General features: G+C 39.1%; 2 protein-coding genes across 9 annotated transcripts; one reads left to right on the top strand and one right to left on the bottom strand.

The window, feature by feature from the left end:
* Window positions 1-452: 452 nt before the first annotated feature.
* On the bottom strand, window positions 453-105,559 carry USP3 (ubiquitin specific peptidase 3). Of its 8 annotated transcripts, none has more exons than XM_027569215.1 (17): window positions 105,233-105,559; window positions 74,415-74,475; window positions 72,965-73,082; window positions 70,283-70,414; window positions 53,389-53,472; window positions 50,174-50,255; window positions 48,871-48,953; window positions 47,383-47,496; window positions 44,327-44,440; window positions 35,748-35,894; window positions 35,054-35,098; window positions 32,292-32,398; window positions 32,048-32,128; window positions 7,660-7,778; window positions 6,481-6,594; window positions 6,275-6,342; window positions 453-4,017 (listed from the first exon to the last, which is right to left on the bottom strand). In XM_027569215.1, exons 4-17 carry the CDS (start codon window positions 70,309-70,311, stop codon window positions 3,852-3,854), a joined length of 1,353 nt encoding a protein of 450 aa, XP_027425016.1. In that variant the 5' UTR covers window positions 70,312-70,414; window positions 72,965-73,082; window positions 74,415-74,475; window positions 105,233-105,559; the 3' UTR covers window positions 453-3,851. The 8 variants fall into 8 exon arrangements, with proteins under 8 accessions (XP_027425016.1, XP_027425017.1, XP_027425018.1 ...); XM_027569216.1 differs by lacking the exon at window positions 105,233-105,559 and adding an exon at window positions 105,129-105,194; XM_027569217.1 differs by lacking the exon at window positions 105,233-105,559 and adding an exon at window positions 104,651-104,926.
* Window positions 105,322-107,982, top strand: LOC113908712 (translation initiation factor IF-2-like). Its single transcript, XM_027569043.2, has 2 exons — window positions 105,322-105,331; window positions 105,378-107,982. Exons 1-2 carry the CDS (start codon window positions 105,322-105,324, stop codon window positions 106,055-106,057), a joined length of 690 nt encoding a protein of 229 aa, XP_027424844.1. The 3' UTR covers window positions 106,058-107,982.
* The last annotated feature ends 13,914 nt before the right edge of the window (window positions 107,983-121,896 follow it).

The following is a 121,896-nucleotide window of genomic DNA, read 5'->3' as shown; positions in this document are numbered from 1 at the left end:
TGCAGGGGACGACGGGGGCAGAGAGGTCGTATATAGGAGCGTACTGAAAAGCAGAAACTATTTTTTAACAGTGGCACTTACTTGCATGTCTTACTTTAAAAAGGTGACCAATGTCCTTTGCTCAGAGCCCCCAGCGCCGGTTCCTCAGGGCGGGGTCTAGCTCTGCAGGAGGCAAGCGGGCCTCGTTTTATAGGACGAGCCGGCAGAGGGGAGGCAGGACGCTCTCGCTGGCCTCCGCGTGCACGGGCCGCGGGTCCAGCACCTCAGCGCAGGCGCGAGCGCAGCCCACCGGCTTGCCGCCGCCGCCCGGCCCTCCGGCCGCCTCAGCCCTGCGCATACACACCGGCGGCCCCGCGTCGGGCGGGCGCTGACCGACCGGGCCGTCCCCTGAGCAAGTACCGCGATACTGACGTGGCTCCCCTGAAAGCGGTTCAGAAATAATAGTCAAGAGGAAAGAGACCAGAACTTTAATACTTTTATCCATAAAAGTTCAGGTTGGTGAAGCAGAGAAGGGTTGTGATTACAACGTAAATGAAATCAGTCACTTGCACCGTTAATCCTCTCGCATCATACAAACTAGGCTTTCGTGGCGGGCGAGTACATGAGACACAGCACTGGCGGGGCGGTGGGGTCTGGAGTCCATGGTGCTCAGACCTGAGGGAGGCGTTACACCAGCGAGGCGGGGCGGAGACCTCGCCCACAGCCCGGCCCCGCGGGCCCGTTCCTGCGGCTGCACCCCAGTGTCCCGGGCCCCATGCCCCGGCCACAGGAACAGACTGCTCCTGAGCCTTTTCAGGGCCCAAGTGACGAGGCCACGTCAGCGACAGGGTGTGTGAGGGAGTTGAGGGGACGCTGGGGCCTGAGGGGGAAGAAATAAATCTAAATAAACTTATGTACACTAAACCACTGGAAGAGAGGTTTGGCTTTTAAGAAATAAATATGTCCCCAACCCCAGAAACCAAGCTGCTGAGTAGGTTCCCCAGGTGAGATACACATTTAACACTTAACCAGGGCCTGTACACTTGACTGGTTTAATTCTATTACATATGTCGTCTCTAGACACTGAGTAGAATACAGTGGATAAGCAAAGGTTTCTCCACCATGGAGAGAGATTTGTGTTGCCACAAACTGTTTCCATCACCCACCTGTGTGGGAGGACTTCTGAGGAAGTGTTCTTGTTCCAGGGAGCCATGGGACAGAGCGAGGCACCGCCTGCGCCACAGCCCCTGCGCGAGAAGCCACACGCGCAGAGACAGCACGGCACAGGGGAAAGCCCTGAAGAGCACACGAAGATCAGCTTTTTAAAATAGGTGTGATAAGGCTACACAGTTAAATTTTTTAAGTACAAACAGGCACGTTTACATCACTGGCGTTCAAATGCACAATTCAAATGGATCCAATCACTTTTCCAAGGGAGCGTTCATAATGTCATTCAAACATTTCTGCGTCAGTAAAATCAAGCAATAAAAACACTCCAGAAATTCAAAGAGGCGATGTGTCCATCCCTCAAGCCAACAGCGCTGCCTGTCTGAGGACCACTTTCCCCAACAAAGTGGTCTGGCTGTCGCGAAGTTCCTTTTGGTATAAAAAGACCGTTTTTCTCCACCAATATCCACACTGCCCAAGGCTATAATGCTGCAGTCCTCTAGTGGGCCCCCTCGGAGAGACAAAGGAAGTGCAAATGTTAGAAGTCCCAGCTGTATGCCTTCTAAGTAAAAGAAGCTGGATTCACAGGCGATACCAAACAGATCAAAGAAGAGGCACATTCCACATTCAATTGTATGTGGTGTTAATGTACTAATATATTAGGTCAAATTATGTGCAACTTTCACTGTTGTAGATCAAAAGGTTAAATACCACAATCTCTTATGGTTCAACCTCATGTAATTTAGCACTGTAAACTATTTTAAATACATGTTTCCCTCTTAATTATCTCCTGGACTCTGTGTCTAAGTTGCAAGACCTAAACACGACAGCAAAGCTTTCTTCTCCGGAGTGAAAATGCAGACCAGCGCTGTCCAAGAGCCCTACACAACGACAGAGCGGCCCTGGGCCCAAGCATTCTCTGCCACAAGCGGCTGCTGAGCCCTTGAAATGTAGCTAGTGGGACTGAAGAACTGGGTTTTAAACTTAATTTTCATTAAAACCTCAATAACCACATGTGACCAGTGACTGCCATACCAGATAGTGCAGGTTTAGCTGTAACTGCAGTTTGTTCCAGGCCATGTTAAAGTGTTTAGCAGCTGATTTCTGCCCTGAGAAAAATACAGGATTTATCTAGCGAATATTAAAATGGAAATGGAGCCACATCTGCTCCTGCAACTTCAAACATCCGACCCAGGAAGACAGCCATCAGATTATTCATGCACTTAAAAGAAAAACAAAAACAAACTTGGCTTTTTTCTTTTAATAGGAGAAACAAGATTACCAAAAATTTTGGCTGACTGGCTTAATATGAAAGACATTCTGCCCCTTCTAACAACTTGTAGAGAACAGAAGAAACGGACTGGAGTAAGATGCGCTGACAGCAGTGCACGGTCCTGTGCTAGAGCCTACTGGGGAGTGTGTGTGTTCTCTCTCTCTCCCTTCTCTCCAGTCTGCAAGCACTGCCACCCCCACCCCCCACCCCATCAGGACTGGCCTGGACCACCTGCAGAATCAGTTACCTTCCTTAGATGGAATTCTGGTTCCAGATTTCAATTTGAGTTCAATCCTAATAGTGCCTATACCTATTCTTCTTGAAAATTTTGAAACAAAGACAACTAAAGAACAGAAACTATTCAAAGTGAATATTTTTAGTTTGCTCTATCAGGATAGACCAGTGAGAGTTGTTAAAAACCAAAGTAGCAAAGACTCAGATTTCCTTCTATAGGAGCAGACCCCATAGCGTTACCTGAAGTATAGGTGAAGGTCAGAATCCACTCTGGAGGTCGGCATCTCGACCTCACATGGCCAAGCAAGAAGACAGAAGTGGACATGTAGTTATTCCCAGCACGAGAGCCAGTGGGGTAACTAGATGCTGGTTTGAAAGGCAAACAGAAGCTATGGTTTCCTCCCCCTGGATAACATCTACACCGTGTAGCGGAGTCTGAGATTTTTACACACTCAAAGTGTTTGGTCATCTTTGGACTCTTCTGTACTCCTAGCTCCATGAGCACAAACACACAAGCAAAAAGTATCCCCAGAACAAAACAAAAACTCAAAAGGAGTAATTCTTGAATTTGCAGTAGAGGTACAACTGAACCAACAAATTTATTTAGTTAGTGCTGATAAACAGCAGCCTGGAGAGATACCAAGAGCAGCAATTACCTGGCCTGCTTAATGATGCCCTCCCACTTCTCTTTTACAATCAAAAGGAACGATTACTGAGCAGCGAAATCCTGTGGGTCACAAATGATGTGCACACATGATCCTGGCTTTCCAGTCAACCTGGTCTCCGTGACAGCTGTGAAGGGCAGCAGACCGTTAGGCTGCTCTTCACAATCAGGAACACCTCCTGCTTGCAACATGCGAGAGTAACAAAGCATTGATGTAAGTGTGCCTCAAAGTGAGAACTGAAAACATTAATATAAAAAAAGTCAAATAGAACTAAGTTCTTGAAACTACATATAAAAACAATTATTACAACTAAAGCAGCAAATCAAAATATCTGCTGAGGTTTTCTGGTAGAACTAAAAAAACAAATTAGTTGGTGCCCATATTCAATACATCACTACCACTGACAAAATAAAACTAAACCCCAAATAGGAAATTGAAAAGTGCATAATGAAATTAAATCTTGGATCAAGTATTTACGGAAAATTGGAAATGTTTGTCCGGTATACTTGACAAATAATGATTTAAAGGAGGTATTAAAGTTTATCTGATCCAGCTTTGGCCTGGCGTTCCACATAGAAAAGGATGTAGGCCTTTGCTTTCACAACGGTGTCTTCATCAGTCAGTGTTACAGTACTGTCATTGAAATGGAACCAGCGACCTTCATGAGTTGCATACGCTGTGTAATGTCCAGAACCAACCCTGTAAGGGAAAGTAAAAAAAATGAAAGAAAAGGGCCACAGAAATAACAAAAGGATATGCGCAGTCATAGAATTTGTTAGATATATAATAAATTATAAGTACTGTAATAGAGAATACACCCTAGAGACTTGTGGTTTAAGATCGCTGATTGAGCTCAGGTGTTTACGTTCCTCAAAATCCACTGAAATGACCAGGAATATACTGACATTGGAAATACAGGGAAGAGTGCCATCGAATGACTAGAAACTGAAGATTTTCTACAACACACAAAGCATTGTTCACATGGCACTGGGTTAATGGAGAAACCCAAGACCTAAGCACTCTTGCCCTAACAAGCATAGGTCAAGGTCTAGCGAAACCTGGACCACTGAAGAACAGATTTCCATCACAGCCTTGGAAAAAACCTGAGCTTGAGAAAGTACTCTGCCTCCAGGGAAGTGCCCTCCCTGTACTGTGGCCTGCAAGCGCTTTTCTTTTTTTTGTTTTTAAAGATTTTATTTATTTGAGAGCGGGCATGGGAAGGGGGCGGGTCAGAGGGAGAAGCAAACTCCCCACTGAGCAGGGAGCCAGATGCGGGACTCGATCCCAGGACTCTAGGATCATGACCTGAGCTGAAGGCAGTCGCTCAACCAACTGAGCCACCCAGGTGCCCCCGCAAGTGCTTTTCTGTTAGCATGACCCAGCCACTCACCCACGGAGCCCTAGAGTCAGCACTCCCAGCAGGAGAAAAGCCTTAGGTAGAATGGACACCCTACAAGTGCTAGGAAAACCCTTACCATTTACCAATAATGATCAATCTCATCATTTATTATGACTCTGAATAAACAGCCCCAAATCATCAAAACCCGGGATGCAGGGGGTGTGGATGGTATGAAAGAGAAGTTCTGGGAAGAACAAGTAAAGCATTAACCACTAACAAATTTAATGCAGAAAACCAAAGAGCTTTAAAATTCTAATACCGATGGTTTCAAAAAGAGACTGCAACCATAAAACAAGAATGTTCCGATTATGAAAGGAAGTTATCAGAAAAATGGGATTGCCACAGTATTAAACGTTTCACAGAGGAGCTTATCTTCAATTTGGATACAGATGAAATCCAAATTGGTGATTTGGAAAAATAGGCCATGGCAGTCTTCAGAAACACAGAGATGGAAATCATTGAACAGTGGTTAAAATGTGTGAAAGAACCAGAAAATTCACTATATAGGAGGTCCCCCTCATCCTTGGCTTTGCTTTCCAGTTTAGTTACCCACAGTCAGCTGCGGTCCAGAAGATGATCCTCCTTGTAACATCTCATCAAAAGGTCAACAGAAGCTAACACTACCACCATTATAATTAATCAGTATTAAACATAATTGTAAACTAAACTATCATAGGTACATATGTATAAGAAAAACTAAAGTGTATATATAGAATTTGGTTCCATCTGCAGTTTCAGGCATCCACCGGGGGTCTTGGAATATATTCGTACAGATGGGAGGGGGGCTGCCGTACGTGTAATATCGGTTCCAAAAAGTAGAAAAGGGCGGGGAACAAACACTTTCCAGGAGCCAAAGACACTGACGAAGAGGATCCCTATCAACCACCAAGCCAGGAATACATTTACTGTAATTTCTTAAATCCAAAGACAGGATCCTGTAACCGTCTAATGAGGAAAAAAAGTTGCCTATAAAGGGATGAGACTCAGACTGGTAGTAGACCTGGCCCTTGTAACTATGAATGATGAAGTCCAGGAAGCAATGTCTACAGAGCTGTGAGGGAAAAGGGTTTTCAACATGGATAGGGTTTTGTCCACGTTGGAAGGTAAAATACCGAATCTCAAGAAATCAGAAGGTATAAACTAATACAAATTTTCAGAAAAACAAAAATTCAATAAAAATGAATCTTTAAAATAGATGACATGAAGTAAGTTCCAAATAATTTCCCATTTTTCCCCAATTTAAATGTCATCTGACAAAGGAAACAGAAAAACTTTGGAGTAAAGACTACTCAGGATTTTGTGGACAAACAGCTTAGGTTCTGAATGCTGAGCTCAAATGAACCGTTCTCCATTTTGCTTTCATGTGCCTTCCTCCTTCACAACATCCTTTCAAGAATATTCTTTCACACCAAGATGGAAAGAAAACTCTACTTCACTCACTTTAATGTATCTGAATTCTTTTTTTTAGGGAGATGAGGGAGAATTATCCAGAGTGGTGTGAAACTGCTGGTCTTCACCGTGCGTTTCCCAAGCACGAGAAGCCACTGACACACTTACCCGGAACCATGGTGCACCACCACAGCGGCAAGGTCGTAAAGGCAGTGCTCTGGGCCTCTGTTCTCAGGCTACAGGAAAAGGGAGAAGACATCCCAGGACTGAGTTAGCAGCAGTGCTCAGTGACATCCTATCTCCTACCTCAATGTGAAGACTTGATTTGACTGAAGAGCCATCTTTCACTATCTAACAAAGATAACTGATCTTACCTCTAGCAAGTAGCATTTCATGTCCAGGCCTCTCAGGGGAAATTCTACATAGGTATCAACTTTGTTTCTTAAATATGCCGTCCAATGAAATCGTTTCAAATGTAAGCATAGCACCTGGATGAGAGACAAATCAGACAAAGATTATAAACAATTTACATTTCAATAAAATTAGCTACTTGGTACTAATGTCTCTCAATATTTTAGGTGGCCTATCAGTTTATCTTTTGAAACCTGATGGTACTTTCTTCCACATTGTGATGTTGTGATTTATAATATAACCCCTGAAACTAGTATTACAGTGCATGTTAACGAACTGGAGTTAAAATAAAAACTAAATATATATATAAATTATATATATATAAATAAATAGGTCTTCACCCCCTGTCCTAACAGAGCTCCTAAACCCTTAGAATTTCCTAAATGATCGCCATAAAGGTGTCTTTGTTATGTTAATGAGGTGACTTTCAGACCACACCTAAGGATAGGGGCTGGTTGGGGGGGGGGTGCAACACCCAACCGTGTGATTAGAGTTGGAACTTTTAGTCTCCCCAGTCTCCCCGCCCCCCACCCCAACTCCAGGGAGGGGAAAGGGGCTGGGAGTTCAACAACTGCCAACAGCCAGTGAGTTACTCAGTCAAGCCTATGTAATGAAGCCGCCATAAAAATCCAAAATGAGGGGTTTAGAGAGCTTCCAGATGGGGAACCAGAACAGTTCGAGGCCCGTGCCAGGCCCAAACTCCACAAAGGCAGAAGCTCCTCTGTTCAGGACTCTGCCCTACCTATCTCCTCATACATATCTGTAGTCTGTTGGTCAGAAGCATAAAGTAACAAGCTGGGCTTGTGACTGGCTTCTGAAGCGGAGGCAGTCTTGGGGGACTGAGACCTGACCCTGTGGAATCTGATCGCTGTCTCCGGGTAGACAAGTCAGAGTTGCAGGGAATTGTAGGACGTCCCGCTGTTGCTCAGTGGTCGTGTGGTGGGAAACCACCTTCCACACGCTGGAAACTGTGATCAGGACACGTTAATTATGCATTCTCAAAGGGTTTCTTTACCTTTCACTAGCAACTCGAGAGACCAATAGAGAGAACACAGGCTAAAATTATAAAAATGATTTGTCTTCTCATCAATCAAACATTTTTCCTCTCAAAACTGCATTATAATTTGAAACTCAGTCCTTACCTTGGGTAGTTTTTGAATCCAAAACTTTTTAGTGGATTTTTGTTTCTTTTTGCATTTGTGGCACATATATAACTCTGTCTCATCAAGTTCTTCTAAGTCAGTGAAACTGCGAAGACAATCTAAAACCAAATTGATTTGGGCAGCATTAAAACGGGAGGCCTTCTACAGAGGCAATACGCTGTAGAAAACAGACTGTGAACTTTGAAGCTGGACAACTCTGGCTCCAATCTCAGCGTTATTAACTCAGTGACCTTGGAAAAAAGTCAGCCTTTCTCAGTTGCAAAATGGAGACCAAAAAACAAACAAAAACAAAACCAAAACCTACTCTGAAGCACTGTTGTGAGGAAAATACTGTGTGTCAAGTGCCTGGCATCATGTCTGACATCTGGTAACTATCACTTAATGACAGGTGGTACTGCTGGGTTTGGTGCTATTAATGAAGAAATCTTCTGGATACTTTTGCTAAAAATGGTTTCCTTAATTAAAAAAAATCAAGGTTTGAGCAGCAATCTTCTCTCAATATCTTACCTTATAGAGGACAAAGCCCCCAAGTTCATAAAGTCAGGTTTAGAGCAAACATTTTCACAGTCATAATTTATTAAAAAATAAACATAGATGACAGAAGGCTATATTACCAACCTTCCTACGATACCTCCAGGGAATCCTTTGTTCCAGGCTCTACTCTCAGTCCCCTGGACAAACCACAGATAAATTTTTTTAAAGGCTTAATTGTGTAATCTGGGGTTTGGTAAACTGCGGCCCCAAGCCAAATCCAGCCACCTGGTTTTGTAAATAAAGTTTTCTTGAACACAGACACGCCCACTGATTTATATATCCTCTGTGGCTGCTTGTATACAAGAGCAGAGCCGAGGAGTTGGGACGCAGACCTTACATGCGGTAATACCTAAAGTATTTACTATCTGGCCCCTTATAAAGAGTTTGCCAACGCCTGTTGCAATCAGTAAGGTATGTATTGTTCTGTAGAGAAATAGTAATATTCCTTTTAGAGAAGAGTATGAATGCCTATGTACCCAGCACTCAAATAAAGAAATGGATTCTCTTCAGTACTTGAGGAGCTAAACTTTATGTGAATGGCATCCCCTACAGTTGTGCAGTGAGCAACCTGAGCAGCCAGGTGTGGGAGCCCTGTTAGGAGTTTCCTGTATTTTCCCAGTAATAGACCCCATCTTTCCCTCTAGAAGTAGACATTATCCTGAATTTTGTGTTAATCATCTTTTTGCTTGCCTTTATAGACCACATACATTATGCATCTTTAAACAGTATAATGTTTAGTTTGAAAAGTTGGGTAGCAAGCACTAAACCTAGCTGTATGAGGAAAAGCACCACTGTCTCTGTACTCAGAGTTTTCAGGTCATAGTCCACCTTGGCTCCCAAGAGAAGAGGATAAGAAAGAGCCTGGTGGCACAGGCCCATGTGGGGCACGGGGGAACCATGCATTCTTTGTGGAGTTGTGTGTTTTGTTTTGTTTGAGGTATAATTGGCACATAACATACTAATTTCAGCTATAGAACATTCAATATTTGTATCTGTTGTGACATCACAATAAGTCTAATTAACATCCATTAAAATTTTTTTCCTGTGATGAGAAATTTTTATTATCTTAGCAACTTTATTTTTTAAAGATTTTATTTATTTGACAGAGACACAGCAAGAGAGGGAACACAAGCAGGGGGAGTGGGAGAGGGAGAAGCAGGCTTCCTGCTGAGCAGGGAGCCCGACGTGGGGCTCGATCCCAGGATCCTGGAACCATGACCTGAGCTGAAGGCAGACGCTTAACGACTGAGCCACCCAGGCGCGCCACTATCTTAGCAACTTTTAAATATACAATACAGTATTAACTATAGTCACCATGCTATATTATTACATCCCCATGACTTATTTATAACTGCAAGTTTCTACTTTTTGACCCCTTTCACATATTTTGCCCACTTCCCATCCCGCACCTCTGGTAACTACCAATTTATTTTCTGCATCTATGAACTTGGTGTGGGGTTTTTTAGATTCCACATATAAATGAGATCATATGGTATTTGTCTTTCTCTGACTTTAACTTAGCATAATGCCCTCAAGTTCCATCCATTTTGTTCTAAATGGCAAGATTTCATTCTTTATGGCTGAATAATATTTCATTATATAAACATTGTCTTTATCCATTCGTCCAACAGTTGCTTCTTTATCTTGATTATTGTAAATAATGCTGCATGAACATAGGGATCATGTATCTTTTCAAGTTAGTATTTTCATTTTCTTTGGAAAAATACCCAGAAGTGGAACTGTTGGATCATAGGGTAGTTCTACTTTATTTTTTTTAACATTTTTTTATTGAAGTTCAATTAATTAACATATAATGTATTACTGGTTTCATAGGTACAGGCCTGTGATTCATTAGTCTTGTATAATACCCAGTGCTCATTACATCACAGGTTTTTCTTAATGTCCATCAGCCAGTTACCCCCATCCCTCCACCCCTCTTCCCTCCAGCAACCCTCAGTTTGTTTCCTGTGATTAAGAGTCTCTTATGGTTTGTCTCCCTCTCTGGTTTCATCTTGTTTTATTTTTTCCTCTCTTCCCCTATGATCCTGTTTTGTTTCTTAAATTCCACATCAGTGAGATCATATGGTAATTGTCTTTCTCTGATTGACTGATTTTGCTTAGCATAATACCCCCTAGTTCCATCCACGTCATTGCAAATGGCTAGATTTCATTTTTTGATGGCTGCATCATAATCCATCATACACATACACCACATCTTCTTTATCCATTCATCTGTCGATGGACATCTGGGCTCTTTCCATAGTTTGGCTATTGTGGACACTATTGTGGACTTTGCTGCTATAAACATTGGGGTGCAGGTGCCCCTTCAGATCACTACGTTTGTATCTTTGAGGTAAATATTAGTGCAACTGCTGGGTCGTAGGGTAGCTCTATTTTCTTGAGGAATCCCCACACAGTTTTCCACGGTGGCTGCACCAATTTACATTCCAACAGTGCATGAGAGTTCCATTTTCTCCACATCCTCCCTAACGCTTGTTATTTCTAACATTTTTGATAAGAGCCATTGTAACAGTTGTGAAGTGATAGCTCATTGTGGTTTGATTTGCATTTCCCTGATGAGTGATGTAGAGCATCTTTTCATTTACCTGTTGGCTATCTGTATGTCATCTTTGGAAAGATGTCTATCAGGATTTTCTCCCTTTTTTTAAAATGGAACTGGTTGTTGTTTTGTTTTTGCTACTGAGTTGAATGGGTTCTTTATACATTCTGGATATTAACCCCTTAACAAACACTATTTGCAAATATTTTCTCCCATTCAGTAATTTGCCTTCTCACTTTATTCTCTTTGCTGTACAGAGGCTTTTTGGTTTGAAGTAATCCCTCGTATTTAATTTTGCTTTTGTTGCCTTTGCTTTTGGAGACAGATTCAAAAAGTCACTGCCAAGACTTATGTCAAAGAGTTTACTACCTACGTTTTCTTCTGGGACCTTCATGGTTTCAGGTCCTAGGTTCCAGTCTTCAATCCATTTTGAGTTAACTTTTGTGTATGGTGTAAGAAAGTAGTCTACTTTCACTCCTTTGCATGTGGCTGTTCAGTTTTCCCAACATCATTTGTTGACGAGACTATCCTTTCCCCTTGAATATTCTTGGCTTTGTTGTAAATTGACCATGTATGTGTGGTTTATTTCTGGGCTCTCTATTCTGTTCCATTGATATGTCTGTTTCTATGCCAAAACCATACTGTTGTGACTACTATGGCTTTGTAATTTAGTTTAAAATCAAGGCGTGTGACGCCTCTGGCTTTGTTCTTCTTCTTCTTCTTCTTTTTTTTTTAAAGATGTTATGTATTTATTTGAAAGAGAGAGACAGCGAGAGAGGGAACACAAGCAGGGGGAGTGGGAGAGGGAGAAGCAGGCTTCCCACTGAGCAGGGAGCCTGATGCGGGGCTCCATCCCAGGACCCTGGGATCATGACCTGAGCCGAAGGCAGACCCTTAATGCCTGAGCCACCCAGGCGCACCATGGCTTTGTTCTCAAGATTTCTTTGCCTATTTGGGGTCTTTTGTGATTCCATACAAAGCTTAGTATTGTTCATTCTACTTCTATGAAAAATACCATTGGAATTTTGATGGGGATTGCACTGACTCTGTAGATTGCTTAGGGTAGTGTGAATAACATTAATTCTTCCATGGGCATGGTATATCTTTCCATTTATTTGTGTCATCTTTAATTTCTTTCTTCATTGTCTTACAGTTTTCAGTGTATAGGTAGGTCCTTTACCTCAGTTAAATTTATTTCTGGGTATTCTTTTTGATGCAATTGTAAAAGGGATTATTTTAATTTCTCTGATAGTTCATTATTAGTGTATAAAAATGCAATAGATTTTTGTATTTTGATTTTGATCCTGCAACTTTACTGAATAATTTTTTTGATGGAATGTTAAGGGTTTCTATATATAATATCATGTCATCTGTAAATAGTGACAGTTTTTTTTTTAAGATTTTATTTATTTATTTGAGAGAGAGAGAATGAGAGATAGAGAGCATGAGAGGGAAGAGGGTCAGAGGGAGAAGCAGACTCCCCACCGAGCAGGGAGCCCGATGCAGGACTCGATCCCGGGACTCCAGGATCATGACCTGAGCCGAAGGCAGTCGCCCAACCAACTGAGACAGTTTTATTTCTTCCTTTCCAATTTAGGTGCCTTTTTTTTTCCTTGACTAATTGCTCTGGTGAGGATTTTTAATACCTTACTGAATAAAAGTGTTGAAAGTGGGCATCCCTGTTTTATAACTTATCTCTTGAGGAAAAGCTTTCAGCTTTTCACCGTTGAGTATGATATTAACTATGGGCTTGTCATATATGGCCTTTACTATGTTGAGGAAGGTACCCTCTATATCCTGAGTTTTTATCATAAATGGGTATTGGGGCACGTGGATGGCTCAGCTGGCTAAGCATCCAACTCTTAATTTCAGCTCAGGTCATGATCTCAGGGTCTTGAGATTGGGCCTTGTGTCATGCTCTCTGCTGGGTGTGGAGCCTGCTTGAGATTCTCTCTCTCCCTTTGCCCCTCCCCCACCTATCCTTGTGCTCTCTAAAAATAATAAGTGGGTATTGAATTTTGTCAAATGCTTTTTATGCATCTACTGAGATAATTATATTTTTATCCCTGATTTTGTTAATGTGGTGTATAACACTGATTTATAGATGTTGAACCATCCCTGCATCCCTGGAATAAATCCTGCTTGATTATGGTGTATGATCCCTTAATGTACAGTTGACCCTTGAACAACATGGGGGTTTCAGGGCACCAACCCCTATGCAGCTGAAAATTCATGTATACCTTCTGACTATCTCAAAATTTAACACTGACAGCCTACTGTTGACCAGAACTCTAATGATAACAGTCAATTAACATACATTTTGTATATTATATGTATTATATACTGTACTCCTCTAGTAAAGTAAGATAAAAGAAAAATGTTATTTAAAAAAATCACAAAGAAGAGGTACCTGGGTGGCTCAGCCAGTTAAGCATCTGACTCTTGGTTTCAGCTCAGGTCATGATCTCAGGGTCATGGGATTGAGCCCTGAATTGGGCTCTGTGCTCAGCGTGGAGTCTGCTCGAGATTCTCTCTCTCCTTCCCCCCACTTGCACACTTGTGCTCTCTAAAATAAATAAATAATCTTGGGGAAAAAAATCACAAGGAAGAGAAAATATACTGTACTGTATTAACTGAAACAATTCACATGTAAGTGGACATGTGTAGTTCAAACCCATGTTGTTGAAGGGTCAACAATATTGTTGAATTCAGTTTGCTAATATTTTATTGAGGATTTCTGCATCTGTGTTAATCAGGAATATCAGCCTGTAATTTGCTTTTGTTATGGTCCCCTTGTCTAGTTTAGTATCAGGGCAATTGCAGAATGGCCTTGTAAAATGAGTTTAAAAGTGTTCTTTCTTCTTCTATTTTTTGGAAGAGTCTGAGAATTGGTATGAATTCGTTGCATGTTTCGTAGATTTCATCACTGAAGTTGTATAGTCCCAGACATCTGTTTGTTGGGAGATTCTCGATTACTGATTCAATCTCCTTACTAGTAATCAGTCTGTTCATATTTTCTGTTTCTTCATAATTCAGTCTTGGTAGGTTGTATATTTCTAGGAATTTATCCATTTTTTCTAGGTCTCCAGTTTGTTGGTGTGTAACTGTTCACAGTAGTCTCTTAAGATCCTTTGTATTTCTGTGGCATCAGTTGTAATGTCCCCACTTTCCTTTCTGATTTTGAGTCCTGTCTTTGTTTCAATGAGAATGGCTAAAGGTTTGCTGATTTTTATCTTTTCAAAGAACCAGCTATTTTGCTGATCTTTTCTATTGTCTTTTTAGTCTCATTTATTTCCACTCCAATCTTTATTTCCCTCCTCCTTCTAACTTTGCGCTTTGTTCTTTTTCTCATTCCTTAAGGTGTGAAGTTAGGTTTATTCAAGATTTTCCTGTTTCTCAAAGTAGGTATTTATTGCTATGAACTCTCCTCCTAGAACTGCTTTTGCTGTATCCCTTAAGTTTTGGTACGTTGTGTTTCCAGTTTCATTTTCACAAGGCTTTTTTACTTATTTTTTTTAAGATTTTATTTGAGAGTGTGTGATAGAGAGCGTGAGCAGGGGAGAGGGGCAGAGGGAGAGGGAGAAGCAGGCTCCCTGCTGAGCAAGGAGCCCGATGTGGGGTTCGATCCCAGGACCCTGGGATCATGACCCGAGCTGAAGGCAGACACCTAACGACTGAACCACCCAGGCACCCCCGCAAGGCATTTTTAAAATTTCTCTTTGACCCGTTGGTTGTTCAGTAGCATGTCATTTAATCTCCACGTATTTGTGGATTTTCCAGTTTTCTTCTCATAGCTGATGTCTAGTTTCATACCACTGTGGTCAGAAAAAATGTCTGATGTGATTTCAGTCCTCTTAAAGGTATGAAGACTTCTTTTGTGGCCTAACAAATGATCTACCCTGAAGAATGTTCCATGTGCACTTGAGAAGAATGTATTCTTTTGCTTTTGGATGAGACACATTGTATATATCTGTTAAGTCCATCTGGTCTAATGTGTCATTTAAGGCCACACTTCCTTACTGATTTTCTGTCTGGATGATCTATCCAACTGATGCAAGTTGGGCATGAAAATCCCCCTGTAACTGTAATACAACATTATTACAATGTTATTGACTATATTCCCTATGCCATATTTTTCATCTCCACAATGTACCTTATAACAGGGAGTTTATGCCTCTTAATCCCTTTTATCTGTTCCACCCATCTCCCTATGCCCCTCCCCTATGGTAACCACCAGTTTAATCTCTGTATTTAAGAAACTTTTGTTTTTTAGATTCTACTTCTATGTAAAATTATATGATTTTTGTCTTTCTCTTATTTCCCTTAGCATAACACTAAGTTCATCCATGTTGTCCAAAATGGCAAGATCTCATTCTTCTTTCTAGCTGAGTAATATACTAATTGTATATATCTATCCCATCTTCTTTATCCTTTCATATATTGATAGACACTTGGGCTGCTTCCATATTCTGGCTACTGCAAATAATGCTGCAGTAAACACAGGGGTGCAGATATCTTTTGAATTAGTGTTTTCATTTTCTTTGGGTAAATACCCAGTAGTGGAATTACTGGATCATATGGTATTTCTATATTTAAATTTTTTGAGGAATCTCCATACTGTTTACCCCAGGGGTTACACCAATTTTACATTCCCACCTACAGTGCACTAGGATTCCCTTCTTTCCCACATCCTTGCCAACACTTGATATTTCTTGTCCGATACTAGCCATCCTGACAGGTGTAAGGTGGTATTTCACTTGGTTTTGATTTGCATTGCCCTGACGACTAGTGATGTTGAGTATCTTTTCATATGTCTAGCCATCTGTATGCCATCTTTGAAAAAATGTCTATTCAAGTCCTCTGCCTATTTAATCAGATTTTTTGGCATCAAGTTGTATATGTTTTTTATATACTTTGGATATTAACCCCTTATGGGATATATCATTTGCAAATACCTCCTCTCATTCAGTAGGTTGCCTTGTTTTGCTGATGGTTTCCTTTGCTGTACAGCAGATTTTTTTTATTGGTGTAGTCCTAAGTGTATTTTTGCTTTTGCTTCCCGCCTGAGGAGACCTATCCATAAATATGTTGCAAAGGGTGAGGTCCAAGAGATTACTGTATTTTCTTTCAGGAATTTTATGGTTACAGGTCTCACATTTAGGTCTTTAATCCATTTTGAGTTTGTTTTTGTGTATGGTGTAAGAAAGTGGTCCAATTTCATTCTTTTGCAAGTAGATGTCCAATTTTCCCAACACCATTTATTGAAAAGATTATCTTTTCTTCAGTGTATATTCTTGCCTCCTTTGTTATTAATTGACCATATAGGGGTGGATTTATTTCTGGGCTCTCTATGCTGTTCCATTGACCTGTATGTCTATTTTTGTTTTGATTAGTATAGCTTTGTATTATATCTTGAAATCTGGGATTGTGATACCTCTCATTTGTTCTTTTCTCATGATTGCTTTAGCAATCTTTTGCACTTTCATATAAATTTTAGGATTGTTCTACTTCTGTGAAAAATATCATTGGTATTCTGACAGAGGTTGAATTTGTAGATTGCTTTGGGTAGTATGGACATTGTAACAATCTTCCAAACCATGAGCATGGTATATCTTTCTATTTCTTTGTGTCATGTTCTATTTCTTTCATCAGAGTATACATCTTTCACCTCCTTGGTTAAATTTATTCCTAGGTATTCTTTTTGCTGCAACAGTAAATGGGATTGTTTTCTTTCTGCCACTTTGTTATTAGTTTTTTTTTTTGGTGGAGTCTTTAGGGTTTTCTATATATGCTATACAAACAGTGACAGTTTTACTTCTTCCTTACCAATTTGGATGCCTTTTTTCTTGTCTGATTGCTGCAGTTAGGACTTCCAGTACTATGTTAAATAAAAATGGTGAGTGGACATCCTTGTCTTCTTCCTGATATTAGAGGAAAGGTGCCCAATTTTTCACTATTATGATGTTAGCTGTGGGTTTTTATCATGAATGGATGCTGCATTTTGTTAAAGCTTTTTCTGCATCTATTGAGATGATCATATGGTTTTTATCCTTTCTCTTGTTAATGTGATATATCACACTGATTGATTTGTGAACAGCAAACCACCTTTGCATCCCTGGAATAAATCCTACTTAATTGTGGTGATGTGTGAGTGTGTGTGTGTGTGAATGATTTTTTAAAATGTATTTTTTTTTAAAGATTTTATTTGTCAGAGAGAGCACAAGCAGGGGGAGCAGCAGGCTCCCTGCTGAGCAAGGAGCCTGATGCGGGGCTCGATCCCAGGCCCCTGGGATCATGACCTGAGCCAAAGGCAGATGCTTAACCAACTGAGCTATCCAGACATCCTAAAATGCATTGTTGAATTCAGTTTGCTACTACTTTGTTCAGTATTTTTGCAGATATGTTCATCAGAGATACTGACCTATCATTGGTTTTGGGGTTGTTGTTTTTTTTTTTTTTTGTAGTGTCTTTGTCTGGTTTTGTTATCAAGGTAATGCTGGCTTGTAGGATGAATTTGGAAGTTTTCCTCCATATTCTATTTTTTGGGATAGTTTGAGAAAAACAGGTATTAACTCTTCTTTAAATGTTTGATAGAATTTACCTGTGAAGTCATCTGGTCATGGACTTTTGTTCGTTTTTTGATTACTAATTCAATTTCATTACTAGTAATTGGTCTGTTCAAATTTTCTATTTCTTCCTGGTTCAGTTTTGAAAGATTATATGTTTCCAGGAATTTATCCCTTTCTTCTAGGTTCTTCAGTTTGTTGCATGTAATTTTTTTATAATCTCTTATAATCCTTTATATTTCTGTGCTGTCAATTGTTACTTGCATCCTTCATTTCTAGTTTTTACTGGAGTCCTCTCTTTTTCTTGATGAGTCTGGCTAAAGGTTTATCAATTTTCTTTATCTTTTCAAAGAACCAGCTCTTAGTTTCATTGATCTTTTCTATTTTTTAAAAAATGTCCTTCCTGGGGCGCCTGGGTGGCTCAGTTGGTTAAGCGACTGCCTTCGGCTCAGGTCATGACCCCGGAGTCCCGGGATCGAGTCCCACATCGGGCTCCCTGCTCAGCAGGGAGTCTGCTTCTCCCTCTGACCCTCTTCCCCTCTCGTGCTATCTCTCTTTCTCTCTCTCTCAAATAAATAAAATCTTTAAAAAAATAAAATAAAAATAAAAATAAAAAATGTCCTTCTACTAGTTTTGGGCTTCATTTGTTCTTTAAGCTCCTTTAGATATAAAGTTAGGTTGAGATTTCTCCTTTCTTGAGGTATGCCTGTATCACTATTAACTGCCCTCTTAGAGCTGCTTTTGCTGAGTCCCAAAGATTTTGGATCTTTGTGTTTTAATTTTCACGTTTCCATGTATTTTCTGATTTGATTTTTTTCATTGACCAAGTGTTGTTTAGTGACATGTTGTTTCACCTTCATCTGTGTTTTATCCAGATTTTTTTCTTGTAATGAATTTGTAGTTTCGTATCATTGTGTGCAGAAAAGATACTGGATATGATTTTTTTTTAAAAAGAATTTATTTGAGACAGAGTACAAGTGGCGGGGGGCAGAGGGAGAAGCAGGCTCCCCGCTGAGCAGGAACCCCGACGTGGGGCTCAATCCCAGGACCCTGGAATCATGACCTAAGCCGAAGGCAGATGCTTAACGACTGAGCCACCGAGGCGCCCCTCCACTTGATATGATTTTAATAGACTTGTTCTGTGGCCTTACGTGACCTATCCTGGAGAATGTTCCATGTGAACTTGAAAAGAATGTGCATTCTGTTTTTTAGGGGGAGATGTTCTATATATATCTATTATGTCCATCTGGTCCAATGTGTCATTCAAAGCCACTGTTTCTTTATTGATTTTCTGTCTGACTTATCCATTGATGTAAGTGGGGTGTCAAAGTCCCCTATTATTGTATTGCTGTCAATTTCTCCTTTTATGTCTTTTGATATTTGCTTTATGTATTTAGATGCTATTTGGGGTGCACAGATATTTACAACTGTTTTATCCTCTTGTGGCATTGGATCCCTTTATGTAGTGCCCTTCTTTGTCTCTTGCTAGTCTTTTAAAGTCTATTTTGTCTGATATAAGTATTGCTACCTGGGTTGTTTTTGGTTTTTGAGGTTTTTTTTTTTTTTCTTCCATTTGTATGGTACATGTTTTTGCATCCCATCACTTTCAGTCTGTGTCTTTAGGTTTGAAGCGACTCTCTTGCAGGCAGCACATAGTTGGATCTTTTTTTCTTCCCTATCCATTCCATCACCCTATATTTTTTTTGATCATTTAGTCCATTTACATTTAAAGTAACCATGTACTTCTTGCCATTTTGTGAACTGTTTACTGGTTGTTTTTGTAGTGCTCTGTTCCTTTCCTGTTCTCTTGCTCTTCTCCCTTGTAGCTTGATGGCTTTCTTTAGTGTTATGGTTGGATTCCTTTCTTTTTAATTTTTGATTTGTGGCTACCATTGGGTTCATGTACAACATCTTATGTGTTTAGCAGTCTATATTAAGTTGATGGTCCTTAAGTTCAAACACATTCTAAAAGCACTACATTTTTACTCCCCCTCCATATTTTAAGTATATATCATATTTTGCATCTTTTTTTATCCCTTGACTGATTTTTGTGGATAAAAGCTATTTTGCTACTTTTGCATTTTAACCTCCATTAGTAATTAATCTACTACCTTTATATTTGCTTTTACCTGTAAATTTTTTTCATTCATGATTTTCTTCTAGTTATGGCCCTTTTTTTCCACTTAACTAATTCCCTTTAACATATCTTATGAGGCTGCTTTCAAGGTGATGAAGTCCTTTAACTTTTGTCTGGGAAACTCTTTATCTCTCCTTTTATTCTGAATGATTACCTTGCTGGGTAAAGTATTCTTGGTTTGTAGCGTTTTTTTTCCTTTCAGCACTTTGAATATATCTTGCCATTTTCTTCTGCCCTACAGTTTCTGCTGAAAGATCAGCTGATAGCCTTATGGGGTTTCCCTTGCATATAACTGTATATTCTTTTCCATTTCTACTTTTAAAATTCTCTATCGTTACTGTTTGCCATTTTAATTACTATGTGTCTTGGTGTGGACCAACTTGGGTTCATCTTGTTAGGAGCTCTCTGCTTCCTGGACCTGGATATCTGTTTCTCTCCCCAGATTAGGGAAGTTTTTAGCTATTTCTTCAAATAAGTTTTCTGCTTCCTTCTCTCTCTTCTCGCTCTGAGATCTCTATAATGTGATGTTAGTATGCTTGATGTCACTGAGGTTCCTTAACCTATTCTCATTATTTTCCTTTCTTTTTCCTTCCCTATTTAGATTGGTTGCTTTCCACTCCCCTGTCTTCCAGATCACTGATCTCCTGGATCCTCTAATTTGTTGATTCCCTCTAAGTGTATTTTTTTTTAAGATTTTATTTATTTTTGAGAGAGAGACAGCAAGCACGAGCAGTGGGGGGGGGGGGGGTGAGAGGAAGAAGCTGACTCCCTGCTGAGCAGGGAGCTGGATGCGGGCTCCATCCCAGTACCCTGAGATCATGACCCAAGCCAAAGGCAGCCAACTGCCTGAGCGATGCAGGCGCCCTCTAGTGTATTTTTATTTCAGTTATTGAATTCTTCAGCTCTCTCTGGTTTTTATATTTTCTATCTTTAAGTTGTCACTGAGTTCATCCACTCTTTTCTCAAGTCCAGTGAGTATCTTTATGACCATTACTTTCAATTCTTTATTAGGTATACTGCTGATTACCATTTTATTTCACTTTTACTGTGATTTTGTCTTGTTCATTCATTTGGGACATCTCTCTCTCTACTACGTTTTGTAACTGTTTCTATCAGGTCAGCTACATCTCCTGGTCTTGAAAGTGGTGGCCTTGTGTAAAGAGGTCTGTGGTGCTCTGCAGCACGGCATCCCTCTCAGGTCACCAGAACCAGGCACTCCAAGGGAGCCCTCTATGTGGGCTACATGTGACCTACTATCGTGGGTAAGCTCCAACAGTCTTCAGCCGAGGGAGCTGCAATGACCCACTTTGCTTGCTGTAGATGCACTGCTCAGAGTTTGGTCCCGATGCCATTGAGATGCCTGTCTGAGACCACCCTGGACTCATTGTAGGGTGAAACCCACATTCAGCCTAGCTGCTTGCAATTAGCCTCTCTGCCACAGCTGTGGGGGCACAGAATGGCAGATTTTGCTCCATGCCTTTTTGAGAAGCTTAAACTTAAAGGGTAACCACCCAGTGGTTCCAAACTGATTTATGCATAAGATAATGCAGTTCTCCCCTTTTCCTGTGAGGCCATGTAATAAACCAAAATACAAGAGAAGACATGAAAGGCTCATTAGACAATTCATAACCAAGCCATACAAGCTGAACCTGGTTTTTCAAACATTCAATTTAAAAATGGTGGTCCCAACTGCCTCTAAGAGCCATCTTGTATTCTCACACCCCTCTGTTGTTGCAGCAGGCTCAGGAGCCACATCTGCTGCTGTACCCTCAGACAATGAGGCAGCCTCACTGTCACAGCTGCATCAGAAGCTGAGAAGACTGTTGTGTCCATGGGCAGCCTCTAAGAGTTTTAATAAAGAAACATTATAAACCCTAGTTGGATTAGTAAAGAACTACCCACATAGTCATCTCCATATGGATTTTAAAAGCTGCTTTTTAGCTCTCCCTAAAACTAATGCCTATTTGTAATGACTTGTATGGGTTAAAACAGTAACAACCGAGAATAATTCTAAATTTCCAACTGCTGTCTTTAAAAAAAAAAAAACAACTTTTAAATCAGGTTTTAAATAAAAATATCCTTGAGGCACCTGGATAGCTCAGTCAGTTAAGCATCTGACTCTTGATCTCAGCTCAGGGGGTCCTGAGTTCAAGCCCCAAGTTGGGCTCCACCCTGGGGGTGGAGCTTACTTAAATAAAAAAATAGTCCTTAACCATGGTATTGCTGGATAGTACACTTAGGAGGGATGTTTATTTTCCTCTTTGTACTCTTCTGAATTTTCCCTAAATTCTACAATGAATATACAAACTTTCTTATGTCCTTCAATTTTTATTATTGAAACATACATGCACACAGTTACTTCTTAAAGACGAAGACTGCCTAGGTACAGCCTTTTCTTGACATTCACAGATTTGACACCTGCCATTTTAACTATCTGAAGTCTGAATGACCCTAAGATGTATTACAGTTTAATCTTTTGCAGCAGCATGAAACTACTAGCTACCCAGCATTCACATCTCACAAAGCTTTGTTGTTCTCCACTTACCTTCACACCTCCCATCTGAGGAAGCTGCTTAAACTTTTTTCATTTGTACTTTATTGAATTTCATGAGAAAAAAAAAAATGCCATGATGGTTTTTGAAACTCCTAAGATTCTCAAGGGTTTCAGGGCATATATTTCACAAGTGTCAGTCTTCCACATTATATAAACTGTTAAATACATCCCTATGGAGAGCAGGGAATAAAACTGGTTTGTTGATGTTATTAAATCCTTTTTATGCACTATATAAATTTAACTTATAGCAAAGCAGTACTTGGGAAGTATGTATAAATTAATCCACATTTTGTTTTACTCCCCCAAAGCAAATATACAATTATAAAGGTAATACAATAGGTTAAAAAATTCAAACAACATAAAAGAGCAGGAAAAAGGAAGTCACAGTTCACTTTCTTCTGGAATCCTCACCCCTAAGAAATCACTCTGAACAGATGGAGTATGTTGCTCAAGACTTTAATGCACATATGAATGTTTTTTATTTTACACAAATGGAGTCATTCTATAGACACAGTTCCATGGACAGTGTTTCACTCCACAGTATTTTGTAGCTATCTTTCTGTGGCCTGGCTATTGATCAACTTTATCTTTCTTAATTACTAAACAGTATTATTTATTAAACCAGTGCCCTACTGGTGGGCATGTAAATTGTTTCTGATCTCTGCAATAATAAAGAATGCTTCAATGAACATCTTTTACAGGGGTTACTGTCCACGTTCACAAGTAAAATTACAACGTCTAAGGAAATGCTCATTAAAAGTGGTAATCACTGTCCTCCCAAACTACCAATTTATACTAACACCAATATGTGAGAGTGCCTGCTCCCCAAAACCTGTACTAACAATGGATATTACCTTTGTCATGTTGACTAATTCTGCTCTACCTATACTTTCTTGAATGTATAGGTAAATGTTAAATCGACCATTTGCATTTCTCTTATTCATATACTTTACCAAGTACTCTTTTTCATATGTCCTCTCCTTTTCTACTTTAACCTTAATTATGCAGTTAAATTTAGGAAATTTTTTTCCTGAGTTCTGGTCTTGGTGAAAGATCTCCCCTACAAGTTCAAAATGATGTTTGCCTATAGTGTCCTATGGTTAAATTCATATTAAATCTTGAAACCTCAAATTTCAGAAAAGATGGGAGTTAGGGATGAAATTGTTTTCCCAAATTTTCATTTTCACTATTGACTTTTTTCTCCACTGATTTGAAATTTTTTCTTTGCTATATAATAAATCCCCATATACACCTTTCTGTACCAGGACCTGCTAAATTAGTACACATGGGACATTTCCTACCTTATCTCTATCCTGCTTCCTCATTTTTTTTTAAAGATTTTTATTTATTTTAGAAAGAGTATGAGAGGGGGCAGGGTGAGAGGGATACGCAGACTCCCTGCCAAGCAGGGAGCCCCATGTGGGATTCGATCCAGGACTCCAAGATCATGACCTGAGCCAAAGGCAGTCGCTTAACCAACTGAGCCACCCAGGCACCCCTGCTTTCTCATTTTCATTTTAAAAACTTTTTAAGCTTAATTTCTTTCTGCTGGGGCACCTGGGTGGCTCAGTCGGGTCTGCCTTCAGCTCAGGTCATGATCACAGGGTCTGGGATCGAGTCTCCCCACCACCCCCCAACACATTGAGCTCCCTGCTCTCAGTGGGAAGTCTGCTTCTCCCTCTCCATCCAACCCTCCCCCTGTTCATGTGCGCTCTCTCTCAAATAAAATCTTTAAAAAAAAATTTCTTCTTAAGAATTTTTTAGCAAATTAGAGTAAATTTAGGAAGTAATTTGGGGGAAAACGGACATCTCTATATTACTGGTCTCCCTAGCCAAGTATATGACATGGCTCTGTTAATTCAGGCTTTTTATCTGTTCTAATACGAAGTTTTATAATTTTCTTCATCTAGTTCTTATATATTTCTCAATAAATTTAAGATTTTACTGCTACTGTGATTAGGATCTTTTGCTATGTGTAGTAAAGCAATTGGGTTTTTTTCCTATTTTTTATTGGGCTGCATAACTAAACTTTTTAGCTCCAAGTTTAGAACTTATCAAAATAATACCTGTATTTAATTTTGTTTAAATCGAGAGCTTTCAGAAAAGCAGGTCTCCTGCCTTGTCTCTCAGCAGCAGGACTCCTGACTGCTCCCACACTGTAATGGAAAATCCTAGTGCTTCACTGTTAACTATGGTGATCACTGATAGCTTTTTTTTTTTTTTTTAAGATTTTATTTATTTGACAGACACAGCGAGAGAGGGAACACAAGCAGGGGGAGGGGGAGTGGGAGAAGCAGAAGCAGGCTTCCCACTGAGCAGGGAGCCCGATGGGGCTGAAGGCCCAAGGACTAAGCTATCTGGTGCCCCAGATAGCTTTTGATAGATAATCTCCATCAAGTTAACTTTCTATTCCTAGCTTAATAAGAGCTAATCAAAGGGCTTTTTTCCTCCTCCTTTTAATCAGTAATGGATTTGAAATTTTATCAAAACCATTTTTATCTTCTCCCATTTATTTTCTAGTATTACATCTGCAGGGGCCCAGGGCAGGCCGCCCCAAGATGGGCCACTTTGACATGAACATTATTTTGAGTTAAAGCAAACAAAACCCAGCAGGTTCAGGAAAAGCTCTTACCTCCTCTTCAACTGCCTGCTTATACCAGGAAGAGATTCCTCTTTACCTAAGAAACTTCTCTGCCTGTTTGTTTTCCAAACATCTCTTCTCACCTTCCTGCTAATAGTCTTTCTCCCCTTTGTTTCCTCAGACCCATACCCCTCTCCTTGGCTCATAGAAGCCTCATGTTGCCTGTCTTTGGAATCTCATGTCTGTGTGGATTCCTCGTACATACAAAACTAAATCTGATTTTCTATCTTGAATCAATTTGGTTCTTCGTCCAGCAAAAAGACCTTGAAGGGCAGAGGAAATTCTTCAACAGCTGACATAGTCAGCAGGATACTTTAACTTGCTGGACATGACTGCAACTGAAGTCCTTGGGACATGTGACATACAGCCAGCAGAAGGTAGATTTCTTACCCTGTCAACCTCCCAGAATCTTTATCTGCAGAGTCCAAAGGAGCAGGAGTGGTGAGAGTCCTTTCTCTTTCTTGCTACGTTTAAATTGGCAGGAGAAAATATTTGTGGAACCTACCTCCTTGGGGTTAGTTATTAAATTGATTAAATTGTCTCTGGTTAAATTTGGTAGAGTTCATTTCTTCCCAGAGATAGTCATTTGTCATATGCACTTTGTGCACATAAAAGGTAAAGACTGTTGCTAGGGGACATCTTGGAAGCTAAAGCCCCCAAATTGGCGGACACAGATCAGGGACTTAAAAGCTACTAGAGCGCTCACCACCTCAAGACTCTCATGAAAGCTAAGTTGGTCACAGAACAGGTTAGATTGACACTAATTCACTTACTATCCTCAACCAAACTTCCTTGCAACAAGGTACACTGCTAAACAACACACAGTCCCCAATTCTGCAGCACATCTCTTGCATTTTCATGGGAGACCAGAGACTCCATTTTCACCATCCTTCCTGCCTATGCAATGAAGGCCTTTGCTTTCTTAAACTAATTTTGGGAGCAAACTTACAGGCCATGGGGGCCATCATCTATGTCCTCTTTGGATGCCTCTTCCATCTCTGGTTCAGCCATTAAAAGACTTACTGGTTGGAGTTGCTATGAACAGATTATTCATCAATGGTCTTTAAATTGCTTATATTGAAAAACATTCTGTATAGAGAGCTCTCAATTGTCTTACAACAGCATGCCTTAGGGACTCCCCTGACAAGATGGAAAGGAAGACTAAAACATAAATGTCTACCTCTAAAGTAAAATTCCGTTAAAATGTGGGCTCATCTGGTCTGCCTTCAGCTCAGGTTAGGTTCCCAGAGTCCTGGGATTGAGCCCCAGGTCCGACTCCCTGCTCAGCGGGGAGCCTGCTTCTCCCTCTCCCACTCCGCTTGCTTGTGTTCCTGCTCTCGCTCTCTGTCAAATAAATAAAATCTTTAAAAAAAACTAGAAATAAGGGAAACAATTCCCTATGCAAGGAAAGAACAAAGTATTTTTAGTAGAAAAGGGTATGAGGAACAGAAATACATTTTTTAAGGGAAAAGAAAATAATTTTGTACTAAAATGAAACTGGTTTTTTGAAGAGAGGAAAACTCTGAACAAGAGCTGAATGTTAAAAATAAAGTTCCAAGAGCCAAGATGTCCATCGACAGATGAATGGATAAAGATGATGTGGTATATATACACAATGGAATATTATGCAGCCATCAAAAGGAATGAGATCTTGCCATTTGCAACGACGTGAATGGAACTGGAGAGTGTTATGCTGAGTGAAATAAGTCAATGAGAGAAAGACATGTATCATATGACCTCACTGATATGAGGAATTCTTAATCTCAGGAAACAAACTGAGGGTTGCTGGAGTGGTGGGGGGGTGGGAAGGATGGGGTGGCTGGGTGATAGACATTGGGGAGGGTATGTGCTATAGTGAGTGCTATGAATTGTGCAAGACTGTTGAATCACAGATTTGTACCTCTGAAACAAATAATGCAATATATGTTAAGAAAAGGAAAAATGAAGGGGAGTAAATCGGAGGGGGAGACGAACGATGAGAGACTATGGACTCAAACACACTGAGGGTTCTAGAGGGGAGGGGGTGGGGGGATGGGTTAGCCTGGTGATGGGTATTAAAGAGGGCACGTTCTGCGTGGAGCACTGGGTGTTATGCACAAACAATGAATCATGGAACACTACATTAAAAAAAAGTTATAATACAGAACTCACGTTAATCAAAAAAAGTTCCACAAGGTTTATGGAAAAGGAATCTTTGGAAAGGGATTTTATGTGTGATCAGTACTGGCTAAGATTAGGATATATTTAATATCAAAAATACACTGCAAAGTTGAAATTTTTTTTGTTAAAAGGACAAATTACAGATCTCTTAATAGAAAACTAAACCAATGTCTTTCTTTTCCTTTAAAGTTATCTGTTTAGAAATCAAGGATTCTGTGTTTTGCCAAAATAATTTGTTTATCAAGTCTTTGATTCTTTAAGAAAACTGAGTCTTAATATTAAAGCTAAATTTTGCTCACAATTATGTAAGGTTCTATATTTTTGCCTTTTGAAATCTTTTGTCATTTTGGTTAGGTAGTTAAACATCGTTTCATAATGACCTGTGATCCTGTTAATCAAATGTTCAAACTGTTCAATGTTTTTTTAACATATTTCCTAAAATCAGATCCTAAAATGAAGTCTTTTGACCATAATCTAAGGTGTTCCAGATAGGTCTTTTAGATTATATTTATGTAGATATGTTAAGTGTTCTAAAATTGTATAAAACTCCTAGAAACTTGATGTCCTAGTACGTTGTTATATGTTGGGAGTCAAAAATAACCAAATTTCCTTGTCAACTGCATCATAATGAACTCTAATACAGTTACTATTTTGCTCTGATGGTATTGCAAATGTGCCTTAAGTTCATAAAACTGATTTCTTACCATAAAACTGGTAAGAATTTCTGAACTAGTGGAAAAACTGGATTTAAGCAAAATATGGAACTGAAAATTTAAAATTATCCTTTTTAGTTCTTTGACTTTTTAAAACATTGCTGCCTTTCTAAAATGCTTTGTTTTTCCAGATTTTAAACTGTTTCTCTTAAGCTAACTGACTTAGAGCAATTTAACAAAATATACGTTTATCCTTTTCCCTACCTGAACTCTCCGGAATTCAGAAACTCTAGGTATTCTTATATTTATTTGCGTAAGTTCAATACAATTCTGTTCTCCTTATAACAGGACACAATTGGAAACATTTGTTATGTAACCAAGGCTTTGACTGGAATGTCCTATTTGAGAGAGAGATGCATAACCTCAGCTATGACCAGACAGCTTGAAGGAACTAGGTTGACTTTAAGAAGCCAGTAAAGCCCCCAAGAGTACCAGTTTGTTACCCTGCTTACAGAGTTCCCAGCTGCCTTACCAGATGAGTAAAGGTTCGCACTCCCTGGCAAATACAGGAACCTCAGGATACTTTGGAGACCTCGAGCAGAGAGGAATTCACCCAAATCTATAGGTATTGCAGCAGAAGTTCTGATGGCAAGTATCTGGCTTGGCTTCTGGCCTCAAGAGGCTGTTAAAACTTCAATCTTGAAAAAGTTCCAGCAGGTTTTAAAGAATCTACCTAATCAACTGCTATTCTTGCCACACTCATTTTGCAAACAAATTGGTATTCATTTGGCTATCTATAAAGGTTGATTATAGAGAAAATAGGTTTCAGTAACATTTGAGTACATAATAAACTGTAATACTGTTCATTAGAAACTGGACTAGATCTTGATTTCTTCTAATTTCCTCCAATGCTTGACTATAATTCTCCAAAGTAACGTTTTTTATTTTTCTTCCAACCTTCTACGTTGGATTTATCCGAGAACTAAGAAGCCCTACAAACTAAACTTATGTAAACTTCAGAGAAATCACCACAACAGCTCTCATATAGGCAATCTTCATGCCTGTTGCTCTGTGGGCCACTCAAAAAGATCACCAGAGACATTCGAACTACAAACCAGGAAAATCAGTCAGACTGCCGCTGCGCACTAAAGATGGTTCAAGCTTAACATCTAAAAATCTTGATTGACTACCCTCAAAATTCAGAAACTGGTTTATAATTTGATCCAATCAGTAACCAGTGTTTTTGTTTCCACAGAAATGCCTCTTATTTAATACCTGATTGCTTGAACCTTAGGCCTAACTTGCATCACTGCCTCCCGAAATGAGACTCAACTGACTTTTGGCCAGGACTGGTTCAATAAGACCAAACAATCGGCCAGCTCAATTTTAATGTGTGAAATTTCAGGTAAGTTTCAGAGGAGGAAACTGCAGGGGCCCAGGGCAGGACACCCCAAATGGGCCGCTTTGGCATGAACATTATTTTGAGTTAAAAGCAAACAAAACCCCACAAATTCAGGAAAAGCTCTTTACCTTCCCCCTCAATGGCCTAAATTTACGTTGCAAGGGAGAGCCTGTACCAAGAAGTGACTATTAACAAGAGATTCCGCTTTACCAAAGAAACTTACCTGCCTAAGAGGACAAACTTTATTCTCCAAACATTTCCTCTCACCTTCCTGTTAATGGTCTTTCTCCCCTTTGTATCCTCAGACTCCTACCCCTTCTCCTTAGCTCATAGAAGCCTCATGTTGCTGGTCTTCAGAATTTCATGTCTGTGTGGATTCCCCATACATATGAAATTAAATCTGATACTCTCCTCCTAATCTGTCTCATGTCAACTTGGTTCTTAGTCCAGCTAGAAGGACTTCGACAGAGCAAATTCTTCTTTCCCGATATAGCGTCCTACATGGCTGGAAGAAATCCTACTTGATCTGTTATTTTACCACAGTATTAGATTCTACTATTAGCTAATATTTTATATCAGACTCTTTGGTCTAGAATAATATCTTTCCTTTTTTTATGGTATCTTTGTCAGCTTTTAGAACTGGGATTATTTTAGCCTCTCCTAATATATGCATGTTTTTAAATAATTTCAAATTCCAGGGATCTTTCTCACCATCTTTCCTTTCTAAATGAAAACTAAGCTTGTCAATTAACATTCCAAAAAGCACACAAGTAATCCTTGCATTAAAGCATGTAAAATGTAATCATGACTCCATCTGTTTAATAAAGAAATGCACATCAACTAAAATTCATCACACTCTGGATGTCCAAAAAAAGTAGTACCCTTAATTGATAATAGTGGTAAACAAAGAATGACTCTACCATCTAGTTTTTTAAGCCAATCAGTAAGCTCTTTAACAAAATAAAAATCAAGTCTGAAAATTCAAAGGAAAGCCCTCTGAGAATGCAGGAAACCTGTTTCCAGCCAAGCCCGAGACCCCTCAGGATGGTCTGGGCTCCCTGAAACTAAATCCCAATCACATCAAATTTCAGTGAGTCTATGCCAAGAAAAATACGACTTGGGAAGCAAGGCAAATGCCATTTACCACTTGTTTGTAGTACCAATCAACCACTTAAGCTATGTCATACAATCTCCTGGACAATCTCAAGAAAGTAAGGTTTCTCAATATTAAAGCATTCTGGGATAGGTAGTAAGTGAAATGCTACAGGGGACAATAAGAACCATGTTATATGACCAATGCAGGATGGGGGGGACACAGTGCAGAAGGAAGAAAGAAGCCTGTAGAAACCAGTGGCTCTGGGTATTCCAAAGATCATCTGGACTTAAGTTTTATTTAGGAAATATTGTTCAAATACATATCCATATTTGTGTTAAGGAATGTTTGAAGAAATTATAAAATGAAGCCATATCCAGTTTAGATTATAGGGTTTGAGGCTAATTACTAATCTCTCACTCTTTTCCTCTCTAAATGATCAAATGTTTGTTTTATGATTAAGTTAGCTTGTACTCTCATGCCATCAATATAAAGAGAAAATAATCTGACATTTGATACCAAGTATACCATGATATTTTCAAAACCTGTATTTCAAAACCATCTTTTTTGAGGGAAGAGGAATGGATGGGGCTTCCTTAAATTTCTCCTGTACTCCTGTTCAAAAGAGACCATCAACACTGTTGCAAAGGTGGGGAACTGAAAATATCTACAAAATGTTTTCATATATGGAGTTATTTTCCTGTCTTACAGTAGTCCAGTGTATTTGACAGCCACCCCTGAGGGATTTCAAGAAACTACCTGAGGAACGGGGCTACAGGCAAGACCTCTGCTACTCCTCTTTTAACAAGCCCAATGCTGCCCAATGCATCTGTGACACAGAATTCTGCCTGTCCCTCCCCCAACAGTTATATTTTTACTAGAATTTTTTTTTCCAAGAACAAGTGAGCGGCAGAATAATTTGATTCTAGGATAGTACTGCCCGATAGAACTTTCTGCAATAATGGAAATGTTCTGCATCTGTGCTGTCCAATACAATAGCCACTAGTCACCTGTGGTTACTGATCACCTAAAATATGGTTAGTGAAACTAAGTGCATTTTTAATTTTAATTTACATTTTACCATCTGTGACCACCACAGTGGACAGTGCAGTTTTAGACCAATGAGAATCTCCTATAGGAAAAGACTGTGTGTGTGTGTGTGTGTGTGTGTGTGTGTGTGTGTGTGTGTGTGTGTATAAATCCTTAAGACAAAATTCTCTGGAACAGTTGAAGAAAAAATTACTTTTAGTCAACAGACAGATCAGGGTAGAAATTACGTTACTTGCCTTCAGTGTAGAGTTACTTAATGATAGAACACACACTAGGCCCTCTTTCTTTTTCCTATCCTAGTTTCATTTTATGACCAACAAGAACAATTACTCACTTTAGTGACTGGTCAAAGATCAGTCTTTTTGCCTTCACAAAGGTAGTTAACACTAATCAAGGAAAAAATTTGTTCCAAATCTCAGTTTTCAATTAAAAGTAGAGCCTCAGGCTTAACCAACAGATGTATCATCAACAGATTTCTAAAACTATTAATCATAGAAAAGAGTAACACCATAACTTATTAAACTTAGCTGAGTGTTCTTTCCTCCTATGGATACTAGTGGGATATCCACAGAATGTTCTATCTCATTAAGTCAGAAGCAGTTTGTTACAGACACTGAATTTTAAAATCAGTATTAAAAGTGAGAAATATCTTACGCTTGCCTTAATATCTCTGGCACCAATTTTTTTTTTCTTTCTTTCTGACAGGAAGAGACATTCAGGTTTGACTATGTTAAATAGTAATGCAAATTCATTCAGTTAACAACATAGCACAGGGTGCCTGGGTGGCTCAGATGGTTAAGCGTCTGCCTTCGGCTCAGGTCATGATCCCAGGGTCCTGGGATCGAGTCCCGCATCAGGCTCCCTGCTACTTGGGAGCCTGCTACTCCCTCTGCCCCTCTCTCTGTCTCTCATGAATAAATAAATAAAATCTTTAAAAAAAAAAAACACGGATGGAGTTTGAGTCTATTCAGCTATTTCGGAGGGAATAAAAATTCTACAACATTAAAGTATCTTTACCTCGTAATGAACAAACTGGTCCATTTTCTTGATTCTTAGAGCGCTTATTTCTGAACTGACTTGGAATATCTAATGAAAGGTCTTAAAAGGAAATAGGAAAATAGCTGTTAAAGGCATGTATGACACTTAGAAAAGAATTTCAAAAACTGATGTATTCTTACAATTATCTCGTACTGTCTTAAATTTTCAAAGGAAACATTAAAATTTTAATACAATATATCACCACATGCCAAATATGTCTTACCCAGGAATGGATCAAACTTTCTAGATTCTGTCCCACATATGAGGCAGTTAACCTCATTTTGGAGAATACCTCCGAATATAGCTGTGACAACCGTAGATGCTCCATTTCTAAAGAAAATCACCACACAGGAAAATATATCAGTAAAAAAACTAAAATAAATATGTATAAAAGCTGCCATACTTCTTTGGGGGGAATATGTATATCATTTATTTAATAAATAATTTTATTTAAATTATGAAATAATGCAAAAACTTTAAAGCTATATAGAGGTATACTAGATAAAAGGTTTAAGCCCCTGGCCTCTCCACAGCCCCACTTCCAATCCCAATTTCTCCAAGAGCCACTAACACTGACTGGACATTTGCCATTACTAACAAACAGATGACATACATATGCCTATACTCAGAGAAACCACCTTATAAATTTTTGCAAGGCCTCTCATAGGGAACGCTCTCAATTACTTTACTTTGAATAACCTCGCTCAGTGACAGTTTTAGACTTTTTAGATGGTCAGCTGTCAGATTGGGGAAAAAGAGGTAAAGAAATTTAATACAATTTAGTAATTACTGGTGGAGGCATGACGTCACAGTTGAAGTGCTAGATATTACTATCAATAAGCCTTTTAAGCTCACTTAAAACAATATTGTAAATTTCCTTGTTGAGATCAGGAATATACCACTTTAAGAACGATAAAAAACCAACTGCCCTAATGTTACTTAGCTTCTCTGTGCTTCAGCTTCATCAGATGTTCAGCAGGAATAATACCTACCTACCTCAGAGGCCTGGTGTGAAGATGAAATGGGGTGTATCTCTACAGTGCTGAGACAGATGTTTACCAAAAAGAAAGCCCTTAAATTGTTTCAAGGCTCTTTTATTAGCATAATAATTAGGACCACACCCGCCTTCTGCTTTTCTTTTTTTCAAAGTATGTATCTTGAACATGTACCTCACCCTTTTTGACAGCAGATTGGCATGCCACAGTATGAACAGATTGGACGCAAGAACCACCAAGAAAGTGTACCACGAAAGCATGATTAGCAAACGCTTATAACAGCACTTACTCTGTGCCGAACTCCATTCAAAGTACTTTCCATGTATTAAATCAGTTAATCCTCAAAACAAAGCTATGAAGCAGATACCATTATCCCCATTTTACAGACCAGGAAGCTGAGGTCCAACTTGGTCCAGGGTCAGACAGCTCTTAACACTATGCTCCTTTTCTTCATTTAACCATATATTATGGTTTTCCAGGTTGTTTCTGTTGTTTGCTATCATTAATAGTACTACAGCAAACATATTAATCTTTGTGCACTTATGTATGTAGTTACTTAAAGTCAGTAAATGCTCTTTTTTTGCTTACAGCAATCTGAGGTGGTTTCTCTCACTTGCAAACAATCATACTCCTAATACACTGAACTGTACTTTTTGAGTTGCTCCAAATTAAACCCACTGCCACGATGAGACAGACAAAAGCTACTCAAGCAATTATATTATTTTAAAAGTTTGCTTCCTTTTCCAGGAAAGGGCTTCCATTCTTTACTGGCAAAAGAAATATACTGCAGCTTCATCTTTTTTTAAAAAAAGCTGTTCATAAGATACACAGCTTTAGTAAATTAAAAAGGGAAAATGCATTGGAACCATCTGATGTAACAGCCATTTCAGGGTACAGGTTTAAGAACTATGTCATAAACAAGGGCACACCAAAAAAACTACTGGAATCAAGGGACTATGATCCTTTCATATTGATGTTCACATACAATACTGCCCTTAATTACAATGGAAACTGCTTTAGTAAAAAGTAGTACATTTAGACTCAATGTAGTTCTTCCTTTATAATTTCTTCCTCTGAGAAAAGGATACTCATCAAGTCTTGGCTACCTGCTGTGTATGGCATTAAGTCAGGTATACAATGACTGAAAACAAGATCCATAAATGATTTCAAAATTGATTTCCCATTCATTATAACTGTATACCAAGAGTGTTTAAATATCAGTTACTCGGACAGACTCTTACACTGCTAGGGTCTTTTGTATTAGCAGTAATGGTTTTCTATGTACTAAAAAGAACAGATCTGTCATTTATTTAATCTGCCATCCCTATCTTCAGTAGCATTGGATGTGTTTACACAAGTAAACACAGATATTGCATAGGAGACCTTTTTTTGTAGTTTTAGCAAATATGATCCTTAGGATCCTGTAATGATAATTTTTTTCTTTCTGTTCCTATCTCACTAATGGAACCTAAAATTACTACTCTTTAAACTATCATGAAAAGATATGGGTTAATATGGAAAACTCATTAGTTACTAGAGTTTTCCGTATCATCCTACGACTATTACACAATGTGACTCTATGACGGTGCCTTGGGCATCACATAAAATAATAAAGACATATACCCTCTTACTTCACACAGACTATCCTTGATAGAGCCCAGTTCAATATTAAGTGTATAAAAGGCCTCATAAAATACAAAGCAGAATTTTTCACTTAATACTACTTTTAACTTGGTGCTAACAGCAAGAATAATTCTACCAGGTCACAGATCCCTCCCCTTCTGTACTGGATTCTGATTGGAACCATAGTTATCAGGACCTAGAGAGCCAAACGTTTTGAAACATATAGCAATTCAAATGGTTGCCCTTCTCTGATACGGCCAGATGAGCGATGAGGCTGCTCTGTCATTAAAAGGACCCTAACTTAACACTAAATCAGATTTGTGAACTGCAAGGCAATACAATATGGTGATCCCTATATATTACTTACTCTTTTCTTTCTGTCTTTGGGGAGTTTGTCTTGTAAATCCCTTTCCTGCACAGGTCAAAACAACACTTTTCAAAAAATTTGAACAAAAGGAGACTACAATTAAAATCAGACTGAAATAACAGTAATCATCCCTACCTCAAGCAAAATAAGCTTTCTAATCTCAATGTATATTTTGGGGTGTTAGTACCTAGGAAAGCAATCTAAAAGGTTTGATTTGTTCATATTGAGAGGCAAGAAAAATTCTGAGAACTTACAAATGCTTCAATTTCATTAAAGAACAAATATATTTTAGGAAAATTCACATTCAAAATATTTTTAAAACTTTGTTTCTAGTGAATAAATATAATTATTTTATTTTAGTATAGAAAATTAAGTTTCCCAAATATTATTTGATACATTTGGCAGGGAATTTTCAAGTGCTAAACTGTACAAAATATTTGCTGTTGTTTCTCAACTTTTAAAATGATCTATACCAAAAACAATTAGGACTATACCAAGAGGCAAGTACAAGATGCCTCTGGTATGGAAGCAGGAGGCCTGTGCTAGTCCACTTGGTTATAAAATTCAAGTACACAAAAGTTTCAGCAAAAGTCCAGGAAAACTCTCCACCTTCCATTATAAATCTAATAAACAATAACACCAACAGAAATGTCTGAGGTCCTCCTAAAAAAAAGAGAAGGAAACTACATCTTACATGCAACATTTGTTACTTGCAGATAGAGTAGAATTCTCCTGTAGAATTGCTGAGCGGGAAACACCATTGAAACCGCCCTGGAGTTCCAAGTGCAGGTGGTCCAAAAGGTAGCGCATAAATTCATGGGCATCCTGTTGCTGATAACCCCTTAAAGCAAAAAGAAGCAGGCCATCACTGGGGAGGCTCCACACGCCCAGCCAAACATGCAGGAAGGCAAAGTGCTACGAAGGGCTGCAGCCCTGCATTCAGCACAGTGAGGCTCCCTGACCATTCATCCCCACTTGTGCCAGGTTTTCTCTTCAAGAAAAATTTCTCTTCAAAGAAAATTTCTCTACAAGAAAAAATTCTACTAAAACAAATCTGAAAACACAGAATATTAGAGCTAATCAGGGGTGTAGTGATCTCAACTGACCTCACTTTAGAGATGAAGAAAATTGAGGGGCAGGAGAAGGGGTGCGTGTCATGCCTAAGTCCTACAAGAGAGTAACAGAGGTGGGATGGACTCTGGTTTTCCCACTCTCCCACGTGGCCTTTCCAAAAGATGCTCAAATGTTAAAATGTCATATCTTGCCCTCACCAGAAACCTTGGTCTTATAAACCACCCTTATAAGAGATAAGGAATTTAAAACCAATTTTTTACACTTAAAGATACTAATTTAACACTGGCTGAAAGGAAGAAAAACTTTCTAAAGAGTCTATACTTGGATCCTAATCTCTGATTCAAAAGATATTTTTCATATAAATACTTTAAAAAATGCATTGACTCATATACAATTATGCTCTAGCCTAAAACTTGAGTATAAGCAACAACATATTCTTAGGTTATTTCTTATACTACATTCAGACAGGAAAGGATATGGAAAAAATTTTTTTTTTCAGAGAGCGAGCACCAAGGAAGGAAGGGAGGAGGAGGAGAGGGAGAGAGAGACTTATTAAACAGGCTCCATGCCCAGTGAAGAGCCCAACTGGGGGCTCGATCTCAAGATCCTGAGACCATGACCTGAGCTGCAATCAAGAGTCAGACGCTTAACTGACAAGCCACCCAGGCGCCCCTATATGGAATTCTTACAATAATACAGACCATGACAAGTGAAGGCTGACAGAAAATGAAATTGGCACACTTAAAGGTTATAGAGGTTTATGTAGATAAAATAAATCAAGCAATGATATACACATAAAGTACTTGATAAAACTATAGATAGAAAAGATTTCTGCCTACATTCTGCCAACATGGAAGGTTCCCTTTATCTTTTAAATCACAAGTTTTTCTGGCTTGGTCTTGAGTCAAAACTTCCACCACTCTTCCAGGCAATGGTTCCATGGATGTCTTTCAACCAGAGTTTCCCTCAATATACATTTGTCCCCTTTCCCTAAAATTTCTTGTGGAAATCATAAATTATGTAAACCATCCACCTAACCAATGGAACTTAAGTCAGAAGTCACTTTAGCATTTCACTGTAACTTTTTCTGAACTACTTAACAACTGAGTCTCAATATATGTTCAAGTAGTTCTTCTAAGACTCCTATAAAAAAAAATGTTAAAATTCAGTCTAAAGTTTTCAAAGTTGTTAGATCCTTTACATATCTACAGAGTGCTTTAAACTTTTTCATCACAACATCCATTTTTTTGACTCAAAGGTAAGAGGTATCTTAGGTCATATTTGAAATTCTATCACATATAAAAATAGTTTTATTTTCTCACCAAAATAAACTATTATCTAATTATTTTTCTAAAATGGATCATGAGACCAGTACTTTGTAGTTATGTTGATTTGCACTTTCAGCAAATACATATCCATCCCTTTTTAAAAAACAATCTGCCTAATGTACATTCATGAATGTTTCCAACCACACCATGACTCTTTTGATTCTCTTTTCTTATATCAAAACACATTAGGGCACCTGGGTGGCTCAGTTGGTTAAACGACTGCCTTCAGCTCAGGTCATGATCCCACAGTCCCGGGATCGAGTCCCGCCATCGGGCTCCTTGCTCAGCAGGGAGTCTGCTTCTTCCTCTGACCCTACCCCCTCTTGTGCTCTCTCTCAATCTCTCTCTCTCAAATAAATAAAAAATCTTAAAAAAAACATTATTTTCTATTGTTTCCTTTACCATTAGAAATATATATATTTTTTACCTACATGAGATCATGGAACACTCAGCTTTTTTATAAAGGTACGTTTCAATTTGTGGTCTTTACCAAAAAAACACAAAGTCAGCTTCTTCTAAGACTAGGAAATTTTTCTGATTCTGACTAAACAGACATTTACAACTCTATTTTTAAATAATAGCTTCACTGACTTATCTGAAAACCTTAAAATACTGTTTAGTAAGTTAAATTCCACAAACTTCAGTTATCTTTTCAATTATTTCCCAATTATGCAATCCGGAGCCTCAGAATTTTTTTTTTAAAGATTTTATTTATTTGACAGAGAGAGAGAGAGATAGCGAGAGCAGGAACACAAGCAGGGGGAGTGGGAGAGGGAGAAGCAGGCTTCCCGTGGAGCAGGGAGCCCGATGTGGGACTCGATCCCAGGACCCTGGGATCATGACCTGAGGCGAAGGCAGACACTTAATGACTTAGCCACCCAGGCGCCCCGGAGCTCAGAATTTTGTTGGTAGTCAACTTAGGTCTCTCTTCCTTGGTAATCATGTAAAAGGAACACTCCTCACATTTAGGTTCAATGTTTATGTTTTGTATACAAATTATCTCAGTGATACCACCCAAACAAGTGCTGGTGAAACAGTGAGGAAATGGATTTATAAAGAACCAACTGGTATCTCTGTGACAGACTGGAATGAAGACAGAAAAGAAGACAGGAAAATAATAGTGGCTCCAATTTTAATACTGTTTCTTACCTTAACTTGTTTGTAACCTTAGGTAAAGATTACCTCCTTCTTAATACTTACAGAAACTCTGTGTCATAAAGATGCTGTGAGAAATAATGGTTGGAGAGCACACTGCAACTATAAAAGCCCAAAAGATCATGAAGAACCCCTTCTGAACGAGGGGCCAAGAAAGAGGGATGTTGCTGAAACACAATGTGTAGAGGTACGGGGCAACCGTTTCTTCACGATTTTTGGCACAAGGAGACAAGCTGTATTTACCCAAATCTTACAAAGAAATGTCCCAATGGAGAATGATGAAAGAAAATGTTACTTTGTTAAGTGTGAAAAGCAGACAATCCAAATACTGAATCAGATACCCCAGAATGCAGGCACACACAAGTACTTGTATGATGCCAACACACCTAACTGTGACATACACCTGTGCATTACTATTCTCTGTGTTCTGGCAGTACCAGTACATAATGTATAAGATGGAAAGACCAATCAGGAACAGGATATGCCTATCAAATTTTATCATTCTAGAACAAACTTCTAAAATACCTATGACACACTATAATTTTAGGCTCTGTTCTTATTTTTAAGATATCTTTAAGAAAAAAATACTTTTTTAAAAAATATTTTATTTATTTATTTGACACACAGAGAGAGCGAGAGAGAGAGAGAGAAAGAGGGAGAGAGCACAAGCAGGGGGAGCGGCAGGCAGAGGGAGAAGTAGGCTTCCTGCATGAGCAGGGAGCCCAATGTGGGGCTCGATCCCAGGACCCTGGGATCATGGCCTGAGCTGAAGGCAGCGGTTTAACCAACTGAGCCACCCAGGTGCCCCGAAAAAAAAATGCCTTTAACATTCATAAAAGAATTCCAAATTGTTGTTTTGTCCAAATTGTGTATAATACCAAAATCAATTAAATTTAACCATTCCTCTCCATTTTGTGGCATCAACCACAGCTGAGTTTCTCCAAGACAAAAACACCAGAAAATGAAAATGACAAATAACTGTTTTTGTTTACAAACACACAAAAAACATACAACTGCAAAATTCTTAGACAGAATTATATTATAAATTTAATTATAAATTATGATAATTCCCAATTATACAATCCAGAGCTTCAAAATTTCACTTAATTATAAAATATCAACAGTATACCTAGAAAAATTATTAAGATATCACATGCAGAGACCCATCTGTTGTCCACAAAGATCTTTTATATTTTCTACAAAGCCAAGTAGAATAGCTAGTAGAAATAAGAAGGTTTTAGGAATTTATTCACCCATCATTTTTAAACATTAATTACAGTAAGAACTGATAAAAACAAAACTAAAGTAAACCCCTTGGGAAGTTAAAGCAAATATATTAAATCAAGTTTATGTGAAAGTAGAAATAGCGCATAAATGATATGAGAAGGGAATAAATAACATGACCCAATTTGAATTATCAAGAGATTTTCCTAGAGAGTTAGCATTAAGCTGGACCTTGAAGTTAAAGAAGGAGACAGAGGTCAAGGCAAATCCCACAGGACAAACATGACAAAGATACAGAGACAAAAAGGCAAAATCATGTTAAGGAAGGCAGAGTAAAAAAAAAAAGTCTAGCAGAAAAGACTATCAAAATTAAAAGCAAGTATCTTTTTTGTTTTTTTAAGTAATCTCTATGTCCAATGTGGGGCTCAAACTCATGACCCTGAAATCAAGAGTCTCATGCTCTACCAACTGATCCAACCAGGCACCCCCAAGCAAATATGTTTTGATCCAGCAAGTACTCTCTGAGAGCCGTGCATATGCATGTATGAGACTATCCACTGCAGCACTGTCTGGAACAGCAAAAGGTAAAAAACAACCTAGATAACCACTGATATAACCACTATACATAAATCATGATACAATCATAAAGTATAACATTATGCAGCCATAAAATGAAAGTTATTTAGATACTAGTACAAATTACCTCAAAGTAGGAAAAAAGTATGTTATCATTTATGTTAAAATTATACACACACACACACACACACACACAGAATATCAACAAAAGGATAAACAAAAATCTAGTAAATATGGCTGCTTCTAGAAAGCAAAATGAAGGGCTGGGAAATAAAGTAAAAGAAAAAAACTTTCATTGTATATCCTTTCTTTACCTTTTGGAAATTCTCAGCCATTTGTATTTTACCTACTTAAAAAACATAAACTTAGTGGCATCTGGGTGGCTCGGTCAGTTGAGCGTCCACTCTTGATTTCAGCTCAGGTCATGATCTCAGGGTCCTGGGATCAGGCCCCACATAGGGCTCCGAGTGCAGTGTGTAGTCTGCTTGAGATTCTCTCCCTCTCCCTCTGCCCATCCCACTCTGCCCCTCTGCTTACTAGTATGTGCTCTCTCTCTGAAATAAATAAAATCTTAAAAAAACGAACAACACCATAAACTTTTAAGTTACTTTTCTGAAAAGGAAAGGGACAGGAAAAGCAGGGCATACTAGGAAGCCGTAAGAAGTGTGGTAAGTAGATATGCATGTTGGAAAGGCCAAACTTTGGCAAAAGTTTATACTGCTGGGTAATTGGCTTTTGGTTTGAGTGGGAAAAAAGAAAGAATAGTTTTGGTGGTTTCTACACAAAAGCTGTTGATTATATTTACTATATATATATATATGTATTTTTTTTTTTTTTTTGCATTACTTAATGAATGAAAGTTGTTCCTGGGCGCCTGGGTGGCTCAGTTGGTTGGGCGACTGCCTTCGGCTCAGGTCATGATCCTGGAGTCCCAGGATCAAGTCCCGCATTGGGCTCCCTGCTCAGCAGGGAGTCTGCTTCTCCCTCTGACCCTCCCCCCTCTCATGTGCTCTCTCTCTTATTCTCTCTCTCAAATAAAATCTTTAAAAAAAAAAAAGAAAGTTGTTCCTACTTCCACATGCATGTGTATTTCAGAGTCCTCATATTTCATTCCAAGTGATCAAATTCCCCAGACCTTGTCATAGGTTAATCAAGGAAAATGGGCTTTCTAACCCCTTTTAAAAATTTATTTTGTCAGGCTCCCTGCTCGGCAGGAAGCCCACTTCTCCCTCTCCCACTCCCCCCTGCTTGTGTTTCCTCTCCTACTGTGTCTCTGTCAAATAAATAAAATCTTTAAAAAAAAGGAGGGGGGGCGCCTGGGTGGTTTAGTGGTTAAGCATCTGCCTTTGACTCGGATCATGATCCCAGGGTCCTGGGATAGAGCCCCACATCAGGCTCCCTGCTTGGCGGGAAGCCTGTTTCTCCCTCTCCCACTCCCCCCTGCTTGTGTTCCCTCTCTCACTGTGTCTCCCTGTGTCAAATAAATAAAATCTTTAAAATAAATAAATAAATAAATAAATAAATAAATAAAATTTATTTTGTGATCATAAATATAACAGAAACATAGTTCAAGACTCATGGCACTTCCACACAGGCAGGCCACGTTACAGGAACTTTACCCTGCATACCTAATACGAGTACCAGCTATAGGAAGAAAGCCCTACATCTCCCTGCCTCACCCCTGGGTGTTGTGCAGTGACCTTACACTTAAGCTTTATCCCAATCTCAAGATCTAGATCTAATCAAGAGAAAATTATTCGTCGATTACAAGAAAATGGGGACCAAGCTCAATTACTGTGAAACTGAGAAAGCCTTGCTAAGAATACACAGGCATTCTACTCCCATCAGTCACTAAGGAATCTAAGAGTTCATGTGAATTAGGAATCACTCCAGAAACTCAACTTGGTCACCTTCTCCAAGAGTCTTTTCCTTTCATTGCTAAGGATACAGAATGGGCAAAATTAAGCAGCTAAAAATTAAATCATGCTCACAGCTGGGCTATAGAAACTTTATATAAAGGGCAGAGATGTGGGCAGATTTTGAGGAAAAGTAGAATTCTATTGAATAAAAGTTTCATACAGTTTCTAAACTCCCGCTTAAGAATAAAGGACCTGAATCACCATGGGAACCAAGCAGAACAGTATAAAGTGAGTTGGTAGGCTTCACTCAGGCATGTGGACAAATGACTGCTGACACATCTATTCTTTACCAATTCCACAAAGACCTGAGTCCTAACTCTGATCCTAACACCTACTAGATGTGTAAGATTGAACAAGTTCTTCCTCCTCTCTCTGTTTTGTCTTTTTTAAAATGGAGTTAACACTTCCTACCTTGATGGGAATTTTGTGGTTGTGTTTTTTAATGAAGATCAGATATAAAAGGCCTAAAGTGCTAGACACATAGCATTCAATAAATAGAAACTAATTTTATATAATAATAAAACACAAAGACTAAAGTCCCTATCAAGAGTCTAACTAGGAGACTATATTAGAAATGTTATATTAAGTCCAAACCTGGTTAGTGGTAACTTAGCAGTCATTTCCACCTTTCCTACTTGGGAGTCAAGAAACTTTAAAATCCTTGCAAAATTAGTCTCTTCTAAGAGGAAATTTAAATGTCACAATATATAAAAGAAGTTTCCGTCAAAATAAAGAGCAGGGGTAACAACAGTCACTCACATCAGATCCTCAAGGCTAGACTTCTCGAGTAAGGCAACAAATGTCAGTTCTTTGAGGTTATTACCTTTTTTTGAATTATATTATGTTAATCACCATACATTACATCATTAGTTTTTGATGTAGTGTTCCATGATTCATTGTTTGCGTATAACACCCAGTGCTACCTTTTAAACATTTTTCTATACTACTAATATATCTAAATCACTATTAGGCAATAGAGCAAGATAAACTACTAAGTCTTACTACATACAGCATGCTGGGTATTTTTGTTTTTGTTTTTTTCAAAAGGAGAGGGATGTACATTAGAGAGGGATGTACAAACTCCTGACTAGCAAGAGCACAGACCTGCTTCAGAAGGACAAAATCAGAAGGTGGCAAAGGCTGTTGTCGAACACCTGCAGTGCCTCAAATCTGCTGTTACCTGCATCCCTACCGAGAGGACTAACCTAGGAGAAGAGGCAGATTCCTCTGACAGCAAGGCTGTTTCCCTCCTCAAGTGATGCTATAGAGAGAGCAAGGAAAACACAGTGACTCTAGAGCCACATTAGGATGTGGTCCAGCTACCTTTTGCAAACTGAATCCCAACAGACCTGACTTCAGAACCCAGCCCAGAACAGTGAATTTCAGACCACAGATTTCTACAGATTACATTTGGATGTTTTTTTAGTTGAAATAACAAGATGGTGTATGATGGTGTATGATCATCATAAGATTTTGAAAGAATGGAATTTTGTCCAGTATGTGTTCCTAAATTATTTACAAGGGCATGTAAGTTACTTATAAGGGCTTTGTTTTTAGAACAAAATATCCTACCATTTGTTAAAGACATTGTTAATGTCTATGTATTATTTAAACACACACATTTGTCTAGTCAAATGATCCAATTGCCGTTCTTCTCCTTTTAAAAACAACACAAAAAGGGCACCTGGGTGACTGAGTTGGTTAAGCATCCGACTCTTGATTTCGGCTGAGGTCATGATCTTAGGGTTGTGGGATTGAGCCCCACGTTGGGCTGTGCGCCAGGCGTGGAGACTGCTTAAGATTCTCTCTCTGCCCCTCTCCCAAACCCTCCTCCCCGCTCCCCCACTCTAAAAAAATAAAAATAAAAAAATAAAATAAAACCAGTCTTTAATAAATACCTTCTTATTATTTAGAATACCACCATTTCATAGGAAACTGTTCCAGGAACAGCATAAAGACTAATATTAATGTTTTAAATATTCTTAAGTAATACTTACCTAAAATTTGGCATAATCTTCCAAACAACATAAAATAAGGACTCTGGGCTAAATGCAGTCTGGCTACCTTGCCATAAAGCACAGAGTGTCTTTCTGAACTCTTCCACTAAAGACCTGGAAAAGAAGAAGGGATGATACCGCTGGCATTAGAGAGAGGCTACTGTTTCAATACATAATGTCCAACTGTCTACAATTCATAATAAAAAATATAAACATAAAAAGGGTTTGGCTTCTTCTAAACTAACTCTGACAGTTAAGTAAGAGCATCTCAAAAACCCACATAAATTGCAGTAATTACAGACAAGACTAGTTTTTAACTATATGGTGAACTTTGTGCCAAAGTAATGCCATACTTGTAGAATAAAGCAATAGATACAAACCAAATTACTTTAAAATGTACATTTTTAAAAAACTTAAAACAAGTAACAGATTCTCTTTCTCCATTTCCTGCAGTTTTCTTTCTTGCCCCTCACAAGGAACACTTCCCAGACCTCAGCGAGTGACCATCTGTTCATCTCTGCCTCAGACAGTTCAGCTGGACACAAAGTTTCAATACTCAACTCTATACCAGGACTTCCAAATCCAAATCTGAAAGCCAGATTTTCTCGCGACCACTTTTAGTCAGGTTTCTCCAGTTTCCAAGATGAATTTTCTCCTGGATGTCCTCGTCACTTCAAACTCAATGTGCACTAAAGCTGCTCTCTATACTCTCTCTACAATCCTCCAATACCCATTCTTCTCTTCTCTCATAGAAACAGAACTTTCCATTTTTGCTCGGCAAAAGAACTTCTGGAATAAAAAACTTTGAGTGTGTTCAACTTCTGAGAAATTCCCTTAAAGAGAAATAGTCCTCATTAACCCCTTCCTTCTTCCTTCTAGTTGGAAGGACGAAATGGTGGTACTCCAGCATCACTCTGAGCTATGTGGACGACAGCCCTACACTAGGGTTGGTGGAACAGAAAGCTAGGAGGAGCCTGATGATTGTGGCAAACAGCCCTAGATGGATAATCTCCAGCTTTTACATGAGAAAATAAACAATGGATGTTTAAGTCACTATTAATTTTTTCTATGTATGTAGCTAGAATGAAATACCTCCAATAACTAACTAAACTGAAACATCTCCAAACAACTTTAATATCTGTATGTCAATACAATACCATACTCACAAATACCTGATTGATATCTCAGAGAATCTCAATAACTCCTTGCTCAACCCCTGTCATCCAGTAGGTCCCTAAGATACAGATCATATTTTTTACTTCCTAGTACCTGAACCCTCTCCCTGTATTTGAGGAATTCCCCACCTTAAGAGTCTTGGTTAAGAGACTGCCTCCCACTATGGAAGCTGGAAAGGCCAGATACTTGCTGTCTCAAACCCCCTTGCAGCCAGGGCTCAGGTACATGGCCTGAGTTCTGCCTATTTGAAGCAGAAGTTAGTGATGCAAAGCTGAGGCAGTGACAAATCCTTTCTGGTGACAAAGAGCATCATCTGGAGTGCAGGGGCAGCAATAACAGCAGCATTCACCCAGCACCCACTCTAACAGTGCTGGTAATAAGAACTTTGGTGTCACACACTGGGCAGTGTGTTGTCATGGGTCAGTGATGTTATGGAAGCAGTGATATCCTTATGGGATAGAGTTCCATGGGGTAAGTGCAGCAATGGTCCTGGATGTCTAGATTCCAGACCTGATTTTCCACCCATCCAGTAACAGCTTACCAACAGACCTGCATTAAGTTCTTTTTCGGCCTAAAATGGCCAGAGCCAATTTCTGCAGTTTGTAACTAAACCCTAAATGACACTAACGCATCAAATACTACTAATTCTCCTCTTAACTTCTGTGAAGATGTATTTTTTTCTTCCTTACTTCACTGCTGTCTCATCCAACCCAGCTACTATAAAGTGTGAAGTCTCCTTGAATGCAGGCATTTTCCAGTTCATCCTATATGCTGCTACTAAAGCAAACTCTTAAGATATCAATTGTTGTGGTATGATTCCATCCCTACTCCAATGCCTGGCTTTAAAGTTCCCTGGTATTTTGGCTCTATCCATACTGCATACTATTCTAATATGTTCTATCCTAATCTCCCTGAGTCACTTAGGCAGAACAATGTCAGATTATAAAATGGCTTTTCAGAATGTGTGGGGATGGGGTGTATGGGAGCTGGGATGGGCTGGCAGAAAAAACATTACATTAAAATATATACAAATTAGGAGCACCTGGGTGGCTCAGCCGGTTAAGCATCCGACTTGGTTTCAGCTCAGGTCATGATCTCAGGGTCATGAGACTGAGCCCTGTGTTGGGCTCTGCGCTGGGCCTGGAGCTACTTGGGATTCTCTCTTTCACTCTGCCCTTCCCCGCCCCAGCTTATGCATATGTGTGCTCGCTCTCTTTAAAAAAAATATATGTGCATATATATGTACATATATATGTATATATACACACACATACAAACACACATATATATAAACACATACACAAATTATAAATCAGAGCCTTATTTCAGTAACGTTAAGATATGAAAAAAACTCTGCCCATTACAATCATAATATAGATCTTCTGAACATCAAATGGAGCACAGCTGCACTGAATTTGCATACATATTGGTTCTCAATAATCATTTGTCAATTTTTCCCTCTCCATATCAACTAAAAATTGGCTATATTGCCCCATAATTAATTTGATGACTACAAATTAATTTTATTTTCCAAAACAGATTTATCTAACACTGTAAGACAAATCAATTCACAAAGACTAATGATATTCATGCTGGTCTACACCTAGAACTGTGTTTCATATACAGATGTCAATTTTAGAGCTCAAATCCACAAAGACTTAATATGTAGAGAGCTAAATTTATTCTCCTATTAGGTAAATAGAAATAAAAGAATTCCAACAATTATTAAGATCATTAGCTAGACAGTTAAACCCAGGTTTTAGAAGAAGAGTGTTTTAAAATGCATGTGCCTATGAACTCACATAATACAATGGAAATCACCAATAAGAGTCCCTTGTTTTGTATCTCAAAGCCAGAAAGGATATATTCTTAGAACTCACACATTGTTATCCCCTTGGCTCCTGGTGTGGTATGTTCGCCTTCCTGCTGTTTTCCCATTCCTTAACTCCACAGCGGGCAGTTCTTTGAAATAACAGCAAAACTGCTCAATGTTACTATTTTAAAAGGAAGGGAATAAAATTATTTTAAAAAGAAGAAAGAAGGAAAAAGAAAGAAAGAAAGGAAGAAAAGAAAAGAAAAAGAGAGAGAGAGAAAGAAGAAAGAAAAAACAAAAGAATTTACTAGGACTGTAAAGAAAGTTCTATAAAACCTACATGTGAATTTTTTAAATGTGATCTTTCAATTTCTCAAGAAATTGCTTTGAGTTTCCCCATTAAGTTTCCTCATTTACTCTAAGAAAACAGTATTAACTGATGACTTTGTAGAAATGAACAAAGAAAGAACTTAAAGCAAAATCTATTCCAAAAAATCCTGAATTCTGGGGCACCCACTGGCTCAGTTAGAAGAGCATACAACTCAGTCTTGAGGTTGTGAGTTCAAGCCCCACACTGGTTGTAGAGACAACTTAAATAAATAAAACTTAAAAAAATTTTTTTAATCCTCAATTCCCCTCCCCCAAAGGTTGTCACCATTTTTTCTTTATGGTACCTGTTCCCAAGTATTCAATAATTTCCTCAAATAAAAGCAAACCATGAAACCAACCGTACTGTTTAGATATACAGTCAAGAGTATTAAGGAGAATTCAGTAGTGACTTGAATTTCTTATTTGAACAAGACTAGATAAACCAAGAGATAGTACCTTCAAGGAGGGATCAAGTATGACTTCTGCTCCTTGTTTGCAAGGTGGCCTTGGGAAGAGAATTAATTCTGGCCTTTGATGCCACATTAAAATCTACAAGTACATGACTTTCAAAATAATTTCTTCTACATAACTGAGGTCAGCCTTGTTGGGTATTTTATTTTTGCTACTTATCTTACATTTTAAAGATCTTCTAAACATCCAATCTTATGACCATATTTAAGACTTAACTAATGATCGGATTAAATTCTCTCAACAAGGTTCTCTGTAGTCCAGGGGTCTGCTGGCCAAATCTGGTCCTGGGCCACTGAGCTCTTACATTTTTAGAGTTGTTTAAAAAGTGTGGAGGTGGAGGGCAGGGGAGGAGGAGAAGATAGGAGACAGACTGTGTGTGGCATGCAGAGACTAAAATCCTTACTGTCTGGCCTTTAAATGAAGAAGTTTGCGGGCCTGTGCTCTAGTTTATTCAAGAAGCAATAGGAGATAAATAATAACAACTAACAGTTATTTACTGGTGGGCACTGTTCTAAACCCTTTATATAAATTATTTAATCTTCCCAACCATCCTATGAGGCAGAACTATTACCCTTGATTTTACTGACGAGGAAACTGAGGCACAGGGAACTGACCAGAGTTAGTGGCAGAGACAGAATGTGAACCCAGAGTCTTTCCTCCTAACCATTACACTAGAAACTAACACCAGCACCTTAAGCTCTGACGTTGACAGTACCTGAGTGACTGAAGGATGGCATTCATGAAACATGTGTTCCCCAGATTCCGGAGGCCTGTGGCACAGATGGCAGCGGTGCTTCCCTGCAAAATGGGACAAGAGAGGCCATCAGTAATACCAAGAGAAGGACGTGTCAGACATCAAAGCAAAGACCTATATTTGAAACTCTAGCATCAAGCCAGTTTGGAATTGGTCCTTCTTTGTCCAATGAATATTTCAAACTCTCATTCTACTTTCTGTAGAAGTGTCCAGATATTTTTAGAAGCCTGATTCTGATCCTGGGATTGTTCTACATGGGAGTACCTCATGGAAGCTTATGAGGAAACCAGCATTAATGAAAACCATGGAGTACAAATTTGAAAACCAGGAAGATCCTTAAAAGAAATGAAGTTTAAGACAATGCTTTCATAAGATTTTATTAAAACTACTACAAATTGAAAAGATATAAACATTTACCTGAAATATTCACCCCCAAACGTTTAACTATGCCATGCATAAATGACCAATACATGTATTCCTAGCAATGGGATATCAATCTTTAAAAACTACCTGAATTTCCCTTGAAGACCAAGGCTTGATTTTCTGATTAGCTCTACAAATGCACTGTAACATCTGAATACTACACCTGAGAAGAGAATCTACCAATCCAACCCAAAGCATCTCTGCCCATAACTCAGATGGCCAGAGAGCACTTTAGCTCTTTCTTTCACAAAATCCTAACATTTTAACTAAGTAACTGCATGTCTAAACATAACTAGTGTGATAGCAGAAAGGCAGATGCAGGGCAAAATTACTAATGTATTTAAAAGTATTTAGTGATCTTTAAATTTTATTAATTTATTAATGGATCATACATCTGGTAACAGATGGTTACCAGAATGAGGAAGCACATTCTTTCGTGGTGAAACTGTATTAATGAAATCCTAAGAAATAAAACTTACCAAAACTTCAGACCCATAGAATTTGCACTTAGAACCTTTAACAGAAAAAAAGCAAAGATCTTTGGGATCCTTAGAAACAGAGTAGTGAGACACATGAACAGGCTTTAAGAGTGAACACTTGCTAAGGTAGAGGAGCACAGTAGTAATCCTGATGGCAGGAAGGCACTGACAGATGGACAAAATGGAGTATTTAGTTACATCAAGAATCATTAGTACAAGTGGCAAACATTTTGTAAAATATACCAAATCCAAGGCATACATTTATGAAAGTTTATAAGGAGCAACATTAATGTTAGAGTTGTAATAAAACAGTGATGAGATCTCAACCAATTCTTACATTTGTATATATTTTAATTACTTACATTTACTTTTAACAACTTGCTGTTTAGTGATGAGTTTTCCAAAAGTTTTCTTTTCCTATGCCTATCAGCTGTGAAAGCTGAGCTATTAAAACACAAACAGATAGTCAAAAAGACATTAACACAAACATACTAGACAGCAGGTTAAAAAATAAACGTTGCTGTTCTAAGGGTCTGGGGTATAGAGCCCTGCCTGGCTGCTTAGCAAGGCCAGGAAGTGACCTGTTAGGCCCGCTGTGGCCCACAAGCATTTTAAGTAAGTGGGGAGTTCCATTTTCCTTGGCAATCCCCACTACTCCTCTACAAGGTGGGCTGCAAGCGTCTACCACCAGGCATCTCCCAGAAAAGCTGGCCAGGTAGATGTAGTCTGTGAGACAATCCCTCTTCACTACCACTACCTGCCTAATTGACTGCGAAACTTCAGAAATGAGAAGACCCATTCCTCACAACAAAAGGAAAACCCTTGTCTGATATGATTATACTGAGATTTAACATTAAGTCTCAAATACTATGCTACTTCTTTCCCAATTTTGATAAAAATTTCCTATTTTGCTCATTTTCATAACAGATTATGATATAATCTGAATTTCTGGAAAATAAATTATAGGCACATAGATATATACAAATTAATTCGATTCAGCTATGCTACAAAGGATATTCTGAAACAAATTCTAATTAGCATGGATATTCTGAATTAAAATTTTTCAAAATTTTTCTTGATAAGAGATATTTTGCTTAAATTTTATCAGAAAATAATTCTTTCAAAGGATTCCTTTAAAATTATTATATATCAGGAGATCTCATCTAAAAGAAGTAAAAATTATCATTTTTTACTATTAATATATAAAAAACTACCAAAAACTGTAGTTTCCACTGCAGACTAAAGCCCACATTTGAACAACACAGACTTTTTAAAGTCTGCCAATTCTTTTCCATCTTCTAAAAAGTATGAGGGTAGTCCAAAGTAAATGCATGATTATTTAATTTCCACATGAACTATAGTATCTTTGGAGCATCAGATCTAGTGAGTTACTTCAAAACTAAAAATATTCTTAGGCAACATGTCCTCAGAACTGTGTGTATATCCCTCTCAGAGTATCAGTGAATACAAGGTAAGAAAAGACCAATTCCATATATTACAGTGTCAAGTTATTCCTTCACAATTCTGTAAGTAAGGAGGCTGAATCACAAGCACTACACACACACACACACACACACACACACACACACACACCTTAGCAACAAGCCTAACAGTTTTCAGTTTTAACCTATATACACATTCAGCTTTTTAAAATATAAGTTATTAAATATTATCCTCAGCCATTCTCAAAATGGCAGAATTCACTAGATCCACACTAATACAGTAGCCACTTACTACATGTGGATATATAAAGTTAAATTAACTAAACTTACATAAAATTAAAAACAGTTCCTCGGTCATTGCTAGCCACTTTTCAACTGCTCTGCATAAGACTACTGTATAGGACAGTGCAGATTATACAACACTTTCGTCACTTCAGTAAGTTCTTTTACACAGTGCACTTCTAGAGGATATGCAGAAGAGTCTAAAGTAAAACACAAATATAATCACAGTTTTGAAACTGTGGTTTCCACTACAGACTAAAGCCCAAATTTGAAGAACAGAAAAATGAACCCAAGTAACGTTTTTCAACACAGGAGGAGGACTGCAAGGTAGACTTTTCAGTGGGACCAAGCGGAAGTATAGAAAAGGAACTCTGACATCTTTTACCGGATGAAGTGGTCAATGGAAATAAAAGATCTGATAACTGCATAAATGCATGTACATCCTTGAATATCCTCTTTTCCCTTTGACTTAGTTCTGATACATTTATTTGGGATTGAGAGGTAGTCTTTTCTTAGAGAAAACTGTAAGTGGCAGAAAAAATATTCTGGTAGCTACCCACTTCTCTGACAAAAAACATCACCACACTAAAGAGTGACATTACATAATTATTGTGGGAATGTCCTACTTGTTAATTATGACAATTTCAGACAAAAATATTTGGGTCTGTGTATCTGTACCTCTGTCTCTAATCCTAGATAGGGCTTCTGCTCCTCTACTTCAGATTACAAGAAGGGAAGAAGCACTTTGAAAAAGAGAGGAGCCAAAAGATATCAAGCCGAAAAGTACTTTGATTCAAAGTGTTTTAACAAGTGTAGATTTTAAAGAAATCCATCCTTCTTCCCTTATCAGCTTTGTAATCTATTGTCAACAAGACATGCATAAAGACTTTGGTTAACGAAAACTATACAAGTGTTTTATTCAAAGCACTTAGGCTATTTCCTCTCAATATATGATTTAAAAATATTCTATTGCCTTTAAGTTTGCTAAGGGACTCCTCCTTTTGTATGTTCTCACAATAGTTTTTAAGGTCAACTGTCAAAATAAATTAGATGGCACCTGACGATCAGGGGTGATTTATACAAATTTCACTAGAGTCAGCAGTCATTCCAGGGCCATGCTTCTATCCACTGCATCACTATTTGGATTTCTGTTTATTGCTTCAACTTTGGGTTCAGTGAATTTTATCTGAATAACCTATCTGGCTATAGCAAAAAAATTCTATTCACATAAGTTGTGAATAGAATTTCTTTCTTTATGATGATAAATTTCTTTAGATGACGTAATTTCTTTCTGATGACACAGCATTTCACAATCTATTGTAATTTCAAGTGACACATACAGCCCCTAACAAAAGAGGAAAAGATGAAACTAGGATCTTGTGCTATCCTACAGAAGCAAAGTGGACAATATAATAAAACCTAATTTCCCTTAAAAATAATGCATAAATTTTAGTGCTTCTGAGACCTCACAAAACATGCCTGACAAGGATTTTCTAAAATCATAAGTAACTCTATAATGATTTTCTATCATTTTATGCCCTTTCCTTATACCTCCAAAATTTCCCTTGCAAATCAACTGACCAGAGCTTATAAATTGGTGGGTAATAACTTAAAAAAAAAAAAGGCTCTTGGACTCTTGGCTATGATTTATGATAAATATTAAATGAAATAAATGCTATGACCATTAACTATGGGCACAGTTTCAGATATCCAAAGTTTACTTTATTAACACTTCAATCACACTAAAATCATGATGAAGTTATGGAACTCAATAATAAAACTCCCACTCAAAAATCTGCAAAGACCCCTCAACCCTATTCTATACCCTTCCTTTCCCAAGTCCTATTACTTACTTTTCCAAGTTCTGTAAGTGTTCTCTGACTTTCTGTACCAGTCCCAGCTTGGTGTCATTAACCACAAAATCATCACAGCGATAACTGCAAGAAAAATATTAATCAATGTGTGCAAAGAGCTTGAGGAAACCACATAATGAAATCACTAAAAGGCCTGGCTGCTGCCAAGATGATCACATGGCTCTGCAGCCAGTTACTGTCGGTGGTAAGTTTAAAGAGGACTTGGAATCCACAATGGAATGTTTTTTAAGAGCCTTTTAAAAAAGCCACGTAGGCAATGAACACTAGCTTCTTTTCACATTTTTACTCAAAAGCTCTTCAATTCCTCCTTCAAAAACAAAATAAGCTGCTACATGTGTTACATTCTTTTTAGTGGTGCATAATACATGGAAAATAAAAAGCACCAAGTCAATTCACATAGCATTAAGCCCAAAGCTTTCAGGTAATGCGTCCCAACTCAAAATAATAAGGAATTTGGGGGGAGAAGAGATTTATTATTTTTTTATTAACATATAATGTATTTTTGTTTCAGGGGTACAGGTCTGTGATTCCTCAGTCTTACACAATTCACAGCGCTCACCATAGCACATACCCTCCCCAATGTCCATCACCCAGCCACCCCATCCCTCCCACCCCCCTCCACTCCAGCAACCCTCCCTTTGTTTCCTGAGATTAAGAGTCTCTTATGGTTTGTCTCCCTCTCTGGTTTCACCTTGTTTAATTTTTCCCTCCCTTCCCCTATGATCCTCTGTCTTGTTTCTCAAATTCCTCATATCAGTGAGATCATATAATTGTCTTTCTGGGAGAAGAGATTTAAATGAAGAGCAGGGAAAAGGTAATTAACCTATAGGGACAGTTAAATTTAAAGAAAAAAAACTAAAAATACAGCTATACATTTAAAACAATTTAATTAAAATAAATTGAATTCAGATGGTTGAGAAGAAGAATCTTCATTCAGAGGTGCTAGAAAACAAAAGTATAAAACAGTGGCTACATCTTTTAGGAAACATAACTGCTTTGAAGAAAGTTATTTAAGGTGTTCTTTAAAATTAATATTGTGTGTGTGTGTATTTTAGCAAGTCAATAAGCAAATAAAGGAACTCACACGTAATAAACTTCACCTTCTACATTAGCATTCAATTTTTTCCTGGAATAAGGCCAATTTTAACAAAAACAACTTACAAGCTAGTACCAATATATTCTTTTGAATAGCGGCTTTGTATAAAACCACTTATTAAAACTACCAAAGAATAATGACAGTAATGCTGCCACTCAGCAAATAAAACTTTGAATGCATAGCAATTAGTAAAAATTAGGTCATCTCTAACAGAATCCAAAAAACATTAGAAGAAAATGGGGGAAAGTAATGGGGGGGAAAAAAGATTACACAGAAAAGCATGTATCCTAAGGTCTTTTATTTACAGATGTTAAAATTTCAAGTGAATGCTTTTGAAAACTTCAACTAAAACAGTAATATATATGTAATTAGTTAATGCCCCTCCCCCATTAGCTGAGTACCTATGCTATCAATCAAGAGTCTCTAAAGTATTCTTCAAGTTTCCTGACATTTTCACAAATAGCAAAAGCTACCTTTTACGTCCTGGACTGTTTATCATCAAAGTACCAGCAATGGCAGGAGAAAATTATCAGTTTTATGATAAATATGTAAAATATTAAATCAGTGAAAAGGTTTAATTCCTTGCTTCTTCTCAGCATAATGCTAAGAGAGTAAGGTCTACTCTGTAAATTTAGACTTAAGGCACCTGGTTCCTCAAGAAGCTTAAGCATTCACTGAAGAGTAAAATTATGCTGCCTCTCTAATTCCTCCTTTTCATTTTATGTTTGCATAAATTTATGCATGTATTACAGATAAAACAAGACTCAGTATTCAAAACAAAAACAAGGCTAAATGCTAGTGTTCATCTGGGGAATGAAGTCTAGGAGCAAATTTAGATCACCTTTCATCTATTTACAGTATGCCATAATCTCTAATTGAAAAGTGAACCCCTGAACCTCCATAAAAAAGTCGTTGCTTTGTTTAAACACTGTTTCCAGTTAAATTAAATAACTGTTTTTTTTTTCCTTATTAAAGTAATTCTTTTTGGAGCACCTGGGTGGCTCAGTTGGTTAAGTGTCTGACTCCTGATTTCAGCTTAGGTCACAATCTGAGGGTTGTGAGATCGAGCCCCTTCTTGGGCTCTGAGCTGGGCATGGAGCCTGCTTGAGATTCTCTCCCTCCCCCTCTGCCTCTGCCCCGCCCTAATGCTCTCTCTCTCTAAAAAAAAAAAAAATTAAAAATAAATAAAGTAATTCTTTTTGGTGTGATATGGATTTAGCCTAGGATATAAAACATTTGTTAAAGTAACATTTTTCATATACTGAGTATAGGTTTATTTATGGTTTTGCTCCATTCTAAACTAAACTAATCTGGCTTGACTGGATCTAGTTGCTTCATCTCTCTGAACTTACATCATTGAAGTAAATAAGTTGCTCTAGACTCTAGACCTGTGCTTATGTGGCTGATGCCACTTAAGAATTGAATTTTAATTTTTAGAAAATTCTAATTGATACAAAATTTCACTTAACAACTAAAGCAGTAAAAAATACTTTTCCACTAAACACAATTTTATGGTTTTGGCAAAACTATACTTCACTTTTATTATTACATCACCTAAGATGTATTGCAGTGCACATGATGGGTGCATGTGTCATTTCTAGTATTACATAAGCATATCACAAATCTAGTTTATGTCAACAGATGGTTATTTTTGTATGCAACAATGTAGCACTACAATGTGTTTATCTGAATATTTTATGCAGACAGCAGAGTTACAGTGATAACTATGTAAACAGTAATTGGTAGTTAAGCTGCTACGCTTATTTTAATTATAATGCAAATTATTTTTCTGGCTTAAAAATTAAGAATGAGGGGTGCCTGGGTGGCTCAGTCCTTAAGCAGCTGCCTTTGGCTCAGGTCATGACCCTGGGATCAAGCCCCGCATCGGGCTCCCTGCTCTGTGGGACGCCTGCTTCTCCCTCTCCCACTCCCCCTGCTTGTGTTCCCTCTCTCGCTGTGTCTCTCTGTCAAATAAATAAATAAAATCTTAAAAAAAAAAATTAAGAATGAAAAAAATTTTAACTTTCAAATGAAGGCACACTAACGAGGCAGTATCAAGTGGAGAAGGTATGTCACAAATTTTACAAAGGATGGCAATACAATTTGCTATAGCAGAGAAAAATGAGTAAGTTGTATAAAAGAAGTTTTAAGGTGTGCCTGGGTGGCTCAGTTGGTTAAGTGTCTGCCTTCAGCTCGGGTCATGATCTCAAGGTCCTGCGATCTAGCCCCACATCAGGCTCTCTGCTCAGTGGGGAGTCTGCTTCTCCCTCTTCCCCTCCCCCCACTTGTGCTCTCTCTCTCTCTCTCTCTCTCTCTCTCTCTCTGTCAAATAAATGAATAAATTAAAAAAAAGAAGTTTTAAGATAATACCAAGAGTCATCTTCAGCAAATGCATATTCATTTAATAAGAAGTTGCCTCTCAACAGTCAAAAAATAAAACAGCTAATGAAATTAGAACTAAACATATAACAAAAAAAGTCTGTGATTATTAAATAGGATCTGAGCTTATAATTTTGGCCAACCATAAAATGGCTGGGATTCTTGCTCAACAAAGAGAACCATTTTTAGATGGAAAGATAAAAAATGTAATTATCATTTCAGTTAAGGGAATTAGGTTTTAAAATTTGAGGAAACGATTAAAACAAACATGAAATGTCTTAAATTGACCCACCAAGGGAGTGTCAGTGAATAAAAGACTGTTCTAAGAATATTAAAGATCAATCTATTCAACATTTGAAAAATTGCAAGTACTTTTATTTTGAGCTTTAAATGAGCTTCACAAGAGATACTGACTGACTAACATTCTGGGTATGTTTTGTCTCAAACAACTTCTAAATTTACAAAGAAATGTCTTCATCTAATCAATCTCAAGTTGTAGATACTATATTTTTTAATCTTTTACATCTGTCACTTTCAGCTAGATAGGAAAAAGTTTCTATCAAGACAGACAATGGGGGAGCCTGGGTGGATCAGTCAGTTAAGTGTCTGCCTTCAGTTAAGCATCTGCGTTTGGCTCAGGTCATGGTCCCAGGGTCCTGGGATTGAGCCTTGCATCAGGCTCCCTGCTCAGCGGGGAGCCTGCTTCTTCCTCTCCCCTACTTGTGCATGCTCTCTCAAATAAGTAAAATCTTAAAAAAAAAAAAAGACAATGGGCCAGCTATGTGAGACCCAAAATCTGGATTTACTAGATTTCCCTTATTAATTTCACTGTGTGATACATATTGAAAATATCTGTGTTCTGAAATGGACTGTATCATGGATGCAGTTATTAAAATTGTTCAGTATATATGTACAAATGCTATGAATCATCACCAGTTTATGAAACTGTTATAAAAAAATAGAAGATAATGAATTTAATGACCATAATTCATGATAATGAATTAAATGATCTTTAATATTGTTAGAAAAGTTCTTTGCCAATGTTCACTGCTTCAGTTTGAGTCATGAAAGAGTTTTACAAAGATTTACTGTACTATTTATTCTAATTCAAAAAAAATTTTTTTTAAAGACTTAGAGAGAGAGAGAACATATGTGTGCATGGGGGTAGGGGGAGAGGAAGAAAGAAAATCCTTGAGCAGACTCCCTGCTAAGCATGGAGCCTGACATGGGGCTGTATCCCACAACCCTGAGATCATGACCTGAGCCAAAATCAAGAGTCGGCTGCTCAACCAACTGAGCCACCCAGGCACCCCTCTTTTTTTAAAGATTTTATTTTTAAGTAATCTCTACATCCAATGTGGGGCTCAAAATTCAGGACCCCAAGATCAAGAGTCGCACTCTCCACTGAATGCGCCAGCCAGGCACCCCTCTAATTCAAGATTTTCTTGAAATGAAAGAACACCTGCCAATATTCAATAAATAGAAAACATCCAAGTATGATTTACATTTTTTTCCCTGTATCACAGGGCACATGAATGAGCTCAATTTAAAGATCCAAGGAAAGAAAAAGCTTATTTGTGACCTCGCTAGAGAGATACAAGAACATATGTTAAAATTTAAACTTTTCATGATACAAGTCAATAATGATTTTACACATTTTTCAACATGAATAAATATGCAGACAATTTTAATTGTAATAGCATTATGTAAATTGGCTTTAAAAATCTGTAAGAAAATTGGGGCGCCTGGGTGGCTCAGGCATTAAGCGTTTGCCTTTGGCTCAGGTCATGATCCCAGGGTCCTGGGATGGAGCCCTAAATCGGGCTCCCTGCAGGGCAGGAAGCCTGCTTCTCTCTCTCCCACTCCCCCTGCTTGTGTTCCCTCTCTCGCTGTGTCTCTCTCTGTCAAATAAATAAATAAAATCTTAAAATAAAATAAAATAAAATAAAAACATAAAATCTGTGAGAAAATTGAAGGGCATGTTGATACGGATACATTTAGAGTCATTTTTCAGTTTACATAGTGCCCCTTTGAATTCAATGTTGGTAATACTGAATTGTTACAAGAGTTAGTAGATTTACTTAGATGTAGTTTTGAAACTGATATGCTTTTGCTTCAGAGTTAAATCAGTTGTTCTAAAAAGATGAGTCAGTTTTGTCAATACAGATGCAAATATTAAAGAAAAATGGTTTTTTTGTACTTGATTCATTTATTGGAAAACTTCTAATAGTTTTTAGAATCTACTTTTTTAAATGCAATTTTTATGAATCTAAACAGAAGTCAAGCATTTCTAATGAAAGTTTAGTATCTGAATGGAGATGTGCTGTAAGTGTAAAATATACACTGGATTTGGAAGGTTTTATGTAAAAAAAAAAAAAAAAAGAACACAAACTATCTCTAATAATTTTATGTTGATTACATGTTGACATGACAGTATTTGAATAGATGGGTTAAACAAAATATACAATTAAAATTAATTCACCTGTTTCTTTTTGCTTTAATGTGACTATTAGAAAATTTAAGATTACATATATGACATATTATTTCTGTTGGATAGCACTGGCAATCTAAAGGGTATCTAGGACATTACCTGCTCTAATATTCTATAATAACCCAATATCATAAACTTTACTTAAATCACAACTTAACTTTACTGAGCTATAAGAAATCAATTTTGTTTTGGCTGGGTTAGTTTTTACTGATTTAAAAGAATTTGTTAATGTTTTTACAACTGTCCTTATTTCTCAAGAGCCAATTTTAGGTTCTCTTACAGTCACTAAGAAGGACACATTTCTAAGATTATAACTTTTATACTCTGAATTTACCACACTATGCAAGTATTATTTGATGATGATGACGTTAAAGGAAAGCACCTACTTCTATGGGCCAAAACTTCTAAGAGTGCCTGGCATGTGGTAGAGATCAATAAATGTTAGCTTCCTTCCTTTGTGTAACGAAGAGCTCCCTCACAGCACGGGCTTCTCTAGCTGCCCACAACCCCTTTTGATTTCTTCTTCCTCCCAGGCCAAGAGGTCAAAAGAAAATCAGTAGGAAAAGTTGAATATAAATGAGAATTTAAATGTTGTCTGGCTGCTTAGTCTTAGCTGAGACACTGCTTTCAAACTGGAAACTATCCCACTAATACTGGTATTAAAAACTCCCAAGGTAAACAGAAGGATTTAAAGTAAACAAGTTCTAAAAATCTCTCCCTGGTTTACAATTGTGTTGAAGCCAATCAGTCAGAATTATACTCACCTCTAATATCTGGAAAAAAAAAAAATACAGTCACTCTTTCCCTTCAAGAAGACTGTGTCAGAATAAGATTAGTACAAAAAAGTACTTAACTTGTAGGCTAGGTTTCCAAAAGCTTGTAGATTAGTCCTCTGAAACTTGGAATGCATTTCCCATTTTGAAATAAATGTTATAAAATATGGTTAAATGTTGTAAGGTGAAAATACACCTGGTTCCCAAAATGTAGTTGAAATAATATTATAAAGAGTTGTATTCCTCTTTGACTTCCATCTATACTGCTGTCACTGAGAAATTGTGATAGGAGGAAGCTGGTCAGAGTTCAGATAACCTGATTAGTACTTCGCTAGGAGAGGAGGTCCAGGGTTTAGCATCTCATTCACATAGGACTTCATGCGTCGAACAAACAAAAGTCAAGAATTACGTATATTATACAACAAATTTTTAGGCTATTAAATTTACACTTAAGAAAGTTTTTGTTTAGGGGTGCCTGGGTGGCTCAGTCAGTTAAGCGTCTGCCTTCAGCTCAAGTCATGATCCCAGGGTGCTGGGATCGAGCCCAGCATCGGGTTCCCTGCTCGGCGTGGAGTCTGCTTCTCCCTCTGCCCCTCCCCCTGCCTCTCTGTCAAATAAATAAACAAAATCTAAAAAAAAAAAAAAGTTTTTGTTTAGTGATTTTAGATGATTCTTCAAGTAAAGACAACCTCTACTTCTAACAGACTACTTGTCAGATAAGGAAAAGGTTCACTTTTGTATTTAGAAAAAAACAAAGAATTGTTTAAGAAAATGTAAGTAATTTGAACATTAAAGACAAAAAAATAACACTTGAAATCATATCAGGCAACATATTAGTGATGTCAGACAAAGAAACAGGATATAAAAAGCAAGGTAGGATGGGAACTGGTATCTTTCTTTACTTCTAAAACCTTGAAACAAACCACACTATCATCTTAGCTAGGTGAAGATTAGTGTTAAATCCAAATTCCTTGAGCCAAAAATGATCTTAGTTTTAAATTACTTTAAGCCAATAGTTAATAAAGAAATTAAGCATACAGGATGGAATTTACATGTACACTGATGTTAAGAAAAAAATTAATTTTCCTACCTTGCACTAAAAGAACATACCTCAAGTAGCAGATAAATTTTCGTAAGAAACAAGTTATTTACACTACTATATAATTAGGGAGGTAAAAAATGGATAAAATCACACCTTTATTTCACATTCTGCTTACTCTAAAAAAGAACAAAACTGTCCAATTTCTTGATTACATTGATTCTTTATGTGTATACTTTTTGATTTTCATTTATTTCTATCCTTTCTACTTTTCTGTTTATAATTTCCCCCAAACCCATCTTTTTTCTCCTCCATTTCAACTAACATTCTATTCCATACTTTGGTTATTTCCTTTGGTGTGATCTCCCTCACTCTACCCCCTTATACGGTGATGTTCAAATCCACAGATATCTATAGCCAAGTTAAGGTACAGTATTTGATGGTCCCACAATGTTAGCCTTACTTATATTTTCTTCTCTCTCACCTTTGCCTCCCAATCTTCTCTTTCACTTCTGTATTACCTGCTTTACATGTAGATTTAAGCTTTCATCTGGGATGGTGATCTCAGGGTGGTAAGATCAAGCCTGGCATAGGGCTCCACCCTCCGGATGGAGTAGGCTTGGGATTCTCTCCCTCTTCCTCAAATAAATAAAATCTTAAAAAAAATTCCTCACTTGGTCAACCCCAACTGTGCTTTCTTTACCATTCTCCAAAAATGAAAATTTACAGCATGACTTAATCATTTTCTTATCCCAAAATTTAATGTGGGTTTATTTTTTTTAATTATAACTTTAGAAACACTTCTTTCCTATTTTTTTCCCTGTACTATACATGCCCCCTCTAATTCTAAAATGCAAAACACTGGTCTCTTAAGAAGAAAACTTCAAATTAGTTTCATGAGGCACCTAATCAGGTTAAAAAGTAAACCACAAAACTGAGCATCCACCACCCCCAATATATTTATACATGTTTCTATATAAGATTTCATATATAAGTACATCTAAATTAATGTGTATAGTATAAAAAAAGAAACATCTTAAAAGAATAAGTTAGAGGTGAAATAAACTATTTGAAAATGTCCTATTTAGGACATCTTCACACTATGATTTAACAAATATCTCAAAGTATAATATACACATAGGGTGAATTTTGACATTAATCATAAGAGATATAAATTCATACTTCTTGTAGCTTAAGCTTTTTGTCCAACTTATCAAATCTGACTAGTCTGTGTTTTTATTAGAAAGCCAATATTTTTACCTTGTCATTTGTTTAATGAGCTCAGAGTAGGAAAGCCTGTCAGCCTGCCCTTTTTTTGTTCACCAGTATCTGTGTTCCTATTATCATTGTCTTGTAGGGCTTGTTTGTTTAGTAAAAATCTTTTGTATTAAAAAAAAAATTTTTTTAAGTAGGGTCCACACCTAGCGTGGAGCCCAACACGGGGCTTGAACTCGACCCTGAGATCAAGACCTCAGCTGCGATCAAGAGTCAGACGCTTAACTGACTGAGCCACCCAGGCACTGCTTTTTAATTTTTTTGAGTAGGCTCCACACCCAACATGGGGTTTGAACTCACAACCCGAGATCATGAATCACATGCTCCACCAACTGAGCTAGCCAGGCCCCCCATTTGGTAAAAATCTTTTAAATAGTATATCCATTTGATGAGGGTTGACTTGGACAAACTAAGTAAATCCATGTAACTAGGCAGCCTGCAGTACACTGCAAAATGAACAAGGGTGAGGACTCAAGTGAAGCTCTGATTCAGAACATTCTGTGTATAGTTCATGACACATCACAACCTAATCGAAAGACCCACAGGCAACAGGTATATTATTGGCCAAAACTTTTTTTTTTTTTTTTATAAAAACTATCAGGGGTGCCTGGGTGGCTCAGTTGGTTAAGTGTCTGACTCTTGATTTCAGCTCAGGTCATGATCTCAGGGTCCTGGGATCAAGAACTCCATCAGGCTCCCCGCTCAGCAGAAGTCTGCTTTTTCTCTCTCCCTCTGCCTCTCCCCCTGCTTGTGCTCTTGCTCTCTCTCAAATTAAAAATAAAAATAAACTTTTAATAGAAGTTCTATATTTTCTTTCCACCCCCTCAAGTGCATTATTTTGGAGAATGATGGCACTAAAACCTAGATTCCCAGCACAGAAGAGGTGCTCAAAGAATATTTATTGAGTAAGAGCCAACACATCTGCCATTGTTTTTTTCGGATGTTGTTCCCATTATGTTTGCGAGCCATCATGTAAATTAGACTCTCAAGTAAAAATTTCAAAGGTAAGGGGCACCTGGGTAGTTGGTTAAGTGCCCAACTTTGATTTTGGCCCAGGTCATGATCTCAGTTTGGTGAGATCAAGCCCCCCATTGGGCTCTGTGCTCAGCAAGGAGTCTGCTTAAGATTCTCTCTCTCCCTTTCCTTATGCCCCTCCCCCTACTCATGTGCAGGCTTTCTCTCGCTCGCTCTCTCTCAAATAAATCTTTCCAAAAAAATTTTGAAGGTAAAAATGTGGGGGGAGGAAGGACTGTTTATAATACCAAATTTTCTTCACAAAGGATCTACAGCTTTGCTTTGTGTCTTCTTTAATACATTTATTCCTACATCTAGTTTATAGTTTTTATCTTTATGTTGAATGTTTGTTTTTTTGTTTCTTTGGTCATTTCCATTTTTCACTGATGACTGCTAATAAAGAGAAAGCTATTAGTATTTATATATTTATATCACCATTTCAGAATTTTTTATTAATTCTAGTTATTTCCATTAAAGTCTCCTTGAATGCATTCTGTGCATTCTATAATTTGAAAACAAAATTTTCTTATTTTCCAATATTTATACCAATTATCTCATTTACTTACTGTCTTATTTCAATGGCTAGAACTGCCAAAATAATGTTCGAGAATACTGACAGGTAAAATGATTATAAAAGGTATTTCTGTCTTGTTTCTGATTTAATGGAAATGGCTTTAGTTAAAACCTGATGCTTACTTTCTTTTTTTCTTTGGTTTTCGGAAAACTGTATTTTAATAGTTTCCTTTTATTTCAATGTTATTAGTGTTTTTTGTTCAGAAATGGCTATTTATAAAGGTATTTTTGCTTGTAATGGTACAATAATCTGGGATTGCTTTATGACATCCTGGTACAAATAATGAATAGGCTGGCAGATTTCAGGTGAAATTAACTCAGTAATATGTAAGTTTTCTTTTTGATATATCTTACTGAGTCATATTTCCTTTAAGTTTTAATTATTTGCAACAAAATATTTTAATTAGTGAAACTGACTTATTTTCTTTTTGGAGTTTCACATTTTTGTCTAAAGGTTTTGAAAGTTTCATTACATTAAAATACTCAATGTTAAATTTTAATAGTTTGAGGCTACAACATCTAGTATAATAGCTACTGTATCCTGAAATACAGAAGCCCCATGTGGTTGACTTCAACTTATATTAATTAAAATAAAACAAAACAAATTAAAACATTAAATTCCTGAGTCCCACTAGCCACTTTTAATTGCTCAACTGCTACAATATTTTATGGCACACACACCCAAAACAGAAAAATCTCTTCCTTAGCTTTAAAATTCTAAGGTTGTTTTTCCATTCCTATTGTTAAGTGCTACTGAAGTTATAAAGACCCATATCACATTCTTGAAGAAGAAAATATTCCCAAACCAAACCTTTCACCACCTATCTGAAACAAGAAGCAATCATCATACAAATGAACCTGATTTTTTATGCAACAGTAAAGAAACAAGTCCTTTAATCTACTGGCTACAGTGATCTTTACTTATTTATTTTTAAAGACTTCATTTATTTGACACACAGAGAGAGAGAGAGAGCACAAGCAGAGGGAGCTGCAGGCAGAGGGAGAAGCAAGCTCCCCGCTAAGCAAGGAGTCTGACGTGGGACTTGATCCCAGGAGCCTGGGATCATGACCTGGGCCAAAGGCAGACACTAAACCGACTGAGTCACCCAGACGTCCCTACAAAGGATCTTTAAACAGTGTAAATCCCCTCAAAACAAAACGAAAACTTTTACGTAAAAAGTACCCCTCAAGAAGGACAATGGCGGGTCTGTCATTAAGTTTTAAATTCCTTTCCGTTCCCCTGCATAGTACTGTGACATTTGAAGGCAAATTTGACCTCTGGTTTTATTATAAAAGATAGGATTACAGGAAAAAAAAAAAGCTTGTGTTCTAGTGACTTCATCTTTTCAAACCAAGGAAAGTTAAAACCCAAAAGAACTTACATAGCAAGCTTATTTTTAAATTCTTTTACTAAATTCTGATGTACTGCCATCAAATAAGCCAATTTTGGAAAAATAGAAGAACAACTGCAGAGAAAACCTATATCCTTTTCTTTTAAAGATTTTATTTATTTATTTGAGAGAGAGAATTAGAGAGAGAGAGAGAGAGAGCACAACGGGGGAGGGACAGAAGGAGAAGTAGACTCCCTGCCGAGCAGGGAGCCCGAAGCAGGACTTGACCCCAGGACCCCAGGACTCCAGGATCATGACCTGAGCCAAAGGCAGTCGTTTAACCAACTGAGCCACCCAGGCGTCCCAGAAAACCTATATCCTTTGTTAAAAGCAGACAAATACTAGCTTATTAAGGAAGAGCCTTTCATGTTTTCAGACCACCTCTACTGAAAAAGTTCTTTTTAAACTTCAAAAATACTGTTTTTAAATAAACAAAACTCTTCCTGTTCTCCAATCTTTACAATACTGAAAATTTGTACCCAAATTGTTTATAAAGATAGTCTAAAGATTTTCCCCTTTTTACTTTTCTCTCTGTTTTTGAGAGCAAGTGAGACTGTACGCACGTGTGAACAAGGCAGGGGGCAGAGAGAGAATCTTAGGCAGGTTCCACACCCATGGCAGAGCCCAACATAGGGCTCAAACTCACGACCCTGAGATCATGACCTGAGCCGAAATCAAGAGTTCCATGCTTAACCCAGTGAACCACCCTGGCGCTCCATTTTTCTTTTTACTTTTTTGTGCCTCCTTTTTAATATTTGATCATAATTTCCTTTGAAAATGATTTGGTATCAATTTAAGTCCAAAACTAAGAACTTTATTAGTTTTAGTTAAAACTGGTATTTGTTACAGGTGTTTAAAATCTGAAATACAGGGGTGCCTGCATGGCAGTTAAGCATCTGACTCTTGGTTTCAACTCAGGTTGTGATCTCAGGGTCTCGCTCATTTGCTTGAGCTTCTCCCTCTCCCTCTGCTCCTCCACTCCCTCCCCCAACCCCGAACTCTAAAATAAATTTTTTTAAAAAATCTGAAATACAAGTCTTTTTTCTAGACAAATTGATTCACATTTCATAATATTTCTTTGTTTGATATAGTGCCTTAAAACATTACCCTGCCTAGTAGTTTAGTTTTATATTTTTTATTTTATTTAGTTTTAATATTCCTTTCATATTTTTGTATTCTCAGAAATTCAGTTACTATTGATAAGGATCAGAGTCAACAAGACTCTGTCAGGCATCAAAAGTTATCTGTTCAGCATTTTTTAAAAATGTTTTATTTATTTATTCATGAGAATCACAGAGAGAGAGAGAGGCAGAGGCAGAGGGAGAAGCAGGCTCCCTGCCTAGCAGGGAGCCTGACGCAGGGCTCGACCCCAGGACCCCAGGATCATGACCTGAGCCGAAGGCAGACGCCTAACCATCTGAGCCACCCAGGCGCCCCTCTGTTCAGCATTTTAAAACTATTAATTCCAAATGTCTATGTAAGAAATCAAAGTTCCTAATTTTAATCACAGTTTCTTTTTGATACAATAATGTATACCACATACGATTCCATTTTTACTGACTGGAGAGAGAAGTTGGGGTGGGAGGAAAGGAAATACTACTTAACACATAATAAAAGTGAACACTAGCCCTTGTGTGAACATCTTGAGGAGATTTTCATTTTTATAGAAATTCATTTTATAGAAATCTTCACAAATCAAATTCCAATTCTAGTTAATAAAATGAATTTTTATAAAAATGAAAATCTCCTTTAGGAGTAGGTTTGTGTCAAATCAAAATTACTCCTTTTGGTGTTGCTTTCCCTCTTTTGAAACAGTGACCCATTTTATGTGTTCTGTTTGGTTAATAAGTGCTTCTTCCAGATGTCCTGTTTATGTGAAAAGCGAAGGGACTACTCTGCAGCAGAGTGTCCCTCTTGGGAGGTAAATGAAATAGCTCACACAAGCCACGATTTACGTCTTCTTTGAGAAAGATGTTCTGTGGTTCTTTAGTCCTCCAAGATGATCAGAAGGCAAATATTATAGATTTGGTGTAACCTTCCCCATTTTTGGAAGACATAAAACAAAATACAATCTTTCCAACAATACAACATATTGCCTACTCTGCACCAGACATTGAGTACTATGGAAGATATTATCTGATATCTGGTTCCTGCAGTCCCCAAGGACATTTACAAATAACCTATCGTGCAGCAGGAAATTACAAGTATCCTAAGAACTATGAGTTTAGGAGAGATTACATCCAGCTACAATTGAAGCTGGGAGGGGGGATGTGGGGGAGAGTTCAGTGGTAACTTCACGAAGGATATGCTAAGATAGGAAAAGGGCAGGGACTCTTGGAAAGGGGAAGTAAGGACAAACTCTAAGCCTCAGAGCATGTTTCAACTTCTTTAGAGAAGACAGCACGTGAAAAAGGAGCTTTAACATTAGATTAAGTCAAAAGATTTTGACAACAAGCATAACAATAATCAAATAGGTGAAAACTAATGCACCAATATTTTACCTCTGAAGCAAATCACTGAGCCTAACCATAAGAAACTTATGTGCAAGGAAACTTGATGAACTGAAGTGAAATTACTGAAGCATACTAGAAAATAACACAAACCCATTCATACAGAAAGAAGAAATTCTTTTTCGTTTTTTTCCTAATCATGCTGAGGTGTGAGGAAAACGTTAACTTAGACTACAGCTTTATCAGTTTGCAACTATCGCAGATTTCTTTTAAGGCATCAGTATAATCCTACAGGGTGATTCCCTGGCATTTTGTTTTTAAACCTACAAATGATACAGTAATGTGACCAGCTGCAGTTCCCTTCCTGCATTTCTGAAGCTCTGAGTGTCCACACACTTTGCAGCTCTGTATAACTTCACACAAAAGACTGGCAATTGGCCAAGAAGCCTCCGCCATGGTGTATATTCCCCAAAGTTCAAGATCTGCCATTTAATTACAATTCAGCCATGAAACCACATGTACTTTTGCATATTATACCAACATAAAACAAATCAAATTCCAATTCTAGTTAATAAAGGTACTCCTCCAAAATGCAGAAAGTATAAAGTATATTCTTATAAATGAAGACACTGAAGTATGTAACCTATATTTTTAAAGAGACCTATTCTACTTCATTAATTTTTAAAATTTCCTCAAAGAGTTACTGTTTCCTCATAATCTCACCAATTGCAAGAAAACCCACTACAAACTTGTTATAGCAGAGATTTAACTGTATTTCCAAACTTCCCCATTTAGCATTTCATACACACTGCTAACTGAAAATCAAGAAGAATGAATGTTTTCAACATCTGGTACATACAGGTTGACATGACTTACAACAATGATTGTGAAATTATACCTAAAGAGTGATCTTAAATTCTGCTCTCTAAAAGTAAGTCTTAAAGAAACATATGGTTCTGTCAATTAGGTAGCTCTGTCATTCTCGTATGTAAGTTTCCTGAGGGAAAAAGCAAAAAACTAGTAAGAACACTCTAACAGCCTGGCTAATGCTTACCTTTCACAGGAAGGAGCATTTTACAAGAGCAAATGACAATAAACTGAGCACTAGCCCATGTGTGAAAATCTTGGGAAGATTTTCATTTTTATTGAAATTGTTATCTACCTCTAGCTTCTCTCTCTTCCAGGTCTGGACATCTTCCACGGAAAGAGTAGTGGTCTGAATGACTAAACCTTAAGATGTGTCATTTAATAGCCACAAATTAATAATGTTAAACCGTTAAAAATTTTAAAGATAGGAAGCCACTCTTTCTTCCTTTTGATGGACATTTTTCTACAATACAATAATCAACTAAGAATGATGTAGACAAGATTAGCACAAAACTCCAGTAGAGTGTAAATCAAAAGTGATTAAATTTAGACTTTAAATCCTCATTCCTGTCCCGTACTGCTTTCGTGTGACATTTAAGGGCTGGATGGCCAAAAAAGATCTCCAAAGGGATCTTTCAAATGGCTTTTTTTCCCTTCAATGTCAAAAACCTTTTGAGAGTAAACTGATTAAAGAATTATTCATCATAATTTACTAGTCAAGGAAAAAAACTTGCTTCACACTGAAGTTAAAACTGCAAAAAACACTGTCCTTCTGAGCATACCAAATGAAGATGAATTATTTAACATAACTGTAACCTAAATAACCTAGTTCTAAGTAGTCACAAAAATCGGTACTTATTTCATTGTCATTTATATGAAACAGACATGCATATTATATTACAAAGAAAGAACAGGGCCTCCAATCTCCTTTTAAAGGATGTGATACTTAAAAAAAAAAAAAAAAGGCTGAAAGGCTACACATGAAATTCTTAACATTTATCTACAGAGGAGGAGACGAGAATGGATCCGTGCTGGGAGAGGGGTGATTGTCAAAACAGTTTTTAAACCAAGAAGTTACGTTTTCAAGATTACATAACAAAATGTTAACTGGACAATTAAAACATGGGCTTGGGTTTTTGTTTTGTTTTGTTTTGAACATGACTGTGTATCTTATTATTCTTCAATTAAAAACCAAATAAGAAAAATAAAAATAATTATAAAGAACAACCACAAAGAAATACTTTTCATTGCCCTGAAGCTTATCAGGATGGACAAGGAACAGAGGGGTGGGAAAGAGGAGGCCCAGAAGTTGAAGGGAACAATGCAGAGTAAAATCTGAATGAATAAAAAGACAGGCATTCCTGATGGCTCCAATCCCCTATGCATCCTAACAAAACTAAAAGGAGGTAATGGCAGTAGCGACTGGTTTAGAGATTGATGGGGGAGGGGAAAGAGTGAGGGAAATGAGGAAACCCTTGCACACACTGAGTAAGGAATATCATCTCCAGAAAATATTAATACTTACCAGTAGGTACTGTAGCTACTGCAATCCATACACACTGTATGCTGAGGTTTATCTTGCTTTTCTGATTTCTTATGATTAGTTAAGGGTACTTGTGCATCTTCATAATGTTTTTTTGCATGGCCATTCACATACCTTAAAACCAAATAAATTTTTATTTTAATCTAAATATTGCTTTGGAAGTTAAAATAGTAGATAATAAAATTAGATGATAATCAAATTAGAATGAGAAAGAATTCCTCCTTATAAGAGCATTCAATCCTAAAGAGCATTCAATTAGTGATTAAGCTTAGTGCTTAAAATATGCTTTTTTGCAATCAAACATGACAGTCAACTTTTAATCACACACAAGATTAGGGCCAGGCCAGGAAAGGCTCATCTACGCAAATCAGTTTCAATATCACGGCTATTATCACTTATCAACTCCTTTGCTGATGCTTTTGCTATAGCTTTTTCCTTTTTTTTTTTTTTTAAGCTTTTCTCAGACTGCTAACCAACTCAGGTTATTCTCAAAGGCAAGATTTGTAAACTAAATCACTCAACCACTTCCCACAGGGCCACAGACTGTGCTTGGACTGCTGTTTATATGAAAGTCAGATAGGGAAACAGGATAATCTCTTTCTCATCAATATGGCTTCAGACATTTTATTCAAATGCTTAAATAATTAGCTCCACTCAAATGGAAACACATTTGTTTTAAAAACAATACAAAGTACAAATCATCTTAAGTTTATATAAACTATTTCTTTACATGGACAAAGATAATTAAAGGTTGACTATATTCATAACAATTTTCTAACACTTTCTAACACAGATTTAATAAATCAGTGTATTACAGAAAGCAAAATGAAACTGAAATAATGTACATGGCGCAACCACCCAAGTTCCTCTAAACCTCCACCTAAATACTGTACAATGTTGTAACTGGCCGGTACTATGAAGACCCTTATAAAACAAAACTTCCCATTTCCTAGAAAGTAGTCAATTTATAGAAGGCAAGACCTTATTGAAAACTCAGTCAAAACAAATGTTGGTCAAATGGTACCAAAATAAACATACTCAGAGAGTTAAAGTAATGTTTTGTCATGAGGCACCTTAATTATACCAGGAGCAACACTCACCTTGGGGAAAGCAGAACAATTGGGGTAAAGAGGGAGGACAACTTCAGGCCCAGCCTCTACCTTAGGAAACCTGGAAGCATTAGAGGCAGTACTAACCTCAACTTAGATTTTGGTGGGTTTTTTCCCATTTTTTTCATTATAGTAAACATAACCAAAAATCGTGTGTATTTGGGTCCTCTGTCCACAAAAGTAAACTAAAATCAATTTTAAAATAAAATAATGATTAAGAGTATAAGCTCAAAAATTAGACTGCCTGAGTTCAAAAGTAGCTTTGTCACATGCTGGCCACTTGAGCTTAGATGAGTTACTTAACCTCTCTCTGCACTTAACATTTTCTCATCTGTAGGTATGGAGGTAACAGTACTTTTATTTCATGCGTTGTTAGGTGATTAAGAAATTCATGGCTCAGAATGCATAAATGAATGAATAGATGTTGGTAATTATTTTATTCATGTTTTTCTTTATATGCTTAACTACTATTTATTCAGAATTCGAACAATATAATTGTTTAGAAAGTGGTCATATTAAGCACATACATTGCGTAGGTCAAGAAACACCCAATACTTAATTAAAAGGTAAACTCCAAGGCATCGTATAGGTTCTATATCTAATCAGCTCAATTTCCTATGCCTATAGAATTTATACTGTGCCATGAGAAACAAAATATTTATAATGAGCACCTTCAAAATCAAAGAAAAATACTGAACAATGATAATAAGGCATCACTACTTTTAGGTCTTTGAAAACTGATCATCTGTACATAGTACATATAGTTCATTTAGCCACCACACTGTAGAGTCTCTAATTGTACTAGATGTTTAAATGGTTACTGTAGGCGTTGCTGAAAAGTAAGAAGTATATTACTGCTGACATTAAGATTAGTAATGTTTTGCCTAATATTCAAATACATCACTCGCAAGTTAACAATTATGTATAAACTGGATAAATATTTCCCTCATCTAATTTTAGATTTTAACTGGGCAATCTGGTCTAAAAAGGAAAAGCGTCAATAGATATGTCACAGATTTCTAACCATAATCACAAAAATTTGAAAAATAAATGGGATGATGTCGTGAAGGTCAACAGAATATACAACTCAAACATGCTACTGATAAATTGAAGGAATATTCAATTTAACACTTTCTGCAGAAAACACTCCTAGAATTACTGAAAAATCAGGATCCTTGGCAATCAACACCCAGGGTCACATGATAAAAGAAAATTAGCCAATTAGCTATGTAAAAAGAAGATCCAAATGCAAGCTACTCCCATTATCTGTTTTATCTAGTCATATTTCTCTGAAACTATGTTAAATTTCTCAATTTAAGACTGCTTACAATTGGAAACAGACTACCTGCAGAGTCTAGAAATTTTTCAATTTATTTTTCCAAAACCTACTTAGACAACTATTTGTCCCTTGCTATTAAGAACATTAACCTCTCCAATTTTTGAGAGTTTGTCAAGTCTTTTTATTGGCATATGACCTTCAAGATTTAGGCCGTAGAGCACTATGAGACAACTGGAGAACAGAACTATATAAATTTTATTGCATTATAATTCTCACCTCTCAAAATCTAGGAGAGGAATCTGTCTCTTCAAGTGAAGAATTTAAGTGCTTCTACTTTTCTTCTTTTTTTTTTTTTAATGTTATCTGTACAAAGTATTTTCAGGTTCCCCAAATCCTAGAGATTTCAAAACCACAACAGCCACAATTAAGATATGCAGTTAACATTTTCCAAAGGTACTTTTAAGTGTACATGGAAAAAATACTCAATTCCATGACTCAAAATGTGAAAAATCAAAAGTTAACTGAACACAGATGCTCTCTTCATGCAATGAGGGTTTAAAAATAACAATGGGGAAATAGTCCTAATAAATACAATGTAGATTTCAGCCTATGTGACAGTATGATTTCCCATTCTCTTGCTGCTAAACTATACTTCTAAGTAAATTCAAAGTGGATTTTCTAAGTTAAAAGAGCAATAGAAATAAATGTGCTGTCAAGCTAAAAAAATGCAAAGGCTGATATTGAGTTTGAGTTCGAAGAAAAAAGTGACTAAAGTATTTAAGTAACATCATTTTGAAGCCAAGAATGGGGAGGAAATGCTCAGGCTTGAACAAAATCTGGGGGGTAGGGGGTGTTAAGTCCCTGGAAAACAAAAATATCTTAATGGAACAATGGAACATTTCATACATTTTAGACAGCAATTAATAATGAACTCCACAACGAGACCCTTTTCAAGGGAATTCCTTTATCTATAAACATTTTGTTGTTTTGTTTTCAGAAGAATGATTTGATTCAAAAATCAGTAAAGCAGGCGCCTGGGTGGCTCAGTTGGTTAAGCAACTGCTTTCGGCTCAGGTCATGATCTTGGAGTGCTGGGATCGAGTCCCACAGCGGGCTCCCTGCTCAGCAGGGAGTCTGCTTCTCCCTCTGACCCTCTTCCCTCTCATGCTCTCTATCTCTCATTCTCTCTCTCTCAAATAAATAAATAAAATCTTTAAAAAAAATAAATCATAGGAAGACAGTGTTTAAAAAAAATCAGTACAGCTGGGAATAGTGTAGGCAATAGATGAAACAAGTTTGGCAATGTTTGATCACTGTTGAAGCTGGGTGATGAAAATAATGGGGTTCAATTATATTACCTCTATACTTTTGTATATGCTTAAATTTACCCTATTAAAAGGTTTAACAAACAACCATTAAGGTAAACTTTTATTTAAAGAATTCAAAGTTCCCTCATTTCATCTTTTCAATCAAATATTACTAGATTATCTGATCATCAAATTAATTCTTGTGAGTACCAATATAAATAAAGGGTTTCCCCCTAGATTTTCCTCAGTTGTATTACTGAGCAAACAGACTCCCCTGGGAAAGGGAAGACTTACAGAATTTTACATACAATGATTAAGCAATGGTGCTAATAAATCCAGGTCACTAAAACCTTGACATAAAGCCCAAGGCAAATTGAAAAAAGCAAGTAGGGTAGTGAAGTAATAAGTATGTTACCTACCTTCCACAGTGGACACTTGAACAAGTCAAACAGACCCAGGGGCTTTTGTTGGAGCGGCACACTAATAAAAAGAAAAATACACAATATACCAATTGTATCATGTTACTTTCCAGTTTCTCCCCTAATTTGTAATATCATATCCTGTGATTAAGTTATAAATTCCATGGCTGCTTAGGGGTACTGAAATCACAAATCTCTGCTTCGTGAGTGCATTTACACAGAAAGGCTGCCTAATTACAGTTATATTGAAAAGAACTGAAATGCATGTCCACAACGGCTATCATTTTAATTGTTGACTCAAATAGTTCAACCACAAGTTAAACATATATATGCTTTTTTTCCTTTATTATTTATTTCTTTTTGCCACAGTCTCCAACAAGCTGACAGCCTATTTTCTCTTAAAAACATTTTTTTAAGTCTAATTTTTTAATCACAAGTCTTTGCCAGGCAAATTACATACTACTATAAATGACAACTCTTTCAGGTTACCTAATGAGAGGCGTAACCTAAAGATACAATTAGGAAGACTAAATCCAGTTCTTCCCAAATTAGTATCTTGGTTGCATAAAATATAATTCTAAATATGACAACTGCATTTAATTCTTGCTGAGCATATAATTGACATTAATTATTTTAGTTTTAGTATTATAGGGATGAGGCAGGCAAGAAAAAAATGAAAACTTTAAAAACACTGATTATAATTTTGCTTGTGGTTTACTCATTCAACCTAAAAAAAAAAAAAGCCCAATAAACATAACAATGATTTTCAAAAGGGAAGGGGCATAAAAATCACCTGGAAAGCTATTTCAAAATGCGTATGTTCTACTCAGGCAGAGATATCTACATTGGGGTCGGGACAGAGGACAAAGACAATGGGTGTTTTGAGAAAAGTAGCTTCCCAGGTGACTACCTAATACAACCCCCCCGAGAACCACAAGTCCACATCCTAGGGGTATGGGAGGGGCACCAAAGCACAACCACACACTCAGGAGTACAATAAATTCACCACCTGGCACATAGTATGTGCTCAGTAAACACTTGTTGAAAGTTCAAATTTCCTAGTTTAAGACACCAAGCTCTTCCAAGTTCTGGTCCCTACTGTACTGCTCTTGCCTTATACATCACAACAGGCCTTTCTCCCTGTTAAGAAAAATTAACCAAAACTGGAAAAAAGATTCATCAAGAACTGTAAGCCCTTTCAATGTATAATGAAACATTGTTTAATAGGTCCTCCCAAAGATATTTTATTAATAATAGCTTGATCTGCTGTTTACTTTTGATTAGGACCCAGATTCTATGAAGTTACAGGTAAGCTTATAGATTTTTTTTAAAGATTTTATTTATTTATTTGAGAGAGAGAATGAGATAGAGAGAGCATGAGAGGGAAGAAGGTCAGAGGGAGAGGCAGACTCCCTGCTGAGCAGGGAGCCCGATGCGGGACTCGATCCCGGGACTCCAGGATCATGACCTGAGCCGAAGGCAGTCGCTTAACCAACTGAGCCACCCAGGAACCCTAAACTTATAGATTTTTATTTGGTAGAGACAGTATCTGTCCAGCATGCTCCAAAGGTAATGGTTTTACCACCCAGTAGGACATTAACTAATTGTACATTGAGTTTAGCAATTTATTTCAATGTTCTTTCTTTAATACCTGCATACACTCAATTCCTCAAATGTTTCTAGAATCAGCTTTACCATCCTGCTGGTTTCCTCATTAATGAGTTAAATAAGTCTCTGACATACGTTCATTCTGTATTTGTATGGGAGGGAAGAAAGAGGTGGGCAAGGAAGAATAGGAAAGCACAATGATACACTGCCCAAGGGATTCTACTTGTCTGACCAACACAGGGCCCTAACTATTTTTGAATATGAAAACTGCATGGTAACATTCCCTTCTGGCAAGCAAGGGTCCTACCTTTCCTTAGTGCATTCACACATTTACATTAACCGCCACAGGGCCATCCTTCATGAAGGCATTTGAGTTTTTTAATCATTTGGGTCCAATTTTATTATATGTGCATGTAAGCTACATGACCAAAAGGCCAAGAATACCTGTCAAACTGCTAACAACAATTATTACAGGCAGGTACATGAAAAGACCATATTTGAGAGGAGACTGTTGGCTTTTTATTTGTACACCCCTGTGCTTTTGATATGTATCAATAAGAATATGATGTTTTTACAGAGGCGCATAGGGGAAGGGAGGGAAAAATACAAGACAAAATCACAGGGAGACAAAACCCTAAGGGACTCTTAATCATAGGAAACAAACTGAGGGGCGCCTGGGTGGCTCAGATGGTTAAACGTCTGCCTTCAGCTCAGTTCATGATCCCAGGGTCCTGGGATTGAGTCCCGCATCGGGCTCCCTGCTCCTCGGAACCCTGCTTCTCCCTCTGCTTCTCTCTCTCTCTCTCTCCCTCTGTCTCTCATGAATAAATAAATAAAATCTTTAAAAAAAAAAGGAAACAAACTGAGGGTTGCGGGTGATGGACATTAAGGAGGGCACGTGATGTAATGAGCATTGGGTATAAGATTATGAATCACTGATCTCTACCTCTGAAACCAATAATACATTGTATGTTAATTAATTGAATTAATTGAATAGAATTAAAAAATTTTTAAAACTGTTTTTATAGTTTGAAAAGAAAGTTCTATAAAGTATATTTTTTAAAGAAAAATAAATTAGAACACAGCTTACTTGAAATAGGTATTCATGGTTTGAGATATAATTTGGAGGACTGAAAAACTAAGAATAGTACTGTTTTGTTCCTCCAGCAAATCTCTTTTTCTCTTAGTAAATACTAAGAAACACCATAACTCAATCTGGGAAAGAAAGCTGTTGAAGTTTAATATTAACCTGAAATAAATAATTATGTTACAATAGTAAGTTTAGGCCCAAGTTTTTGACATCTAGAGTTTGTTTTCATTTTAATTATGGAAGATTTTTTCCTCCTTTAAATGAGAAAAAGAAAATCTAGAGCAAAATCACTGTTACTTTCATGTGTTTTCTACCAAGCGTTCCTTTGTTCCCCCTTATAGTTGGAAATATACACACAGCACATACAATTTCATGATCTAACTTCTCCACTGTCAATATATTATTTTTTAAAAGACTGTATTTATTTGAGAGAGAAAGAGAGAGAGCAAGCACTAGTGGGGGACAGAGAGGGAGAAGCAGATTCCTCACTGAGCAGAGAAAGCCCAATGCAGCTAGATGCAGGACTTAATCCCTGGATCCCAAGATCGTGACCCGAGCCGAAGGCAGATGCTTTAATCGACTGAGCCACTCAGGCGTCCCTCCACTGTCAGTATATTAAATGCATTTCTGCATGTTATTGAATTTAGAACAGTGTACTCTATATCTAGTCTTATAATATCTCAATTACCTCAAAAAGTTTTATTAATTTTTTAATTTCTCAATTTCAAATTTTAAAATGGCACCCTGAGGCTGAGGGGAGAAAAAATTGGGGAATAACTGCTTGATAGGTACAGGGTTTATTTTGGGATGATGAAAGTGTCTTACAACTAGATAGAGGTGGTGGTTACCGATGTACTAAATGCCACAGAATTGTCCATTTTAAAATGGTTAATTTTGAGTTATGTGAACTGTACCTCATAAAATAAATAAACAGGTACTTTAGACAGGGATGAGGAGAGAGAGTAAAAGGAAAAAGTACTGACTTTTAAAAACATTGCAAATAAGTGACTGTGCCTTTTAGTAAATCTCAAGAGTTCCCTTTCTGAGTTAAGAAACCGGACTTCTTCTATCATGAATATTTATAATAAGAAAGTTAAAAATATGTGATAGGACAGTTGGTCTTGACTATTTAAATGATAGTACCTTCTGAGGGCTTAATACTTTAACACCTGAGAGACATCTGAAAGCTAAAAAGCTACAGAGAACAGGGTATGATGGGGCATTCTGAAGCCATTTACTGTACTGCATCGGGGGATGTTCACTGTTTATACAGACCTTATCCAAATTAGAACCTTTCATGTACCCAAAACAATTATAAAATAGGATGAAAAATATTGGCTTTAAATTAAACTAATTCTCAATTATTGTTAAGAATAGCACAGGACATAACATGAAAAAGAGAACACTACAAATAATCTTAAAATTGTTTATTTTATCACCTAAGGGGCACTCTCTTATAAAAGGTAGTCTCAATTTATAGGCAGATGAGTTTCAAAAGTTTATCTGTAGGATGAACATATTTCCCATGGAAACAGTATTAGAGGTTTCCAGGCTCTTCTATAAAACTCTAAGTGAACCGTAACGTAACTGAAATAATGTGCAGTTGACCCTGGAACAATGCAGGGGCTAGGAGTCCCAACCCCCGCAGAGTTAAAAATCCACATATAACTTCTGACTTTACTAATAGCCAAAAAACTTTATTAATAGCCTGTTTTTGACCAGAAGCCTTACTGATAACATAAACAGTCCATTAATACATATTTTATATGTTATATGTATTATATACCTCATTCTTACAATACAGTAAGCTAGAGAAAAGAATGTATTAAGAAAATCTTAAGGAAAATACATTTACAGTACTGCACTATGTTAACTGAAAAAAATCCACATATAAGTAGGCCCACATAGTTCAAACCTGTGTTAAGGGTTACCCGTGTATATATATTTAAAACAAAAACACACATAGTCAATAAAAATGTTTTTAAGCTATCCAGTGAAACACAAAAATATTAAGCTGAAGTAGTTTTTATTTTTTAAATTTTAAAATTTAGAACTTGACAGAAAGAGTTACGAAGATAGAAACCTAGAGAAGTTCAAAAAGATAAGTCCAGGGGCGCCTGGGTGGCTCAGTTAAGCGTCTGCCTTTGGCTCAGGTCATGATCCTAGGGTCCTGGGATCGAGCCCCACATCGGGCTCCCTGCTCAGTGGGAAGCCTGCTTCTCCGTCTCACACTCCCCCTGCTTGTGTTCCCTCTCTCCCTGTTAAATAAATACAATCTTTAAAAAAAAAAAAGGGAAGTCTAAGAACTCATTAGGGCTCTTTTTAGTACACCTAATTACACTTCAAGGTGACGTCACAGCAAGAAAGCTGGGCAGTGTATTTCTCACACTGTTACACTTGGCCACAACAGGATCATTGGATCTCATAAATGGACTTCTGCCTTTTACTCAGAATATGTTGTCAAAGTTATTCTTTCTTCCAGCAATCTCTCCCATTTGCTGGTTTTCTTCCAAACACAAACTCAGTGCCCCTTTTCTAAGCTCAGGCATCTCAACCCAGACGTTGGTACTAAGTAGGCTCCTTCTACTTTCCTCCTTCAGCTATGGTCTCAGAACCTTCTTCTGGTCCTGTTCTCACCTCAGCCACAAGCTCTGCAATTTGGCCACAGGGCCTCTTTGGAGGAAGAGGAGAGTCTTGATCCTTTCCCGAACTAGAGTCACTTTCCAGAAAGTAGACGCCGTAACACATAATGCTAGGCAAGGGAGAGAGGTGGAAGAGCACCAGCCTCTAAATCATGCTCATGCCATGCCTTCTTCCTAAAGTCCCCAAAGCTTTAACTCTCCTGGAAACCAGGAAGTTAGAATTGATAGGGCACAGAGGTAGAGGGAAAGCTTCCAAATGATCTACAGACCTAAGTGGTATGCTCCTTTATCAAGAGATAAAAACTAGGGAATTTGTGCTTAAAGGGGCCTATTTACACACAGATGTTTTCGGGTTGCGTTCAGAAGACAAGGAGTTCATAAGACAAAATAGCATTTATACTTCCCACATAACCACTGGTCTTCAATACCCTTAGTTTTCATTACATAGAACATAACAATGTAGAGTAAATTTGATATTTAAAGCCTACCAACAACACTCTTGGAATTCTTTTTTTTTTAATTAATTTATTTTTGAGAGGGAGAGAGAGAGAATGTGTGGAGGCAGGGGGAGGGGCAGAGGGAGAGAGAGAATCTCAAGCAGATGCCGTGCTGAACACAGAGTCCCATGAGGGGTTTGATCTCATGACCCTGAGATCATGACCTAAGCCAAAACCAGGAGTCGGATGCTCAACCGACTGAGCCACCCAGGCACCCCTCTCTTGGAATTATAAATTTTTGTCTTTTATAAAACATCAAACACCAGCGCTTATGACACAACTTAGTGTCTCTACACACAAAACAGTTCAAGCACACAGCACTGACATGCAAGCCACTTATAGTGCATCCATTATTCAATAGTTGCTTCAACTGGTAGCGAGGCTCTTTATCTTCTTAAGAATTCAGAAAGGTGAGGATCTGATGACCAAAATTCTAGTCTGGCTCTACCATTACTAGCTATAGAACTGAGAATATCACTACTATTCTGGGTCTATTTCTTCATTGTAAAATGAAGACTAGGGAATAAGCATATCCCCTCTAATCATAAGATTAGTCAAAGAACATAAGGGAAAAAATAAATGAAACAACAATGTCATCCTTCCCTATAGATAAAAGTCTTCCAACTCCACTCTCCACCTAACTTAAAGGTTTAACACAAGGATCAATTGCTAATGTAGTATAATTTTCTAAACCAATGGTTTTCAGCTTTTTTTCCTGCCTCCAACCACTTGAGAGGCAAACACATTCCCACCACATTGCCCATCAGAAACAGTAATTCACTGCAGCTGCAGAAGTGGAAAGTGTGGAATCATTGAACAAAACTGTTACAGAAAAACATGCTGCTATGACAGTAAAACTCAGAACACCACTCCCCCAACACACACAAAATTTTTAAAGTGCAACACTCTAAAAATATTACCAAGCCATAAGAAAACATCCATAATATAGGTTTTTTTTAAAAAGCAAGTTCACTTTTATCTAGTTAATATTCATCTAAGACATATTATGTGCCAGGCACTATGGCAACCACTTTATGAATATTACTCATTTAATCCTCTAAAATCCAATAAAGAATATACTATTCTTTGGCCTGTTTTACAGATAAGGAAACTGAGGCAGAGACAAGTTATGTAACTTGCTAAGTTAGTGACACAACTAGAAATCAAACTCTGTTTGAAGGCATGGACTGCCGTAAAGCATTAAGTCCAGAAGGTTGTCATTTTTGTTTTAAAAAGATTTTATACTACGTGTTTCTGTGTGTATATTATATGCCTCTATATAAAATTTTTAAAGTCTGGAACGATATGTGGTAACTGTTAATGGTTATGTAAAAGGAATGGGATGAGGGATTGGAGCCACATGGATCTACTTTCCACGACAGTGATTTTGTCAGAAAATGTTACTTCTTTTATAATAAAAATTTTAAATGGCTCAAGTTTAAAGATACTGGTATTATAAAGTTGTCCTAATGAAAGAGACTTATTCTAAATTATTAACCATGAGTGGTAAGTGAAACCAAAATCCAAGATTATAACTCTATGGGTTTGTAAAAATATAATCAGTGAAAACAAAATTTTTGCAGCTGTTATTCAAAACACATACACACACACACACACACACACTCCACAAGTATCAATAGCAAAAGTGTTAGTCCTCTTAAAACTAGAGAATAGGGCAGGACTATCATAAAAATTCTGTGAGTATTCCAGTAAATATAAGTAGAACTATATTCTAGGACTAACCCACCAACTGATACATTTTTAGATATTTAAGAGCAAGGCATATAATCTTCTTTATACCATAAATATTATTTGAACCATATGCTCACAAGCCTATTCCATGCTAAAAGTTCTGAAGTCTCTCCTATCTTCAACTTGAATCCTCTGAAATTACCGGGGGAAGGAGTTGGTAAAGTCACATAAAGAGAGCAGGAACTGGGCTATAATATAGTATAATATAGTCCAGAAAAGAAGAGATCCAGCTATCCTAAGCAACTGCCAAAGGTGCCAGAGCAGTCTGAATGCAGCCAAACTCATTGTCTGTTGCCACCCCACCCCCCATCCTCCAGTGCTGCCCATTCTAGGAATGGGCATTGGGTTCCCAGGGAACAGAGAAATAGAGTTCTCTTAAAAAGCAACAGGAGGTGCTCAGGGCCAAAGCAGTGAGCTAATGCAGAGTTTGGGAGACTAAGCAGAGGTCCAAATACTGGAAAAGGAGGAGACCAAGCATGAGTACCAAATGCAAAGCGGACAAAAGTGGCAGGTTGGGACTCAAGGCCAAGATCACAGAACCAAAAGTTCAGGGACAAGGCAGAGAAGGCAATTACGAAGCAAAGCTTATCTTGGTCATCTTTCCACTTTGCCCATGAGAACCTTTCCACCTTCTTCCTCCTGGCAGCTCTCTCCTGCCTCACTCCCATCCTTATTCAAGGCTTAATCTTAATCTCTCCTGAATCATTAAATAAGTAAATTGTTTTCTGGTAAAGTCACAGTTCAGTATTTCTCATAATCATTCTCTCCTTTCTGTTTAACAGCCCTGTAACAGATTAAAGATAGCCACAAAGTGTTTGACACTACTCCCACTGAGAAGTAGATCTGTATCCTCATTCTTTGAATTTGGCAGGCTCTCTAACTGCCCTGACCAACTGAATATGACAAGTGACTCCATATCCATTTGCAGGTCTAGGCCTTAAGAAATTGACAGCTTCCTCTTGCTATTATTTGGAATGCTTACTCTTGGAAAAGCCAGCCACCATCTAAGCAGTCTGATCACCCAACATACTGTGAGAAACCCAAACCACATGGGGAGACCTTGGAGAATATGACACCATGGCATGGGGGGTTGGGAAAGGGAAAGAGACTGGAGCACAGAAGCAGCAGAGATGTGACTTAAGAAGGCATCTTGGGGGCACCTGGGTGGCTCAGATGGTTAAGCGTCTGCCTTCGGCTCAGGTCGTGATCCCAGAGTCCTGGGATCGAGTCCCGCATCAGTCTCCCTGCTCCTTGGGAGCCTACTTCTCCCTCTGCCTCTCTCTCTGTCTCTCATGAATGAATGAATGAATGAATGAATGAATAAAATCTTTATTTAAAAAAAAAAAAGGCATCTTGGAAGAAGATGTTCCAGCCCCAGGTACTCCAGCAGATGCAACACCAGCCAAGTTTCTCCTGAATTCTGATCCACAAAATCATAAGCAAAATGAAATGGTTGTTTTAAGCTACTAAGATGTAGGATAGTTTATTATGCAGCAGTAGATAATCAGAAGACCACTTCTACAAAGAGGAGTATCAGTGATCTAACATCCTTCATTCACACCTGCCAAACTCACTGAAATGACTGACACTGTTGTTTAACAGAAGTGAGGATGGGAACCTCCAAGAGGTTCTACCCTTAAGAATCAAAACTATACAAGGGCTAGACGATCCCCTCTGCAACAGAGGTAGTAAGAGAGTAAAGACATGGTGGTCTATCAACTAAGCGGCCATCATCTTTGGGACTGGCTCTTTCTATATCCTCCCAATCTTTTAATAACTCAAATTCAGATGTACTGTTACAACCATAAGGCAACCTAATTCCTTCTTAAGCACTCCTAATGTTGCCCTATATTATAAAAACAACCTTCAAAATCTCAGAAACACTATTCCCATAGCAACCCCAAATTCTGAATAAAGATCCTTAAGAAAGTGTCATTGGCACCTGCAAGAATTCCTTTTCTCTCCTTTAAAGGTACAAAGCCTATCCTTCATTTCTTTGGCCTCTCTGGATTATGTTCTTTAATAAGCATTCTGACAAACCTCAGATTTTACTGAAGGTTCGATTTGAAAAACTGAAAAGTTATGAATTGAAAACATCCTACTTCATTTCTGTTTCCAATTCTGTCTTTGCTCTGAGTTCTGACATATTCCTGAGCCAGCCTGACTTGATCCCTATCTCACTCAGCAATGTCTGATCCCAGGCCTTTGTAGCTAGAATCAAAAGCCCACATGCTAACCAGAATCCGAAGATTTCTGAGGAAGTGCTCACACTTTTCTCTTAAAGTTCTCATAAAATTGTTACACAGCCAGCCCAGAAAGAGGAGGGAAGGGAAGGGCACAATGACCAGAACTCTATTCCACATCATCTCGGTTGAACTAAGTAGAGACCTTAATCACCTGCCCTTGACTCTTGCCAAAAGAAATCTTCCTTCTTTAATATAAAAATGTACCAAATGACTAGGTTATCCTCATATGAATGTAACTGTTACTCTACAGACTCAAAATAAACATGTTAGAGGTCATGTGATATAGTGAAGCAAGCATGGCAGGCTTCTGGACCAACAGTTTTACATTTACCTTCTAGCTTTACCAGTTCTTTTATTCTATGACCTAAAGAAGCTGGTTCCAGAGCCAGCTTCCTCATCTGTAACACAGGACAAATACCACCTCTACCTCACATGGCTGTGGTAAGGATTTCATGAGATAAAAGATATAACGTGCACAGCAAAGGGCCTAACAAACAGAAAGCACCAAGGACTGTCAGTTCCTTTTCATTAAAAATATATTAAAAAGAATAAAATGGCTGGCAGGGGTTAATTCTGGTGGCTGCGATTATATATAACAGTTAACGTATTGTCCATATATACCATGACTACTAATTCTCAGAATTTTTTCTGAGTTTACACTCACTAAAAGGAACTGCAGCTGACAATTCCTTTTCATAAAAAATCTCATATACATGTCACATTAAAAAAAACAGCAAAAATCTCTCAGAAGCTCCTCCTATATTTGACCTAAAATTATATTCAAAACGTCAAATGAATCAGATAAAATACTCAATTTTATTTATTTATTTATTTATTTTGACAGAGAGAGAGAGAGAGAGAGAGAGAGGAGAGAGGGAACACAAGCAGGGGGAGTGGGAGAGGAAGAAGCAGGCTTCCCGCTGAGCAGAGAGCCCAATGTAGGGCTCGATCCCAGGACCCTGGGATCATGACCCAAGCTGAAGGTAGATGCTTAACAACTGAGCCACCCAGGCGCCCTCAATTTTAATAAGCTTATTTCAAAATTAATTTAACTACTACAATCACCTTAATGTCAGAATCATTAAACTTTATACATCTAATGTAAAATAAATATATTTAGAAAGCATTTCAGATGTTCCTTCTGAGAGATGTGCAAAGAGGTTTACACAACTTAATAAGATACTACTCAGATAAAATATTTAAGTACAGAGGCAAGTTAAGTGTCAAAATCATACTGAAATATACTGAACTCAGAGGTATTCAGAACAGAGATTAAATCCTGGTTCACCAATCTAATCAAGCAAAATATACTTTGTGTATTCTAATATCCGATACAAACTGCTAGGCCAAGTCATTTAAAAATATTTTTTAATTTATTGATTTTTATTGAATTATAGTTGACACACAATATTACATTAGTTTTAAGGTATACAACAGTGATTTGACAACTCTATACCTTATGCTATACTCACAAGTGTAGCTACCATCTGTCATCATACAACACTATTACAATACCACTGTGTATTCCCTATGCTGTACCTTTCATTCCCATGACTTAAACATTCCATAACTAGAACCTGTACCTTCCACTCCTTTTGACCCATTTTGCCTGTCTCTCCACCCCTCCCCTCTGGCAACCACCAGTCTGTTCTGTTTATAGGTCTGTTTCTGCTTTGTTTTTTAGATTCCATATGAGTGAAATCATATGGTATTTGTCTTTCTCTGACTTATTTCACTTAGCATTATACCCTCTAGGTCCATCATGTTGTTGCAAATGCCAAGATCTCATTCTTTTTCATGGCTGAGTAATATTCCATTACACACACACACACACACACACACACACACACATTATATATATCTCCCACATCTTTTTTTAAAGATTTTATTTATTTGAGAGAGAAAAGAGAAAGAACAAGCGGTGGGGAGGGGCAGGGGGGAGAAAGAGAGAGAAGCAGACTCCCTGCTGAGCAGGAAGCCTGATGCTGGGCTCAATCCCAGGACCCTGAGATCATGACCTGAGCTGAAGGCAGATGCTTAACTGACTGAGGCACCAAGGCGCCCCTCTCCCATATCTTTATCCATTCATCTATCAATCAACACTTGAGTTCCTTCCTTATCTTGGCTATTATAAATAACACTGCAAGAAACATAGGGATGTATATATCTTTTTTGAATTAGAGTTTTCATTTTCTTTGGGTAAACAAAAATATTTTTAAATTTCTAATTCTTGTTTTAGCAAAGAAGAAAACAGGAATGATTTCAAATCACACCAGATTAAAAATGGTGATCAGCTTATTTTTTTGAACCTGTAGGTCAAAATTTAATTCCTCCTTATCCACCTTACTACCAGATTCTCTTTAAGAAGCAATGTCCTTGGCCCTTAGAGGCCAATTTTCAGACTGTGCTCTAGCTTACTTTTCCAACTTTTTCCATGTCAGGGCATGCACAGAAAATGGTAACATCTGTATGGCACATGCACATAAATTCAAAAGGCTTCTCAGGACCATATTAAGTGGGATCCCCTTGGAGGCTACAGCCACCCTTAGGCTGGGGGAATCACTATTTCAACACATGTATAATTCATTCATGGTCCCTCTGATGGGAAGCTGTGCTAGCCAATCTTTTACATGGTTATCTACCGATGTAGGAGGAGGTCTCCCTTCTGCGGCAATGCCCACTTATTGGAACAACAGACTGGAAGTTCTCAACCACCTGAGAGAGCCAGCAGTATTATCTGGGAATCCAAGATACCATTCCTCTGAAGATTTCAAGTTTGTAATATTGACTAATGCTCTAAGACCTATCAGAGAAAACAGATGCCTGTATCCCCATTTCTAGCCTATGTATAACTCTCTTATCCTACTGTAATTCTGTGACCCCAGGGAACAGCCAGGCAGCAGCATAACATGAAGGAACCTAACATGAATTAAATTAAAAGTAAGAGAGAAGTCCCAGAAAACAGTTCAGTCTGAGTACTTAGATGGTAAAACAGCATTGATTAGTATGTATAAGGAGCAATCAACTGCTTATAATGAAAATGGACCCAGAACATATCTGATTAGCTACTATGTACTGACTAAAAATGCTTTCAAGGCCACTTCAGCTCTCTGATTTCAAGGTTTCCCAGGCAGAAAAATAATTACAATAAAGTATTTCCCTTCAACAGCCTTAAGTACATTTGTAAGACCACAGCAGATGGGAAGACAGGAACAGGCAGGCAAATAGGTTGAAGTATTATCATAAAATCACTTACACATTACTGCTCACACAACTAAAAAGTTAAAACTTTCAATCTTCCCTGTAGATACTCTTAATACAAAAATACATTTGTACAGGACTATTAGTTGCAGCATTACTTGTAACTGTAAAATATTGAAAACAACCTAAATATAGGAGCAAAACATAGGAGAATGGTTAAATTCACTGTGACACATCCACAAATGGAGTACTATGAAGCTGTTAAAAAAAAATAAGGAAAATTTCTACAAACATAGAGTAACATACAGGATATACTGATAAATGAAAGAAGCAAAGTCCAAAAGTGTATAGCTAGTTTGCTACCTTTTGTGAGAGAAAGATAAGAAAATACTCATGTATCTGCTTTTTTTTTTTTTTTTTACAAAAAAGAAACACAGGAAGAATAAATCAGAATAACTGTCTGCAAGAGTGGGTGGCAATGAGTGAAAGGATTGGGTAGTAACACTTCTCAGTAGAGTTTTAGCTTTTGGAACTATGCTAATATTTTATACACGCAAAAAGGAAAATAAAAACCAGCAAGGAAGAGGTGAAAAAATCCAAAATCGAAATCAAACACAAATGAACCCAACTATATGTCAATAAATAAAATAAGTGTATTAAAAGATGGAGGGAAAGTAACCCAAATGACTTTTGAACATAGTACTTTACATACTGTCAGCACATAGATAAAAAGAACCATAAACAAGTATTGAACTCTAGTCAAAAGGGGTTTCCTTTACAATGGTATGGGTTAGCAGTTCTGGAATTACTTTCTCTGATTATGGCACAGAGCGAACAAGTACATATGCTGAGGATAATGGGAACCAGATTTTCAATGCTGGAGAAGAGCATTACAAATATGAAAAGGGGCAAGACCAGACCTGTGGTGCTGAATTGGAATTACAAGTATTAATATGAACTCACACACACACATTCACATAGATAGAGATGTGTATTCATTTATATTTCTTAGCTTTTATCTGCTGAGAGATCTTAATTTACAAACATTATTCCCCACTAAACGGAATAAGGGACACTTGGAAAAATGGCTGATTCCAAGGCTGGGGTAGGCTGAGTACAAGATGAGCCTGGAGTATCTTGTGTCTGAAAGAGCTCAAAGAACAATATGGACATGTCAAAATTACAGCTTAGGCTGCTCCCACTAGCCAAATCTACGATAATCTGGGCCTCAAAATAATAACAATATCACAGAATAAAATAAAAATTTATGAGTCCATACTGATACAATAAATGAATAAGTAAGAGGGAGGGGAAAGAAAGCTCTTCCTTACAGAATACTAATATATTTAGAAAAAATACAAGTTAAAAATTCAAAATCTTAAAAAAAAATTCAACATCTTGCAACCATCCTAGTAATAAGTGATTCAGTCAAGAATCATCAATGGATGCTAAGTTACTGGGTGAAAGCCTGGTGAGGAACAGGATATATACACAAAATCTCAAAGTACCTCCCACAAGATATTTATTAATAGCAAAGGGAAAAATAGTAACTTTACAGTGGAATAACCTTGCAAATATTACCTTAATAATCAAAGTTAACATTACTAAAAATGAGACAAACCAACATCATATACCTCTTGATATGATGCCCTAAGACACATTACTTTTGTAGTATTCCTACCAAAAAAATGTATGACCTGAATCAAATCATGAAGAAACATCAGAAAAACTCAAAATGAAGTACATTTTATAAAATAACTGAACTGTATTCTTTAAAAAATACCACAATCTCGGGGGTATCTGGGTGGCTCAGTCCGTTGAGGGTGGGACTCTTGATTTCAGCTCAGGTCATCATCTCAGGGTCCTGGGATGGAGTCCACGGAAGGGCTCAGTGGGGAGTCTGCTTCCCTCCCTCTCCCTCTGCCCCTCCCCCAGTTCATGTGTGTGCCTGTTCTCTCTCTCTCAAATTCTAAAAAATTTTAAAAAATAAATTTAAAAATACCACGATCTGAAAGATAAAAGCCAAGGAACTGTTTCAGATTAAAGAAGACTAAACCATTATGACAACAAAATGAAATGCATGATCCTGGATTAGATCTGGGGGAGGTAGGTAGGTGTAACACAAAGGGGAAACTGCTGTAAAGGACGTATATAAAGGACATTATTGGGACAACTGGAGAAATGTGAATATGGAATGTGCATTAGATAATACTACTCTATCAGTATTAAATGTCTGATTTTGATCAATATCCTATATTTATTGAAAAGAAATTCCTTGTTCTTGGAAAAAAACAAACAAGTATTTATGGACAAAGGAGTATTTTATCTGCAAATTACTTGGGAAGAAAATATATAAACTGAGGGTGCATAAATGATAACACAAGTGGGGCAAAATGTTAACAATTGGTGAATCTAAGTAAAGACTCTTAACTATAGAGAACAAACTGATGGTGACCAGAGGGGAGGTTGGTGGGGGGATGGGTTAAATAAGTGATGGGGATTAAGGAGTGCACTTGTGATGAGTACCGGTTGTTGTATGAAAGTGCTGAATTACTAAGTTCTACAACTCAAACTAATACTACACTGACTGTTAACTAACTGGAATTTAAACAAAAACTTGGAGGGGGGAGAGTAGATGGAAGTTCTTTGTACTATTCTTAGCAATGCTTCTTTAAGTATGGAATTATATCAAAATAAAAATTTTTTGAGATTAAAAAAATTTTATTTATTGCCAACTGAGAACATTTTTTTTACCAAAGCACAAGGGAAAATGTTAAATTATCAAAGCATAGAGCCAGTTTTATGAACCCAGCATTAACTCCACTAAATTGATGCATAATGAACTAATCCAGTAAAAAAATCCAACATATCTACTACATATAGTAGTCCAAATGACCTTAAAACTGCATTTCTTTTACATATCCAAAGTCTGGCTTGTGATTTGGCTTCCTAAACAGAGTCAAACCCTTTGGTTTACCTACTCTTTCTGCTGACTCTGATAATAGCAACAATATTTTGCTCTGTCCATAAGAGAAGGTAAATCTGAGTTTGATCTTTTACTCAAATTAGAGTAATGCAAAATTTCAGTTTTAATGATTTAACTATTTGAATGTAACCAATAAGATCTATTTTTGATAGGACAAAGCATCTTGCCCTAAAAATGATTTAAAATATTTCATTTAAAAATAGACACTAAAGGGTGCCTGGGTGGCTCAGTCAGTGTAGCTATCTCGGAATTAGTGGGATCAAGCCCCAAGTCAGGCTCAGGGCTGGGCGTGGAGCCTGCTTGGGATTCTCTCTCTCCCTCTCCCTCTGCCCCTCCCCCCACTCCCCCCTCCACCCCTGCGCATGCTCTCTCTCAAAAAAATAAAAGACATCAAATAAAACATGGCAAACCAACTTCTCTCTTATCTCCTCTCCCTCCTAACATCCATGAAAATTACAGTAAAGGAATTAAAAAGATACACACAAGGATAAAGAGAACATGTGAGGCAATCAAAGCACACAAGAGACTTCAACATGTTTTTGGAAGCCAGGAAGAAGGTAGAGGAGCAGTAATAATCTTGGTAGTACAAAGGAAGCTACAACCTAACTGCCATCAGAGAAGAATGCAGGTGGGAGGTGGCCCTGGGCTCAGGGACACTGGGCACAGCAGACAGCAAGGGGAAGGACAGGACTGAAAACAATGGATCCAAGGGCCATAAGGAACAAATGAATCATGGAACTTCCTATACCCTGATGTCAGAACATCAGTGGCCAGGTGTACACTCCCTAGAGGGAAGACTGAAAAACTGAACAGAGCTAAAAAAGTTATCATACAGACATCTTCAGTGTTACCTCCAATGAAGAAGATGGTTTGTTCCCCCATTTCACAGCGAAGCCCACTGACAGCTTTTTAGTGCCTCACTCTTATAAGAAGACACATAAGATAAAACAAATCCTTGAAAAAACCTCTAGTCTGAGAGAATCATTTTATTTGAGAGAGTAAGAGAGAGAGAGCATGAGCGGGGTAAGGGGCAGAGGGAGAAGCAGGCTCCCTGCTGAGCAGGGAGACGGACAATGTGGGACTCGATACCAGAACTCCAGGATCATGACCTGAGCCAAAGGCAGACACTTAACCGACTAAGCCACCCAGGCACTGGGAGAGAATCATTTTAAAAAGAAAAAGAGGAAGGGGCACCTGGATGGCTCAGTTGGTAGAACATGCGACTCTTGAGTTCAAGCCCCACATTGGGTGTAGAGATTACTTAAAAAAAAAAAAAAAAAAGGAAAAGAAAAAAAGAGGAATCCACAGGAAACAGAAACAGTGCAGGGAGCACAGAAAAACTCTGAAACAAACAAATTCTAAAACCCCAGAGTAATAGGAAAAGATACTGCAAAACAATAGCAACAGGATTTATGAAGAAGCAATGATCAGAAAAATGAGAAAAAGCTCCTGAAAATTAAAAGTATGATTAAATATCAAAATTCAATGGAAGGCAGGGAGAGAAAAAAAATCAAGGAAATAATCTCAGGAACTGGAACCAAAGGGCAAAGAAATAAAAAGATAAGAAAATTGCAGTTTCTATCTAGGACACCCAACATTCAATTAATACGAGTTCCAAAAAGAAAAAAGAACAAATTAAGAGATGTAAGTATGGGAAGATAAGTACGCCTTGAGTACCCGTCACAATAGAAGAAAACTACCTATGCCAACACACATCACTCTGAAATTTCAGAACACTAAGGATAAGAAAAACATCCTAAAAGTTTCCAAGAAAAAGAATAGAAGGATATGAAGGCACAGTAATCAGAAAAGCATCAGGTTTCTCAATAGCAACACTTGGAAGCCTAAAAACAAAGGAACAATTTCATATTTCTAAGAGAAAAATCTTTTCTAATATTCTATAGTAGGTCAAGCAATCAAGTATAAAATTAGAATAAAATTGTCAGACTTGCATGGGGTCAAAAATCTGCCTCCTATGAAAAGGGAGCTGGATGATATACTCCAGCAAAACAGGCTAATAAACCAAGAAAGAGAAAGACATGGGATCCAGGAAATGGGAGATCTAATACAAGAGGACATCAAGGGAATCATAGGATAAAAACTGTCCAATAGGCTTAGAGAACAATTAGTTCAAATGAGAGGAAGAAGACTCTGGAAAGGAGGTCTTCAAGGGGAAAAAAATAGTACTAAGAGATTACCTGCTTAAGTGCTTGAAAAATAATATTCATAGACATAGGACAGATTTGTAAGTACATTTGGGAGCAAATATGTAGAAGATAAACTTTTTTAAAAAGGCAATTACTGGGGCACCTGAGTGGCTCAGTCAGTAAAGCACGCAACTCTGGATCTCCAGGCTGTGAGTTTGAGCCCATGGTGGCTACAGAGATTACTCAACAATAAAATCTTTAAAAAAAAATTAAAAAATAAAAAGGCAATTATTAACTCAAGGAAAAATAAAATTCAAGAAAAAGTAATCTCCATGTTAACCAAAACTTGTAATCTAATTATACTGAGAAATGGAAAAAGGGACAGAAAGGAGAATAGTACAAACACATTAATGTCCTCATTTACCACAGCAAGATGTCAAGAGATAAAGCCTAAAAGCGATAAATTAAGAAATAACAGTGTATTACTTAGAAATATACAGGTACTGGGGCTCCTGGGTGACTCAGTCAGTTAAGCGTCTGCCTTTGGCTCAGGTCATGATCTCAGGGTCCTGGGACGGAGCCCCGAATTGGGATCCCTGCCCAGTAGGGAATCTGCTTCTCCCTCTCCCTCTGCCCCTACCCTCCCACTTACGCTCCCTCTCTTGCTCCCTCTTGCTCTCTCTCAAACAAATAAATAAAATCTTAAAAAATAAAGTATACAGGTATTTACCTGCATGAAAGAGAAAAAAACTAAATAGACCTTAGCATGGTTGCCTATGGACAGTAAGACAGGGTGGAGGGGTAGGAAATCGCTGCTGTTTTAAACCTTATGATACTGGGGCGCCTGGACAGCTCAGTCGGTTAAGCATCTGCCTTCAACTCAGGTCATGATCCCAAAGTCCTGGGATCGAGCCTCGAACTGGGCTCCCTGCTCAGTGGGGAGTCTGCTTCTCCCTCTGCCTTTCCCCCTGCCTGTGCTCTCTCTCTCTCTCTCTGTGTCAAATAAATAAATAAAATCTTAAAAAAATAAACCTTTGATACTATCTCTTAACTGTGTCTATGTATTACTTTTTGAAAACATGAATTAAGGGGCGCCTGGGTGGCTCAGTCGTTCAGCGTCTGCCTTCGGCTCAGGTCATGATCCCAGGGTCCTGGGATCGAGCCCCGCATCGGGCTCCTGCTCAGTGAGGAGCCTGCTTCCCCCTCTCCCACTCGCCCTCCTTGTGTTCCCTCTCTCGCTCCGTCTCTGTCTGTCAAATAAATAAAGAAAGAAAGAAAGAAAGAAAAGAAAACATGAATTAATCTTTATGTTTTTTTAAGATTTTTATTTATTTGAGAGAGAGCGCACGAGTGGGAGGCGTAGAAAGAGGGAGAAGCAGGCTCCTGCTGAGCAGGGAGCCCGATGCAGGGCTGGGTCCCAGGACCCTGGGATTATGACTTGAGCCGAAGGCAGACACTTAACCCACTGAGCCACCCAGGCACCCCATGAATTAATCTTTAAAAGGTAAAATGATAAAATCCTATCAATTCATGCAATTGCCAATGCCATTTTTTTCATCTTTAAAAAAAATATATGTGCTGAATGACTGTACTGTGTGTCTGAAACTAGTATAAAACTGTATGTTAACTATACTGGAATCAAAATTTTTTTAGGGACACCTGCGTGGCTCAGTCGGTTAAGCAGCTGCCTTCAGCTCAGGTCATGATCCCAGGGCCCTGTGACTGAGTCCCACATCCATCTCCTTGCTTAGTGGGAAGCCTGATACTCACTCTGCCTCCACCACCCTCCCCCCACTCCGCTTGTGCTCTCTCTCTGACAAATAAAATTAAAAATTTTTTTTCAAAACTCTCACTTGGCATAAAATTTACAATAGCAGTTTATCATTTGAGGTATGCTAGGCACAAACTGAATTCCCTGTATACTACAAGCTGAATTTGCAGAGCTAATGGTATGTGTCCTTTACTACAGAAAGTAATTTCAAAACTGGCCAAAAAGTGTCATCTATATATCAACAGATCCAGTTACCTACAGAGCTAGAAAAGAGAGGGCATCTGGTCCTGCTGACTTCCCACATAGAGGCAAATTCTGATCCTTAAGGCTGATCCCCTCACTGGCTCAAGCATTTTATCCTATTTTGAAATTTCTGAAATCACTTTTCAACGTGAAATGAAAACAACATAGAGAAACAATGTATGTGAAACTACATAATCCCCAAAACAGTAAGGCACTAAATAAATTTATTATTCATTCTTTTTTTTAAGATTTTATTCATTTATTTGAGAGAGAGTGAGAGAGAGAGCACAAGAGGAGGTAGAGTCAGAGGGAGAAGCATGCTCCCCGCTGAGCAGGGAGCCCAAGCCGAAGGCAGTTGCTTAACCAACTGAGTCACCGAGGCGCCCCTATTGTTATTCATTCTATCACAAATCTGACTTCTTCAGACCTACTTTGGTGAAAAACCTAATGAAGCTATTATGCTGTATCTACTCTACCAGCCTTAAACTAAATACTGGAACTGTGCCCCTAACTCCAAATGAGGGGAAAGGGTAGTGAGGAGGCGGCTTAAAACTACTAAAGCCAAAGTAGATTACCAAATCAGAGTCAAAATGGGTCACTTTTGCCTCCGGAAGACCGGACACAAATAACTACAGAAAAATTACCAAGAGTTTATACTGCTTCAAAAATAACTTCCCCTATGAAGCAGATTATGCAGAATGAAAACAAAAGCCATGAATCACTTAAGAATAATTTTAACATCCACTATTTCCATTTATTTAATATAGCAAGATCTGATACTATTCTGTGCTTTTGCCAACAGCCTGAGTAAACAAATCCATGGTTAAACAGTAGCGGGATCTTCAGAAGAAATGAATCAAGTCATAAATGTTAATACCACACAACTATTATTCAAAACAATACCAGTATATGCAATATAAGATTCATATATATATGAATGAAGCATTCCCTCCCATAAATAAATAAAATAATTAAGAGGTTTAGGAACCTCTCATTATCAAAGACTTTACTCAGGGGACAGTAGGTTTAATATCTGCATTGTATAACTCTACTCCTAGTTTTTTGTGGTTATATAATAAAGTAAAGCACAAAGCAGTGGGGGTGGAGAATACCACACTTGTATTTACTGGTGTGCTGGGAAACTTTATTCACCTAAAGTCAATGTGACTATTTATGAAGAAATGGAAAGAAAAAATATAAATTGCGCACATACTTATCTCTGCTTAACAGGCTAGATACCGAATATTACAGAAAAGAGGAACCTGTAAACTCCAATAGCTGTTCTAATTATTTAACAAAAACCAAGACCTGGAATATCTTTTTTTTTACAACCAGTAGACACAAATATTTAAAATCTGACCCACATTTCCCCCAAAATATCTATTAATTGTTCAAAGAAAAAACCCCACAAAAGCCTAAAAATGTTTTAAAATGAGGCTCCAAAAAGACTACACATAAAGAAAGCACTTAAAATAACTGAAATGAAACTGATGTAGTACATAAAGTTCTCAGAATTAAATTCTCATGTCATGAATGTTGAGGTCTGGCAGCTACTGCACACACATAAGGTGAAGCTTGAGTCCTTAGTTGGTACAGAGCAATTTCTCCAATGTTAATGCATCTCAAAATTAACATTCAAAATAATTCAGGTGGAAGCTAGAGTTAATCTTGATTAAATCAAAGGACATTTTACTGTGTGGCACTAAAATGAAAAATCCTCAATCAATAACCTAAGTACTAGTCCCAGAGACTCTAAGTTTTAAATAGTTCTTTTTAGGGGCGCCTGGGTGGCTCAGTTGGTTGGGCGACTGCCTTCAGCTCAGGTCATGATCCTGGAGTCCCGGAATCGAGTCCCGCATCAGGCTCCCCGCTCAGCGGGGGGTCTGCTTCTCCCTCTGGCCCTCTTCCCTCTCGTGGTCTCTGTCTCTCATTCTCTCTCTCTCAAATAAATAAATCTTAAAAAAAAAACAAAAAAATAAATAGTTCTTTTTAATAAAAAAATGTTATATGAGAGCATTTCTCTGACATGTTATCTATCAATTTTCCCAGGAAAACATTCTCTAGCAAAAATTGTTTCCTTGAAACAGCAGTATGATCTTCAAAAACTTTTATCAAAATATTATCATCCCAATATTGTGCAACAAATGTTCAAAACAAAGGAATGGACAATAATCTACTATTTAAAAAAGAAAATCTGAGCATGGTCAGTAAGGACAAAGGTTTAAAGAAGCTAAAACGGTAAGTGTAGTATCTTACAATCAGTTAAATTAAACCTGCAGGGGAGGGGAAGAATGAAGTGGGGGAGATCGGAGGGGGAGATGAACCATGAGGGACGATGGACTCTGAGAAACAAACTGAGGGTTCTAGAGGGGAGGCGGGTGGGGGAATGGGTAAGCCTGGTGACGGGTATTAAAGAGGGCACGCTCTGCATGGAGCACTGGGTTTATGCACAAACAATGAATCATGGAACACTACATCAAAAACTAATGATGTACTGTATGGTGATTAACATAACAATAAAAAATTTAAAGGAAAAAAATTAAACCTGCAGGAATATGACAGTTAATCACCAGCCTGCTCTTCCTGGTGATGAGATAGTACAAGAACAGTCTAAAAAATTAAGAGTTTTCAGGGTGGGTCAAGGATAAACGGGCAAGCAGATTTCTACAGGGCTGTCTTAAACCTAACTACAACAACAACAAAAAATATCAGGACTGAATGTCTACTCAAAATGGAAAATAGCCCACTGAAAGAGCTATTTAATCCTAAAGCAGAATACAAAGTCTTCAGATAAAATCCAGTTGGTTATATCTTTTCAAACACACGAGCTGTTCATCATAAAAATAAACTCTCAGAGCGCCTGGGTGGCTCAGTCAGTTGAGCACCCACTCTTGGTTTCCACTCAGGTCCTGATCTCAGGGTCATGAGATGGAGCCCTGAGAGGGGGTCCCCACTCAGCGCAACACAAAGTCTGTTTAAGACTCTCTCTCCCTCTGTCCCTCCCGCTCCAAGCTTGCTTGAGTGCATGTGCGCTCTCTCAAAATAAATAAATAAATCGTTTAAAATAAATAAATTCTCAATTCTCACCTAGCATTCAGTAATCATGAAGCACTTAGCTCACAAACATTAAGACAACTATAAACTTCATTTTTTAATGTCCAAGTTTAATTTCAACAATAGTTTTCAAAATCTGAAATTGCCTTTCTAAGCTCATCTGCATTTTATACATCTGTAACCAGCACACATACATACTTGTCAGTACTTAAGAGAGGGAAATCTGTTTTAAGCTTTGTAGTCTAAAGACTATAATTAACTTTTATAAGAAATACAACTGGAAAATCTTAGAATATAACTAAATGGAATCAACAAAGTACACTGGGCTAAAAGCAAAGATTCAAATAACCTTTGAGCTACCAGAAGCAAAAGCAAAATTCCGTATCTTAAGATTTCCCTCCCTCCTCCATCCCACAACACCTCCAAGAAGACTCTCCTCTCCTAGAAACAAAATTAAAAAATGAGAAGGGGAAACTTCAAGAACAGAAGCACATTTAAAAAATAACCAAAAGCTAACTGCATTGAGAAAGCTGGTTTATTATATCTGAACTCAAGTAATATGAATTTCAGCCAACAAAAAAATTAGATCTGAACTATAATGAAGTTAAATTCAAAAACAGCAGTTTTCTTCCAACTGTATTACCAATCTTGTTCCAACTTGCCTGCACTTTAATCAATAAATAGGGAGAGGAATGACTAATTAAACACAGAATTTTTAAATAAATTATTTTCAAAATGTGGAATTTAAAACGTATTTCATGTCAAAAATCTTCAAAGGAATTATTTCAAGCATGTTTCCAAACACTTTAAATCCTTTAAATTATTAAGCACTAAGTTACTGGATGACAAAATAAAGACCCTGCTTTTTAAAAGGCAAGCTAAAAGTATGGTTTGAATGGTATTTGAATCTAAGCTTTGGGCTATCTCTAATACCCCCAAGCATCTTAAGCAACTCTTAATCTTTGTCTCAGTTTCACAATCCATAAAACAGGAAAAACTACAAGGATGGGCAGTTAATTAAATTAGTCAGGATTAAACGCTAGCAAGCTTCTTTGAAGTTACTTTATGTTGTTCTCCATTCCCCTCCTACTCAGTAAAACTAATAGATGAGAAAACATCTGGAATTACTATAGATACTAACATCTGCAGACTCACAGCAGTTAAAAAATGATCTCTACATACAAGTTTCTAAGCCAAAGATCATTCAAAACCCCAAAAGATTCCAGGATACAATGGCAATGACCAAGTTTTAGGTAAATCTCCTTTCAATCTAAAAGATACCTACCCTTACCTACATTCTCAAATCAGACTTATGAATCGCAGAGCATCCTGAAAGGTCTTGGCACAAAAAAATTCTAGGTAAGATGAACAAGCTGTTACTGATATTAATGCTAGTCTCAACATTCTAAACTGTCAATCAAGTAAGCTTCATGACAAATACACCCCCCAAAAAGTACTAGCCCCTGCTGAGAATCTAAGTACTTCCTTCTAAGCCATCTGTCCAGGAAAGCTCTATTAAAACACCCAGAATGCAGTTCTCTCACGTCTAAAGGAGCTGTGAATAAACATGAAACACTAAAATACATTAAACTGTATACATTTTCCACTTCGAGCACTGATAAACTACCTACCCAACTCTCTTCCGAGGCCTAGGTTGAACACAAAACCCATCGGTAGGTTGGTGGGAAACTGCACTAATCAAAGGGAAACAATATTTTTTTTTCAAAGAAGGAAAAATATACAAAATAGCTCAAGAAAGAGAAAAAAGCTCCAAAAGAAAGAAAAACAAAGTTAGGGGGAAATGTACATATAAATTACTCCCTGATGGAAGAGGGACTCAATTAAATTTTAAAACAGGAATTTAAATTACTCGCTGAGCTACAAACTAAATTACTCACTATTCTGCTTACTGAGCTACAAATACTATAAAACGTATTTCTAAATCTAGTTTCAACAATCCAGAAATGAATCTATTAAATTCCAGTAAAGAAGGAAATTGCATAAATTAAAATGAGGAAAAAATAGGATGTTATAAAAGCTAATCCTGTAAAAGCAAGTAATGATGAGAAGGAATTATTTTGAGAATAAATTAATAACAGGAAACCGAAACAAAGAGTTCACATTCTCCCAACCCCATCCTTTCTTCTGCTTTGGACATGAAGGATATTCTTTGTATACTACTAAGAATACCATTTAAAAAATAACATCTGATCAATGTGTCAAAACTTCACAACAGCAATGCCTAGACTACAGCCTCTTCAAACAAACACATGGAGCACATTCTAGACTCTAGATCTTTCACATCTACTACCAATTATTTAGAGACTTTACTGAGGCTGGTTTAAGGTTCTGGGGGCCGGGGCGGGGGCAGGTAGCACTGCCAGAAAAACTAGAAAAACAATTACATTTGACCTAAGCTTACAAATATTACCAACACCTAAATAAGCAGTCTGGGAGAGCATGGGCATCATTTCTGTGTTTGTGAGTTATCCTGGTTGGATAACATTGGGACTTAGATATGATTCCCGCTGGGACAGCCTTAATGTTTATTAGCTTCTAACTAGTGTCGTAAGCGCAATGCCAGAAATTGGAGATCTCAGTTCTTTTGTTCATGGCTTTTTATTCACCGTACCTAATAAGCTTCCTAATAAATCTTTGCCAGACTTAAAAACAAAACAAAACAAACAAAAAAACAAATATTACCAACAAAGTTTAAGTTCTTCAGAGAAGTATATAAAATTCAAATGTTAACCTTCAGAATTAATGTGAAAAAGTATCACCTGTCCACTGATTTTAACTGCCCCAACCACGTATACACTAAAATGTCCACCTGCCCATCTATAAACACAGAATGTCAAAAGAATTCAATTCCATTGCGGTAACATTGCAGAAGGCCACTTGCTCATAATCCAAAATTTACCTTACAGAGGAAAATACTGGGAGTAAGGACTGGTGAAAGCATTCTAGGGGGAAGTTCACTTTGTGTTTATTTTCAACATGAAGTTTAAGACCATTCCAGCCATGATCTAAATGAAAGAAAGTTCATTCATTCATTATCAAGTATTTACTGAGTGTCTTGTTACATGCTAAGCACCTAATAAACACCTGAAACGGTGCTACCAAGAAGCAGTAAATGCATTGACCTAAGGATGAACAAATGACTGATCCTATCTAGAAAATGTAATCTACTGGACATACAAGAGTCTTCTTTAGATGGAGGGTTGTGAGAGAAATATGACACAAAATAACCCATCACTAGATCAAGGTAATTTCCACCTTTATCACAAGCTTTACTACGAATTACAAATTTATTTCCACTGGCAAGGATCAATAATCAGCACCCCAGCTTACTAAATGGATCGTCAAAAAAAAAAGGTGGGGTTCTAATATCCACCCCAAACTGCAGAACATTTACTTCATTTATATTTACTTCACCTGGGTAGAATAATGTGAGGGCAACTGTTTACTGGAAAATTAAAGAGGCATTCTCAGCTCTTTGAAGAATTAATCAGGGAAAGTTCTCATGCCTATACTATTAAAATATCTCCAATTTAACTGGCTATTCTATTTCACCCAAACCCCTGACGTCCAAATGCTTATCCTTTGGCTTTCTTTAGTTATTAAAACAGTGGTGTTTAGGGCATCATTTTAAACAATTTGTTTTTTCTCCTCTATTTTACCACGGGTTCAGTCCTTTTACCCACAAAAATAAGAAATGCCCAAGTCTCCAGCTTCTGAAAATAACATCTGGTGTGTGCACATAACAAAGATCTTGAGAGAATGTCCTAGTTTTTATTTAAAAATTTTTCACTTAAAATGAGAATGCCTTTAGCAAAGATTAGACATAAATGTTTTTACCTTATTAGGAAATTGCTATTTTCAACATTTACCTTAAACCACAACATGGATTTATCTTCTAACCTGTTAGCTTCCTGTCTCTCACCAGCTAGATTAGACTGTAACTTTTTTGAGAGGGCGGGATGACTGGACCCCAACAGAACTGGACCTGTTCCCAGCAAATGTATTTCAAAAACTCTGTAAGTCTCCACAAAGACATACATGTTGCTAGCCTTCAGGATTTCTCTAATTTTTTAAAGCTGTTTTGATTAGAGCAGTTGTCCTTCACTGTTACTATAGATGTATACTAGTAGATTCTCAAAGTGTGGTTTCCAAAACCCTGTCAGGGGTATGTGTAGTCAAACCATTTTCATGAATAATATTAAGATGTTACTTTTATTGTTTACCCTCATTCTCTCACAAGCACGCAGTGGAGTTTTCCAGAGGCTACATGATGTGTGATATCTCAAGAGACTGAATGCAGAAGCAGATATGAAAATGCAGCTGTCTTCTGTTAAGCTAGACAAAAGAGTTGCAGAAATGTAAAATAATGCCACTCTCCTCCTTAAATTTTTGTTTTGAAAAGTACAGTTGTTTTCTATAAACCATTATCTCTATTAACGGGTAACGGATTACTGTTATTTGTAAATGATTTAATAAAATATATTTAAAATTTTTAATTCTAGTACAGCAAATATCAATAGATACAAGCCATACACAGGCTGAGTTCTCAATAATTTTTAAGTATAAAGGGATCCTGAGAACAAAAAGTTTGAGAACCACTGCAATACACAATTACATAACCTAATACACAGCGCCTTCCACAGATAAGAAGCTCAAGTCAATGCTGAAGTATAATTACTTCTTACACCCCCTAATCTTGTTGAGTAATGTATCTCCTTGCAAAGCATAATTCGGCATAAAGCCAGTCTGTCCTAGGCCCTATTTAAGGGGCTTTAGATATTTAAGTATGTGGGGTCCTATTTATAAAGATGTTCTGGCCTGTAATACCACCTATTACTTCCATAGTGTACAGGAGTTTCCCAACATTTTCACAAAAAATTACTTTGTTCATTCTAGCAGCAACCTGTGAAATAAACGTGAAGTATTACCCTTTTTTACAGATGATATAATGAAACTGATGCTCAAAAGCAAAAGAACTACTTGTCCAAGGATGTATTGCTAGCTAGGAGAGCCTAGGATGTTGGCCTTTTGCAATTTGCTTGGCTGTCTTAAGGCTGTTTCACTGTGGTGTAATTGCAGGCTCCTAAAGAAAACAAGGCAAGGGCATTACTTTATTGTCCCAGTGCCAAAACAGGGATTTTTTTTTTCTCCTTAATAAGAACGTAATCAGACTCAATACCCGCTCACAGCATTATTTAACACACTGGCTACCCTTTTGGTCCACTACTCAAAAAAAAAAGGAAAGAAAAGAAATTCAAGAGTGTTAGGGAATAAATAACAATACATATTACTCCAAGATGATGGATTAGTTAAGGATTCACAAATTTACTAATCATTTAATCACTGAAACAGGCAGGCAAGAACAAGATCAAGCTCAATACAATAAGACATTCTATCAGTGAAAGGATGCCAAGAGGTTAAAACGGGAGGCCCAGATGAAATGGGTTCAATTCACAAAATATGGACGGAAGAAAAAAAAACACATAAAGTTGTAAAACTAGCTTTATTGGTTCTACAAATCCAAGCACGTGACTAGCCACCCTAGTAAAGCAATGTCAGAGACAAGCTTTGTCATAAGATGCATCAAGACGCCATCCTTCTCCTGGGAGAGAAATGACACCATCCTTACAGCTAGACATACTGGTTTGTTCTTGCTATCAGCACAAGTCTCTTAGTTATGCTCCATTTTACCTTAAGTTCCTCAAGAGAGGAAACCTCAATTTTCTGCACTCTTTTCCACAGTCAAGTGGACTCCCTGACTGACAAAGGCAAGACTGACTCACAACAGGATATCTGCCACTTGCATAAACTCTTTTCCTTTTGTAGATGCTTGTGCCCAGTGAGGCCATCTTTAAATCTGATGTGAGTTCACCTAGAAAAAGCCAGAAGTCTGCTGTCCACTTAGGGTCCCTTAGCATCATTCCTCATGATATACACGTTTCTTAGTGTTTACTTTGGTCTTTTTTATTTTCAAATCTCTTGGGGAAAAAAATTAGAAGTTACAGTTTTAGCACCACAGCAATAGCTACAATTACAGCTAATGCACCCCCAATCAATTTGTAAAGCAATTTGATACACCTTATGTTTTTCCATACTCAACATTCACTGTGGAAGATAAGTTCTTAGGTGAGAGCTAATTTGTACAAGTTCCTGTACTCTCCTAAGAAATCTGCAATACTGCACTGTAAAACCAATTAACCAGTTAATCTTTAAAGGCTTCATGCAGAAAAAGATCATTTGACTTTACAAAGTCATGCAAAGCATCAAACCTCTGAGAGCTCCAAGAAACTGCAGTTATTTCTATTCCTTACCCTAGAGTACTTTTTTTCTTTGTGGCGTTGCCTATGTTTTTCTCCAAGGACATATTCACCATTTAAGAAATAACCTGTCAAAAGTGTTCAGGCATTCTCCAAACTATCTTCCCAGCTCCAAATCACAATGAAAAATGTCACACACCTAAATTGTTCCATTGCTTTTTTTCCTTTATTTCTTCAAATGAACTTAAGATTTTTGAAATGCACAATTCAAATTTTACACTACACCCCAAGCTACCATTGATCATATCAAAGCTAATAAACAAAGACGCTAGCGGCGGCACCCGGGCCCTACCAGGAAGTAATCAAAAGCAGTGTGGCTGGTGCGATCCTAAGTCGCTGGAGCAGACAATAAGAGGGCACTGGGGCTTCCAAAGAGCCCGGCAGAAGGAGTTAAGATGCTGAAGTAACGCAAAAGCATTACATAAACCTAATACCTGTTTTACAGCACATGAACTTGGGAATCCTAACCCAATTTCAGACAACCCAGAAGATCTGAACGGCAACTCGAGCCGCCCCTCCAAACCAGCGGCTGGCTCAGTCTCCTGAGCTTTTTAGCCTGTAGCCTGTTTTCAAACTTCACCCTCCCTGGCTGATGAAAGACTCCGACCTCCGCCGCCCGAGTTCCGAATTCCGAGAGCCTCTCGGGGCTGAGGATTCCCACCTGGCGTGGATCGAGTTGCCCGAGCCTGCCGGGAAGCGAAGGGAAACGAAAGGAAGCGGGGCCGAGGAAGCGGCGAAGGGCCCCAGCGCGCCCCGCAGCCCAGACAAAGCTAAGCCGGGAGAGCGGCGCTTTTCTCGTGCGCTGGAGGAGGGACGCAACCCGGGCCCCACCACACGTGCGGCCGCATCGTGGGGGGCCGGACACCAGCCCCCACAGCCCCGGACCCCGCAACACGGGTGAGCACAGCCCCCCAGCAGGGCGGGGCGGGGGGCGAGCTGCCGGCCAGGCTCCCCGCCCGCCGCTGCCCCCACGCGCTCGTGGCCCCCGTGGGCTCCCGCCCCTCTCGGGCCTCTCCTCAGCCGGCCGGGCCGTCGGGCCGCGGGAAACAAAGGAGCCGCCGCCGCTCCACCCGCCGCGCCCGCCAGAGCCCGCCTCACCGCGGACCCCTCCCCAGCCGCCGGGCCTGGCTCGCCCTCACCCTTTTCCGGGTCCGCGCGCCGGCCGCCCGCGGCCCCTAGACGGCAGGCCCGGCGAGGCCGGGGCCTCGGGTGCGCGGCAGGGCCGCCCCGGGGCCGCACTCACCGCTGCAACACCAGGACGACGGGGAGCCGTTGGGGAACTTGGCTGAGTCCGGAGCGATGCAGACGCTAGAGCTGAGGTGCGGACACTCCATGGCCACGAGTAGGGCGGCGAGGAAGACCGAGGCTCGGGGACCTGGAGACGTGAGGGCGGAGGGGCTCCGAAGGCTCCGTCTGGGGTCGCTCCTCGCCGGGCGCTCGGCCGACGGCGGCTGCGTCCCGAGCCCTTGCGTCAAAGAAAGCAAAGGCTTCCGGGCGCCGGGTTTTCCCACCCGCCGTCTCCAGAAGCCCCGCTCCGAAGAACGTGGAATTCCGGGATCCGGGTTCTACCGCCACTCCGAGGCTGAAGGCTTCCGTCTTCCCAGGCCGGCCCTGCCCCGCCCCCATACCAGGCCCCGCCCCCATACCAGGCCCCGCCCCCGCCCACTCCCGCCGGGTGGGGTCCCGGAGCGCGCGGGCGGGTGGCCCTGAGATTCAGGCTGCGTTCGCGAGTGACTTCCCAACTCTGCCGCACGGGGCGGCCACGGCTTCTCCCCACCCCTCCGCACCGGTAAGGGTGGGTTGCCAAGCCCCGGCACGCCGGGCAGGTCCGCTGCGTTTACCGCGGAGGAACGAGTGCTCTCAGAGAAGACTGATCCTGCGCGTGGTGTGGTGGTCTGACGACACTGTGGTAGAAAATCTAGCCACTCAGGAAAGTGTGAAGAAGCAAATAAAAACCACTCGGGCAGACAGGCACTATAGGTCCCATTTTACACACGGAAACACAAGCTCAGAGAGATTAAGTTCCTGGCTCTCGGTGGCCCAGCCGGCTGCGTCGGTCCCAGAGTAGTCCCGATTTAGTGTTACGGTCCCTGCGACAGGTGCGATACTGACCCAGTTCTAGGTCCTGAACACGTGGCCTTTAGCCAGCCACCTGGGTACTGTGTGGCTGGGCCCGCGGGGGCGCCCACGAACCTGGGATCAGATCTTGTCACTGTGACCCCATCCGCGTTACCTGGAGCACGTGGTTGGACTCTGAGACCTCACTCACCAGTGGAGGTTCAAGTGAGATAGATGGAACCTGGGTTTGCTGAGCGCGAGGTCCCAATTACCAGGTGATAAAAAGGGAAGGGATCTAACATATGTTAAACACCCACTACCGTCTTCTAGACAGGCACTTTACACACAATATCTCATTTAAACCTTGCACCACTCTGCTGGCTGCTGTTACCGTGCTCTTTTTGGCCTGAGGGAAACTGAGTTTGTAATTGGTTAATCCGTGCGGGACTGGATCCCCCGCTCTTTGACCTCTTTATGGAAAAGGGGACAGGGCAAGCCTCAAGGAGCAGCTTGGTCGGGCATTACCCCCCGAGCTAGCCTTCGATCTCTCTGGGGAATGGCCTTGAGGACGTCCGGGGCTATTACAAATATTGCCTCCAAGATGGGGCTTCTTGTAAAACCCGGCGAGGGAGCTGGAGGGCCAGGAGGCGAGCAGGGGGAGGGGGGAGGCTGATGTGGCAATCCTGCGGGCAGGGCGAAAGGGGGAAGGAAGGTCAGGAAATGATTAACCGGGCCGGGCCGGGTAGTGGTTAGAGCAGGGCACCTCCCCGCCGCGCGGTCCTGGAGGAGCCCAGGGACGCCCTCCGGGTCACTTCTCACTGCCCCCTTCCCCCCACCCCCCCCCCCCACACACACCCTCCGCCGCGACTCGTTTTCTTCCGCACGCTCCTCTGCTGCTTGAAGTTCAGTCACCTGGGGCATCTCTGCCCACCCTTTCCCCCGGTAATATTTTGGAATTAAAGCTCTTCTGTCGCTTTCCAAGTTTTATTTGATTGCTTTTAGAGCAAGCCCGGGTATGGAGATTTTAGGACAGTGAGGAGTTGTGGAAAGTGCAGCTGCTCAAATCTTAGTTCTGTTGCCTGCTTGATGGCCAACTTTGGCAAGTGTCTCTAGTCCTCCCAAGCTTTTTCTCTCTCTCTCTTTTTAATCTGTAAAACTGGAAAAATAATACTTATCTCACAAGGAAGATGTGAGAATTCATGAGAATTGCCACTACTTAGTAGATAGCCAATAACTTATAAAGTTTTTTTTAATAGCCGGTGAGGGCATAATACCCTAGGAAGGGAGTGGATAAACAATAAATCGGACCTTTGCTCAATCTGACCTTCCAGCCCTCTCCGCTTTTCCTTCCAAGGCCTGGGTAGACCAACCTCCAGTTCTCTCTAGACAACTACCCCCCATTTAGTATCCATACCCTCTCATTTAGCCATTGAGCATGCGGTGTGACCCATGTCGTCTTCCATAAACAGCATGTAATGCTTCTTTTTCCACTCTCCGAAAGACTCAGTTTCCTTATCCTCTAGACCTCAGCTTAAACATCACTTCCTCAGGGAGGCCTTTCCTGACCCCACTCCACCCCCAGGTTACCTCCAGATATGTGATGCCCTTGTTTGCCCTCACACTCTGCCTTTTAAAAACACTCTTCATGCATGTAATTATTTGTTTAATGTCTCTCTCCCCCCTTGGAGGTCCATACGGGTAGCAAACAAGTCTGTATGGTTTCCTGCTGTATTCCTGACATAAGGTGTGGAACATGTAGGATGTCCAATAAATAAGTGTTCAGTAATGAATGGTCGATTAGCAATGTCTACCTTGGGCAGGAGCATAGGAAGTGGCTGAGTATATGTCAGGTATTTGCTTCTCCCCCTCAACCCCCAGGTAATCTCTAAATTTCCTTTTGGCTCTGAGTGTATCATTTTAACGGCATTAGGAATGTGAAAGCCCCTAAGGTGTAAACTGCTTGAAAGAAAGAGAGAGAGAGAGAGAGAGAGAGAAAGAAAGAAAGAAGGAAGGAAGGAAGGAAAGAAGGGAGGAAGGAAGGGAGGAAGGAAGGGAGGAAGGAAAGAAAGAAAGAAAGAGAAAGAAAGAAAGAAAGAAGGAAAGAAAGAAAGGAGAAGAAGAAGAAAGAGAAGATTTTCATTAGCCTCTTCTCCTCCCAACCAGAATTAAAAACTCCTCCAGAGCAGGGGCCCTAATTTAGTCATCACTGACTGCTAAAGTCCCCAGAGGGTGAACTATGACTTTCAAACAGTCCAGAGAAACTGGCAAAATCAGAAAGGCCCTCCTGGGGCTTTCACTAGATTTCCCTAAAACTAGAGACAGAACTTCCCTGTGTCTCTGAAAGTTTTCATTTGAAAAAAACAAAAAACAAAAAGCTTTCGCGGTGAGTAAATGTGTCAAACTCGGGGAAGACCATGGGGCACACTGGGAAATCCGCTTTCTCAGTCCCTAATCTCGTCGGCTACATACAACAACAACGTTTGTTTTTTTGTTCTTGGCGCACATCCCTTTGGCGCTGAGGAGCTCTGATACACTTAGAGCCCTAGTGGTAACCAGCCAGCCTCCGGCTCAGGCCCTAGGGACCGCGGCTGCGGGGATTCCCCTACCAGCTGGCTCCCACCCACCCCCCGCCGCGAGGCCCAGGCGGGGGATGGGGGCGCTCCTGCCGGAAGAGGCGGGTGTGTTTTCCAAACTTTGCACCTTTCAGAGGAGAGGAATACACGATTTCGATCGTGCTATCAAATGTTTCTCTTCTAAAAAAAAAAATATATATATATATATATATATATATATATAAAGGAGGGGGGGTTGCTGAGAGGGGACGTCACACGTTGCCACGGGAACAACGATCAGGAAAGGTCTCAAGGTTTCTGTGACCTTCCCCTAGCCTTACACTTGAGACTTGCCGCGGAATCGGGGGTCCCGCCCTAAAGCAAGGATTACAAACTGACCAGGCCCTGGGGAAGACTTAGCTTTGATTATCCCCACGCAGGAAAGGCTTATTGGAAGCACCCAGAGAGCTGAGTTAATTATTTACCCTAGAGATTTTTCTAGGAGCAAAGCCTCCTTGGGAAACCAAAGTTAGATCTAGAGAAGGCTCGGTGAATATTCGGGGGGGTGGGGCGGGGAGGAGGAACAGTGCCTCAGGGACTCTTTATCACCTGATTTAATTTTCCAAGAATCACTAATCTGATACTTCCTTGCTTGGTTACTTGTTTATCTATTATCATTCTCTTCCATGAGAACAGAGACCTTTCCAGTCCTGTTCACTGCCTGACTTCCAGCTCCTGGAATTCTGCCTGGTCTTTGGCAGGTCCTCGGTAACTATTCAAATGACTGAATGAAGGGAGATGGGCGTGGCCGTTAGACCCCAAGGGCTCTCTTTCGCTCTCAGGCATCCCAGCAGCCTCATTCTCTCACTTCTTCCCATTTACCCGTTTCGCACTATCTCCCTGCCCAAAATTCTTCAGTGGTTCCCCATCTCTGGCAAGATAAAATCAATCAAAAACCCACCTGCCATCACAGTCACCTGTCCCTTCTCCTTTGCTAAGGCTTATTCATTCATTCATTCACTCATTCATTCATTTATTATTTTTACTGTTCCAGCGGTACCAAAAATAGCTCCTTCATTATAGAAAATGTGCTTCCTTACACCTCTGTGTCCTTCCTCACCTGTCTGCCTTCTACCTGGCCAGTTCCTACTCCTTCACCATGAAACACATAACCTCAAGGAAGTCCTCCATCACTCACCTAAGCAGACTTCTAAGCCCCCGCCCCCAACCCCCCCATTCTGTCCCATTAGCTTGTCACACAGTGCTGTTACTTTCTGTTTACCACTCAGTCTCCCTTGGGAACAGATGCTTTTCTTTTTCTCCGTGGATACTAGGCACCTAGTTCAGCAATTTCAGATATTAAGACAAGATCATATTTGTTGATTGAATGTTGAAAATGCCCCTCTTGAGAGTAATTATATCAATCATTACATGTAATGGTCCCCTAGGTATTCACAGAAAGAACTGCAATTAGGTAACAACAGAAACCTAACGTTTTGGGGTCCCAACTAGGTGCAAAATACGCTATCAAGTGGTTTTCATTTCTTCTTTAATCCCCACAACTAACCTGAGAGGTAGGTATTATCATTTTCATTTTGATGGTGAAAGAACTAAAGCTCAAAGAAGGTGAAATAAGTGCACAATTTTACACAATTAGTACTTGGTCTTTTGTCAAAGGTGGTAAGAATTTCACCCCTCATACACTTGGTCAGCTAAAGGATTTTGCAGTATTATGTGGGGGTAGCTGAAGTTCCTAATAATGAAGTCTCTAATGTACCAAAGGACACAGAATAGCCTTCTAACTAAAGAAAGAATCATTTCAGTCCATTGTAATAATCATTATGTCATCAACATCTTCATGTGTATTGCTTTTAATGCTTTCTTCTTTATCATTGAAATGTGAACTTCATAGCACTTTCAGGAAGGTGATGAGACAGTTCTTCTGTTTAAAGACCCACTTTGCAGATAAAGCACTGAACGATTAAGCAAAAACAGTGTGGCCCTAGCACCAAACAACTGTGACAGTGAAGGAATTACTTCTGTCTCTAGGCCTTAGTCTCCCATCTGTAAAACCAGGGAGTTGAATTAGATGATCCCCAACGGCCTTTCCAGAGTGAGCATCCAGAGATCCTGTGATAGCACATGGTCACACAGTGACAGTGGCAGAGGTGGGATGATCCTTGTATCCTGTGGCAGAGACTGCTGGCTGTTCACCCCAGACCTGTTTCTTTTCCTCCTGGGCTCACAACTAGAAATTTCTCAGCTTCCCTTGTGACTAGGTATAGCCATTTTTAGTCAATGGAGTCTGAGCAAAAATCGTGAGGATCAGCCTTGGCCGGCAGTGTGGACAGCCACCCAAGACAAAAATACTTTAGTGTCCAGTTTTGTTTATCAGCACTGAAGGAAGTGGGAGAGATATATTAGGTCAGATCTGGAAAGAAATGTGGGTCTCCTCAGCTTCCAGTCTGTTCTTTCTGTGTTCTCTCTTCAACCATTAGTTCATTTGTTCAATAAATCTTGTCTGTGCTCCTGCTACATGCCAGGCTCTGAAGATACAGGGACTCAGAGCCCAGTGCTACGTGGGATCCTCCTCTACTAACATCTCTTTGCCACTATAAAAATGGAAAGTGCTGTGGTATTACTCCTTTCCCCTTGCTTGTTCATTGCCTGACTGGACATCAGAGCCTTTGAGTTTCAAAGTGCTGTCTAGACATGGAGCTCTAAGCCTTCTAAATGTGAAAATAGCTTTACATGTAAAGGGCCTATCTTGGTGCTTGGCATACAGTAGATCTTCAATAAATATTCATTTTCTTGATACCTTGTTAAATAGGATTGATATGGAAGATGGAGGATGATGGCTTGAAATCACTGATTCTAGTATAGTCAAGCACAGAAGATTAGATTTAAAGGGATCTGGGCCAGACCATTCAATAAATAACACCGATGCTCAAGACTCGTGGGATACAAAAGTGATGCTCCAGGCACATGGGATACACAAAGTCTCACTCTTAAAGGGATGAGGAAGGGCAAGAGAAACAGACCAGCAAGCAGGCAATTACAATACAGTGTGATAAGTGCTAGGAGGGGAAGTACAGGATGTTGCTTAGCCACAAACAAGGGGCAACTAACCCAAACTGATGGGGGGAGGGGCTGGGAGGAAGCATCAGGCAGGGTTTCCTGGAGGAAGTGACATATGACCTGAGAATTAATTGATAGCAGGTCAAGTGTGGTGGGGGGAGTGGGGCATAGTATCCAAGGCAGTAGGAACTGTATCTGCAAATGCTCAGAGGCTTGGAGAGCATCTGAACCTACCAGTCTGGCTGGAGAGTCATGTGGAAGGAGATAGATGAAAGATGAGGCTGGGAAGTAGGCAGAAGGCAGTGTAGGGCTGCTGACTCCCCAAAACAGAGAACTGCCAACATAGAGAAGTTGGGGGCCCCAGGACTCCGGCATCTTTCAGGATTGCACTTTGCTAGGTCCTGGGAAAGGGGATAAAAGTGCAAAGATGCAGAAAGATAAGAGATAAGAGAGTAAAGAAAGGCACAAACAGTTATTAAACACCTATAAGATGCTGAACTGCATTAGTCACATGGAAAATGCAAACTAAAACCACAGTGCATACCTACCTAGAAACAAAGAAGCAGGGATTAGAATGCAGATATTACTCCCCCCTTCCGTAATCATGAAGGGAAACTGTGCTGTGGAGGAGTTTACAACCCACTGGAAAGGAGAGGCTCATACACTTTAAGAAGTAGACTTTTGAAGGGGGAAAAGAATCCTAGGCTTGGAGAACCATCCCTCTCTGCTTTCCCCTCTCCTTTCCTAACCACAATTGGACCTGACAATTCAGCTATCTGCAATATTCAGCTAACCAGAAAATGAGTTTCTCAAAATCCAGAACATAGTCCCCAGCCTTTCTGTGGGGGTGCTGATGCGCTAGAAAGAAGCCGAGCTGTGGCGCCAGACTAGGATCCTGCTTCTGCCACTGACCTGCTGTGTGACCTTAGGCCAGCCGCCTGACCTCTCCGGAGCCTCTGTCTATGAACTGGGAATAGTAACAGTTAATTCCAAAATGGTGACTTACGCACTGAAAGCTCTGTCTCCCTTGGCCAGATACTTCATGTTTGGAAAGAGAGAATAGGGATTCATGTGTTATGATCAGAACCATTTTTCTGAAGTTGCCAATACCCATAACTTCTGCATTTATGTAATTACACATCACAGTTTATAAGCATATTTTATAATCACATCGTCTAGAAAGCTCTGCTGTGGCCGACCTGGTTATAAATTGGCAGAAGCATGGGAAAAAAGGGTATTTAACATTATCTAAAGAACAATGATGGGAAGGTAGGGAAAAGGTGTTAGAGCCCCAATGGCCATTCTCAGTTACCAGTGGAGTGGCTGGTGCTTTCAGGCTGGAAATGGAGACCAGAAGCAGCAAGGCTTCAGAGAAAATTACCCTGCTTAAGGTCCCTTTTGGGCAAAGTGATTAGAGAGCTGGAAAGGTCAGGAGTTCCGCAGAGGAGGAAAGTGCTCCCAGAGAGGTGGCACATTTGTCCAGCACCCCGCAGAGTCCTCTGGTTGGCTCCTGACACCACAGGGCTCCTTGCTTGCTGAAGTCTGTGTAAAGCCAAGCTGGAGAAGAGTTTTCTCATGCACTTCATTTGGCCTTTCCTGTGCTCCGCATGTTGGTTCTACTGGGGAAAGAGATGGTTACAGAAGGAAAAACGCTGGAGACAGCAGTCAGGATAGCAGGCTCCTCCACAAATAACTTCTAGACTCAAGCCAGTGAGCCCTCTGAAGGGCCGCAGTAGCCCAGCATCAAGTCCCCGGCGTCTGCAAGGCACTCAGGGAATTATGTGACTCTGGTAAACCAGTGTGTGTTAAAGCAGTGAGAAGCTCAGTCTAAAGCTTACTCTGGAAGGACATATAAGAAATTGGTAACAGCTGTTGGCTCTGGGGAGGGAGGCTGGGTGGGAGCAGAGGGGGGAAGGAGGGCAATTCCTTTTTCACTGCACACCCTTTTATTTCTTTTGAGTTTTGTATAACTGGTTATCAAAAAGGTAAGTTCTACTTAAAGAAAAAAAAATGTAAGGCTCATGTGATTCCCCACTCAGAGAAATGTGCACTGTGTAATAGAAGGGAGAGCGGGCTGGGTCTTTAGAGTCAAATGCACTTGGCTTTGACTCCTAGCTAATCCTGCTACTTCCCAGCTGTGTATCCTAGGACAGGTTACCTACCTTCTCTGAGCCTCCCTCTGAGCCTCATCTAACTACAATGGGGACAATGATCCTCCATTGGATCCTTGTGAAGGTGAATGTGATAACATATCAACACTTTCAGAGCTTCACCCTTCTGAATGCTTTCTGTCTGTTAATTCATTTCACCCTCAGGACAACCCTGAGGGATACTACTGTTCTCTTCCTCCTCAACTTACAGATCAGGAAACAGGCCCAGAGAGACTAAGAAAATTGCTTAGAGTCTCACCACCAGGCAGGCCACCTCCCCAGCCTCAGCAAGCGAGGAGCCCTGTGGTGGCAGGAGCCAACCAGAGGACTCCCACTTTCACTCTGCTGCCGTGATATGTTACATCTTCTCTTTCTCAATAGGGAACTCTTAAAAATGTAAACATTTTCAAGACTCCCCCCAAAATGTCTTTATAATGGTAGGCTGTTGGATATGGTGACAGGGTAGTGAGGGCAGTTGCTGGTTAAGGAAGCCTCAAAGCAGGGGCGCCTGGGTGGCTCAGTCGTTAAGCGTCTGCCTTTGGCTCAGGTCATGATCCCAGGGTCCTGGGGTCGAGCCCCACATCGTGCCCCACATCGAGCCCCGCATCGGGCTCCCTGCTCACCGGGAAGCCTGCTTCTCCCTCTCCCACTCCTCCTGCTTGTGTTCCCTCTCTCGCTGTGTCTCTCTCTGTCAAATAAATAAAATCTTAAAAAAAAAAAAAAGGAATCCTCAAAGCAGGTAAAAAGAAAGGTGCGCCCATGCAATCAATTCTAGTGAAAAGAATTTTGCAATCAGAGGATGTAGTTAAATTGTAGCATATGTGTAATTTTCCCCTTTTATACTTTGTGGAGGAGGACACCAGAAGTTCTTCAGAATTTAAGGCCTCTAAAAACATTAATAAGGGTGGAGCAACCTTTTAGGTGGGGTTGCTTCCCTCACACCCTTCAAATGGGTCCCAGGCTGAGTCATTTGCTTGCATTGCTGATTCTGCTTGTGGTATCCATAGTAGGTGTTTTAATGATTGACATCTTGAAATTAACTTGTCTGTGGTCTTTTACCTCTTTTTCTTATATTTCAATCAAAGAATCCAGTGGATTGAACACTCAGGCTATTGGGTTCTTAATTTCATTGAGTTTTTATTGCACTTAGGGAAAAATTCATCTGCACTTCCTTAAAAAAGATTATCAAAGTCAGAAATGAGCTTGAATTTGTAAGGGACGAAGGCTGTTATTTTGCTTTGGCTGAGTTGAAAAGACTTCTTTTTTATTTTTAAAGATTTTATTTATTTGACAGAGAGAGACAGCGAGAGAGGGAACACAAGCAGGGGGAATGGGAGAGGGAGAAGCAGGCTTCCTGCTGAGCAGGGAGCCCGACGCGGGGCTCGATCCCAGAACTCTGGGATCATTGGGATCATGACCTGAGCCGAAGGCAGACGCCTACACGACTGAGCCACCCAGGCGCCCCTGAAACGACTTCTTTACCATGTTCCAGAATATGTTTCCTTTCCCATTCCCCCTGCCCATGTCCAACATCTCCTCCTCCCTCAGGACTCTCTGAGGTTCCTACAGTCACCCCCACACCCAAATCAGCCCACTCCCTGCTCTGAGTCTGTCCCACAGGTCTTTAGGGTCTTATGCTCAGCCTGCGCTAAGATAGGGAGCCCCCACTGCTGGAAGCAATTGTCCTCTTTATGTCCCCCACTGAGTGCCCAGCCTAGCAACAGGCGGTGGCCAAAGGGAGGAACCACAAAGACCTCATCTCTCCCTCCCACGGCCAGTTCTCACTGCAAACTTCGGTCATCTCTTCCTGCCTATGCTCTATCAGAAGCTTTCAGCAGCTCCCCACTGCTCCCAGAAGCAAGCCAGACCCTTCCCTGGCATCAAGGCTCCCCTACACTTGGTGCTGACCCACCTGTCAGCCTTGCTTCTCTCCACACTCCCGCAGGGGTGGGCCTGATGGCTGATGCGATCCCGAGTGCTCTTGTCCTGGCTTCTTGCTCAAGCCGTCTCCTCTGCGCACTTCACCGCAGCCTGTGGGAGGTCCACTAAAGCACAACACAAAGCCTGTCTTCTAGAAACATTCTTCCCAGGACCCATCTTATTCATATTTTTTTTCTCTTTCCCTCTTTCCTTCCTTTATCCTTCCCTCTTCTCTTTTCCCCTCTCCCCTCCCTCCCCCCGCCCCACACACGGTGTGAATTGATCTCTCACCTTCATCCAGTTCCCATGGACACTGCTTAGCACTTATTTCAGTCTACTTTGGAATAGAATTCTTCATGTTCACACCACCTCACAGTTAGAAATTGCATCCCCGGAATGCACGAGCTACCCATTCCTCATTCATTGGCACATTTATCACAGCCGGGGGTTTGCATATAGTAGGTTCTCAATAAATATTTGGCCCTCGAGTACAGCAATTTGATGGATAGAGCTTTAGCTTTGGCAACAGGCAGAACTGAGTTTGAATGCTCCTCTACCTCTTCACAACCATGTGACCTTGGACCTACTCTCTTTGAAACTTGTAGGACCAAAGCTATAAAATAGGGGTTAGAATAGTGATGACCCCATTGGTGAGGAATGATTAATGTATGTAGAACATGTAACTCTTGCCATTCGTAAAGCAGGTTCCTAATGAACATGAGTCACCAACTTCATCCTCTTGCACACTTTTGAAGGCCTACTTTTGCCATGGACCCCCTGGAGTGGATTTCTGGGGAGAAGGCTACGAGAATATTTGCATTGGAAGATGACGATCACTTCCTTGCGACCTGGGTTTGGTTACAGAGAGGATGGCAAGGACCGAAGGATTCAGAGGGAAGGGGGGTGGCCCCAAACTGGCAGCCCCAGGCCCCATAGGAGATGTGCTACACCCTTGCCAACTAAAGAGGTCAGACACTGTCCAAGAAATCAGCCCCTCCATTCTCATTAATGATACCTGAGCCCCTATAACAGACCCTTCCCAAAGCCATCTCCACACCTTCGTGTGAGCCTGGGTAACTGGAGAATAGGAATGACAGCTTAGAGCACGGAGAAAGAACATTTCAAAGGAACTTGGCCAGTGTGTCTCTGGCACTGGGGTGTGGGGCACAGAGGCCCAGGAGGGCAAGACTCTGAGGAATGAGGGAGCCCCTCCTTTCATGGAGACACTCACACTTACGCAACAGCCTTCTGATCTCACCTTGGTTTCCAGAAGCAGCATCCTGGAAGGGTGATGGGGGACAAGGTATAGTGTAGGGTAGAAAGGCTGGGGTGGGAACAGAGCAGTATCCTCTGTTTGGCAGCTGTGGTTTCTCAGTACACATTAAGTGGGTGTTCTGATGCATGTCAGTCCCCTGAGAATTTGGGCAGGGTCGTCAGCTTTTCTCAGCACTGAGCTACCTCAAATAAGCTGATCTACTTCCTCCTGTGTACCATCTCCACCAGCCTGTCTGAAATCTAGGTGCCTGTAATGGGGTAGTGTTGTGGGACTGGGGGTGGTAGTGACACTAGTTTGCAAAATACTCATTGTGGGAGGATTTGAATACCATGTGGCAGGCTTTCCTTTTGAGTTAGGATCTTGGACTGGGATTTTTGGCACTTGAATATCTTTTGGAGATCATCTAGTCCAACCCACTCTTTTACAGATAAGTGAAGAAACCGATACCTAAAGAGTCTAAGCTTGTTCACCATGTGTAGGATATCAAATCACCAGAGGGAGAACCCAGGTCTCCTCACCCCTAGTCCAGGGTCTTTATCCTGTTTCTCTATAATAGCCCCATAAAGGCATTTTGGTGTGGTACGATGATGGTGTCACCACATGGTTGAAAATCTGGATTTGACTAGAAAGTGTGAATCTTGCTCTAATCTCAAACTGGAACCCCTATTGACTTCTTGCTTGACTTGTAGCTTCTCATTCCTATTGGGTGATGTGCTGATGGTATCCAGATCCACACTCAGATGGAATCTTGGGGTGAAGTTGGAGAAGGTCCAAGGCATGAGAGTTTTGGCTTGCTCAGCCTGATCCTTTGAGTGCTGGGTAGGCAGGCAGGCAGGCAGGCATTCTCTCCCTCCTTGCTCAGCTACCCAATGATCATGCATATCAAACACACCAGAGTAATATGGTTAAAAGTAATTGCTTAAAAGATCTCCAGCCTCTTAAAGTCCAAAGGAGGCTGGTGTGTAATGAGACACCCCTGGGAGGTAGTACCTGGCACCCCTCCCAGGGAAAGGAACAGAGTGAATGAAAAACTGACAGTAACTCATGTGGGTTCAAAAAAAAAAACAAAAAACACAAGTAAATGAAATTGGCATGGGTATGACAGATGGAAAGGCTAAAAGAAGGGTGGATGTCAAAAGGACTGATGAAACTCACAAGGGGAAATTCATTCGCTCGTTCAAGAGGTCTTTAACTGAACACTTAATTAAACCAGGTACAGTTCTAGACACTGGGGAAATCAGACCAAGAGGAGACCCACGTAAGTGGCCCAGAAGAGGAAAACTCAAAGTCACGGAGAGGTTCCCAGTTAAGTGGAAAGCGAGGATTCTTTACAAACTGGTTCCAATCTGAAGAGGATAACATCTGCACAGATAACATTTTTTTAAAAACCTGGAATAAAGGAGGCAGGAGGAGATGCAATTTGAGATCCACTTTGAACGACAAGGACTAAACGAAAGTGTGTGCACTGCATGCTGGGATGTCATTCACTGAGCAAGTACTGACTGGAGCACCTATTTCTCTGGCCATACCAGGCTCTTTGCTGTTCTTTGCTGTCACCAGATACATTCCCCTACTTTGCCCTTAATCCATCACTGTCCTCTCCCCACCCCCATGAATAGAACCATTTAGCAGATACATAAACAAGCTGAAAATACTCTGACAGGAGATGGAACAATATCCTAGCAAGGACCCTGTCTAATTCATTTTTATACCCCAGTGCCAGGCACAGAGTAAGCATCTGGGGAATGCTTGGGGAATGAATGAATGTCATTGCTAGGCACTGAGGAGGCCAAGGTTTTAAAATCAGAAACGTTACCATGATTATAACTTTGTAAAAAGTACATTTAAAAATGTTTTTGAGGGCGCCTGGGTGGCTCAGTTGGTTAAGCGACTGCCTTCGGCTCAGGTCATGATCCTGGAGTCCTTGGATCGAGTCCCGCATCGGGCTCCCTGCTCAGCAGGGAGTCTGCTTCTCCCTCTGACCCTCCCCCCCATCTCATGTGCTTTCTCTCTCATTCTCTCTGTCTCTCAAATAAATAAATAAAATCTTTAAAAAAAATGTTTTTGAAACCCACTAAAAAATATTAACAGCAATGGAATGTTGTAAATATGGGAGATTTTCTTTCTTTTCTCTATATTCTGCATTTTGTGTACTGTAGCAATATTTTTAATAGTGGAAAAAGTATATTTTAACCTCATCCCTGTCCTGCTCCCTCTCCCCCCCCAAAAAGAATTGTGAGAATTATAACTTACTAATTTGTAAAAAATTTTGTGCTATATAAATTATGAAGACTGAGAAAACATGACCTCAATTTCATAATGCAACCAAAATAAAATTTATCACCACATTACTCTGGTGTGTTTGATATGCATGATCATTGGGTAGCTGGGCATAAATAGCACTTCTCATAAAATGCTTTGATTAGTATTACTTGGAACAACCTGATCGGTCCCTTTGTCAGAGCACTGGGGGAGGGGAGGCAGGCACTGGGCCAAGGGGGGATGTGACTCTGCCTTACTAGAGTCCCCACTTTTCTGGCAGAGAATGTCAGGACCTGGGAGCTCTAAGGACCTCTGACTGACAGAAATGCAGGTCCCCAGGTGTTGGCAGCAGAGCAAGATAGTACCAGGGCTGGGCGCCTGGGTGGCTCAGTCGTTAAGTGTCTGCCTTCAGCTCAGGTCATGATCCCAGGGTCCTGGGATCGAGCCCCACGTCCGGCTCCATGCTCAGCAGGAAGCCTGCTTCTCCCTCTCCCACTCCCTCTCTGTGTCTCTCTCTGTCAAATAAATAAATAAAAAAATCTTTAAAAAACAACAAAAAAAGATAGTACCGGGGCTGCTCAGTCTTCTTAAAGTAGCTTTTCACCCCAACCAGAGTGGTGCTACCCCACCTCAAACTCTCCTTTCCTTCCCCTCCCAGGGTCTCCTTTCTAAATATGAGAAAGCCCATAAGATACTGCCTAAAATATCAGCAGTAAAGATTTATTCCAAGAGTGCAACCATTGCTTTTTAGAGGGCTGGGGGGGACGGACATATTCATTCACAGGACAGATACTTATTGAGAACCAACATAAGGAAGATCCTAAAGGTACATGGTATCATTTCTTCCTTTCATCAACATTACCTAGACGTTACTATCCCCATTATGCAGATAATGAAAAAGGCTCAGAAAGGTTAAGCAACTGGCCACAACTGGGTGGAGGGGGACTAGAGGGGTTAGCAGGAGGGATCCGAACTCAGTTCTATGGGACCTGAAAAGCCACTGTCCCCACACTTGGCACTGCAGCACAGCAGAGCTTTCTAGACTTGGTGTTTAAAGATTCTGTGACCATCAGCAACCGCTCTGGGTCTCCGTCTCCTTGTTTATAAAAATAAAGGGCTTGAGAAATGTTTTCCAAGTGTCCACCCCGCACTGGATTCTTTATCACAGTGTCTCCTCTTGTTGCCTTCGCAGAAGCTCTGCAGGGCGAATTCTGGCAGGCGGCGTGCACAGAGCCACGCTGGGGACTCGGGCTTCTCCTGGGCTCGCCCCCTAGAGGACATCGGTGGTGCGGAGGGAGCCAGGGCTCCCGTTCAGAGTACACGCAACGAACAGAGGAACCGACGTAATCACACGCTCCAAGTCAACTTTAATTACCAATTTAACTTAAAAAAAAAAAAATGGATTTAGAAAACATTCTCACATGCCTTCCCACGCTCACGAGGGCAATACTACTGGAACATTTAATGATGGGGAGCATTTGTGGCCTGAAGACTTACTGGTTCTATGAGTCATGTTTTAAAATTGGATTATATTTTACTTCCTTCACCTCAGTTTCTTTTAGGCTGTGTGAGGCCACTTATTGATCCAGTGCTGATTTTGCAGGGCTGCTGAACTCTGATTAGAAAACAAAATATTTGCCTCTACTTATTATTACAATGGTCCATTTTCGGTTGGCTAATGTATGCACATGGGATAACATTCAAAAGTCACTATAGAGTTTTCAGTGATTACCATATGACCCAGCAATTCCATTCCTCAGTATATATTCCCTAAACTGAAAACAGCTGTTCAAACAAAAACTTTTATGCAAATGTTTAAAGCAGCACTATTTACAATAGCCAAGACGTGTAAACAACCCAAATGTCATCAACTGACAAAAGATAAACAAAACGTGGTTTATCCATACAATGGAATATTATTGAGCCATAAAAGGAAATGAAGTACTGCTACATGCTACTACTTGGATGACCTTGAAAACATTATGCTAACTGAAAGAAGCCAGATACAAAGGGCCACTTATTACTGAGACTGAGATTGAGTGCCTTTTCAAGTATTTAAGACCCATTTCATATAAAAGAAATAAATATTTCATTTATATGAAATATCCAGAAGAGGCAAATCCATAGAGATTTCTCATCTGCAAGTTAGTGGTAGCCAGGGTCTGGGGGAAAGTGCAATGGCAAGTGACTGCTAGTGAGTACGGGATCTCTTTTTGGGCGATGAAAATGTTCTGGAACTAGATAGCGTTGATAGTTGCACAACATTGAGAATGTATTAAATGCCACTGAATTGTACACTTTAAAATGGGTAAAAATGGTAAATTTTATGTGTATTTTGCCACAATACAAATATATAAGGTTTATTTAGGTTTCCTTCCTGAAGACAAAAACAACTATTAGCACTCTATCTTTCCAGAGTGTGTGTGTGTGTGTGTGTGTGTGTGTGTGTGTGTGTGTGTGTGCATTTAAATATTTATTTTTAGAGAGAGGGTGAGCAGGGGGAGGGGCAGAGGGAGAGGGAGAGGGAGAGAATCTCAAGCAGACTCCATGCTGAGCATGGAACCCAAGGTGGGGCTCCATCCCACAATCCTGAGATCATGACCTGAGCCAA

This window comes from Zalophus californianus, chromosome 6 (assembly GCF_009762305.2).
Source record: "Zalophus californianus isolate mZalCal1 chromosome 6, mZalCal1.pri.v2, whole genome shotgun sequence".
Classification (NCBI taxonomy): Eukaryota; Metazoa; Chordata; class Mammalia; order Carnivora; family Otariidae; genus Zalophus; species Zalophus californianus.
This window is presented reverse-complemented; position numbering and strand designations above follow the sequence as displayed.

Bases quoted from the DNA above. Each gene is read 5' to 3' on its own strand.
- USP3 (XM_027569211.1), bottom strand. From the start codon at position 105,323: ATGGAGTGTCCGCACCTCAGCTCTAGCGTCTGCATCGCTCCGGACTCA. The intron at 48,954-50,173 runs GTAAGTAATTAA...CCCATTTTGCAG, and splicing joins GCAAGTTGTTAAAAGTAAAT to GGAAGCACCGCTGCCATCTG. The intron at 32,399-35,053 runs GTAAGTAATATA...GATTTTCTTTAG, and splicing joins CCAAAGACAGAAAGAAAAGA to AAATGGAGCATCTACGGTTG.